This window comes from Apus apus, chromosome 3 (assembly GCF_020740795.1).
Source record: "Apus apus isolate bApuApu2 chromosome 3, bApuApu2.pri.cur, whole genome shotgun sequence".
Classification (NCBI taxonomy): domain Eukaryota; kingdom Metazoa; phylum Chordata; class Aves; order Apodiformes; family Apodidae; genus Apus; species Apus apus.
In genome coordinates, this window is record NC_067284.1 from 37,513,755 (window position 1) to 37,657,933 (window position 144,179).

A 144,179-nucleotide genomic window follows, 5' to 3' on the forward strand; every position below is an offset into this window, starting at 1 on the left:
GTCGCGCAGCGCCATCGTGCTTGACTGAGGTGAAGGCAGGTGGCAGCTGGGCTTGTCCCCACGGATAAGGCCAGGGAACAGACGCAGCAGGAGGCGTAAGGGGCTGCTGGGCCTTCCGGGAGAACGTTGGCCGCTCATGTGCCTGGTAACCTCACGGTCTTGGCTGTCGGGCAGGGTCGCTGCTTCGACTGCAGCAGGCCGCTGACACTGCTGCGCTGTGCCCAGCCGCGGCTGGTGGGGCTGGGGCTGCGTGCTCTCCCACGGGAGGAGGCGGACCTGGGCGTGTCACTGCAGGGGGCCAGGATGTCCCACAGCTGCGCGGCCTCCTGTGAGATGATGGGGTGCAGGCAGGAGGCACGCGTTGCCTGCTGGCGTCAGAAACACTTGAAAAGTTGGCTGTGTTAATTCTTGAATAAACCCGGCTGGGAAACAAGGATCCACGCATCACACGAGCTGGAATGATGTTAACTTAGGTGAGGGAAGGTGGTCTGTGTCCAGCTACTCATTGCATGTAAATGGCAAATTAAATGTTTCAACATGAGGAAAGGTGCAAACTGCAGCCAAGGCTTGATAGACCTAGAGGTATTGCTGGCTGCTCTTTTTGCTGTTTTAACACCCAGATATCACAAGCATCAGAGAGCATAAAAGACAAATCTAAGAACACTAAATTCTACTAAAACATATCCATTTGGTTAAACCGCTGAGTGTTTCTGAATGTCTAGAATAGCTTGTCCATACTTGGCACTGTTTTTAACAAACGTGACATGGTTGCATCCAAGGACCAATATTTGCATCACAACCTATACTGCTGTTATTAATGAGGTCTGTGTGAGGCCGAGTCAAAGATGAGAGATTAGCGAGAAGGAACACGCTCACACTGGTAGTGTGTGCTCAGCAACAATAGGCTTAATCCTTTACTGAACCAGACCTTGATCCTCTGGAAGCTATTGAGGCCAAATTCCTGTCAGTTTTGGTTAGAGTCTGACTTAAAAAAAGGAAATCAGGCCTGGGCTATAAAGAGTTCAAGCAATGCTACTCTTAATGCATGCAGCTTCTTAAGAGAGGCAGCACCTTGGAAAACTGCACTTAGTGAAAAAGAAGTCCATGTCTGTGCTTGGATAGGTTTGTGACTGTTGACTGCAGCTGCAGGTCAACTGAGAAAATGCACTTCTGAATGAAAGATGTTATTTTACACTTCATGAGTTACAGAGCAAGCACGGCAGTTAAAGGGGCTATCAGATACTGCCAGAGCTAGTAACCAAATAATTAAATGTGTTGCACCTTACTGGAGTAAAGAAAGGACCATACAGGTGTCTATTTGAATAGATTGCAATAAGGGGATCAGAAATTATCTGCTTAAGTTCTAGTAAGATTACACCTTCTAAAATGTTACCTACACTATTATTAATCCTTATTATCAGTGCTAATTTCAGTCAGAATGGGTATTATTTACATATCTTTTTGTTTGTGTTTTTGTTTATGGCATGAACACATCCTATTTATTCCAGTGATAGTTTCCTTTATCCATATTAGTTCATACTCTTCTATTTTAATTGAAAACACTTCATTTATGTATTTTCTTCCTCTTCTTGCTTCTCAGTTCTCTATTTTGCTTCTCCTTGCATGTTTTTACTGTTGTCTGCAATGTAATCAATCTGGAATTTATGTCTGATACTGATAATATTAATGAATACCATGGATTTAAGAGTAAAGATTCACCAGACTACTCCTTTAAAGACACCACTTCTCCTCTTAAGGGTCTGCAGTCCCGCCATTAATATTTTGCTGATGCTTTGGCAATGAAGAAGTATGAATCTATATTTCGGTATTTCTATTTATAAAGCACATATTCTGATTCTTCAAGTGTGTGTGATATTATCTAAACCTTTGCAGATACACCAGTGTCTTTTGTTCACTCAGTCCTTGCTGCACTTGGTACAGTTAAAAAGAGAGGGGAGAAAACTAGTTCCCTGCTGCTGTGGTTTTGAGTCAGTTGATATCAAAGCAGTTTGTGTGGAGACCCTAAGAAGAGCTGCACATTAGGCCCCCTCTTTCCACACTCCTGCACCTTCAACAGCTCTCTATACTGAACAAATATGGTCTAAAGACGGCCATGTGCACCTCTAGTGGAAGTGTACCTTTGGGTTCTCTGTACTGACAGCCAGAGGAGGTGCTGAGTGTTGAGTTCCAAAGTGTAAGTATACTAAATGCAAGTCCTGATTTTGTTTCAGTGGCATTTATTCCATGAACCCCTCTATTGCTTATCACTTACTCCATTCCTGTCCCCTAAGCTGTTGTAGAACATGGGATCCCCATCTTACACTACCATTTTAATTACGGTGATGCATTTTTTTACTGTCATTGAAGACTAAGATACACACATTTCAAATGTATTTATTTTATATATTTTTTTAAGTTATGTATATAGTTTTTACAGTCCATGCCATAAGCTTGTCCCATTTACTATGAGTGTTTTAAGCATGCTAACAGCACGGAGTGGCCCAACAGCCAGTTGGGCTAGGCAGGGACACTCTGGCAGTGGGCAGCCAACGTCATGCTGCCTCCCTCATTCCCTGGCCCTGGCACCTGGCAGTTCAGGCTCTTTGTAGCCAGGCAGATAGTATAAGAGCAGTGCTCAAAACAGTGTCAATGAGACAAAATGTCATTTGCTTCCACCCCTTGAAATGCAGCTGTTTTGGTGATCTACAAATGGCAAGTTGGATGACAGGAGTCCAAAACCTAGTCTTGGGTTTGCAAATGGTTTTTCATTTTGACTAGCAGGAAGTTGTTGAGGTTCATGTCTAGCTCAGCAATGTACACATACAGTTCTGCTGTGCTGTAGCTCAACTGATCTCTAGTTACTATTTGTAGATGTAGATGCACTTGGCAAAGTGTTAAGGCCTGAATTGTCACCTGAATATCCAATACATAATTTTTGTATTTTGCTTAAATCATCTAGATATGTAGCAACCTCTTCCAAATAAACTATTATCTAACAGTTTTAGAAGTGTTGTGTTGGTTAGTCATGAGAACAATCCCATTTTGCTTTAAAAACAGAAAGTTGAACAGTCCTGAGGAGGAGAAGTGGGAGAAGCTGAGGGTGTGTACTCTTTCTCAGTTCTCTCAATCTGTTACTTGCACTGGATCTGTACCCATTCTATCTGTGAACTCCCAGGGAGAGATACTGATTGTTTTCTTTCATTTAGTGGCAGTAAAAAAATTCCACACAGCATACAAAACAAATTTATTTTATTGCCCTAGTTGGCAGGCAAGGTAGAATTTTCTTCCGCCAATAAGTAAACATTGACTTTTTCCATTATCCTAGCTGTCAGAATCATATCACAGTGTATGTTGCTGTTGAACTGAAGTCATCCATATGGTGATGCAGACAAGCAGAAAAAAGCACACCACAAGCCAGTTATTGCCTTACAATACAATGTGTTTAAAATTTTAAGTTTTCCAAGCAGAGAGTTTCCAGGCTTAAAGCAGACTTGTCCCAATAGCAAATCTTGTGCCTTAGTCTCAAGACCACAAGGATCTCTTTCTTTGACTTCTTCCCCATCAACAGGGACTATTAACCTTGTATTAAAAAAATAAATATTTGGGAACTTCAAAAGAATAATGTTTACAAAATTTACAAGGTTAGATTTTAGGTTTCTTTTAAATTTGATCCCTGAGTTTTACATCTGTAGGACTTCTAGTAAGATATAACTAGATGCAGTTCTGTAGCCATTAGGCAGATTTTATTTTCACTTTATTGAAGCTGAGGTTCTTGTACAATCATACATCTTCAGAAATGAAATCTTCTGGAAAACTTGGCTATGTCACAAGGCTCCTGAGAGGTGGAAAAACTGTTAATCACAGAGAAGAGATAGTGCACTCATGATGACATTTTACGTAGTGAAAGGAAAGCAATATACCAAAAATATGTGTTGCCATCTTCATCTTTCCTTTAAAGAATAATGAATTCAAAATTGCAATTTCCTTTTGTATCACTAGATGGTATATGGTAACTGTAGCGAAGCTGAGCTCTTAAAAAAGATTTTTGATAAGAGTATAGGTTCTGCTATCTCTCCTTTTCCAGCTGTCACACTGACCAGACTACTGACTTGCTTGTTGTTGCACCAAAACCTGGGTCCTGTTGCAGTCAGTGGCAAAACTTGCTGAGTGGTTCTGTGCTGATGTTTTCTGGGAAGCTGCACTCTAGTAGGCCTCTAACTCGGGGTTATTTTTAAAAAGAGGAGCTCTGTATTGAAATGCTTGAAAACACCCACATTTCATTGCAAAGTTAGCAAAGTCTTTCAACTGCAGGTATTGCGTGCTCTGAGCTGCCTCTTGGTGAGCTCTCAACAGGTATAAACATCCTTACAGACAGGACAAATGGAAATACAGGCTTGTAATTTTGGCTATGACTATATGAAATACCACACAGTTGCCATACAAGCAGTGATTTTTGCACTAGAGGGCACATTATTATTTTTGCAGGTAATATTTTTGAATGCTACAATAGCACAATCAAAACAACAGCTATACAGCAATTATAAAAGAAAACAAAAGGAATAAAAGTAGGTAGAATAGGAAAATAAATAGAGAAAATAATAGAACAAATGAGCAAAGGATAGCCAAAGCAAACTCCATAATTTATTTTTTTTTTTTTCCTCCCTGAAATTTTAAGTTCACTATGAATTTCAACATCTGAGAAAAATTATGTTGCTGAATCCATCAAAAGGCTGACATGGCTCAAGAAAGGTTCCTCACCTGAGCTCTTGTCCTTTCTACCCCAGTAGTGGAGAGAAAGAGTGGGACAAATCTCAGTGGGACAGATCTCAGGAGGGAAGAGAGACATGCTGCTGTGTGCAGCATTGCACCAAGGTGGCAAATGAGGAGAAGAGAGTCTCCGACATGCAGCACCATCCTCCGTGACAATCTCCATGGCAGACCAGGAGCCCCCCCCAAAGCAGGTCTCAGTTTCCAGCCTCAGGGAACAGATCACTTTTTGTAGTACTTAAGACGAGGAAGAGAAAAAGTTTTCTGAAGACGGATAAAGCTATGGTAGAGAACAGTGCGAGTAAGTAGCTATGCCACCCAAAAGAAGCATTCATCTTGGCTACAACAGGTAGCCATGTAGTGTGGCAGCATCTCTTAGTTCCTTGAGTGAGGAATAACAACATGATGTAAAGAAAATAACTGGGATAAATGCTCCCTTTTGAAGTCTAGTGTTTGTGCGCTCTCATCTCCCAGTGAGATTCCTGTGATGGCTGATGTCACAGAAGATGCAGGAGCAGATCAGGCTTGTCGTGCATTTTTCAGCTGCACAGCAGAAGTAGTGCTGCCATGGAGAAATCTTTCTTAACACTGCTTGAATTTGTACATGCCAATAATGTAGATTAAATAAATGTCTGTGAGAAGGAGTCTCTTTCTATGGCTTCACCAGACTTTTCTCCATAGAGAAGGAAAAGAAGATGGGAGTTTTTATGACAAAATCTTAGAAGGAAATTCATGTCAATCAATGCTTAAACAATTATTGTAATTGCCATCTTAATGACTGCCAGCCGTAAGAGCCACATGGGGTGGGACAGTTAATGCAAGGGTGGTGTTGCAGATGGAAACAACACAGTATCACTTGCATTTGCATCTATTTTACACTGTTTTCAGGCAGTGTGACAGTATAGTGTAGAAAAGTGTCTCTTTTATGGGTAGGAACTTTAGCTGACAAGAGTTCGTTGAGGATTTGAGACATGCATTAATCAGTAATTCTGCACAGCCTGCTATATCTTAGAGTTTAATTAACAAATTCAGTGAAGGGAAATAGCACCCATAAGCTGTGATAAAGGGATGTTCAGCATAATCATTTGAATGTTAAAAAGAATAAAGTCTAAAGTTAATGATTCTGATTGCCCACACAGCCCTAAAGCCAGTACTTACACACAACTTTACATTTATACTTGCAAATAGTTTTGTTAGATCTGTCAGGATATACTGCTCAACTGAATATCTGTGTGTTTAACTGTGCTGTCTGGCAATCTGATTCAATATTTTCATCAATGACCTGGATGAGGGAACAGTGTGCCCTCAGCAAGTTTGCTGATGACACTAAACTGGAAGGTGTGGCTGACACACCAGAAGGCTGTGCTGCCATTCAGTGAGACCTGGACAGGCTGGAGAGTTGGGTGGGGAGAAAGTTGATGAAATTCAACAAGGGCAAGTGTAGAGTCTTGCATCTGGGGAAGAACAACCCCATGGACCAGTACAGGTTGGGGGCTGACCTGCTGGAGAGCAGTGTAGGAGAAAGGCACCTGGGGGTCCTGGTGGACAGGAGGATGACCATGAGCCAGCAATGTGCCCTTGTGGCCAAGAAGGCCAATGGCATCCTGGGGTGTATTAGAAAGGGTGTGGTTAGTAGGTCAAGGGAGGTTCTCCTCCCCCTCTAGTCTGCCTTGGTGATGCCGCATCTGGAGTATTGTGTCCAGTTCTGGGCCCCTCAGTTCAAGAAGGACAGGGAGCTGCTTGAAAGAGTCCAGCGCAGAGCCACAAAGATGATGAGGGGAGTTGAACATCTCCCTTATGAGGAAAGGCTGAGGGAGCTGGGTCTGTTTAGCTTGAAAGAGAGGAGACTGAGGGGCAAGTGTCAGGAGGAAGGAGCCAGGCTTTTTTTCAGTTATGTTCAGTGATAGGACATGGGGCAATGGGTGCAAACTGGAACATAGGAGGTTCCATGTAAACATCAGAAAAAACTTCTTTACTGTGAGAGTGACAGAGCACTGGAACAGGCTGCCTAGAGAGGTTGTGGAGTCTCCTTCGCTGGAGACATTCAAAACCCACTTGGACATGTTCCTGTGTGATGTGCTCTGGGTGATCCTGCCTGGCAGGGGGGCTGGAGTAGATGATCTTTCGAGGTCCCTTCCAACCCCTAAGGTTCTGTGATTCTGTAAGATTCTGTGATTCTGATTTGACTGGTCCAGGGCATGGATTAAGGGTTATGTGCCTTCTCCTATGGAAAGGAAGAAGAAAAAATTCAAAAGCATGAGAGTGCAATTAAGCACTGTGTAGATCTTCCCCAAGGGGAAGAGAGGGAAAAATCTACACCCTGGTTGAGTTCATTGACAAAGTAGTTTAGGAATGGCATGAGCAGACTGCCCTGCTAGCACCATTTATCAGGAAGAGGTGCTCCAGTAGGAGATAAATTACTTGTAATCTTGAGAGAAGGGATACATTTTGTGCAGCCTAGAGTGCAATACCCTTTCCTTCTGTATGCTTAAGGCCTTAACTTCAGATGTCTCCTGCTCATCCTGTTAGCTCTAGTAGTCCTTATTGTTCTGATGGAGTGCACATCAATTCGGTGGTTTTCAGAGGATGAGGAAAATTAGCTGCAACAACGCTATTTGTGTTTGGACCCAGAGGAAGAGGGCAAGACAAAGAAAGTGGAAAGCAGGGAAGGGAAGTTCACAGAAAGATTACAGTATGTTTGGAATCCAAAGTTCAGAAGTACAACTTTCTGATCTCTGTTCTGGCATAAGCTTTGCCAAATCAAAAAGTTTTGACAATTTATCAAACTGTGAGATGGATTATAATACTTATCTTTCTCATAGAATCATACCATGGTTTGGTTTGGAAGGGGCCTTAAACATCATTTATATTCAATGCCCCTGCATGAGCAGGGACATCTCCCACTAGACCAGGTTGCTCAGAGCCCCATCCAACCTGTCCTTGAACATTTCCAGGGACAAGACAGCCTCAGTTTCCCTGGGCAACCTGTTTCAGTGTCTCACCACCCACACAATAACTAATTTATTCCTAATGTCTAACCTAAATGTACCCCCTTCCAGATTAAACCCATTTTTCCTTGTCCTATCACTACAAGCTCTTATATAAAAAGTCCCTCCCCAGCTTTCTGTAAGCCCCAGCTGCTATAATGTCTCCCTGGAGCCTTCTCTTCTCCAGGCTGAAAAATCCCAAGTCTCTTAGCCTGTCCTCCTAGGAAAGGTGCTTTGGCCCTCTGATCATCTTCGTGGCCTCCTCTGCACTCACTCCAACAGCTCCATGTCTTTTTTGTGTTGGTGATTCCAGAACTGGACACAGTACTCCAGGTAGGGTGTCACAAGAGCCAAGTAGAGGGGAAGAATCACCTCCCTTGACCTGCTGGCCATGCTTCTTTTGGTGCAGCCCAGAACACAATTGGCTTTCTGGGCTGCAAGTGCACATTTCCGGATCATGCTGAGCTTCATATCAACCAGCACCTGCAAGTCCTTCTCCTCAGGGCTGTTCTCAATTCATTCTCTGCCTCACCTGTATTTGTGCTTGTGATTGCCCTGCCCCAGGTGCAGGACCTTGCACTTGGCCTTGTTGAGCTTCATGAGGTTGGCATGGCACACCTCTCAAACCTGTCAAGGTCCCTCTGGGTGTCATCCCTACCCTCCAGCACGTCAACCTCACCACACAGCTTGCTGTCATCAGCAAACTTGCTGAGGGTCCAAGTTCCAGCATCCCTGTCACTGACAAAGATGTTAAACAGCACTGGTCCCAGTACCGACCCTTGAGGAATGACCTGAGGGTCCCGAGGGACCCTGTGAAGGTTCATTAGTTACAATCCTTTGAAGATGGAGAGTGCAAAGTGGTAGTATTCTGCTGGTACCATAATCCCCGCCAGGTTCCTAAGTGTCATGAGGGGACCCTCTGAGGAAAGCAGTTGTTTCTAAGCTGGTTACTTATCCTTTATGGTCTATTGTCTATTATATATGCTTGAGTTTATATCTGCTTGGATTTTCTCTTTTGCATTTTTTTGCTTTAGAGTTGATAGGAGCTCAAGATAAAATTCATTTGTTCAGTTTGTGGTGATGCTACCTTGGGGATTGTGACACCTGAGCCTGAGCCTTTGTGTGCATCAGTTCATCATTATTGGTCTCACTGGAATGTGAGATAAAGAGTGCAATTCCAGGGCTTCTTGTTGTGGGAATTAGGTCACTTGGTGCATCTGTAACGTTAGCTTGTAGTTTGTTTGTGGTTTTAGGTCCTTTTTAATAAACCTGAAAAGCTTCTGAGGAATTAATGCATCATTAATATGAATGAATGTGTATTTTTTGAAGGGCTAAAGTAAATAGACTAGGCTTTTTTGTTGTTGGTGGTGGTGTTAGTGTTTTTTTTGTTTCTAAGTTCTCATGTGAGCTCTATTTTTAGAAGTGTTCTAATTACAAGGAGCTTTTAAAGCTGGGGTAAATGACAATGAAATAAGATGCTCTTGCTTCTTGACTTCCAGCAGTGCTGATAAAAGCCATGAGAAGTTAATATTAAAAACAGATGAGGAGTCTCAGTTCACAACCCATCCTGGTTTTGAGTAGGATGTTACTTTGGGCTCAGTTCTGGCTCTTGCTGAATAGCACTTTACTCTAGAATTAATGTCAACAATTTCAGTTAATTCATGTAGATGTACAAGGATCCCTTCTTCCACTGCCATTGTCCTCTCTCCAAGGGTGTTGTGATAGGCTTCTTTAAATTCCAATAAAGGAAATGGCTACACAATTTGCATTAACTTTGAAAAGAGCTCTGAAAATTCTCATTTTGTATATCTCCATTTTGTGTTACCATTCTGCACTGCCAACTTTAGCTGTGTATTGGTTAATGCCACAGGGACACACACACATCCTGCACAGCTCAGTGCCATTCCAGGAAGTGTAGCAGACTTTCAGACACTCTCACCAGCAATGAATAATGTGTAGCCTTTAAACTGCAGAGCATGTGAACAGCAAGATGACTAGGTTGCATGCATCCTCGGTATGAATTCCTGAGTTTCTATGAGGGTTGAATTTATGTCATCTATTTACCTGTGGGCTCAAAGCTCCCCCCATTATTCATTTTGAGCTGGATGCTACAACTACGTTATTCTGTCTATCGTGGATTAAATTCATGGCTATTGTAAGAACATATGACTCCTTGAGTTCCATATAACTGGGTTATGCCTGCTGCAGATTCATTTGTATGATTTCATCGAAGACTCCCAACACAATTGGATAGGGCAACAAGGTTGAATCTTTAAGAGTAACCAGTAAGGCTACAAGAGGTGATCAGATATGGTTAAATGAATTCATTTGCTTCTGATTCATATTACAGACTCCACAAAGCAATAGATTTTAAAGATTCAGTAGTATATTTTATAGCAGGCACAGTGAGATTTGTTTGAGAGAAGATGATGAATGGACCTGCACTTTCACTTGCATTTCCATAGCCTGGAAGGTATCTATGGGTTTTTAAGGAATGTGTGCAGTTTTGTGCATCCTCATCCACTTGTGGATGCTTCATGTTTTGTGTTCTCTGCCAAAATTTCTGTGAGATGTCCCTGCTTATTCATAGAATCATAGAATCATAGAATCCTAGGGGTTGGAAGGGACCTTGAAAGATCATCTAGTCCAACCCCCCCTGCCAGAGCAGGGTCACCTAGAGTACATCACATAGGAACGCATCCAGGTGGGTTTTGAATGTCTCCAGTGAAGGAGACCCCACAACCTCCCTGGGCAGCCCGTTCCAGTGCTCTGTCACTCTTACAGTAAAAAAAATTTTCGGATATTCACCTTGAACCTCCTATCACCTCCTGTGATGCTCAGGCTCAGCAAAATAGATATTTTGTGTAGGCTCAGGTAAATTAGTGCTGATGATTTTGGTTCCGCTTGATATGATGTAGATTAATTGTGTTAAAGGAGCAATTCTTTGCATTATTTAGCTTATTATACTTTCTTACTCCAACTTCAGTTTCTAGTTTGCTGTGAAATGGCATCAGAAGGGATAATGTACAGAATGCTGCAAGAGCAGAAAGCTTTGCCAGCACCTCTGCAGAGGAATTTTTGGGGCTCAAGGTATCTGGTCAGCTGTGATGGACAGATTGGGATTGCTGGGTAAGTGCAGAAGCTGGATATTTCTGCTGAAAAGTTTAGCAGATGTATGATTACTCATTCTATAGTTTTACTTGTTATCATCAGGCTTCATTCTACAGAGAGGTGCATGGTATCCTATCATTTTTTCTCTTTGGTTAGCTGAAGAGCTACTGAATTTTATTTAGGAGCCCAGAATCTGTGGTGGTGTTTTTTCATTAAAATTGTCTCTGGCAATGCAGTAGAAAGCTCTTGTAGCTAAAATAAAGGTCTGAGAGGGCCTGCAGCTTTACACAGAGCAAGAATTTATAAAGGAACATTCTTTAACTGGTCACACAGCTAAGATACAGTCACAGGCAAGATCTCTCTGGAAAATATGAAATATTGCATTGAAGATCTGCCTGGGATGATAGTAAACTGAGAAGTTAGGGAAAGGAGAACTTGTATTTTAAATTAATTTACATGTATTAACTTGGTTTAGACTAGCCACAGTCCATTTATGACAGTTTAAGAGCTGATGCTCTTAGCTGAGTGCCCATAACTGTCTTTGTGTAAACTTTTAAACCAGAAGGAAGTAGGTTAAAGCTAGGTCACACTGGGTGAGATCCAATAGGAGTTTTAAACACGCTTCAGCCTATATACGTAGGTATCTATATGCCACCCATTTAAGCCTATGGTGATGTAGGTAGGATTCAGATGCCCATGTACAGGTGTCTTGAGCCTTTTGAGATGCTGTAGGGTTTCTGAGACACCCAGTTGGGGCTGATACAACTCATGTGGGGCTTTTGGGATACCCATGTCCTTGTGCAGTGGTAGCTGGACTCCCAGGACATCTTGGATGGCACTCCATGCAGTGTTCAGGCAGCTGCACTGAGCTCCTGGGCAGTACGGTTGGAAAAGTCTCTGAACCAATTCTGTTTTACTCTAAAGTAGACACTAAAGGTGGGAAACAGTTGCTGTGGTATCTAATGCAGCCTTTGGACAACTGACTCATCATTCATTGTATACAAGGGACACCAGAGTTCTCATCTTTCCATTGTCCATCTGTGGGTAGTAAGGTGGAATAACACCGTGATAGAATAATTACTATAATATTCTTTAACAATGGAAGCATTGATATTTAAATTAGGAAATGCCGTTTCTCATGATTCAGTGAAAGACAGTATTGTTAACTGCCAGGACCCATAACTGTACAGGTAATTGCTGCTATGTAGAAACCATGCTCTTGTTTGATTCAATTGCTTTACCCAATAATTGAAAGCTTATTGTAATATAATTGTAATTGTAATATGCTGTGTTATTTCTGAGCAATAGAGAAGTAAAGGCTAAAGGGTATCTATCCAGTGGAACAAACTACCTCCTGCATGCAAATAAATGATGCAGTTGCTGTTATAAACAAGAAGCATTGTGTTCTGCCAGACTTACAACAAAGAAACCATTATCTGTCTGGCCTGTGTGTTGAAGAACAATAAGCTGTATTTTCAGAATTAAAACCACAATTAAGGTCTTATGAGTCCACAAAACAAGAAAGAAGAAAATGATAGTGTTAGTCCCCTCTGAGTCTCACATCCCCAATTAGCAACCCCTGAATCAGTGGTTCAGATTTTTCCAACATAAGGCTTGCTTTGCCTGACTTTCTCTTGGTGATGGAGGCATCACCTCATGGGCCAGCTGAGACACTGTGATGCTTCTGTCATACCCACCTGCCAAGCTGGACATTGCCAGGAAAGGCAAAGTCTAGTTGGGATGTACTCTGGGAGGTGACTTAGTCTCTGTCAGTTACCGGAAAACAGAAAAATATACAGGATCCTTCTTACTGGTAAACAATGGTCACAGATATTATTATTTTTTTGAGCTAATAAAAATAGGCTGAAATAGCTTCTCATGCCCTTCTTCAGGGTTGCATTTTACTTTCCTTTGGGTAAATTGGGTGTCTTGGTCTTGGTCATTGTGTCTAAACAGAATAATGGAACACAGAGTAAAAAAAGACAAAAGTGATCTTTCGAGGTTTCTACCACAAAGCAGGCTCTTTAAATTACAAATTAGAATACACAAGTGTGTGTTTATGTCTTTTTCCACATCTTTAGTATGTCAGATGTTAAGGCCAAGATCTTAATACATCTTTTGTTTCACGTGTGTAATTAATGCATCATTGAATTAAAAAAGAAGACCACGATCAGATCATCTGGATACGGTGACAAGTAGTAAAAGTTAGTGAGAAGTCCCTTGGTAGATCTTCAGTATTGCCTAGGCTTCTATAGAAAAGAAAGGAGTGAGGACACTGTAGCTAAGGAATTTGCTACCTTATCTAAGATGCCTGATGGTGCAAAAGCAACTTCCAATTTTGAAATACAAATATGCAGTGAGTCAGAAAATAGGGAGGACAATGTTAACGTGACTCACTAAGATCCTATTCCAAGTTTGAGGAAGAAACTGAGTGAGCAAAAGGTCTGGAGTAGCCAGCATCGATAGGGTCACAACAGAAGCAAGATTACTATGTTCTTGGGGTTTTTTTTTGTGGTTTCATTTGTTTGTTTGTGTTGTTTTGGTGGGTTTTTTTTTGTTTGTGGTGGGTTTTGTTTTGTTTTTTTCTTTTTATAATAGACTCTTTGGGGGAAAAACATGATCCAGAGCAAATGGTAAAGAAGTTCCAGGCAAAATATGTTTTACTGGCATATTGCCATTGCCAGATTTTCTATCCTGTCTGTAATTCAGGTAGCTTCATTCTTCCACGATACTTCCTCCAGCCAAAGAGCTGATAAGTATTGATCTGGGACACTTTCCCATGATTCATACCCTTCAGCGACGATGTAAGGAAATGTCTTCTGGCAGAGGGTATATTACTGGGAAGTTTGTTGTGCTAGAGAAGTTGAAGTCAGTGATTGCCCAAGTGCATAAGCACATTCATCCCTCGGCTCGTCTGCCTCAGATTAACATTGCCAAAATCTATAATCCTCCATGGTGAGTTCTGAACAGCACAGCCTTAAAACAAGTAACTAGGCTCTTCTCTGCCTCCTGTGGTGCCTTTTCAGTGGTTCCTTTAACAACTGCCTTCCTCAAAATTGCTCCTTTCCTTTTCTTAGATCAGTTCTCCAGCCACAACACTTTTTGCCCTGCACACCCATGTTTTGCTAGTGAGCACTGGTAATGCTGCCCAGGTGCTGAGGCCACCCAAGTCTCCAAGAGATCTTGAAAGAGTTTTAAGTAGGCATTCCTTTACTTCCTGGCCTACTTGCTTTAGTGTGCATGGCATAAACTGGGACAGTTGCACGGTAGGAACACTGCGTTCCTCCCATCTTCACTTAAAACTGGGACACTCAGCTATGAACCCAACTGTCTACTAGTCCAGTGACATGTCACTATCCTGTATTTGGAGTAGACAACTCTCCTTGTCCCTTTGCATGTGTTCCATTGACTTCCAGACCACAACATATGCATGAAATGACATACCTGCTTGAGTGGACATAAGCATTGATTCACCCAGCTGAGGATTTGGCCCCAAAATCTGCCGTTTACTTCCAACTGTGTTAGGCAGCTGAAGTTTATGAAATTTGGTTTGTATTTATCTTCTGAATTCAGAGGCTCCAGTGTTTATTTGAGTAACTGGAAAACACAGAAGCTAAATTTTGTTTGGAAAAGAACAGGAAAGGTGTTATTCTTGTCTAAATGTATGAATACAGGAGCTAGAAATGCAAGCACTCCGTATGCTGAGAAAGGGCAAAATTATGAACTGGCTACAGGTGGGATGGTAGGGATACTTCAGGTTTACCTACCTAGATTTCTCAGTGCTGCATTTTCATTTTTGCTGCCTGCCTTCAGTGATTGTTACTATTTATTATAACCAGAAAGGGGAAAATGTTTACACATAAAGAATTCCTTGTGTTTCCTTCAGCTGTCCTCTAAATTATTCCCATTTGTGGCTATATCCCTCTCATCCATCTAGTATAGACATAGAGACAGATGTGGGAACATTTTTCTAGAGTTTTGACCATTCTGTGTGCTCTTTCCCAAACTATTTCCAGTAAGACTTCCTCTTTCTTCAACTGTGGTACCTTAGGGGGACACTATACTTCAGCTGAGACTTCTATTATATATTACAGGCTATGTGCTTCCATGTTTGTCCCAGTAAGAATTTTGCTTTCTTCGTGTTATCATGACACTGTTTTCATCCAGCTGTGAATTACCACTGTTTCCTAAGAGGCCTTTTCTTATTCCTCTGTGCATTTGTATATTCCTGTCTTTGTGTAGTGCTCTACATTCTCCCCTTTGAATTTTTATCTTGCTGCTTCACAGAAGCCCATGGGAACCTCCTCAGCCCTCAGCTGCAGTCTTCTCAGAGGCTCCTTCTTGTGCTTAGCTGAGCAAAGTGACTGCATGAGCTTCAGCAGACCTCACGCAAGGGAGCATGTGTTTGTGCTGACAGCTTTATATGGAATTATAAGTCACTGTTACTACTTACACAAAAAATGGTATGCCAAGACATCTTAACTACAGACCTTTGTCATTGTATGAAAAAAAACCCCAAAAGCTGTTTAACAAAATATGCATTGATGTCAGTGCATCTCTAAATAAGCCACTGTATCTAGATGCTTTGCACTGCCTGTTGACTTATAGCAAGCCAAGAATGTTCACGTTTCAAATTAATATTGAAATTCCTTGTGATACCATTAACTGTTTTTCAAAACATGGCAGTTATTGTTCTCCCCCAGAGGGAGATAGCTGAAGGATGAAGAGGATGCTTCTGCAGCTCCGACTCATACTAATAAAAAATACAAGGTATGGTGCTGCTAGTGTGATTTTTTATGAAGTAACATTTAAGTAAAGACTGGTTACAAAACACTCCAAGTATGACTTATAAGCCTGACATTATGAATATCCAGCATTCCTGACGGATGACTTACTTATTCTTGTAGTCAGAAGACAAAGCTTTCTATATTAAAAAATAGTTGATACCTCTTTAATTACAGCTTAGGTACAATGTGGACATTGTGCTTTTTAACCACCCACTGACAATCACTAGAGTGCAGTGGACCTGCATTTCTTAATGTATGAAATTGCTCCTAGGATTCTGCCAGACCCATGAGAAAATTGCAAGGAATTCTTACTTATCTCTGAGCAAGTGTGTCTTGGCTGAACAAAACTTCTAAGTCTTTCTAAAAGCTCCATTCTTAAGATCCTATATTGAGATGGCTCCCTCATGGTGTGCCAGAATCTCAGCTTAAGGTGCCCAGCTGACTTTCAAATACCCACTTTTAATTATCGTTCTTTTCTTTCCCCTGGGATTAATTTGGAAAATGTAAGTCTCAGGGTGCATGTGCTTAAGAAATTGCATTATGTTGACATTTCTCCCTCTTATAAAAAAGCGAAACAAACTAAAACAAGAAATTGATCTCTCAGGCAAGGTTTTCTCTACCATGAGAATACTTGGTTCTCTTATCTCCTTCCCTCTAATCAGCAAGCACAATATGTCTAGACTTCAGTAATGCATTAGGCATAGCCAATGTAAAGTCATAGGAAAAAGGATGTGAAAAGAAACCACAAATGGGAGATGTTTCTTACAGCATTTGATGTGCTACTGGAGCTCAGATAACACTGGTAAGGTAAAAGGACTCATAAAGAGTAGAATATGTACTGGTACTTAAGATGAACTGGAGAGCTATCACCAAAGAGGATTCGTCAGGATGGAAAACAGCAAGTGGCTCAGCCCTCACGATTCATTATTAATAATGTAAACAACTTCATTAACATTCAGGAAGACTGTTCAGTTATTACAGATCTCATTAAGAACTGAGCTGAGCATCTGTGGTAAGAAGAATGATGCAGAAATAACACAGTAAGTTGCAAACATCTAGAAATGGGCCAAGTGTGTAGCCCAAGAGGTCATGCTGTGCCATTGGGTTTCATTTCGGCAATAACAAACGGGAGACAAAGATGTGCGAATGCTCCCTTCCAGGCTTCCAGGGTGTTTAAAACTGTAAGGGTACCTCATCTGCTGTGTTCCTTTTAGGGATGTGATCCGAAATCTGGCCTGCACCGGTCCTTCCATCCCTGACCCCAATGCGCATACACATGGGACTTCCAAATCACACAGTCCCGTTTTCAGCAAAACTGGGTTAGTTGTCCTACATATGGCCCGTCCACTGAACACAAGGCAGGGGCTGATGGCTAGAAGTGTCTTTCAGAAAGAGGTAGCTAGAATCTGGAAAAAAATGGAAGCTCATCAACACTCTGGGAACAAGTAAAGTCTGGGAATAAGTAAAGTCACTCTTCAATGCAAGTGAGACACAGGAAGAGCAGTAGTGTCTCAGATACTCTTAGTGAATAGCATCTGGACATAAGCATCTGGCAAACAGATATCATCACCAAAAGTGGCAGCATGGTGCATTTCAGGCTCTGTGCAAGAAATCCCCTGGTTTAAAGCCAGAGGGAGCAAGAGCTCCTTGCCCACCTGTTCAGTCTCCTGTTTGCAAAATCAGATGCTCCTCTATCAGCTAGCTGAGGATGAACAGTGGGGAGAAAAAGGTGGCAAAAGGATGATCTTGGGTTTATTAACTATTTTGGACATTACTTTTCCAATAACTGGCAGGGGCACACTGATACCTGTCAGTGCCATTTGGAGATAATTTACCCGTTTTTAGTCACCTCTGTCTGAAACTGTAAATTCTGTTTCAGAATTACTAAGGAGAGTAGCTACATGACTGATTTCATTACAATTTACTCACTGGAGGCTTCTTTTACAAACAAAGTGTCACAGTGAAAAATAACTTTATCCTTTTGAAGTATGCTTTTGCTGGAAGACATTTTTCAAAGTTTGTACCATTGTTCAACTTTGACAGCAAAATAAAACAATGTGTAATTTCATATAAAAAATGATTTGCCTAAGAAATTTGATCCACATTTTTCTTTTTCATTGAAGACTATTTTATAGACAGATGGATATTTATAGGATATAATAAGGATCAAACCATTTGTGAAACCAGGTATTTTGTGGTGTAGCACAAAGTAGAAAGGGAGACTGCCCTCCTGTTTTCCAGTCACAACCTCACCCCATCAAAAATCACAAAAGCAACTCCTTAATCTTATGCTCTGGGAAATACCTGTTTCAGTAGTCTAAGATTGGTTGCTGTACCAGCTCCTCCTGGATCATGGCTGAATGAACATCTGTAGAATTTTAGTCACCTACTTAGTCATAATTACACTGGAGTAGACTATGTATGAGTAGAGATTATTTCATGTATATATTAAATTATAGTTACAGTATGTTTTTCAGCTTCTTTCTTGCCTGAAGCCATCCATCCCTCTGTTCCCATCTCTGCATTAATTTGTCTCTTCTCTGGTTTCCTTCTCTAGGCACATTAAGAACTAAATAAAATGAAACCTATTGGTTTCAGTCTGGGGTCATTTATCCTAGTGCTTTATTCCCGTTATACAAGAAGAGGCTGTTTCTGTTGCTAATTTAATTTTGTTCACATCACCCTTTTAAAGGTGGTGGACCAACTGACAACACTTTTCCCTCCTGTCCCTGAATTATTGCATCCTATTTTTGTGGTACATGCAGATTTTCTCCTGCCTCCACAGTACTGATTACAGAAAAAGATGTACTGACAATTCTATCACAAGAGCAAACAACTGAAGTAAGATAAGGAAGAGAAGGATGTGAAGAAAAGGAAAAAGGGGGGACTCAGAAGTGAAATGCATCCCGTTTGCCACACAGGTAACAATCAGATTTTTCAGTGAGGATACCCATGGTGGATCAGAAGAGGGAGAGAAAAAGTAGTAGTGCAGAGAAAGGGAGAGCAAAGGATACTTTGGCATAAAGTGGAGAGGACAGGAGGAAGAAGCAAGAATAGAGGTGGATGTGAGACCCTTCTTTCCTCCTATGTGTGACCACAAAGACCAGGGCTTCAAAAGTTCAGTTGGAGACCAGAAATTCAGAAAAGATGTGTACTTAATTGAAGAAAAGCCAGTCAGAAATGACAATGGTTAATGGCCCAGAACCAAATGCATCTCCAGCATCTATGTGAGCTAAGCAGGACAGCGTAATTTAGATGTATGCACAATGTAAGTGCAGATGTGTTTGTGCACTGAAAGGAAGATGGAGAGTGCTGTGCCTGTTACTAACCTATCCATAAACAGCCCAGGTTGGATGAGGTAAGGATGAGATGGATACAGCCACAGGGTGCTGAAATCAATCTTAAGAATACTCCTAGTAAATACTAGTAAATTCTAAAAAGCAGCACCAGATGGCAAATTTCAAAGATCCTTAAAGGTCCTTTTTCTTGCTGACATATGCATGATCATTCTCAGAGAGCTTTGTATCTAAGAAGATGTTTAAAAAATGTTCCTCAGGCAAGATAAACTTCCAAATGGCTTTGTGCAGGAGTGCAGAGGGTTGATTTTTAAGAAACTGAATTACTATTTCGATTGATACGAACACTGTTAGTACTCTGAAATGCTGTAGAGAATAAATCAGCAAAAATGTCATCCACCCATGAAAAATCAGAAAATTCTATGACAAACCAATCCATAGGTACTCCTGTTTCTTAAAGGTGAATGCCATTAGGCTTCTGGGTCTGAAAGAGAAGGCCTAAATCCGCTGGGATCCACTAGTGCTAAGTTAAGAGAGAAAGATGTACAAGACAGATGTGTCATTATATTGGTGAAGGAGCATGTTGATTTAAGTTCTCTTTAAATTATGCCAATGTATTACAAAACAGTAGGAAAAATCTAATCTCCTGTTAACCAGAGGCCATATGGGAGAATTATTTGGGGATGTGTAACTGCAGAGTACACTTACTGCTAAGAGTGCAAGGTCTTTAATGTGTAACCTTTGTGCTAAGGAACAGCAATGAAGCAACAGATCTGAGCCTGGAGACGTGACAGTGCAGCCCAAGCTGCTGCTTGCAGAATGTCACTGGGAAGAGTGGCTATTATGTCATGCTGGGCAGATTTTTTTTGTTTTAATTCTTGCAACTTCGTGTGAACCATGCAAACAAAACCCAGTGCTGTCTCTGAAAATAACAATGCACAGCAATTAAGTACAAGAGTCATGGTGAATCATAAAGTTAAGCCTTCAATAAGTCTTAGAGCCTAAAACCACAGAAACAAAAAATATATGCTGGTGATTCATGAGGGCTATAGAGGAACACTTCTGAATTAATAACAATATTCATGTGCCACTTTTCCATCAGCATATCAACCACAAGTATCCAGAGGCAGATGGTAGAGGACATGACACAAGACCCTCATTGTGGGAGTTTACTGGTGATGGTCCCATTCTGCTGATGGGTCCTTCTGCTGCCACTTTGCTACAGTGTATATCAAAATCTGTCATTTACTCAGTGCATCCATGAGCCTGACAAATTTCTTCTGGTGCCTCAGGGTTCAACAGTTCAGAGCTTAAACTGTTTATGATACCTTAACACTGGATTCTCTTATTCAGGTCTTCTATGAGATGGAGCCAGGTGAGAGAGCAAGTTACAACTTGGTCAGATGTATCTGAAGCCTGGGCCATTGCTTCTTTGCATTTTCCTGCCTTTTTGTTAATGATTATTCAAGGCCAGGTTGGATGGGGCCCTGAGCAACCTGATCTAGTGAGAGGTGTCCCTGCCAATGCAGGGATATAGATGATCTTTAGGGTCCCTTCCAACCCAAACCATTCTATGATTCTATGATTCTAATTCCCTGAGCAGCTTAACTGCCAGAAACAGCACTTAATTTGCGTATATCTACTGGCTACAACTGAAATTTAGTGTTTTGTACCAGAACTGTTCTTTAATAATTAACACCCTATAAATTTTGCTGACAACTAACACCCATTCAGTTTAGCTCCTGTTTTAAGAAAAGTAATTAATAATCCTACTCTGTTTATAATCCTCCTCTGGATATATTTTTTAAAGTTTTGAGGTATTTTGTAACTGGGAAGCAATTGTCAGGAAAGAAGTTTCACAGAAGCTTAGTCACAACTACTTGCAGTACATACTCAGATCTTCTCCAGTTAGGTCATATGAGTCCCCATTAAGTCTTACTTGGCATGTAAGATCATTGACTCTCAATTTTACCTATTTATTGCTGAGTGGGCAAAAAGTGCCATTTCAATATATATTTGACCTACAGAAGGTCCATATGCTTCTTCAGTTTCTTGGGAGTCCCAGTGGAGCAGTTCACCTACCACCAGGGTAGTCTATATTCAGTCCCAGGACAGGAGAAACTTAGCTGCCCAGATGAGCTGGATGTACTTTTTAGTGCTTCACCATGGCTACAGGAAACATTATCAAACACTATCCTGTGTGGGAGGGAACAACATGACAGCAGCTTCCTTGATCATTTCCAGGAAAAGTTGTATCATGGTTTTTCAGGTACTATTGCTATGAATTATTACTGCCATGAGGTAAATTCCTTTTGCATTCCCTTACTGAAAGTTGATAGTGTTCCAAGTTCTGCTTTTGGTAAGATAAACCATCTCTCTTGTCACTGCCACTTGAGTAAGCAGGGCAGTGTATAACAAAGCTCTCATTTGAATGCTAAATTCTCTTCCTTTCACACTTTTTTTTTTCCCCCTTTAATCTCTAGCTCTTGAACTACTTGATACTGCTTTTCCAGCCTTCTTCCAGATAAATGGCATTCCTTTGACTCCTCCAAGTGTTGAAGTAGAGTATAACTGAGAACAGGGACCTGCTGGGTTTAGCTCCTTGCTCTGTTTTTTTTCCTCTTTTTAATTCCCTCCTGAACAGTGTTGTTCATGTTTATAGTTTTTGCTTATTCTTTTATCAAAAGTTGTCTTCCATCTGAAATCCCCTTGCCATTTAACTCATATACTTAAGGCACGGGAAAGAAATCCAACTAGGGATACTTCATACGGTCAACAACGTGTCCCTGGAGGAAATAAATTTAATACCAAATCCTTCCTGAGCAGCTGAACATCCCTTTCGGCCCACCAGCACTCCAGACAAATGGATGACTGCAGATGCAGGAGAGGATTTGAAGCACCAAGTGCTTGTGATGCCAACCCCTCTCAGCCCAGAGCTGCTGCTGGCACCTCATCCTTTGGTGCCAGCCTCTGAGTCTGGTAGCAACAGGATTTCTCCTTTCCTCTCTCTGCCTCCCTTCAACATCAGCCAGAGCCTCAGTGCTGAGCACAGCTCCTGCACCCGCCACTTCTCAGAGACCAGCTTCTCCTCAGTTGCTACTGCTGAGAAGGTGGGAAGATGGTGGTGGAGGGAGATGACTGCTGCTGTCAGGATCAGTAGTGGGAAACTGAGACCAGCTCAACCCGGAGGAAGGTGTGGGCAAGTAATGTGATGGAGCTGGGAGCCCACAGATAGCCAACCCTACTCCAGTTTCCCACTGTTCTGTGCCTCTCACAGGCGTTCAGCACATCCTGCTTTTCTCTCTCACCCATTTAGATTTCATTTTACATAATGAGAGTTACATGCATGTGATGCTCATCTCTGTAAAATTCAGCCTTTAGCATTTAGGTTGTCTCACCAACAAAAATATAAACTGCATATAATCAGGGAAAGGTGACAGAAAGTTTTGACTAAGTATTGTGAAAGCTGGAGGCAAGCTGTGGGAGCCTTGAACACCCATGTTATTAGACCAGTACATCTATATATGGACCATTAAGTGACAAAGATCTTTGAAAGCAAAATGTAGGAAACTACCCCGTATTGCTGTCTGGATGATTAGGATATTCCCCCAAATGTCACCAAAGCCTACTGCTCAGGCTTCCTTAGGCTTCAGGACAGGCTTCAGTGTTGGGCAGTGTTTGTTTTAAGGTAAAATTCCCTGTGAGAAACCAAAATAGTGAACAGAGATGGCAACTGGCTGGGACGGCTCGCAAGCCATAGTTTCTAGGCCACACATCACACTGGGCAAGCTGTTACCTCTGTGATAGCTGCCCTTGCAGAAAGCATGACAACAAAACACATGCTATGAGGCATGTTGGTTCCTCAGTGTACTTTTGTAAAGGCTAAATTAATTTCTGAACAGGGAGTCAGCATATTGCATATCCTGTGCTTCACTTGTGTGTCACTCTAGTCACTAATATAGACAGAATAGTACCAAGGGGTTTGGTTTGTCCTCTGAGCAGTGGAGATTTTCACTTCTGCTGTGACAGAGAGAAGTAGGACAAGAATTTAAGTAAAATTGGGCAGAAGTTTGTAATTTTTATCCTTCAATAGATTTATTGTTGTGAATACTCTTTCACTAGATGCACAATGTAGATCTAAGTTGTCCCCTCCTCTGTGAAACAATGAAATTATTCGTTCCCCCAGTAGGAAAGGCAACACCATCAGTGTGAAAAACACATACTTACATGATCTATTTTTCTGGTTTTTATTAACTCAACATTGTCTCCTACAAATACGATTTGTCATTCACCAGAAGATTTGAAATGTAGACTTAAGTTACACATAGGTATAAAAAGCATAAAACAGCACACACGGTACCACTGTTTAGACCAGAAAACACTGTGTTGTCCCACAGATGAGAGCACTATTCAAGCTCAGCTCCATCGCCTTCTACTTCAGGGATTCAGTCTTCAAAGCTGCAGACACTTCTACTTCTTTTCCCTCAGCTTGTGAAGCCTGGCAGGCTTTCCCTGGGTGTTTTTCACCTGCATCTGAACCACGGACTGGGGAACCACAGACTGGAGAACCACAGGGCAATCCCATCCTGCTCCACCAGAGGTTATAAAACCTTGGGTTCCTATTGGCTCTTCAGAAATGTTTTCCTCCTTCTCTTAGTATTTATGTACAATATATGAAGGGATACGATTTGCGTCTTTGATTTAGACATATCTCTTGCCTCATACTTAAACAATAACTTGAAAAATATTTTACAAAGAAAAAAAACATTGTTCATCTGAATGTCATTCATTATTATATTGCTATATTTTATACCCTATTATTAATATATACAAAATTTCTTAATTGCCTTTTACAGATGCATGGAAGCATATAATATAACAGTTTTAAAGAATCCCACTTTTAAGTTTGTATCTTTTTTTCTTGGCTCATGTCAATCTCTTTAATAAACTATGGTTGCTTGGAGAATATAGGAAGTATTTGGAATGTTGTTTAAAGTTTAATAATAACTGGTAGCATTGTCCATTTGCGGCCTGAACAGTTGGAGCACCTGTCAGGGCGATCTGGTAGAGATAGCAGCATCATAAGACTTAAACAATCATGGAGGGCTGTTAATGTGCAGTGTCGACGGGTGCCAAGTTCTGTTCTTTATTTGGGGCTTTTCTTTTCTTCGGCTGCGTTTTGTTGTTGTTTTCCCTCTGTTCTCGGTTTTGTCTTCGGGCTGCTCGCCCTTTGCTTTCCTGTCGTGTCTCTTTGCTTTCATCTTTGCTGGACTTTTTTCTTTTCTCCTCTTTATTTTTTTTCCCTGAAATAAAAATTATGGCACATTAAAGGATTTGCTCAGGCTGTTGCAATTTCTGACTCTCTCACTTTGCCATAGCCTGTAAAACCAGCCCTGGGTTAGTATCTCCCATTAGTAGCTGGACAGTCGGACTAGTGTGTAGAATTGTCCAACTCTTCATCAAACTTCTAAATTTGGCCACTGGACTCACATCTCCCATCAGTCTGACTCTGAGCAAAGAGCTGGAAACTCCCTGGGGAGTCCTGGTGCTTTAGAGCTGGTGTAAATACCTCATGGACCCATAGCCTGTCTCCCAGAGCCAGGGGCACAGCTCCATGTATTCCATCAAAACACAAATGGTTTGGGAACATTTGTGGCTAAGCCAGGAGGTATTAGCTATTAACTGGTCTAAATTTATCTTGGGTTGGGATTCAGCATATGGCGAAAGGAAATAAGCCATCATGTTCCTCCCCTTTACTGCCAATTCTCAGCATCTAAGTCTTTTAAAAATCCCTCTCCCCTCCCTTAACCCCCACAACACCTACATCCCAGGGGATTCTTGGTATTACAGTGTAAATCCCACAACAACCTGTCAGCTCCAGCACAGGTATGTGACTCTCTTCAGAGTAAACTGTGGTGTTCCAAGGCTCAAGTCAAGCTTTAGACCGTCGTTACAAAATTAGGTATTTGAGTACTTTATTGCTTTAAATACTTACAAAGATAAGATGTTGAGGATTTTGTTACTGCTACAGACCTCTCCAATAAAGGTTCCCATCCCCTTAGGAACCTTAAAACTTTGTATGTTGGCTGTGGAGATGACATTGTATAGAGCATTTATGCTTGGACATTAAGAAGATACTCCTTTTGCTGAGTGTGGTTAGACACTGGAATACGTTGCCCAGGGAAGCTGGGCAAGCCCTATCCCTGGAAATGTTCAAGGCCAGGTTGGATGGGGCTTTGAACAACCTGGTCTAGTAAAAGATGTTCCTGCCCATGGCAGAGGGGCTGGAACTAAGTGGTCTTCAAAGGTCCCTTCCAACCTGAACCATTCTGTGATTCTGTGTTTCTATTCCTTCCATTTGCTTTACAAACCAGTGCAGGTATGACATTGAATCAAACTTGTTTATAGACACAAGCCTAAAACAGATTAGACTTCTTCTGTTTGGAACTGGTCCACCTACTGAGCTATGCAGCTGAAATTCATCTGTGTTTAGATGAATACCAATGATGTCTTCAAAATCAGCCTTGCTTGAGACTTTCATGAGGCAGTGTCATACTGACCAGTACGCCACCTTACATACAGACATTTTTGGACAAGTGCTGAAAAGCATCTCACCAAACTCTGTTTTATCATATCCTGGTATTGATGCTACTGAAAATAATCCAGCCCTCTTTGTTAAAAAAAAAAAAAAAAAAAAAAAAAAGCAAGCTTTTTGCTTTTCAGTATCAGCAGAGATATTCCAGGCTTTCCTGTACTGAAGTTGGTGAAATTACACAGACCTGGCAATAGCTCTTGCCATTGAGGGTGCTGAATGCAGGGAATTGTGCCCATTCCAGACTCAAACCAAGAGCTGAGAGTTTTTGTAGTAGGTTACAGTGGGGGAGCAGGTGCAGGGGCAGTGGGTTTTTACAGATGACCATCCAAGGAGGAATAGGCCAGATAAAGTGGGAGAGATGCAGAGAAGGTGAAGAAAGGCAGAAAGCACGGACTAAGACTAAGATGTGAGGATATGCTGTATCTTGTTGTGTAGCTCTGAGGGCTTATTTTACAGCTACTCTCTTTCTTACCATCACTGCCTGAGACCAGACAGCAAGGGAAGGTTTAGATACACATTAAGTCAAGTCAGGACAAGCATCTACCTTTCTCATCTATTGCTTCCAAAGCATGCAGTAAAGCTTTAAATGTAAAATAGTACCTGGAATTTTAGATAACCAGTCAGAGGTTACCCTAATATATGTCCACGTATCTGCAAAAGCCCTCTCTGACTTTGGCAATGTCATCTAAGGTGTACAGAGATGAGTAGGGGAGACCTGCAGTATGTGCAGACAAGGCTCAGCATGACATGCCACCACTGGAAGGTCTCCATGCAGAAGTCATCCTGCATCTGATCCAGCTGCAGTGCCATCTCTTATTAATGGATAAATGACAGTATGGAATTTCATTCCAGTGGTTTGTAAATATAGTTGGCCCAAGATGAAATGTTATTTGAATAGAAACTGTCCAGACATTCAGTGTTTGACATTGTTCATTTGGTGATTACCCAAAATCCTTCAGCTGTCACTTCCTAGCCACAATTCTTTAAGTATGTTGGAATGACATTTAATGTTTTCCCTTTCAGTCATGGATCAAGATGTATGCATTTATATGTATGTGTGTGGATATACTAAGAGCACACTATCTCTGTCTAGCTAGAGCCTCATCTAGCCACAGCTTTACTATTTCAGTGTCAGTGTAAGGGACAAGCAAAACTGACCTCTGGAAAGTACTTAAAACTCAGGCCTAACTCTCTGGCTCTGAGAAGAACCAGTTTGGGGTTCTCTGTGGAATTTTACACATGGTTTAATGCCATCATCTCCATCATGTTGGCATTTGTGAAAGGACCTGACTTCTAGACCTGTGCTGTTCTGGTAATGCCATAAAGCATAGAAGGGTCATCTTTGTCCAGACTGATTGTTTAGGTCCTTTCACCACTATTTTGGGTGGGAGTTCTTATATGACAACGTAATGTTACTTCCAGTCAGTCCTTGGTTCAGTTTAGACCCAAAGGAAAGTCTACCAGCAGTTATCTGCTACCATTGAAGAATAGCTGGAGCCAAATTTTTGTGTGCATCACTCTCCCTGTTCATATCCCTGGTCTTTTCTTCCCAGAGATATATTCCTGAATATTTTGTCTTCTTCCTACTATTTGTTGAAGCCCACTTCATAACAGCACATTGATCTGGATGCCAGAAGTCATGGAATTCATTGTCAATTTGGGCGTATGGCTCTCTGTGTAATGAGAAATGCAAAAAAGACATGGGCCATTATGTTCACAAGTTTAACTTTGAACTACATGGCTTTTGAAGAAGAAAAGGCCAGGACAGCATTAAGACCAAAGCTTATCAAAGAAGTAAATGATGTAATAATCATAGAGTCCTTTTGGTTGGAAAAGACCTTTAAGATCATCAAGTCCAACCCGTAACCCAGCACTGCCATGTCCACCACTAAATCATGTCCCTAAGCACCATGTCTACACATCTTTTAAACTCCTCCAGGGATGGTGACTCAACCATTTCCCTGGGCAGCCTGTTACAGTGCCTTATAACCCTTTCAGTGATGAAATTTTTCCTAATATTCAATTTAAACTTCCCCTTGAGGCCATTTCCTCTCGCTCTATTGCTTGCTACTTGGGAGAAGAGATCAACCCCCACCTCACTGCAACCTCCTTTCAGGTAGCTGTAGAGAGCTATAAGGTCTCCCCTCAGCCTCCTTTTCCCCAGACTAAGCAACCTCACTTCCCTCCGACGCTCCTGATAAGACCTGCTCTCCAGCCCCTTCACCAGCTGGGCTGCCCTTCTCCGGACACGCTCCAGCGCCTCAGGGTCCTTCTTCTAGTGAGGGGCCCAGAGCCGGACGCGGTGCTGCAGCCTCCCGCCAGGGGGCGCCGCGGCGCCGCGCCAGGCGGGTGGGTGCGCGGGAGGCGGGGGCAGCGCCCGGCGAGCGGCCGAGCGGGCAGCGGGGCCGGGGGTGCGCGGGGCGGGGGGGGCTCTCCCTGCCCTCGGGTTGTTTTTCCAGGAGATAAAGAGTGTTTCCCGGCCGGTTCCCTTCCTCCGCCCTCGGTCTGCCGCGACTTCTGCCTGGACGCGGTGGCGTTTTTCTGGTACGCCAGGAAGAGGACCTGAGAAATCCCGGTGTGTTGCACCGCAACACGGGAGTGTTGTTATTCTTCCCTGGTGGTTTTTCGGAATTATCCCGTCGGGGTGACTAATGCTACTAACGTTTATGTCTTCTTACGGATTCAGGAAAACTTTTCAAATAAAAAAAAAAAAAGAAAAAAGAAAAAAAAAAAAGGCTAAATCTATTTAAACAGGAGATAGTAGAAGAACGTTTTCCAAGATAATGTTTTGCTCATGAAGGTGAGATTCTAACAGTTCTGTGAAATAATTATTTGGCATTAAAACAGGTTTTGTTCCAGATGTGCAAAACTTTGTACTGGAAGAATTAGACTCTAGGCCCCATCCAGTGAATTTTCTTGTAGCCAGGGAATGCTTTCCTACTTCTGACAACAGAAATTGGGTGTATTGAAGAAAATCTACAGACATGCTGTAATTTGGAGAAGTGCAGTAGTTAAATTCAGTCTTTAAATTAATTCAGGGAACAATATAATTACATGTCAAATCAGCTTAAAGGTACTGAGCTCTTGGTAATCTAATTTATAACCCATGGTCAAAGAAAACCCTGCATCTGTATTTATGTAATCCTTGTATGAATATATCTGCAAGCCGGAGTATCTCAGAGAAGTCTTAGCATTATCTCATCAGATGGGATGGTTCCACTAGACCTATAGCCATATTTTATGGTGTAAGGGGAGGAAGGGTTGGTGACAGCTTGGGAGAACTCAGTACATAAGACTAGCACGTGAGAGAGAGTTACTTACTGAAAAAAATCATGGCTGAAGTAGATTGACTGCTGCAGGTTCTATATTTCATCTACTTTGGGCATTGTCACTTAGTCTCACCCTACTATATTCAGCTGTAATTATTACAGGCAACTCAGAGCAGCAGATTGGTTCACTTTACCCTTCTGTGGGCACTGAAACCCCAAACCACGGTAGGAAGGCATAAAATCTGATTGTGCAAACTGCTGGGGGGCTGTGTCACAGGGTAGTTCTCATGGAAAGCCCAGAGGGATGAGAATCTGGCGTCAGGCATTTGGAATGATCATGTTTCTTTTGGAGAGATAACTCCCACAAAGAAATTCATCCTAGGAGAGCTGAAGGAGCAAGAGGAGTCACTGAACTGCTCCTGGCGGGGTTGCAGGCACCGACGTAATCGGCTCCTATCTGGAAAGGTCCTGGCACTTCTACTGTGCGTGTCACCACGGACCACAGAATCCTCCCCATTACACTGTAGTAAGCTGAAGAGCTATAATAAAAGACCACAAGCCAGCTGTAACGTGCCACAGTGTTCTTTCACACCCCTCACAGCCTCGGCTGACCTCTCCATGCTTTCCCAGCTGCTGGAGCAGTGCCAGCCCCAGTTCTCCAGTACCAGTGTCTCAGTACCTCTGTACTCCAAGTATGGGGACAAAATTCAGAGGCTAAAGGCCACCACTTTGTGTTGCCCTTCTTGTCACCTATCCACACCCTTCTCAGAGACTTTTTTTAGTCCTTTTAGACTAGAAGTTTGTCACCCTGTCTTCATGATGCAACCTGAACAAGAACAACATGACATGTGCTGACTGAAGATACCAGTAAGAGGGATATGCTCCAGGCTCTAAAACCACTTACTACAGCTCTGTCTACAATACAGTTGTGTCATATTATGCAAATGAGTAGATCACTCTCATTTTCAGGAAAAGCAAGACATTTTTTCTGGAACACAGAGTGTAGCATGTGCTCACACTGCTTGCCAAGATAGCTGCCCAGTGATGCAAAAGACGTCCTCCTTTCTTTCACAAGCCATTAGCAGCTGATTCATCTGATATGTCTTTTTTGAAGTTTAAACAGCATAACTTTCTTAGCAGCAATCATTGTTTTCCTAGTTATAGTGGCCCAATTTTATAATCACTAGATTTTCAGGTGACCAGAATGGTGAGGAGCAACAAGTGCATAAGGACCTAGGTGCTACACCAGTGCATTTCCTGGCCTTACTTACTCTTGAAGATGCAACAACTGCTGAAGTGAATATGGGTAAAAAATTTAAAGGAGCTACGGACCAAAGGCTTTCAAGGAGCAATTAGTTTGGCCAAACATAGGTTCTCTCACTGTTGATATGCATAAGGATAGCTTACCTGGCTTCCACACACCAGACGGATACAGATCTTAAGGCCTGTGTCATACCCACAGTCTTATGTGGTGATGTTATATAACCGAGATACATTACATGATATTGACACTTATGATTGAGCACCTGCATTAGGGGACTTAATGACTAACTTGGACTTACGTGTTCTGTCTCCTCTTGTAAATGAAAATGCTTCTCTAGATATAGACTCTAGGTGATGTTAGAGACTGAGACCTACAAAAGTCTTGCTGGGAAATTTAGGATCCTTGAGCTTCACTTGCCTCTGAAAATAGGATCTGGACTACTAGACTGCATTAATTTGAAAAATGTTCTTATTTATATCATGTGTGCTAGCCTGTCCTTGCAAGAAGAGGACCATGCTGAGGCAGGCATGTTCCTGGCAATGAAAACATCTAAATACAGGAATAGATCAGGCCTGCATAAAGCAGGCAGAGAGGGGAGAGGAGGCTGAGCAGATCAGCTATGCTGAGACAGGCAATATCGGGCTTTGCTGCTGTAGCAGGTAAAGAGTAAGTTGTATCCCGTTAGGTGTACAGGAAGTAGGAAAGGCTGTGGGCTGCTTGGGAAATGACACTGTTACACTCATGAGCTCATAAGCAAGACTTATGGAAAATCTCTGGCTTAACTATCTTGTGATTACCGCTTTGCAAGAGAAGTGGGTTGGATCTGCCTTTCCTATGCCATAGAAAAGACATTGCCAATGCCCGAAAATACAAGAATATCTTCCAGTCAAAGAAGCAGCCAGAAGAGGAGGATTTCTATAATGAGTTCTGTTTGCTGTTTGTGGAGACATTTACTGCTGTCTCTTCAAACCAGAGCCTGTGGGGATTTATTTCCTTTGCACTTGTCTGTTGGGACTAAGGGAATTTGTTAGCAGTCTTGTTTTAATCAGGACTAATGTTGTGCTAACAACAGCAATTTTATAATTATGTAACAGTTTTCATCTTATAAGAGCCTGCAGCTTATAAACTGTGAGCACAACTTGCAAAGACAAGAAAAAGAAGGCTATTTAGCAGAGCAGAAAACCACTCCACACTGCTTTGGGTGGGAAGTGACATACACTGCTGGTATTTAGGAAAGTTGCATTTTCTTGCTGAGCTTGCTTTGAGATTTTTACTGGTGGCTTCTGGATGGGCTTAGATTTTTACAGCTCTCCTAAAAGTGGTGAAAAATGTAGATGAGCATCCAAGTCCACCTTATAAGCCTCTTTTAAGATTAACAGAATCAGATGCAAATACAAAGATTGGTGATGGTAGTGATTGGTACCACAACCCCTCACCCCATTGGCAAAGCATCAGGATATTGGCAGGAGCCTCTAATGACTTGTTTTCCTTTTAGGTTCCTTTTAGGCACCAATAATCCAAGCTCTCCCATTAGCCCAGACTGAGGTAATAAGCATAGTCCTTTTTAGAGACTTAGTTCAGCTGGTGCAGACTTTTGAGCAAACCAGAAATAAAAATGTGATGCTGCATTATGTCAGAACTGCATGTTTAGTCTGCCTCTCTAGAAATAATCAAGAAAAGTTATACATGATAAGAGACAGATGCTAGTGCCTCAGCAGACATTTGAACTCTTTCTAGTACAATACTAAAGAGGAGAAAACACCCAGAGAAACTTGCTTCTTTAGTACTTAAATTTGTACGTGAAGAGCTCTGAAGGGAGGGATAAATGAGAAAAGATATTTTCCTTGGATTTGCTGAAACTGATTACATTAAAATAACCTGCCAATTCAGAAGATACTTCTATGAACCCAATCTTGGGAGGCATCCATAAGAATGCATTTTTTCCTAAGTGACCATAGGCTATACTGATGGCTGGGTACAAATCTAGGAGGAGATCTGGGAATGCTGACTGTAATACTCAGGTCAGGCCTGCAGTTCCTACCCCAGTACTAGATGGCAGAGCCAGGAAACCCAGGCTTCTTCCACCATTTCAATTGCTGGTATAGGTGCAGCTATATGCTCCCCTTGGAACCCCCTCCTTACATCTCCTTAAGTTTCCTGATGTGCCAGCAAGGTAAAGGAAGATGAGGAGTCAACAGGATGCACCTCTGGCCCCTCTCTGCACGGTTCACTTCTCACCCCGCTCTAAGCGTGGTTTGTTTGCGTTCCCACCGGGGATGACACCTATGCTGACAGGTAGACAGGAGCCCCTGAGTGTCCCACAGGTAACCCAGAGCAGCCTGACAGATGAGTTTGCCAGTGGGCACCAGCTAACTTACAGGGGGACGGAAGTTCCTGATGGATCCCCTCAGCAGGAGCATCAGCCCGGAGCCAGGATGCTTAAATTTGTGGGAGGCCCCTTTCTCCGCTCCGTTGTGCTTGCTCAAACACATGGAGGTCACCAAGGTTTGTCTCTGGTGTAAATGAAGAGAGAATTTGCTTTCAAGTATACTTTTCAAAATAAGCTGTTGAAAAATGGCTTGCTTTCTGTTTCATGTCTCTAGTGTCTGTGCACTATTTCAGCTGGCCAAAGCATTGATCCTCCCCACTCTAGGTAGTGCCAATGTTTCCAAGCACATTTTCATGCTGATTAAAATAGCTGATCGGGTTTCTAAATTTCATACAGATCACGGACTCCAAAGGTCCGCTTTCAAAAAGGATGACATGACATTTCACTTTGGCTGTCTCCCAATGTTTTTCTCACCTACTAAGAGGATACCTTGCAGTTCACCAGGTAGGGAGCAGCTTGTGGAGAAGGAGATTGGGATCACCAAGACTCTTTGTCTGCCTCTGAAAACAGGTCAGAAAAATGTTATGCCAAAGTAATTCGAATTTAGCCCTGGGAAGCTCAGGAAGCTTGGGTGACCAAGATGCTGTCAAAGGGTTCTCAGGTTTTCAGGCTCTCGAGCCCTTGTCAGCCTTCCAGGTGGGTTGCCAAAGGCCAACCCAGTGAACAAGCTGGCAGGATACCAGGCAGAAACCTAACATAAAGGCAAAGTTGTTTCAAGACCTTCCTGCTTTCCACTGCAGCTTCATGGAAATCAGCATATTTCTGGGAAATGTAATGACTTTGATAATCTGGTATTTTCCATTCCTTTGGCAAATTCAGCCCTATAAAATATTTTTTTAAAGATTTCTAAGTAGGGGTCACAGAGGACATGCACGAAAAAAGCTTGAATGCAAATATTTTAACACTGCCCATGAGTCTTCCATTTAAAATTAATAACAGATAGAAATAGTCCATGTAAATTTTATCCAGGCTGTCTTGTCTTCTTTTTTTTATTTTATTTTTCCTTTTCCCTCCCCCTCCCAAGAATGTGATAAGTTTATTCTTTTTTAATCCCTCTGGGAATGAACTGTGCATTTAGAGCTGTTTGTAGCAACACAGGCTTTGCACACTGAAGTGAGCAGCCGGCTTTATGAGTAGCTTGAAGTGGAATGTGAAGAATGGGTACGCCGTGTGACAGCTCATCACTGGAGTCCACTCTACTTAGTACGCTTTATAAACTGACCACCACACCATTTTGATTGGATACAAACAAGGTCGCATGGCCCAAAGGTCAGAGGAGATACAGCCACCACCAAGATGAGAAAGCCTCTCATGACAGAGGGAACCACCATGTGCTAAGAAAAGTCAGTTCCAGCTGCCTCCTGCCTCCAGATGAAGCAGCCCACTGTACACTGGCCAACTAATATGTTCATGCTTCTCTTCAACACTGAGTAACTAATCTCTTTCCTGCCTGCTCCAAGAACTTTTACATTAGTCAAAAGGAGAAACTACTCACTATTTCTACAGAGCTGAGTGCCACCTGCCTTTGCTAGCAACTCCAAAGGCACTCTTTGAGAACATCTGAGACCAACCCTGTAGCCACTAAAACAAATAATGTTTTGCAAGGGTCTGACACTCTCAGAAACACTTTATAGACTATCACACAGAAGTGTAGAAATCTCAGGGACAAGAAAACAGCAAACACTGCACACCTACTGTATTAAGATAGCAAAAGAAGCAGGATGCTCCAGAACAAACAGACCCTTACTCAACCTCAACCAAAACCTCTAAGTTACTTAAAATTTTTTGTGTGCTTTTGAAAATGTTGCCCAAGATGTCTCTGTGTCCAGGAAGTTAATTTGTATGCTCTGAAAGAGTGAGTTGCTTTCAGTTAGGAAGCAGAGGTTCCATCATTCAGAGGGATACAAAGATACACTTCCATCTCCGTATTCCGTATCATATTTAAATTTAAGCGATGTATCCATCATAGCTTGAGTTTGATTTAAGATCGCTGTGGGAAAAAATCCAGCAACATAAAATATACTGTGGCTGGGAATGTGATCCTTCATCTCAGTGATGAACCTTTTTTTCTGTTGTGATACAGTCTTCTCCACAACTAAAATGAAGGTAAGAGTTCCTTAATTTTGGTAAGTGCTTTGGGATCTAAGTATAAAAATTATTACTGCTTCAAATCACAGTTACTGAAGTGGACAGTGAATCCTACTTATTTCAATTAATGACTTGAAGGACCAAACATCATGCTTCAATCAAATAGAGAGCTCAGGATCCTTCTTTACAGAGTATTGTTTCCTTGCTCCTGCTTAAAGGTAGCAGGGGCTGGATCACCCACTGACATTCCCTCCCACCACCCACATCCGTACGAGAAATAAAGTCAGTTCCTCTGGATTTAAACTAAATCCTTCTGGTTTAGCAATGCACATTTCTACTTAAGCAATAAACATCTGTCGTCTGCCATTCATTAATATTAATTATAAATGTTCGCTAGCTCATGCGATCCAAGTCCACCAGCTGAGATTTTTCCAACTCTGACCTTGTTAGGGTTTGTATAAAAAGTGTTCTGAAGGGTGCTTCAGAGCTCGAGGCTAACAGTAAGTGCAATTTGCAGAGTACAGCTTTTAGATTATGCACTTAGAACAAGAGCAGTCAGAAAGGATGATGGGGAGCAGGGGAGGGAGGGAAGGAGGGAATACAGAGCCTGAAACAGTGTTCCTTTAAATGCTTAAAGAGTTTTAGACCTTTCTGCAGGCTAATGACAGGGAGAGGCATTGTCCATAATGAAACTGGCCCATCCATTAAACATTACTGTAAATGAAAGGTTGCGTGAATTAAAGGTTGTTCATCTCATGTTTCAGGAATGTAGCTGTGTTTCATGTCTGAAGCCTGTTTTCCTTTTAAACAGAGTTCTTCAGATGACAAATGAGAGAGAGAATTTCAGAAAGCAAATGGGCAGAAGTAAATACATGCTTGAGAACAAAGCAGAGACACAACTGTAGCTGTAAATCTTTATACTAGGGCTACTGTTTGCCACAGATATTGGGGAGGACTGGATTAGAACTGGGAAGTTTCAGTACTGGCTTATTTTGTTGTAAACCAAAAAACAATAGAAGCATTCCCAGAGTTAATAGTTATATTCTAAGCTTAATAATACCTGTATATGTTTCACTCATGGACCACTGCTTAGTTCCTTTGCTACCATTTCAGGGAATTAAATATAGAAAATTTTGGAAATGTTTTTTTCAGAATTTTGTGTGACTATCGTATCTTTAAGCAATCAATGGTGGTTGTGGGTTTTTTTCCTCCCCTTTAATTCCTTGCCAATGCAAAATTGCTTCAGCAAAAATTACTGGTAAAGCATATTTACTTGCATCAGTCCTTAAAAGTATCTGCTTTTTTTTTTTTTTTCTTTTTCCCCTCAGGTCTAAGCATACAGCAATTTTACCCTCATGGGCCATGTCTTCATTTGCTGTTAAAATACACACAGCTTAATTTGCAGAGAGATGCTAGCTTATATCTTTGATGAATTAGTGTAACAGGTTCACTGACATTTTCTGTGAGAAAATCCTGCCCTATACGCTTCCTGTAACAATGATTCAAAGCTGACGAATACAAAGAGGAACATGAACAGATATCTCAGCAATGCAAATGACTAAACTGGCCAAAGTGAAAGGAAAGTTGGTTTCAGTTCTTTGACTCAGGCCCAAATAAAGTCTGAGCTTGGTGAAGACAGCAGGAGGCCTTATATTGTCAGTGGACAGAGATACTTGGATTTGTGCTCTGTAAATGCACAGTATGTTGTGTCTCTGTGGAAGCCTTGCAGAAGGCAATGGGCAAGAAAAAAAACGTGTGGAAATTTTGTAGCAATTTTAGAAATGCTTATTGAAGCATTATCTAGTCCCTTACTGGCCTATGAAGCTAAACTACTATACTTAAACTGTCTCTAATGGATGTTGGTCTAACCTCCCTAAAATCTTCCATGATGGAAATTCCCACAACCTCTCTCCTGATCTTTACAATCTCTGATAATAACATTGGATGTTATAATCTCATTGGGAAAGCTCTGAAGCTTCTTTGGACGTTTATAAAGGCAAGTTATGGCAGCAAGTGTTTTCTTTTTCAATGTTCTGAGGTTGGAAGAGAGCTGGGAGGTGACAGCCTAAGCAGACCAAATGCTACATCAGGTGTCAGAGCTGGCAGGGAGAGTGAGCTGAGGAGAGACGATGAGACTGGAGATGTGGAGACCTGGGTGGGGAAAAGCAAACAGAGCTGCTTGGGTGGGGAAGAACAGGCAAATATCCAGTAAGATGAGGAGAAACAGCAGCCAAAAAGTGCTCCTTTGTTTTCAGATTTTACAAAGGAATGCTGAAAATCCCTTCTTTACGCCTAGATCCAAAGTACTCTGAAGTCAATGGACTTTTGGTGGGTCTTGGATCAGTCCCTTTAGAAAATGGGCAGCTATAATACAATAGTGAATGAGTCCCATTGCTGTCCATGATTGGCAGTGTTATAACAGCATTGCTATACATGGAAGTGTTCCACAGCCCAGGGTTTAGCTGATTAAACAGTGCTGCCTGTGTCACCATTAGATTGAAACATCCACTGCTTGATTTACTCTGTAGCTCACATACCCCAAATGTTTTGCATTCTTGGACTAAATTTGATAGATGTGCTAGCAAACTGCTTTCTTGCATTTGTTCTTCTTTCTAGGATACATAGGCCAAAATAGTCGATCTCCAGGTGGTGAGGGCTGGGTGATCCCTGCTGTCAGCAGCCACTTCCCTTTGCGTTTACTTTGAGGTAATATTGCCCAAAGGTGAGAAAACAGCTTGCTTTGGTCTTCTTGAAAGTAAAGAGAAAGAAGTTGTCAAGATATCTTGCTGTGGCACACATTCTGGAAGAGGCTCATTTCCTCTTCCAGCTGTGACAAATATGTCCCTCTGTCAGAAAGAGCTCCTTAAAGCACTAGAAGTTAGGGCAAGGACTTTGGAAGCATTGACTGTTAAAAGCCATAGAAAAAGCCACTCTCCAGTGAGGAGAGAAAGATGAGGATGTGAGGATGTGCAGGCAGAGCAAGGAAGTGATGTAGGGTAAGAGAGAATGATACTGTGCTGAGAGGGGAGAGTAGCCACAGTTTCCTATTTGCCTCTCCCTGAACCTCAGTGATGTGAAGTCACTGAAGGTGAAGCTGCCATGGGTAAGTAAAGTACAGCTGCACCAGGGAAGAAGACCAGAGGCCAGGTAACCCCCCTCATGTCTGCACAGCATAACTGTTTGCTTGTTTTAGGACTCTGTGTGACCTGCAACAGTCAAATCTACTATGGAGGGAACAGCCCCACTTAATCTGGATGCAAGCCAGAAGGTGGCCCTTGGCCTTGTGGCTATTGAGGAGACCTTTGCCTGCTTTTCTTTAGCAGTATAGACAGATACAGCTGCAGATTTCACTTTCTAAAGCTGGAGCTGCTCCTCTTAGTCCCAAATATTTTTGTTCAAGAGGGAATATTTTAGGCAGGTGCTGGAAATTTGGTGCTGAATGAATACCTGATGGGCGCTTTGGAAGGGAGAGGGAGAGCGTTTTGTGAGAGGTTTGTGTTCCCTCCTGTTTTTCCAGCAGAGCTAAGGCATCTAAAACATAGCCAGCCAATTTGGAGCATAAGGAGGCACCAGAAGGGAAGATCAGAAAGAGAAAAAGAGCTGATTTCTATCCCTTATTTGGTTTAGCGATCTGAGGAGAACAGCTCTCACATTGTTCACATCTTAACAGAAGAATGCAATCAGCTTTTTTTCTGATTCACTTCCCTTACGGGAGCAATTGACCACATGCTTCTTTCTCAGCTTTGTTAATATGAGGTTGATGCTGTTTACCAGCAGTGTGCCCAGCACAATTTTCATAGCATGTTCCAGAGTACCTTAGGGCTCAGGGCAGCTGAGTCACCTTCCCTCTGCTCCCAGGCTCCCCAGGACAAGCAGGAGACAAAAGGTGACAAGAGATGATCTGGCAGAAGGAGAGGAGAAATCTCCCAAGGAGCACAGAGGCAGCATTAGCCCAGCACCCTGCAAGGCTAAAGCAAATTTTAATATCTGAGGGCCTGACAGGTTGGTTTCCAGCCTGACTGTTCATCGAGATGCTCCTTATTCCAAGAATACAACCTTGATATGGTACGTACACAGTGTGTGCACGTGTGTATAGTACCATATGTGCAGAGGCACACAGCCTGTGTGTATTACCCGCCTGTGCAGTTGCTGGGTGTTTGTCAGAACTGGGAGGTGTGATGAGCGTTTAATGTTCACACTCGCACAAACAAAATGAAAATACCTATAGCAAAACATAACAATACTTTGAATTAGTTTAGATGTTAAGGTCTCTGTTTGCAGGTAGCAGCCTAACAAGACTTTCAAAACTGCCCGTGATTAAGTTTTGAAAATGCTATGATTTAAGTTTTAAAATTACTTTTTCGCACTTTTTCAGCCCTTGAATTGTAGAGCCAGTGTTTCCTCTACTATTAGCTGTTTTGGGTTCACAAATCACTCCAACTCATATCGGTCCTGTTTTTCCCCTCTTAACCCTTCCCACCCAGGTCTCTTTTCTCGATCGTGCCCCTCTCTGGAAGCCTGTGGCAGCAGGCAGCCAGGTGCTGCCCATGCCCTGCCTTCCCCAAGGTGTCCCCAGGATGCCATTTCACTTCATCTTGCAACTAGCAGATTCCTACTCTCAACAGCCTTACTCTTGGAGGCTGGAAATGTGTTAAAGTTAAAGAGTCAAAACCCCTGCAAGGAAAGGAAATGAGAGGTTCTCTTGGCAGCAACAAACAGAAAATAAACAACCAAACTCTTCACAAGACAGATTCCTCAATTATAGTAACTCAGGCTTGCAGAGGCCAGAGTTATGACCCATTGGCGTATGCAGTATATAAACACAGGGATGCAGTAATTAGCTTTGTGTTCATTTTGAGGCTTCAGAAGTCCTGTGACCTGCCATGGAGTAAGGTCATTAACCATAACCACACTAGTGACCTTCACACAGGACACCCCATCTCTCACAGTTACATGAGTGAACTGTGCACTGTGATGTCTCCACAGCTCACGTGCTCCAGCCCTCTGGTTTTAAATGCAACTGAGCTATACATGAGGGAGAGGATGTGACTTCTGGGATGAGCTGAGATTGGGATATCATACTTTCCCTTGTAGCAATGCTTAGGACTTCAATGTGATTTAGTACAAATACTCTGTAACAAATATATCTTGAATTTTCCCCAATTATTATTATTTTTTTAATCAGAAAAATTTATTTAAAAATCATACACTGAGGAATTATTGGACTGCTGTGGGCCTCCAGTGCCCTGGGAAGAGACTTTTATCTTTGGTGTGTAAAGTGTCTATACACTACACACAGAGACAGACTATTCATAGCTTAATCTGTAAAGGACAGCTCACCTCTGAATGAGCAGGTGCACAGCTGTTATTAAATGTTTATCAACAAACACAACAAAATGCTCCTCTGACCCTGGTGTTGCCAACACTAAAAGAAATTAGTATCAGGAATGAGTATTTTCCAACTCTACTTTTTGCTTTACTGTGGCTGACCCATGGATCCCCTGAAACACATTAATCTTGCTTACAGAGCCATCCTGGGTCAACTTTGGTTTAGATTTTGGAGTGTTGCAAAGCCATTACTGTGCAGATGCAGAAAATGTGCCCTTTAATTTAAAAGTCAGTAGTTCACTCATACTAAGCTTTTCTTCTACAGTCATTGGATTGAAACGGGCACTTTCAGGAAGCAAATTATTTTGCCCTTCTTAGCGTCCATCTTACAGTGTCATGGATCCTCTTTCCTGAGTGTGGTATTAACCCCACCATCACTATGACCCTTGCTTTGACAAAAACAACTACTTTTTAGCTGTCAAACTGAAGTGCAGTGAATCCCACCATGATCTTATCAAGCCTACAGAGGTTCAGTGAAGTCCCAGCTTGTCATTTGTTCTCTGAATTCTCAGATCGCAAAACCCCCTCTGTGAACATCCACGCCAAATTCACATTACCCAGTGTGACAACAGAGCTCAACAAAATGCATGGGCAACTGTTCCAGAGGCCTGGCAGTCCAGATTTTTTTGGTAAAATTAGGTATTGTCACATGAATATGCACATTGATGTGACACATAGAACCATAGAATGGTAAAGGTTGGAAGTGACCTTAAAGATCATCAGGTTCCAATCTCCCTGCCATGAGCAGGGACATCTCCCACTAGATCAGGTTGCACAAAGCGTCATCCAGCCTGGCCTTGAACACCCCCAGGGAGGTGGCTTCCACAATCTCCCTGGGAACTTATTCCAGTCCATTACTACCCTCATGGTGAAGAATTTCTTCCTGATGTCTAACCTAGATATACCCTCTTTCAGTTTAAAAACATTACCCCTTGTCCTATCACTACCCTCGGTGGTGAAAAGCCCCTCCCCATCTTTCCTGAAAGCCCCCTTCAGGTACTGGAAGGCTGCTATGAGGTGTCCCCGAAGCCTTCTCTTCTCCAGGCTGAACAACCCCAGCTCTCTTGGCCTGTCCTTATAGCAGAAGCACTCCAGCCCTTTGATAATCTTCGTGGCCCTTTGATCATCTTCAGGACCCTTCTCTGGACTCTGTCCAACGGGTCCACGTCTTTGTCTTTCCTGTGCTGATGGCTCCGCACAGTATTCCAGGTGGGGTCTCACAAAAGCAGATTAGAAAGGCAGAGAGCAGAGGGACACATACTTATAGAAGTCTTAACTGGCTACAGAGGAGTTTCTATGGGTTGTGAAGATCCTCAAACCCTGTTTTTGTGTGCTGTGATTCAAAATCTGTGCAAAGAATTGGTGAAACTCCCATTGATTTCACATGGCTTCCTTCACCACTGTACTTCCATGTACATTATAAAATGTAATGTAACTTTATGCATAATTTATTGTTTTTTAGTAGGGGCTTCCTTTTTCTTGCTCTGTTTTGCCTGGGACAGCTTAACTGACTCTTAGTGAAATTAGTGCACCTTGACTGGAGATCAGCTGCAGAAATTTTATGAGAAATACGTAAGGGTCAACTTAGTTTAGACTCCAGAGACCTCTGTGCTCCACTGTTACATGGATCCATATGACATCAGAGTGTGTACATTAGGGTGGGTAATATAATGAGTTTAAGTTAAGTGAGTGAAATTAGTTTATTGCTTAATATTTTGTTAGTATTAAGTTACATTGTTTTCAACTAAAGTAAATTCTTAATGAATGGCTTGGAATTTTTAACAAAGCAGTGCCTTTGGAAGTGTGATGGATGCCTGATAAGGATTCCTTCCTCACACCATAGCTGACTGAAGACATTTTCAGACATGATCTGATTCTTATGTTTGAAGCATTATGTAGACATAAAGCAATAAGGGTGGAGGAACTAGTTAAAAGAAGCAGCAGAGATGACCTGAGTCTTAGTTCTTTAAGCTATTAAAATCAAACCTGGATTTTTACATTCACATGCACACTTTTTTTTTTTTTTATTTCTCCAAAATATATACACTTCCTCATTAGAACTGCTCAACAACAAATCCTGTTCCCTTGATTCCCATCTGTTTGCCTATCTAGAATTCAGCTCGTTATCTCAAAGACACTGCTTTCACTCTTATTCTTGCTGTACACACACAAAAAAATTAAATAAATCACAGCATAATATCTGTATTCTCTTTACAGCACAAACTGTTAGCTGACAAGCTACCTTGCAGCCAGGGGTGTGGCAGCTGTGTGTGGTTTGATAAAAGTTACCTGTCTTCCTTTCATAACAGTACCCTGTTTTCAGACACTACAAGGTAACTATTCCTGCACTCCACAGTGGAAAAGAAACACGTTCTTCTACATTCAGCCGACCATGTCTTCATGTCTAATGCTTGAGTTTTTGCCTATTGGGAGCACAAACTTTCTTTGGTCTTTGTTTACACAGAACAAGTTAATCTTAACACAGTTAAGAATGATTGATCCTCTTATTTGAACATCTAAATGCCACCAGCATGCAAATGAATCAGTAGATGCTCAAGCAACAACTGAAATGTATTATTTATTTGTTTACAAAAATATAACTGTGTAACCAGTGTAGCCTAGCCATTGGCTTGCCTAATATTCATCTTTCTAAGATATCTTCCTTGTTCATAGCTACGCACTTTTAGTCTTTTTTAGTCTCTTCAAATTGATCAAAACATGTTCTCTGAAAGCACTTTGAACAGCCTGCTCTCTGGGGAGGTTTAGTTGGGACTCAACAGAAAGACATATGGTGAATGTTCTCTTCTTGGCAGAATTACTCATGCATTAAAACATGCAATTCCTTCCCCACAAATACTTCTTTATGCAATGCTGATATTTGTCTTTTGGCCAGTAAAAGTTGGTTTGGACTTTTACAGACAGCAATCCAAAGAGACTTGTGTTTGGCCAGAGCAAATTTATAAGGGAAATAAATAATATTGATGGATAATTGCAGTTTTTTAAGAGCTCTGTAAGTTATGCTTTTCTAGTATATCTATTTGCCGTTTGCCATTAGTAGACATGGCTACAGGAAACACCCAACTCCTAACCTATGTCTATCAGCAGAAGCCAAGGAGATGTGAAGTGCGGAAGGGTAAACCAGAGCATTGCACTGGGGGAACAAAACAAAAAGTTTGAGGGAAAGAGAAGAAGAAGAAACTGAAACTTAAAATCATGTATTCATGCAGACTAAAAAGAATCCACCATCATGGTATTAAAAGAGAAGAATTATAAAATAAATTACAGGGAGGTTTGGATGAGGCAGAACTATAAAAGGAATCTGTATGTGGAACACGTGGGAATTAGAGCATCAGAATACGGTGGGATCATCTAATTTAGTGCGCAAATGAGTAAAAGGAACCTTTTAAGCTAGTCAGACTATTTGTATCCTTGTTATTCCCTTTTGTTTGCATTCGTTCTGAAAATACTAGCACCTTCTCCCAGTACAACTTCTGTTTATATCCAGTGAAGGGAAAAAAAAAAATTGTGATAGCTCTCAGCTTTAATGACACACCAGCAGATGGAAATAATAATTAAAAAAGCACAACTTCTTCATTCATTTTATCTTGTTTTGTGTAGCCTTTCCAGAAACATGTCCTTGCTCCTGTGTGATAGCAGCGACTTCACTGACTAACATCCTGTCTCTGACCTCAACGCCTTGAGCAAAGTCATTGAGGCATCTGTGACGAGCGCAACCCGTCATCATGTGGTCTTTGCCCTAACTCCCTTGGCTACAGACATCTATTCAACATGGAAATGGCAGAGGCTGACTGAGCTCACTCCCTCTCCATGGCTGCAGAGAAAAGATGAGCAGAAATGTTGGCAACTGCCGGGTCTGCTGCCAGGCTTAAAAAGCTGATGCCCTGAAAGCCAAAGTCCAAAGCACTGCCCTGGCAATGGGGAGTCATACAGTGCAAAAGAGCATTCTCAGTATTTCTGATCAGTAAATATCAGCGTATATACTTCTCTTCTCTTTTCCAAAGATTGTTGTTGTCACCTCCTTCTGCACTCACTAACTAGACATAATTAGCCATAGGAACAGGGCCTGGCTTGGTTTCTCGTGCAATTATTTTGCTGTTCAAAGGGGAGCAGAAGTTTCTCTCTGTGCAATAAGGGACAGTGGCAGTAGGGAAGGTAAGTTGCATGGAAATGAAGTTGGAAAGCTTCATTTCCCCACTCCACTAGCAACAGAAGGAAAACTTTTAGCTTGAAACTCTGTTTCCTGGCTTGGCACCCTAATCCATCCCTTACAGCTATTTTAACCTAATGTTTTATGTGTAATTTTCATCTAGTTTACTAGCTTTTTTTTTTTTTTTTAATTCATCTCCCTGTGAAGTTATATGAAATCAAATGGGACAGACTTCTGTGGATACTGAGGAGTATATAATGGTGGATTTCAGAACATTTAAAAAAATGTCTCTCAGACATAGACGTACAAGTCCTAAGGGCATGGGTAGAGTTGGAACATGGGTTCCATCTGCCTGGTTTGGTTTTGAAGGAATTGTCTGCTGAGTGTGAAACAGCCTAGAATACATCCTGTGACTTTCTCAAAAGGAAGAAAACCCTCCACTTTTATCCACATTGCAGAAAAAAAAAAAAAAAAAGGAAGAAAAAGATTCATGATTATGAACGAATTCTTGTGGTGTGCAGTATTTTTCAAGTATGGTTTGGCTCAGATCCCATAAAATAAGAATTGACAGTAAAATACGTGAGTAGTTTCTTCTAGAGTACTTGCTACAGAGGAACAGCAGGCATTTCTCAAAGTGAAATGTCTTGTCCAATCTGAACAGATTGCCAAATTGCCATAAGCAAATACGCAACATGATTATCACCTCAAAAAAAAACCCAGTTTCACAGTTCCAAAACTGCATTTCAGTCCTATATTTTCAGCTCTAGCAAAATTAGCTTTGGTAGAAAAAAAGGACCCTTCTCCCAATTACAGGGGACTAATGAGAGGCTGTTTCAAGTTGTGACACTGTGCAGGAGCAGAAACAAGCATGGATGTTTTGAATGTAGATTGTAAGCGTAAGGGAATCTGTAAATAGCTTGCTTTGGCTGCTCCCCTCAGACACATACACTTCTCTACCTCCTCAAGGCACTGCCTGACACAGGGAGAAGTAAGTGACATCTATGCCATAGGTTTCCATATATCAATGGATCTAGCCAGTTCTTGGGTGAGGGCAAGACACCCCTAGCTATCTGGCTCATAAGGTCCTCCTTCTATAGTTGTTTTCTTTCTTATGAGGTATAGACAAGCCAACCTTCAAAAGCCTTACGAGCTCCAACCCCTTTAATGTTTCTATAAATGATCTGAAGCAACCCTGGTGATCATTTAAGAATGAAACAATAAGTTTCCCTGCTATGCCTGCCTATGCAGGGATTTGATCTAGATGATCTATAAGGTCCCTTCCAACCCAAACCATTTTATAATTCTATGAAGTTACTACTTGGTACCAGCAGCTCATGCTGGCTCTCAGATGTTCACACAACTTGCAGCTGCTCCACCTGTTCCACTCATACTCAAAAGGGGTGAAACCTAGCTTTTGGGTTGAGAGGAACAGGGAAAAGAGAAGGGATGGGGAAATGGGAAGGATGGGCAAAATGGGAGGGGTGGGGAAAAGGAAATACTGCATTGACACTCCTGTGCCAGCAACTAGATTAACTGCACTGGGTACAGAGCAAGTAACTTCCCTGTTGCAAGAAGGGGGGAAAAGGGAACAACTGAACGACAATCTCTAGTGGGTGGAATTTGTATTAATCATTCTTTCACAGACTTCTTAAGCATCTCCCATTCTTAACATGTAGGATGCCATTTACTGGATGCCATGATGGGGAATAAATCCAACAAGCTGGCTCACATAGAGGAGTGGGACTGCTGGCACTCTTGCTTATTGGGTGAAACCAAGTGGAATTTCACTTGGCTGCCATGCAATGTTGTGATCTTTCTCCCATGCTGGGACTCCATGAGCCAGATGCTGATGGTAGGATCTGGCCACGTTGTCCAAACAGAGGTAGAAGAAAGAGCTCAGGGGGGGAGAGAGGCCACAGCACTGCGATTGCAAGAGTTATGGTCTTGCCTGTAGGGATGCACGAAACAGGAAGAGGTCTGGAGGAATCCCATGGTTGAAGCATGAAACCCGGCTTCCTGATACCCAGCGAACAACTCCCACCGTATGTTTTATGACGTGTCTTTTTGTTCTGATCTCCACATGCAACCCCTTATCTTGGCAGCTCTTTCAGAAGACCTGAGAGAGAATGTGCCTTCACATAATGTGCCTTCCCATCCAGCCCATCCTGTCTTCTCTAGATCACACAAAGCATATTTTTTGAGCAGCATTAGGACTTTATTTACTCTAGGCAAGGGCACAGTTCTCTCCAACCCAAAGAGCACCACCTCAATGGGAGCTTTGCTGGAACTTGCAGTTGAGGTCTGGGAATTCAGATGTGACTTATTAAACAAGCACAATACCAATCTCATATTATGATGATGATAACATGGTACCTTTTCCTTCCTTCTGACATCTCTTTCTTTGTACAATACATTTTCTGCTCTCGCTTGTAGCTGGGCAAGGATTGCCCCTTGCTGACGGATGCTGCACGATCTCTCTGACCCTTACTTCATTTCCTCTTTTGAAACCACATGTTTTTCCTTTCTTTGTGCAAGGGCTCCATGGACTCCACTCACTAGCTTCACAGTGCACTGCAATAAACATAGGAAAAGCTGAGCCTGGCCAATATATTTTTGTACACACAATGCATATGGTACATTAATTTTATTCAACATCAGCCAAAAGGTGGCAAAAAATAATGGAATTAATCAGGATTTGCAGCAGTGAATTGGTCACAATAGGACTGCTGAGGATATACTGCCAAAATAATATTAAATAATTATGTCAGTTACTGTTTTGTTCTCATCATTTTGCAATTCCATTCCTGAAACGGGGCAACAACAACACAATCAGTCTCAAAAAATCAATTACTGGCACTTTTTCAGAGGTTGCTTTGGTTTTGTGGAGGTATAACTTCTTCTAACTTCAGTGGTATTAAACTTTGGTCATGCCTATGTGAAAGGAGAGTAAAGTCATTGGGTCAAGCTGTTGCAGCCAGTCTCAGAGGTATTGAATTTGGAAATCAATAGTTATTAAGGACAAACTGATATCAAAAGGCATTACATTAAGAATCAAGTATCTTTGGTGATCTGCTGCTTGCTATTCAGCTTAAATAATGAAAAGAGCCAGCATATACAAGCTGTAAGTAGGCAAAGCAGAGGAAAATATGGTCAGTGGGGTGCAATCTTTTTAGAAAAGTGCAAGCTACAGTTTCTAAACCGTGGTGATCTGAATGCACATCCTGTACTATTGAGAACTCAAAAGGTGTGCAGCTGGACACTTGTCGAACAGTGTAGACAAAATCGGGAGCAACCTTGGAAGCTTAACAACGTGCTTCTAATAACTGTCCTTCGTTTGTGCCATCTCCACAGTACACTTATCTTGATAAAAGATAGTAAACATTTATATTTACTTAATGTTCCCATGCATGCTTTAGACTGTAAACCTGAAGAACGAAAGACTCCCAGCCCCTCTATAAGGAGGAATTTACAAGTCAACATTTTTCAGCTCCAGAATGTACTTTTTTTTTTTTTTTCAAAACCTAAAAATATAACTGACCTCAGGTAATCTCTGAGCCTTTCACCACTGAATTGTCATGTGGGTAATTTTGTTTTTCCTATTACACTGGAGCTCTCCTGTTAAAATAATTGGCCTTCATGTACACAAAAAGGTTCTGGTTTTCTTCCGTAGCTTTAAATGGCTTTTCCTAGTTGAGACTGACTCATTGTTAAAGCAGCTAAGTCTACAGCACTTGGAAACAGCCATCAAAAAGCAAAACCTTACTTTCAAAGATGAAAGTTTTTGCTTGAAAATAAAACAGTAAAAAACATCACTACCACCTGAACTAATATATGAGAAGGAAAATGCCAAACAAATGTATGTTATCTTTATTCCTGCATTACTTCTCCTCCAAAACGTGCGATGCTAGGGAGAGCTATGTGCATTGTACTGTGGGGGAGATTTCTGCCATGGCCAGGCTGTGTCTAAGTGCTCGCTGGCTGCTGGTGGTTGAAGAGGTTACCTCTTCTACCACAGTTCACAGCCCTCAGCCACCACAATTCACAGCCCATGTAATAAAATAAGCCAAACCTTGCCACAGCTTCAGCATGCCTATGGCAGGAGGTGTCAACTGCAGCAGCCCAGAGGCAAATATATCACTTGCTTTGCTTTCAGCTGGAGGGGTGGCAGAAGGATGGAGCAGACAGCTAGGTGTGTTGACCTCCAAAATTGCCCCAGAGTGAATAATTGGAGCTTGTGAGTCAGAGGCTGGAGAGACACAAAAGCAGGTCCCTTCTCTGCAGCCAGTGAGTCACAGGACCAGTGTCACCAATCTCCTTCCTTCAGTGACAGTGCCATGGTATTTGGTGTTTTATTTTAAACCTCAGTTTCTGGAGCCAGGTGATTATGTATATATACCATTTGGGATTTTTTTTGGTTTTTTGTGTGTGTTGCTTTTTTTTTCCTTAGTATTTTGGTTTCTAGGCTTCACCTTTGTGAAGGTAAGCTTAAAAATGTTGACACATAAATGCTCTGAAGGCTCAGGTAGTACAAGGGACCTAAAGCAAAGCAGTTAGTATGTTAATCTTTCAACTACATGTGGGGTCTGGCTCAGGATATTTGAACCTTTGATGTTAACTGTGCTCCAAAACACTGTAACAGAGCAACTAAGAAATGGATGTCATTCCATCTCAAGACACACTAAACAGGCCACATTTCCTGAGCAGTGCCCTCAGCATCAAGATTGTGTTTGTGGGGGACAACTGAGCTTGTGCTTCTTGTGAGATGGCAGATTTGGGAAATACTTTGAATTTGTTGTGCTGGGGAATGCATCTTGTGATGCCAAGCATTTCCATTTTAAGTTGCACTTCACTGGTGGTGTAACTGATCTTGCAATTCATGCCTTCCTTAGATCCCCCATGAGAAAACCAGGCAGGACGTGGGGGGATCGGACTTACCGATGCTAGTGCACTCCATCGTGTGGTTGTTGGCTTCCAGCCCATCGGGGCACTTTTCAAGGCACTTTCCACTGTATAAGTAGAACCCACTTTTACACTTTGTGCAGAAGTTTTTGGTGAAGCAGGTATCACAGTCAGCTTTACATTCTGAAATGCAAACAGTAAACAACAATTGCTCTTTGCCACAAAACACTATGGGCTCTCTCCCATATATCGGAATCACACAATTCTAGCAATGTTAAACAATCTTCAAAGGAATCAAATTATATTTAGATCTTCTTTGTGGTCTGTACACACAGTCAGGCCAGCTTTGGCATGAGTGAGGATTTAATAAGGTTAGCCTGATGCTGAACGGCCTCACACTGCTCGTCTTCTTGCAGACCTATGCACAAGGAAGATAGAGCACAGCACATCAGAACAGTGACATACTCCTTCTGCCCTACACTGACATGGCATAGGTACTAATTAACCCCATTGGGCACAGGTAGTTGGCCAGCTCCACTCTATCTATCTTCATTCATCCAGAAGAAATAAAAATATGTCAGAATTTAGAGTCTGCTTAAGACTGTTTTGCATCAACAACTTTTACTTTTTCTTTTTCTTTTTTTTTAAGCAGTTTGCTGATGTTCAACCAGACGTCCTGTAGTATTTCATATATTCTCTATATGACTACCCAAATTGGCATTAGTGGTATATTTCCCAGTTCTCAGATATTTTTAAAAGAAATACATAAAGACTTTTGTATGGCACAGCTCATGTCTAATATGCAAGGCCACACACTGCTGAAAAGTGAGCAAATATTTTACAGTGTCAAGTTACTCTGTAAGACTTTACTCTGGGGTCTGTTCATTAAATAACTTTTATTACCAGGTAAAAACTGGGAGGGTTGCTTGGCCGTCGCTCTTATGTTTTTATATCACCTGTGGGATTAAAAACAGTGAATTCAACAACTAAAAAGAGGATTGAGGAGGACATTGTGATCTTTTCCAGTTCACTTATGGTTCAAAATACATAGTGGGGTCAAAATGTTGCCTGAGCAGTAAAGAACAGAGTTGGGTTCTCTGTCTCCCAGCCCAGAGGCAACAAGAGTTGGTAACTTCCCCTGAATCAGGCTGGAACCTGTCCAGCTGGAACCTGTCCAGCTGTATTTAGAGGACTACACTGAGTGTGAGACAAGCTAGAAAGAGACCAAGGCAAACTGCATCTCCCAAGCATGCCACCTGCCGTCTTCTCTCCTTGCCGCAGGGGTCAGGTGGGTAAAAGCAGTGGATTAAATGGTTCCAGCCACTGAGATTCAGGGTCCCTCAGCCCCCTCTCTTTGGAGCCGCTGCTGCTCCCTCTTGCTGCTGGAGGGCAGTGCCAGGAACCCACTGGCACGTCCCTTTCACATGGGGGTGTAGAGGAGGAGATCATCACCTTGGTCCTAAGCAAGTCATTCATGCAGAGCTGGGACCTCTGAGCTTTAGGCCATTTTGGGATCTTTCACCCTAACTTTTTGCTTGGGTTTTCATTTAGTGCACTACTATAAAAGAACTAAACAGATACACAGCCTGTCAGTCTGCTTCTCTGTTCACTTGACTCCTCAGGGGACACAGCATTCAAGAGAGAACAAACAAATCCATTCTCTTCCCCTCTCCCCATCACTTACTTGCACACTTATTAATGTCGGGATACCTCGTCCCATAGTATCCGCTTGGACACGAGGAAAGACATACTCCAATCTGTTTCATGCCAATCCTCTCCAGAACAAAAAAGAGCCTGGGCTTACATGACAGGCATCCGTTGTAGTCAGAACATGTAGCACACCCTCCTTGGCAACCCTGGCTCACATTAGGATGCACTGAGAAGACAAGCATTAAAAAAAAAAAAAAAAAAAAAAAAAAAAAAAAAAGGGTGAGAGAAACAAGGTGTTAGACAAGACCATAAAATAATGGTTCCTCTGTGCTTGGAAGGGTGGAACACCCACCTCTCTTACAGCTCTTAAACGTTGTTTAATTTTTTCTTGCGTGTCTTATGACCCAACAGTTCATTTCAGTGATTATTTCATTTACATAAAAATGAGAAGCTCAGCTGAAATGTTCCCATCTTACAGAAATAGCTAGCAGCATATTATATTTGAAATAGATTGTGTGAAACAGCAACATCCTAGAGAACAGTTATTTTTCTTTTATTTTCAGTAGCTTTTCTACCTTGTATGCACTTGGCTCAGAAGATAAATACATGTTCACGTATCTGTGCTTTCCTTAGATGGATGATTAAAAATCAACCTAGTGTATAATTTTCTTCATTTACTAAGTTCCTTTTGATTGAGTTATGCTGTGCAGGAATATGCCCTTGTAAGATGTGAAGCTAATTTTCCTTAATAGAGAGACACAGGAGAGCCATCCTTCTCACCCTCCTTCTTTTCCTGGAATGTTCTTTCTGGCATGTTTTTAATCTCTAACAATTACAACCTGATGTTCAGACTTAACTGTGGCGTTTACCCTGCTCCAGTCCCAGCATGGAGCATAGGTAGGATTTTATTTGCCTTTCAAATGAATTGTTCTAATTCTTCAGACAAGGAAAGGAAAACTTATTACACTAACTGCTGAAGACTATTCATTTCTTCTTTAGAGGTCTGGGGATAGCAGACATGAGGATGCTATTGCAGACTTTTCAGTAGCAGAGATTATTTAGTGTATTATTTCTCAGTGGTAAAGAATAAACTTTCATATCTCCCTGTACTTTAGAAGTTATTAACTACTTCTAATTCCTTCTTGGTTGCCTTCTTAGATAGGAGCTAGGTCTGAAAAATAAATAAGCATACGTCTGTACTTTGTTCAGTTAACAGTTTTAGCAGAAAAAGCATGGCCCATGAATGGGAAAAGCACTTCTCTATAATCTGAGATTTTGATGACCAGTCCCACGACCTGAGAAACCTGAAAGCAGTTCAAGTGAACTTTTCCCTTTTCATTCATACAACGAGGAATGAAGGGTTATTTCTCTCAGTAGGGTAGAACATGTAGGAGGAGAGCAAACTTTGGCCCTGCTGCAATTTCAATGAGAATATAAGAACCCGGTTCTCCATGCCCTGCAAGATGCTCACTTTGTAAAACAATCTGGAGGAAAATGTTTTACCACCAGGACACACCACTGCTATGAGAGTAGACTGCATTCTGCATAGTGTGAAGCTGCAACCCCAATTCAGTTATCAAACTTGCTTTCACTGGACTCTCAAAATATTGAGTGCTTAATAAGTGTACCATATCTTTTTCTAAGAAGGTTCCAAAGATACAGAGTACATTCACTTTTAAATTAAGAGCCTGAAAAAATTGCTTTCTTTTTAAAGTTAAGCAAATTAAAATGTCCTTCTCTCTTCCCTGCCTTGTGGCTTTTGTATGAAGCTACATCCAAAGGCAGACACAGTAATATGATCTAAGAAGCTGACATTATTTTAAAATTATCCGTGGCTTTCCTTCATTAAGTCTGACAGTGGGAAGAAAAAGGAGCTGAAGTGCAAAATATTTGTCATCAAAGATGCTATATAAAATATGGATTATCACTTTTGATGGGAAACATATTATGTGTAAGCACCTGTGACACATCAGACAATACTTTATTACCAAAAGATTATAACTATCTACAGCTAAGATCCATTGCATGGCTAATTTCCATTTCTCCTCTCACTTCAGGAGTATTAAGTATATTAAAAAATGTACTCCTAGCCATTTTCACAATTTCTGCCTCCTTTCATGCACTCCAGATACATCTCATGCAAATTACATAGCAAAAAAAAACCAAACCAAACCAAACCAAAAACAAACAAACAAAAAACAAAGCCTGTAGTTCCAAATGGAGAATTATATTGTTAGTATTACAAAGCAAGGAATAAATTAAAAGAAGTCAAGCTCCATTTAAAGAATGATATTATGCCATGTTATAACTCAATGTGTGAAGGAAGACAAGCTCCTGTTCCTGGAAATGCGTAGGGCAGAAGTCTCATTGAAAAGTCAGAATTGACTTTTAAATGAAGAAATAAATTTTTAATCTTTTTATTCTCTCCTCTTGTGCCTGGCATTTCTTTGAGCCCTTTATCTGTGTAATGAAATTGCCTGTCATTGCACTTGCTATGATTGCTGGGTAGACCCTTATTCTGGCTCAGGCAAGAAGCAAAGCTGGGACAGCCAATGGCTCCGGAAATTGGTTCTGTTTGAAAGCATAAGACTGGGCTTTGTCATTGGACCTGGGAGAAAATAAATGGTGAAGAAATATTTATGTATAGAAAATGAGATAGCATGTTTTAAATAAGACATCTTGAAGCTCCAGATGAAGATCTCACTCTTGTTACCTCTCAGCCTTCTTCTCTGGTTCAGTTCCAGGTGTTTTCCTGATCCGTGCAATGTAGGGGTGACCCCCTACCCTCCTGAGTGGGGTCAAAAGGATACCAGAATAAAATGGGCCAAACTCAGGCTCTGAAACATCTGAAATATCCTTCCCCTCCACAGGGAGGGAACTTCTTGATGCTGGGTACAGAAATGGGTCCTTACTGTTCCTCTTTCATTGCAGTAAGATATTAATGCCTGCAGATCTCAAGCACTTCCCCAAGTGCACACCATAAGCCTGAAGAAGCAACCAGAAGTTTTACCTCTTTTTCCCCCCACATCAGACACTGTGAGCTAAAAGTTTAAGTGATGTGCTGCAACAAGCTGGGAACATAAACCCCATGTGGTGAAATCTGGCCATGGCACACCTGGTGTAAGGTTTGCTTCAAATTTCTTTACCTAGGTCAACGGTACAAATGGATAAGTAATGTATATCCACTTTAAGAAACTCTTTGAAGTCTACAGGTGAGAACGCACTAGGAGAACGCAAACCATTCCTGTTAGCTACAAGTTTTAGACATGGCAAGTGGGACAGAGAGAGGTCAAGTCTCTTGGCAGAGGGGCAGGCACTGTGGACTTCTGGGTTAGGCACTGGCAGCAGAACCAGGAGATCTGGGCTTTAGCATTGCAAAAAGATCCAAGAAATGCTCTTGTTGGTCTTTGGTGCAACCTGCTCCATTATAGAGACAAATGGAATGAAACATAAAAAATCCTTCACAACCCTCAGAAGTGACTTTGGTGTGGATTAAGTATTCTATGCATGGGCTGTTTCAGAGCAGTGTCTGACACTAGAAATGACCCTACCAGCCATCTGTCTTCTTATATTCAAACACTCTTTGAGCAGAGTGAAATCCTAGACTCTCAAGAATGGAAAATACAGCACAGTAGAGGGCAAAGCAAGTGGTGGGAGCACAGAGACCCGGGACAGGTTTTCTTCCCCATCTCTTACACAAGTGTCAGCCACACCTTCTGACTCATCAGGTACAAAGTACGTATGTACAGGCTCGTGATTGGCTTTAGGTCCAGAATCCATCCCTCCATTTTTCTTCTTATAAAATAAAATACTGGAGATCAGAGAAGACACCAATTTAATCTTGAACTATTCTCTTTCCCTGCCCAGCTTTAAGCCCTTTTTGGCTTAGAGGCCTTTTTTTGTGCAAGCTGTTTGTGCAGATATTAGTTTTAAGCCTCATTAGCAAATGAAATCACTGAGGATTTTCCTTTCTCAGAATATTTTCCAGAGTGCTGCTCTGGAAACAATGAGTTGTGATCTCTCTGTTAAAAATAGAACACTAGGGACAAGGAGCTGAATTTGAATCTGAACTTTCAAAGATGAGACAACAGGAGATTTTGATGGTACGCAGGAAATAAATTTTAAATATTTCAATGAAAATTTTATATCAGTTTTACTTTATAGATTCAAGTTTATGAGATCAAAAAAGAGAAGAAAATGCAGGAGGAATCCAGGTGGACATACGTTCTGACAGCCAGGGGAAAAGCTCGAGGTAGAAGATTCTTTGCCCATTTGCTGCAGCTGAGGTGCAGTGTCTTGTTACCAATCTTCAACAACATGTCCATCTAGAGGCTCACTCTTGAAATGGGTGTGCTAGACAAATGAAATTCATCCTTGCTAGAGAGCTGCTGCTACTCCTTGTTTCTAGGCCTTGTGTGTTCTGACAGGAAATCTTTTAACAGGCAGAGGTGCTCTGGAATTCAGCCTTCCCAGTTGAGCTGCCCCTCACCATAAGACCCAGGCCCTACCTTGGCTTAACCCACCACATGGCACCTGTGTGGGCACTAGTCTTCACGGTGGGGGATGGGATATCCCATGGGTTCTCGTAATGCTTGATCGCTCTGTATGATCACTGCCCTTCATTTCTCTCTCTCGCCTCGTGTGAAGCAGCTGCCTGTGGCAGTGGCCTGAAAACAATACTTCATGTTAAGCAGAGCTCCTCTTAATCATGCAGGCAGTTCTTTAAGCAAATGCAAACAGCATTTGGCAGTGAGCTCTTCTAATGAGAAAGTCATTATGGAATTTGGTTTGCAAACCACAGCGTATTTCCTCAGGATCTTTCTTGGACAGCGTATCTCTGCGTGGAACAGACAATGGTGAGGGAAAGACACTGAACCAACATGTAGGCAACATGCAGAGGAGAGCAAAGCAGAGCAAGGAGAAAGCCCAGGAGTGGTGGGATAGCACTGGAAGAGCAAGAACACATGGGCTTGATAAATTAGTATTCCCAATGCTATATAGATTGCCAGTCTGGGGGAAGATGAAACCTGAGCTCAATTTTGCAGGCTAAGCTCTTTTTGATCGCTTGGCCTTAAATCACTCACAGGGAAGCAAGGCACATGATGTGTCATGATGGTGCAGCAGCTGGGCTCTGCCAGGAAGATAGACCCATATGCAACAGTGACTACATTGAATTGGCTGTAAGTTTTCTGGGGTGCAACCAAACCAGTGGTGATAGCTGAAGAATGTGGACTCTGTCTGGGGTGGCCTTGAAAGAAGAGACAGCTGCAAAAGGAGCACAGAGCAAAAATCAGTCTAAGAGTCAATGGATAAAGGCATAACTTCTGTTTCTTTTCAGTATTTCAACATGGACCTGTTGGAGTGAGTCCAGAGGAGGGCCACAAAGATGATCAGAGAGCTGGAGCACCTCTTCTATGAGGACAGGCTAAGACAGTTGGGGTTGTTCAGCCTAGAGAAGAGAAGGCTCCAAGATGACCTTACAGAGGCCTTCTGGTAACTGAAGGGGGCCTACAGGAAAGCTGGGAAGAAACTTTTTACAAGGGCTTGTAACAACAAGACAAGGCAAAGTGGTTTTAATGTGGAAGAGGGTAGATTTAGGTTAGACATTAGGAAGAAATTCTTTAGTGTGAGGGTGGTGAGACACTGGAACAGGTTGCCCAGGGAAGTTGTGGATGCCCTCTCCCTGGAGAGGTTCAAGGCCAGGTTGGATGAGGCTTTGAGCAACCTGATCTAGTGGGAGGTGTCCCTGCCCATGCAGGGGGGCTGGATCTAGATGATCTTTAAGGTGCCCTCCAACCCAAACCGTTCTATGGTTCTGTGATTTGTGCTTTACAGGTACTTTAAGATTTCTAAGAGGATGGTCACTCCTCCACATGTTTGCCTGACTTCAATTTTGCTTCAGAGCAATGCTGCCTTCTGTGGTACCAAATACAAAACAAAGAAGATCCTCAAGTGTCCTCCTGTGTTTTGAAGGAAAGAGATCCTGTAAGAATGAAAAAAAAAAAAAAATCCTCAAACATCTGCCTCGCTTGACAGATTGTTTTCCTCCTCAAGAAGCACTTCCCATCTGGGGGAAAAGAAACCAACCAGTTTTGTTCACCAAACATCAACAGTTCTAAAGAGCAACAGAAACATGAGTATGGGACAATCCCACAGTCTCAGGGAGTATCCATAGCTGTGTTGTAGTGGTGTCTACAAGCAAGGAGGCCCTCAGCCCAAATGGCCAAGATCTCACTGGGGAATGCCTCATCATTATTAAACACATCTGACAAAGTGATCCTGAAAATTAAGTATACTGACTGCCAGAACACATTTCCCTGAATTTGTTAGAATGAGAATCAACAGGCTGAAAAATCTCACCAAGGGTGCAGAGTTTTATGCAGTCTCCTAGCATCTTCAGCACAACAGAAATCAGCCACAGCGACCACAAATGGCTCCTTCTCATTCCAGGGAGTTTTGTAAATAAACTGAAAAATTCTTTTCATGGAGAGAGAAGGGAAATTGACGTTTTTTTTCCCACGTACTATGGAACACTACCAAAATTCAGGGATCCAGGAAGTTTAACCAGTATAGAAACCAAAGGTGTTCCCTGAGGCAAGTTGACTTAAGCACCCTGGTAGTGATGGTAAAGGTAGGACAAGGTTATGCAATACCTTCTCACATCAGGTTCTAAATCTTATAAGCAAGTACAGATCTTATTTTCAGAGTCAGCTGTGGTTGTTTCCAAATATCCACATTTCAAGACTATATACATTATGAAACTTCTCTAAAAATGGAAAACTGAATTACATTACCTCCTCCTTACTGTCTAGATAAGAAGACCTGTTGTAGAAGGAGAAGGATGGAATCAATAAGGACTAGTAACCTAATAATTGTATAAACCAATTGTTGTATAACCAACAAGTCATGACACTTGTCAGACTCAGCTACTTGCAAATAAAGCATCTGTGCTGAGATGGAAAGAGGAGGCATGAGTTTTAGAAATAAATAATATTTAATGCACATATATTTAGACAGTATTTTAATACTCTAATCCTGCAACATGCCGTCATGAAGCTCCCCAGTTGGCGTTACACTGTTCATATGCACACAAAACTCTAAAAACAGTTGTCAACATCACTGTCACTCCCATGACTCCTCAATCTCTTCCCTACAAGAGACGCAAGTAAAAAAGCACAGCTGTATATTGCACATGGTCATTCTTTGAAATACTGTCTTTCTGCTTGATTTTCTGATTGATGCTAGTATTCCATCTATTGCTTATGCATTTCTAACAAAGCTTGTTGGTGCTCAGGTTATCCTGGTGGCAGGTGAGCCTGAGTCCTGGCCCCCCACAGCCCCACCCCACCCCCCTGCTCAAAGCCATTTGCTTCTCCTGTTTTGTTCTTTTAAGATACTGGAGACTTTTACTGTTGCGTATTGCACAGATGCTCATGTACTTCCAGCCTGTATAAGGATCACTCAGCTCATACTGTCAACATTACACAACTACAGTAGCATTTGCAAGTTTCCCGTTTCCCACAGGGTCTTTTGAGACCGGGGTTTTTCTCTCAAAGTTTTGTTTCAGAAACCACAGAAAGAACAGCAGGATGTAACAGATTTTACTTTCCATGCTGGGGACTAGGGAGAAGAGTTTAAATAGCAAAAGCATGTAATCCCATGTAGAAGCTAAGATTTTCTATTGCCATGTTTACAGCATTAAAAAATTAATAAAACAAACAGCAAGCCAGCCCACTGCCTTGGTGTTGCTCAGATGTGCCTTTGGTCAATTACTTAATATCCTCTCAATTTTGTATATTTTCCTAAGCAGAACTGATCAAAAGTTTGTACTGAATTAAATATTTTTTTTCTGCATAATGATTAGACTCATACTTCAGCTAAATAAAAGCATGAAACTATTTTGTTTGCAGTAGAAGCGTTCTGGACTGATGCCTGCAAACATTGAAGTGGAACTTGTCTCTTTGAATTTAAGTCTCACATCAAGATTTCAACCCAGATTATAAATGTAAGGAGTATCACAGCACTGGAAGGTCTCTAAAACTTGTTTTCCACAATCAGTAACTCAAATTTTTGTAAAGGAAGAAGGGTAAATTCTCCAGGCCAGACACAAAATACTGTCCAAAATTCCAAGTTTACATTATTGATTAAAATACAAACTCCAGTGACTGCTTCTCTGCTGTAATGCTGTGTAGCAACGCATATGCTATCAACACTCAGCAAATGATGACCCAACTATTTTCACCTTTCCCTCATGCCACTGGGACCCATGCGAGTCTAAAAAAGAAGTCAACAGGTTTTGAGTGCAAAGCATGAACAGCAGGATATGAAATCATATTGAACTCTGATGGAAAACAGACAAGAGACTTCAACACCAGTCAGCTAGAACTCACTGACAGAAATCCCGGCCCACGAAAGCTGAAGGCAAAAGTCCTGCAAAGAGATGGGAGTGAGGATTTCACTAATTTGTTAATCAACACTAGGGTAGTCCATGGTTTGTCCATGGTTTCGAGTACAGATATATGATTTTAAGAGAGCAGTGTGATTGGATGGCCTGTTTTGATTGGGATTAAGACCACAGTAAGGTTTAAGTAGGTGTCTGATTCCTGAAAAACTGACTCAGTTCAACAGCTCCGCATGCCTGTGAAGTAACTATGAATGGCACGTAGTTAGGGCTGGTTTCATCACCCCTTCTTCATGCTGCCCTCCCTTTGAAGTCTGAGCCTTCCCCTCCCAACTGCCTTCACTGCCTCACACTCTGACTCACATGAAAGAAATTTAGGGCTCACACCAAACATAATTCCCTTCCTCAAAAACTCTAATACATATAATATGGCTGCAGTGCTGCACAGCAGGCAATTTACAGTTGACTTAAAACCACGCCAGGAAGTATTTGAATGGAATTGTTGGGGTGCTGGGGATGAAGTCAAGACTATTGTCCATTTTGTGCTTAGGCAGAGATACAGTTCAGTTTTTATGTGGTGGTGTACCACCACTTCTCTGAGGATTTGTGGGCCAATCAGCTCAGTTGATTGCAAGAGAAAATGAATTAAAATTAATTAAATCTTGTTAGGTTTTTTGTGTTGTGTTTTTTTAGTGTGAGGTATGCTCTTTATGCCCAAACCAATTAACAGTAAAATGCTGACACATCAAACTTTCCAGATAGGTAAATTAATTGGAAGCTTAAGCACAGGCTGTATCTGAAAACAGGAGCTGCAGAGTGCTAGGGGCTCAGTGACTGTAGTCACCAGCAATTGCACAAGCTCTGGGCAGCTGTGCAGGAAAATGTCAGGCAGTGCCATTATGACTTCAGATGTCAGTAAACCATTCAATCACAGCTTTCTCTCTGAACCTAGCTTGCCTGCAGCAATCCTGTTGGGTGCCTTAGTGGTACAAAGAGGTCTGGGCAAAAGCCAAAATGCCCCATTGTCCCCTCGCTGCCCCCTCCAACATTGAAGACACCCTCCAGGGTGGCTGGGTCAGTGTCGGAGGAAGCTGGGTCCCCTGTACCCATCTTCTCCCCCATGCCTGTCCTTTGAAGAGCAGCCCCATGGCCACCAATTCCCTTGCAGTCTAAGGCTGAACAGTTGTCAGGCTGCTCCAGCCTCTTGACGATGCCCTGGAGAGGACATGCAGCAACCAGGAAATCATGTTAATGGCTTAAAGGGCTCTGAATATTTTGCTCTCCTCAGATGTCTACCTGTGAGTTTCACACCTTCAAGGGATGATGAGAATGCTCTTTCGCAAGGATTTTCAAAAGTAGGATTAATGCAAAATTTCCATAAAGTGCAAAAGTTATTAAATATGCCACTATACATATATATATGTGTGTGTGTGTGTGCTTTGCTTTGTTGGGAATATTTGGTTTAACATTTTAAAGCATTAATATTACATAAAATTATACAAAATTAAGCACCTAAGGTGGAGAAAATAATTTGAACTGAAACCTCAGAAAAATCAGTTCCAGAAGATGTAAGAGGGTTTTTTAGTATTATGAAAAATGCTTCTTTTTTATTCTAAGAAAAAAAAAATCAGTCAGAGCTGTTTTCTATATTTAAATGTAGTGACAAATTCAAATAGAATTTAATTCTGTCAATGATTATTCAGGTGGCTTTAATTTGAAATAATATTAATAACATAAAGATTATAAGGAATGGTAAAATATAACCTTTTAATTTAAAAGAAAAATGGAATTCTAAAGGTAAAAAAAATAAAGTGAGGCCACGTATTGACAATACTGGGTAAAGAAAAAAAATTTATATAATTATATATAAACCAAAGAATTAAATAACTAGGAAATTTACAGTTAGTGTTGAGTGTTATTAAATATTTTATAGGAAGAACTGTAAAGTCAAAGGTTTTGAAGCTACTTTAATGGTTTTCTACAATAGAAAAAAAAAGCAGCATATGTTTTTAAAAACAGTTTAATCTAAACTGAAGAAAAAAACAGTTTCCAAGATTAATGGTTAATCCATGAATTATTATTTTTAGGGATGACTGTCTTTTATTTGTGTGATATATTATTTAGTAGTGTTGATGCCCATCAAATGTGGTATCTGACACTTTTCATGCACAGTTGAACAAGAGATCTTAAAAATATACTTTTGCTAAAGCATTTCAACAAAAACAATGGTAGGAGTCTCATAAATTAGGCTGAATCACAGCAGTATCCTGAGGGCATGTGTTTAACCTTGCACTGCACGTGCAAGTAGAAATTTGTGAGACCTCTTCCTTCCCAACTTGCTGCACAATGAAATGATCCATTTGCTGTTTTGTGGCCTGAGAGAGCTGCTTTTTCAGGTGTCAGATGCCTTAGTCAGCTTGCAAAATATCCTTGGCACTTTGCAACAGTGGTCCATGAAAGAACATTTTTCTAGTACTTCAGTAATAAGGAAGAGGGAACTGTTCAGTTCTCTTTTGTCACACTGTGAAGTAATTAAGTTAAGCCAATGCAGAATAAATGATAGAAATAGAACTCATTGAAAACCAAACAACCCCCAGATATTAGAAAAACATGAAATCACAGTAGTTATTTTTAAGCACCCAATATGATGCATATTTGGCAGCTCAACTGGTGGCTGGTGGCTTGTGGCACCGTGTTGGGCTGCCATGAGATGGGGCTTGGATTTAAAATGACCGCAACAACACCACTCCAAATGCCAGGCTCCTGCAGCAAAAATTGGGATAAAAAATGACACTGGCAGATGCCAAAAAGCAGTAAGTAAAAGGAAAGGTTGAATTGTACCCTAGTATGAACACATTCTTCTTAACTGACTTCTTGATCTGGAGCTGCATGAAGCCAGCAAAGCAATTTGCTCTCATGGAGACATAGCAATTCTCTGTGAGTACGTGCCCCCACTGAAAACAAGTAAAGTTGTACATATAGAGGATTCTGTCCTAGGATAGAGTGATGGACCCAGTTATGAACCTGTAAAATACAGACCACTGGAGGTCTTCATAATGTTAGAAATAGGGAAAAATTATTGTGGTGATATCTGTTCCCCACCCCCAGCACAGATGTATACACAGTCTGGTACAGATAAAAAAGAAACAAACAGCTTGGAAGAAGATAAAAGCAATGGGTGAACTTTCAACATATAGTTACTTTGTCTTTCCCTATATTTGAAACCTCCCTAACAGCACCACTGAGTTATGTGCTTTTGGAGAAGCAGAGGGTTCTTGGATTTTAAGGTTGGTGAAGTTGTCTGTATGGTCCCCTTCTAGCACTGGAAGGTTAAAAGTGTTAGCAACCACATTTTTAAACTCAGAGCCTCCAGTGAGACAACTAAACTCTTGCTTCATTCTTACATATATAACCTGATTTTCAGAGTGCTTGTGGGAGATGCAGGTGGTCAGAGATCAGGAAAAGATAGCTATTTAAGAGTTCAATTAAATAGTTGCTGCTTCACTTCTAGAGTCAAACTTAAAAAAGTTTTGGCCTTGTTATCTTTGCCCTTCAATTTCTTCATCTGCAAAGGTGAAATGATACCTATCCCCCAGGAGTACTGAGGTGTTTAATTCATGGATATTTGCAATATGTCCTCAGCTTTGGCTGAAGTTCCTGGCTTCTTTGCACATACAATTGCTTCCTATGCAGTTCAGTTCCTGGCACTGCGTTAAACCTTGCTTTATACAGGATTCTCTCTAATACATCAGATTGTGCTGAACACAACTACTCAGTCACAGGTCCGAGCGTGGTAGCAATTTATTGCAGTCACTTGCACAACCTTTCCATGCACAGATTTCAAAGGTGGACTGAGACAAGTTGAGAAGCCTGTTCTTTTAACTTTCTGATTTCTGCTCTGTGACTGAAGAGATTAGATTATTGGAAAACATGTTATTAGCACTGGCTTGCAGCCAAAGGGTCTGCTACGCATTCTGCAAGGGGTGCTGCACTTGCTGTAAATTAAGGAAAAGAGCTGGATAAGTTACTCCAGCGAGGAATGTTCCCTTTGGGAATTGTCCACAGCAAACGAGAGCTGTGGTTGGTGAGCAAAGAGCAACGGGGAGAAGAAAAATAACAAAAAAGGTCAGAAATTTCAGGGAAATAAAAGACCCTTTTTCTCCTCTATACTGAGCACCAAGTTAACAAGCTTTAATGTTCGTTGATGCCTTTTATGTTACTTTCTGCATACCCAGACCAAATTGAGGGGGAAAAAAAAAACCCAGACAATTACCTTGTAAGCCCATGCTTAAATTCCTCCATACTCAAAAAAGCACATCAGCATATGGTTACCTTCACACATGTGTTACAGATATCTTGACTTCAATTAGACTTAAATACCTGATTAAAATTAAGGACACATTCTTGAATAGAGTCTCTTGTGCTTGGAGCAGACACATATCTTCCTGAAGTAGACAAAAGCCTAACTCTTTACATGCTAACTTTGAAAATAATGCCTTGAACTTCTCAGCCATTAACTAATTCAAAGTTTAAACTATTTTTCATTTTTAAACTTTTCAATTTTTTTAGATAATTTTAAAGTAGAGAAAACAAAATGTCAACTGTTTTCAACATAATGACTATGTTTTCATGATGTTCCAGAGAACAAAACCATTATTATTTTCTCCTTTTTTCAAAAGATTAAAATAACAAATTCTCTTCTCTAGTTCAGCAGAGAAAAGCCTAACTATGTGAATTCAAAAGGCTTATGAAAGGCTTCTGGTACTGCTTTATTAACTTTTTTTAATTAATGCTTATGCATTTCAAATCACTGCCCTTATATTTGGGAATAAGATTCCTACAGTGCTTGGAGTTAGCAGCCCTGTTTCTTTGCATCTCTGCAGGAGACCCAACACAGATGCTAATTTCATTGCTTTTTTAATATAGAGATTTTCAGCTTTGAGATTATTGAATAACTTTATAAGGGGCTACTAAACTATATCCTGATAGGAAGGAAAACAGATTGCTTTAATTTCTGTAAGAATCAAACTGGTTTCCTATCAAAGGAGAGACTCACAGCCCATTCATTAATCTCAAGTATCTTTTTCAGCTTAAATCTGCTGTTTACTGTGTAATACTTTCCATACCAACATCATATGTAACACTTCATATGGAAAAAAGCCAGTACAACAAAGGTGTTCTTGCAGAAAATTAGGAAGAGGTGTTCAAAGGGAAGCCAGGTGAAAAGGAGGCCAAATGATCAGGGAAAATTATTACACTGTTTTTCACTGATTTGTGAGAAAGACAATAAATATAAATATCACAGACCAAACTGTGATTTCAGCCATCTGTAAAGAACCCCCAAAACACAATGTAAACAAATAACAGCAGCAGCAGTAAGAATCCGAACACATGTGCAGTTCTGTAGGACCTTTCACCCCGAGGTCCTCAAGGCACTTTGTAGCAATCAAGTAAGACGCAGCTCCGTGTTGTAAGTCAATGCTTTAGGTGTTGTATCAACTTACTCTTAGGTGACTGCAGCAGCTTTTTAGCAACACATTTGGAGGAGAGAGGGAATGCACTTGATAGCTGTTATAACCAGTCTGATCTCACATTTGAGGGACCTCTAGGGCTGAAATAGCATCTCTTACCAGCAAACCCAGCCTTATTGCTATAGGCTTTATTCCACTTTATGTTGCAAGGAGGAGGTGCAGCCATGCCAATGCCAATGCTGAAGAAATAGTTTAGCAGTAAGGATTCAGAAGGGTCAGGGCATCATCTCACTGCTGTTTTCTTCCTCTGAAGGTCCTTAAGCTTTGAAGTGTCTTGCTGCTACATAATACCTGAGAACTGCTGGTGGCAAGTGGAGCTGAGCCATGAGAGAAGGTGGCACTGGGACTTCTTCATGGTCTTCACTTCCACCAGGAACACAGTTGCTTGGTCACAACATAGCAACAGCACCATGGTAGACCCTGCACCAATTCTTCTGTTATGACTTTATAAGCAAAGAACAGCTCCATGAAGATTTAACACCAAGAGTTACACTGGCATAGAACAGTGCTGAGATCAGACACATTAAAGCCTCAGTCATGCCTTTTCCTAGATACAAAGAAGCAGAGTAAAAACTGCACCTAGCTCAGTACAGCATTTTCTTCAAAACCAGTTTTTCCCAAGGCACACTCTAAACAAGCACCTCTTTCTCTAGGTGGAAAACTGTCAGTCTGTAATTACTCATTCCCTGTAAAATGTCTGATACTGTAAAGCTATCTGCTATGGGAGGTAAATGTACAATGGACCACTGGTTGGAAATTATCATCAGTGAGTCTCAACCGCATTATCCCATGGTGCAGTCAACATCCTGGAGGGAAGGGAAGCCATCCTAAGGGACTTTGACAGGCTTGAGAGGTGTGCCCATGCCAACCTCATGAAGTTCAACAAAGCCAAGTGCAAAGTCCTGCACATGGGTCAGGGCAATCCCAAGCACAATTGCAGGTTGGGTGGAGAATGCATTGAGAACGGCCCTAAGGAAAAGGTATTGGGGGTGATGGTTGATGAGAGGCTCAACATGAGCCAGCAATGTGCACTTGCAGCCCAGAAAGCCAATTGTGTCCCAGGCTACATCAAAGGAACCATAGCCAGCAGGTCAAGGGAGGTGATTATCCCCCTCTATTCTGCTTTTGTGAGACCCCACCTGGAGTTCTGTGTCAAGTTATGGAGCTCCAAACACAGAAAAGACAAGGAACTTTTGGAATGAGTCCAGAGGAGGGCCAGAAAGATGATAAAATGGCTGGAGCACCTCTCCTATGAGGACAGGCTGAGAGAGCTGGGGTTGTTCAGCCTGGAGAAGAGAAAGCTCCTGGGTGACCTTATGGTGGCCTTCCAGCACCTGAAGGGGCTACAGGAAAGCTGGGGAGGGACTTTTGACAAGAGTGAATAGTGATAGGATAAAGGGTAATGGTTTTATAATCTGGAAGAGGGTAGATTTAGGTTAGATATTAGGAAGAAATTCTGTAGTGTGAGGGTGGTGACACACTAGAACTGGTTGTCCCCTCCCTGGAAGTGTTCAAGGCCAGGTTGGATGGGGCTCTGAGCAACCTAGTCTAGAGGGAGGTGTCCCTGCTCATGCAGCGGGGTTGGATCTCTAAGGTGTTTTCCAACTCAAACCATTCTATGATTATATTCTATGATTCTCTGATCCTATTCTATGATTCTCTTTCAGAAAGCTCTGGTAGTTAATAATTACAACAGTCTCAGGGGAGGCAGTACAATCTCAGTTACATGTGTGCTTCAAATAAGAGGTCTTCTAAAAGTGTGCTGTTGTTTAACCATAAATTATTGTGCCTGAGAAAAGATCCATTGAGTGGGTCCTACAGTTTTTGCTGGGCACCTTCAGACATTCGTCATGGCCGCATCCCTGGCTGGGAGCTCTACGTGCTGGCAAGCCAGCTGTTTGTTAGCATTTTGCCTTAAGATAGCATCAGCAATATCATTGTTTTCTTACTCACAGTGAGTTCTGTTATGCTCATCAATCTGATTCTCATGACATAAAAAAAGAGAGATTGAAATAATTGTGAATAAATGCAAATAAAAATATCATCTTTTTAATATATGGTGATGATGCAATATTTTCTTTGTGACTCAAGAACTACTTGCTTCACGGGAGTTTTCAGAAATAAAATAAACTTCAGTTTTCTTAAAACAAACTCCACATTGTTGCCTTACAAACAAAATCAGATTTTTATGTCTCATAAGGTTTCAATGTAGCATATCTGCTGGATGAGACATCAGTGTAAGCAAACAGATGGTAGGAGACTTGTTGATTTTACCACAATATATTTGTGCAGGATAGAGAAGGGGAGAATCTCAAGAAAGTATCCTTCTGATTTTGTGTAGTTTTCTCTTGCTTTGTCCTATCCACTTGTCTAACACAGTTCAACATTCATATAAAACTATTGGCAAAACAAAATAAAATTAACAGTACCCTTCCAGTTTTTAAAAACTAAACATATCTAAAATGCTTCAACTCTATGTTCTTTTCCTCTGTTTATTCTTTAAATGAGAGAAAATTAAGAATGCACAAGTAAATTAGTATTTTTTAAAGGTTGTAAAATATGGAATGTTGTTTCATGGAAAAAAATGAGTTAAATGATACTTCTCTCCTTTCAAAGAGCAGAAAGAATAACAAGTTATTCACTGTTCCTGTCTTTTCTGAACTACAGCATACATTCCACTTAGTTTCTTCAAGCTAGCATCTGGAAGGAATGTTTAAGGTGCAGTCTTACATAGAACTTGAAGACAGCATTACCTGAAACAGCATATTTTGTCAGCCAGCATGGCAGTGAGCAAAAGAAGAAAAATTACCTTTATTACAGCCTCTCTTTTTACACTTGTCTTTCACTGCGCTGTGGCTCCTGCTCTGGAAGTGTAGGGCTAGTTTCTACCTCTTGTTGACCCCAGGGTGTGCATCCCCATCTGAGCTAAGGGGCTGGCAAGTGCTTCTGTTCTCAACCAGCAGTTTCACACTCAAATTGCACATGGCTGTAACTTACCCCACAGAAATGGAATAGCAAATATTGGGAAGCAATTGTCTCCATCAGGGTCATTACATTGTAAGATAAGTGGGAATGGCCCACAGCATCACAAACTTGAGGGGAAATGATACCTCAGAAATCCCCCTGAAATGATTTCTATTTAAAATATCTGCTAACCTTGGACATTGAAGCATGGCTCCAGAGCATGGATTACATGGATTAAGAGCTCTGGAGGTTCTTTCCCTTTTAATTACATTTTAGCACCTCTGAAAGTTTTTTACCTAATTTTAAAAATTAAGGTGCCTGTACTTAGGGACCCATTAATCTCTGCTGGTTGTAAGCACTGATGATTTGGACATCTATGACTGATCCAGCTGTCCAGGCTCCTCATGCATCTACCCTTGTCTGTTGGGTTTAACTGTTCTATAGAGAGAGAGGGGGAGATTCTCTGGGCTTGGAGACACCAGACTTTGTAGTCATTGGAGGCAAGCAGACAATTACAGTTCTTAGTCCATCTGAACTATCATATACCTCTGCCTAAGGAGGAGATGGCCTGTGAAGTACCATGTTATGTCCAATGACTAGCTCAGTTGTTGGTGTTTATGCTTTCAATGCCTGCAGTCAAGGGAGATAGTAAAATTATTTTTTTGGGTCGAATGTCACTTTCCTGTAAAAATCAACAGAGCCCTGCCATATTGTCCTGTGGAAAAATTGGTTTTTAAGGTACATAAGAGGTCTGACCATCCACAATTCAGCAAGATTTGCAAGTAAGCAATCTGTGTCTTAAAATGAGATCATTGCAGTTGGCTGGTCTTAGAAAGGAACTTATCCACCTCCTTTTCACATTTTGAAAAATTATGGCAATGTCCTCTTGCAAACCTGTCAAGATGATTAATAAGAAAAATGAACTGATATTTATTCAGGTTTTGAAAGGTACATTCTTGCTTCTATATATTGTTTTAAGGCAAATACAGTCACAAAGGGGAGTTTGGTGCAGCACTACAGTTGCTCTCAACTGTCCAAGACCACTAGCTTAGAAACACTCCTTACTGATGTTCCTCTCCCTTGAAGAGGCCATCTAGTTTGTCTTCTCTAGCTTTTCCAGAGCATGAGCATTTCTTCTGCTTGACTTCCTGAAGCTCCTATATGTGCACTGATGGAGGTACAGAAGAAGATAATTTGCCTTACATCCTACCTGACATTCATCATCCTTGCCACTACCAAGAAGCTCAGGACGGCTCCCTCACTCTCTCCTCCTTCTGTCTACTGGCTCTAGCAGGGGAAGAGTGCTGGCACCTGGAAGCCTATACCCAAGTTCATCAAGACCAAGGCCTAAAGAAAGCTGTATGGCTTTCTGTCTCTTGCTTTTGGACATGAAAAATGTGTGGTGGAAGGCCAGACCCAGCCTGTAGCAGTCACTCTCTGGCAAACAGCTACTGGCTTCAGCCAAATGTCGAAGATGGGCCTGCCTCAGCAGCAGCTCAAAAAATGCACAGCACCCATTGGAGTCAGGCACATCACTGCCTGCACCTAGAACCCATCCCATGCTCAGGAATGGGTGACAGCAGACGTTACCCTCTCCTGCACTTTTGATGCCAGCCCAACATCTGAACTAGTAAGGAGGCTGTAAAGAACTTTTTTGCCACCTCCCTTTAACTTGTCAAAGTCAGCTTCAGGAGATTGCAAGCACTGTATTTTCCCCTTCCCTTTCTCTGGGATACCTTCAGCACCAAACTGATCAGTGATGGGATTACTCAACAGTTCAGCATGTTCCTACTCAGCAGCTCACACCCAACTCTCCCAGCTGGCTTTTATTAACTTCTTCAGTAAAGGTATAAAATCACATGCAGAAAACAGCGACTGTAAGACTGGAAAGTCAGATGTTGTTATGAAACTAAAATGAAAGAATGAACAACACAGAACATTTCTAGAAACTAGTTATTTTCTTTAAGGTAGAGGAAAAGGAAGTAGAAAGGAACTGCCAGCTTAAAAAATTAGAAATTATGCCTTACATGCATTATTTCTGACTACCAGACATAACCGCCTTAGGAAAGCATCACAAGTGACCTGGATAAGCTTCAGGCCTTCTTGTCTGCAGGACCCAACCACTGCAAGGTGGACACTGAAGCCAAGTCTTGGGATCAGTTTTTTACCCCTTCTGTATTGGCACTATCACACTCTGCTCACTGCAAACTGACAATAAGCCTTTCATTATAATGAAAAAAATCAGTATCTACAACCTTTATTGGGACGGAAAATTCTGCTGTGGTATGCACATGCATAGATGTATTCCTGCTATTCACTGTGATCCTAGAATATAGTGTGTTTTTTAACAAAGAAATTGGCTAGTGTGTAGATGCACTTATATATCTTCATTCATCTTGGTTTGTTGTAAATGCAGCCTTTTCTAGTCTCAAAATTGAGTCCACTGCACAGTGACTTCTGTCAGGAGTACTTCTAAAGTGTGTCTTCGACAGCCCAAGAACACTGTTAAGAGTACATCCCTCTGCTGCTACTAACATCACACTGCACAGACAACATTTAAGACACTGTGTAGTCAGGATAATTTTAGAAAACAAATTCTAAATTCCAGCAGAACTGTTCTTGTATTTTCCCCCGTGACACAGGACAACACAATGAAGCTTTTTCTTGATATATTTTGGTATGAAGGAAACTTGGGGTTTTGGGGTGTTTATTTGTTTGGTTGTTGTTAATTGTTTGTTTGTTTTTAATTTTTGAGGCAGACCAGAGAAACACAGACAAGTCCAAACCAGGACTCCTTTTGCAGCCCAATGCAGATAATTTAAAATACATTGTTCAGGGTAGCTCACTGTACCCATTGCTGTCTAGAAGATTTGCAAGCATGGTGCACACATTACAGAATGCTGTCTTTGCACTGATTGTTTATAATGATAACACACTGATGCTCAAATTACACTGTGTTCTGGCTGCTGCCTTCTATCTTGCCCTTGCCCTTTTCTACAAGCGGACTAGAGGCAGGACTTTTCATCCACGTTTGTAAAGCTCCTATTGCTGTGAACATTAGTAAGAGCTATCACTTAGGAGCAGTTACTTACACTTTGTTTAATCTCTAATGGAGTATTCTAAATATTTACAGTAGAACAGTTGTCAGACCAAACGCTGGAAATTACTGGCAACTTCCCAACCACAGGAAAGCAAGGAGGAGGAGGAGAGGAGAGGAGAGGAGAGGAGAGGAGAGGAGAGGAGAGGAGAGGAGAGGAGAGGAGAGGAGAGGAGAGGAGAGGAGAGGAGAGGAGAGGAGAGGAGTAAAAAAAAAAAAAAAAGTCTCCTCATCACTGCCTTTTAGTAAGTCAGGGTCTGTGCTGTGACACTGAGAAGGGATGGTCCAGACAACTCTGCATCCACGAGCCTCAAGTTATATTTCAGCTTAATAAAACTGACTCTATTCTTGTCATCCTTGAGGGAAGTGTCTGTTTGCTTTGCAGACTGAAGTAAATAAACTGCCTGAAAGGCCAGTGGCTGCTGTAAGAGGGGGAGGAACTCCAAACTGTTTGGGGGTGCCAGTGCAGGACACAGTGCTGTTTGCTGTTGTTTACATTGTGCCCTGCATTTGCGGACTTACTTGGCTGTTGGATCTGGAGCCTGCAATATTTCCCCATTGTTGTGGCGCCCTGGCACAGGCTGATTGCTGGCATATGGGCTAGAAAGAACTCAAAAAGCCTTTGGTGGGCTTCACGTCCACAGCCTCAGAAGTCTTGGCTCTGATGTGCAAAACGTATGAAAAAGGTGCAAAGGAGGAACAACAAGATGAGCAGCAGTGGAAGCCTGTGGCTCCAGGGAAGGACCTGTGTGCCAGCAGCAGCTGGCTGGTGGAGCCCCAGGCAGGCAGGAGAAGGGGACAGCAGCTGCAATTGCTGCCTTACAACTGGCAGAAGTGCCAGCACATAGGAGGGGGACGGGAACAGGAGGCACTTGTGTGGCTCACCGTCTCCCACTGTGACACAGCAGGTCTGTACTTACACAAAAAGGCTTGAAGAACTGTTGTCTTGCTTTGGAATAATTTAATTTGATTTGAAAATGAGAGCTTTGCCTGAATAAGCATCTGTGAATTTATCCAGATACAGAATTTTTCCGTGGTCTTTGCTATTGCAAGGGCCTGTCCTAATTTTGAGATGTGCATGTGTGTATGTTTGTGTGTGAATATGTATGTGTATGAATGCATGTGTGAGAGGGAGAGAAATCTCACAGCCTAAAACTGTTCTGCCAAGATAAACTTTGGAGCATTTTATAAATTAACTCTGCTCTATGTGTTTATTTTTCTTTTTGGAGATTCTAAAAGGAGACTGTTCACCTCATCTTACTAGGGACAGCATATTTTTTTAAAGAGAAAAATAAGTTCCTACTCTGCACTGGAAAGTATTTTCTATTTTCAGCTAAAAGTATTCTTTCCTTCTGACCTGGCATATTAGATAAGATTTATATTTCTGACCTGACATTAGGTAGTTAAGATTTATTCTTCTGTATTAACTTTACTGAGCTTGCAAGCTATTCATTTACAGCATAGGGAATATATTTATAGCAGAAGCAAAGAAAGTTCACTACAAAGTAGTAAAATATGTTATTAGGAGTGTCCCACTGATGAAAAATTGTGACTGATGAAAATTGTGAGTACCCTTGCAGCTGGCTCCCTTCTGGCTCTCTTTTCCTTCTTTGTTATTTCAACTTTAAAACTTGAATTTGAAGTTGGTTTCAATGGTGAATAACTTAAAAGAGTCCAGATGATTCTAATATATCCACATATATATACTTACGTATATGCTGCGATTGAGAGGTGCAGGGAAGGGGATAACAAGTGACTTGAATTCTCTCTGCGTTCTCCTGGCAGTGACCCAGGCATAAGTAACATTGGACCTCCCTCTCCTGCCAGTATAAATCAGAAGGGACTCCACTGAGGTAGAAAGCTGGTGTGTGAGAGAGAGATGAATCAGACTTAAAGCTTTCTTATATCCAAAGGTGTGGGCCCAGGCAATCCATTAATGTCCAATTGACTTAAAGAGGAGAACCGCAGACTATGATGGAAACCTGGAAGCACTTCAAGCCTCTATAGAAAGAAAGTTGGAAAGTTAAAGGCCTCCTATTGAAATCAGTGACAAAACCTCCCATTAACCTCAACAGGAACAGAATCAGGTCCTAGAGATGGCTGGAAGCCAAAGAACTGGATGGTTCAAGAAACAGGTAATAGGAGCTGATGACTTTCACCAATAAATCACCCATGCAAACCTGGCTGTGTCTGGTTTAGACTCAAAATTGCTTTCATCTGATGTTTGTTTGAAACTGTACACATTGTAAAACCTTCAAGAAGAACTGGCAGTCATGATAGCTGTCTCAGCAAGAGGCCTGTGGCTGGATGGGGTGTGGTATCTCCTCCATCCCCTCGTCATCAGATGGAGTCCATCTTAAAGAGAAGCAAGAAGCACTGGCCTGCCTATAGAGAGAGCAGTGTTTGGGCTCTGCTCTTAACCAGAGGTTTTCTGTTTCAGAAACTGTCAGACTAACTCTGTAAATCCACTTAGACTGAAAATACTGGGGGAGGGGGTTATGGTTCCACAGCAAGCCAAGAGGAGGAGTAGTTATTTCCATCTGTAGACGTTATTCAACTGCTGTCACAAGAGAGAATAGAGATGTGCAGAGCTTTGAGGAGTTAAATGTGTCGGAGAAAGGACTTGGCATAAGCAAAGTTAGGACCATCAGTCATTACAAAAGCTGGGAATTGCTTATAGAGTGCAGCAAGCAGTGCTGCACGTTGCAGTTGGGCTGACGAGCTCTGCTGCCTGTCTCTTCTGCAACATCATGTCACTCTGCAGCTGAGGAGGAGGATTTTGTAAGTTGTACTAAACTGAGGCCAGCTGCCCTTGTAATCATGGCACTCCCTGACCAAGTTGCAGGGAAATGCAAAGTATTATGGAGGGGACTTTCCTCCCCCTTCCCTCATATTTTTGCAAACAGTGAACTTTTTCCACTGGTCGCTGAAGGGTCCTGCACTGCTGCTTGGAAAGCAGTAGACAAACTGGGTGAATATTTTGGTACCTGTGCTAGGTTAAACAGCTGTAGTCAAGTTTGATGTCAACCAACACGTTCAGAATAGTTCACCACTTTCCAAACTCCACCCTTCATGTTCTTGTATTTGATAGACCTTAGGGCTATGTACTCAATTACAGTATGCAGACTTCTCCAGCTCCTTCCTTACTTCTATGAGGCCATGTCTGACAAATGCTCCAAGAATTCACATCTTTTTGTAGATACAAAGATTCATAGCTTATTTTTACAATCTCTCTTTGCAAAGCAAAGATGTTCACTGCTTCATTTCTCTTACCAAGAAAGCCACTGCTGTCATTAACTCTTCACACCACAGCTCAGACGTGTCCATTCTCTTTCTGCCATTTTTGTCCAAAACCTTGGGCTCAGAAGCATTAGTTGCAGTGACTTATGACTTGGCATTAAACGGGAAAACTATGCTAAGGAGTAAAGTTCCTTACAGGTGCAAATAGGGTAATGAAGGAGAGGGAATGAACACTAAGGGAGTGTTCCTTTGGGGTGACACTAAGGTAGAACAGGAACTGATAGAGTGATAGGAACAGATAGGAACATTTCAGAAAATTATCTTAGAAACTTGGGTTTTATACTTTATCATATACCCTACACTGTGGCACACTAATTCTGGTGTGTATGCACTGATTACACTCACCTGCTAATTCTTGTTTCAAATGGGCTTGGGCTGGACCAGGAAGTATCATGTATAGTGTGAAGGACATAGACCATGTCTGTATTAAATCAGGCAGGCTAATGGTGCTGATCTAGAGCTCCTCTACCACATGCCTCTTCAGAAAATGCAGCACTTTGGATCTAACCCTGTGATTACTTATTTAGCTAGTCTGGTTTGGTGTATGTTCTTACTCTGTGAATTACTTCAGTCACTACTTTGAGAACCAGTGCCCGAGTTCAAAACATGTAGAAGGAGAGGGAAGAGGGAAGCTTGACAACTGCAACTGGACAGATGACAAAGCAGGATAAAGCTCATGAGCACACAGTGCTGGGCAGGGTGAGTAAGTACAGTATGGGGAAAGCAGTAAAAGTATTCCTCCCACACTTAAAGTGGCAAATTGCAGCTGTAATCTAACTAATGACAGAATATTCTCTCGCCCTTTACCAGCACCTCAGAAAGAGGAGGGCAGACTGCATTGCGGCTCCTATTCTTGATGAGTGAGAACAAAAATCTCCCACCAACTAGAATGTTTTCTTATAGCCTAGATAAACATTTAGGCTGGATTCTGAGCACATGCAAATTTTATGCTGGCAGAGCTCTGTAATTTATTTGCTTACTGCCACAAGTTGTAACTAGAAGCAAAATCAATTCCTTAACCTTTATGAGATGTTTATTCTGCCTAAACCAACTCCAATTAAAAGCAATGGAGATGCTCTAATTGAAAACCTCATGTTAGTCTGACATGTGCATTGTGATTGTGACATTTCTGTTCTCTGATATGAGGGAGGAATATTAGCACTCCCTGCTGTTCCCTCAGCACAAGCACAATGCATGTACTGACATACACCTGCACACTTGGACATCCCCCCAGGAACATCAGCTGTAGTGCTGCTGGGCTGTCACTGAGGCAAGGAACAACTCTTCTTCTCTAGCACCACCGATTTCCCCTTCCCAGAGCCCAACCTAAGGAGCATTGTTTTCCTCCTCATTGGCTGAATAAAATTTCCAGCCCAGTGGTACACATCATATGAAAAGCCAGAAAGGTTTCACTCATACACAACCAAAAAGGGAAGGGTCTGTATACTTTCTGGTATAGTTTTAAGCATACCATGCTCTACAGAAAGAGAAGAGGTTTCTCTATTAAGCCTCCTGTGCAACTTTATTTTGTTGTTGTCTTTTTGTTTTTGTTTTTGTTTGGTTTAGCCTATGTAAAACTAACAGTTTTGTTTTCTGTGACCAAACAGGCTGTAAGAACAGTGAGAGAAGATATCAAGTTTTCAAACAAACCAAAGAGCTTTGTGTGGCTTGAAATAACACTTCTCTCTGGGTTTACAGGGATCTTTTTACCTATATTTGAAGGCAATTCCAAAGTGAAAATACTTTAAGAACATGTCAAGACCTTTAATTCTTGCTTATGTCCATGTGAAGTTGCATGTATGTGAGTGTAAATATACAGATATAGATATGAATGTGTAAGGGAGCAGGGAGAGATGACTACATGTATGCTGTATAATGTTTGAATATGTTTTCCATTAAAACTGAATTTTGTCGATAGTTTGTGAACAGTTGTAAGCACCACCTTGCAGTTTTGGTGACCATATGGGTTTCTAACACCTTTGTCAATTGTTATATGTGTTTATGGTCAAAAAGATCTATTTAAGCAGATCGTGGGCATAGGCTGTGTAAAGGAGTTTTTCCAGCTCTAAGACTACAGCTGTAGGCTTAGGGGGTTCCAAGGGATGAAGTACATAAGCCAGAGAAGGCTTATGTAGGTGTCAGAGGGTATGAGATGGAGGGTTCTTCTTCTAACTAAGCTCTCTCATGTGCAGTACTGCCATTTCTGTGGCTGATCTTTTTTGGACAAGAAGTGTCCAAGGTCTCTGCATACTCCCAGGTGAAAAACACAGGTCCTGTTTGGTGCTCGTAGCAGTAACCACAGTCAGCCAGGGAATCAGGGTGGAAGGCTCAACCAATAAGTTCCATAATTGAATAACCTATTTTTCAACAAGCTATGCAAGGGTTCAGAAAGGATTATGGATAGACTTTCATAATGATTGGTGGTCTTTTAGTGGTATGTATGGTTAGAATACTCCTTTTTTACATAATCAGTGAAGCACAGAAGTGCAAGAACAGACTACTCTTTCGAATAATCTGTTTTAGCTGAACTCCAAAGTGATTTATATTGAAGAATAGATTAACTTATACTAAGAAATTAACTCACTGGGTACTTGGGAAATTAAGTGATTGCAGAAAGAGGACAATAGTAGCCTGTCCTCATCTTGAAAGGGTACAGTTTACAGTTTCCTTTGTGGCCAGCCAGATCCTGGAAAATAGGAATGAGACTCCCCACTATTGTCACTCCCCATCCAGTGCTTCTAACCTCCGTAAAGCTTGGGAAGACTTATGTTCATCAAAGTATCCAGCCACAGTACCAAGAAAAAATGTAAAAGAAAACCTGTTTGAAACCTCCTCCATAATTTTCATATTCATGGAGTGATCGAGTTCACTTTGACCTCTAAGTGACCACACAGCCATAAAATATGTCACCACTTGTTACAGTATTTCTAGGGTTAGTACAGCTTACTTGTTTTAAGACATATCTTTGAAAGAAGCTAGGGATATAAAGCTTGTTTAGTAGCTCAGTGAATTATTCAGATGAAAGAACATGGTACCCAGTCGTGTAAGAGAATAAGCATTATCAAATCATGCTTATTTTACAGGTTGTTAGCAGAAATAAATTATGCCAACAGAGAAAGGGAAATATTTTTGTCCATGATCTGTCCAGGGGAACTTGTATTTATATTTACCTGATCCTCAAAATAACTTGGGTCTTTTCTTAGGAAATAATATATGACCTAAGGAGCCATGGGGCTGTCTTCTTGCTGACATTCACTCATAACTGAATCCTACTGATGAATTCTTACACCACTGAACCTTCCCCGTAATGGGTAGCTTAAATAACACATTTAACTTGTTTCATTTCTAAAGCCAGGGCCTTGGGCTTAAAAACACCTGATGACTAAGGACATAGCACAAGTTATAAATTCTACACTCTTATACAAAAATCTACTTTTGCATTTAATACACCCTCAACTCTGAAACTTGTTAATTGCTCAACTCGTCATAAAACGTAAACACTGAATAACTAATGTGTGGCTTCATTTTGGACCACAAAACAGAAGATGTTCTTTTCTCAAAATACCACATTATGTCATTTATTTACCCATCCTGCCTTCATGATCTCGTCTATTAGGTTTTGATATCTGTGGCCATCGTGCCCAGCGCAAGAAGGTCTGATTGTCATTGATTATTTTCAGTTCTGTGTTATATGAAAACTTTCTGGAATCTTCAACCACCTCTGTGTATTTGCTAAATACATACACATAACATCTTCTGACTCCCATGTTAAATAAATATCCTTTTTTCCCACTTGGTTCTATATTGGAGGGGTAATTCTTCACTCAGCAGTGTAAAATAAAGTAAAATCAAACCAGCGACTCCTTACTCAGTGGCATAGAAAACAGCAAAGTCAATTATGAGCATTCTAGGAAAAGGAAACAAGGTTATGAAACACTTGCCGATGCTGGTGTTTGCAATCATCATGAATAAGCAATGCAGTAACACAGGGCAAGTGTGTGTGGGAGGCATGCTCTAAAGAAACTGGCTGTTTTCCTCTCTCTGACCAGTTGAGCTGTTACAAATAAAAAATGTTGTTGCTAAAGAAACCTGTAATAAATCCTATTGGGAGTATTACATGTGCTGATAACATACATAAACTTTGTAAACATATTAAAGTGTCACGTTTTGAAAGCTCTGGTTCATGTGGATGTTTGTACATTAGTTGAGAAACGCAATGGAAATCTTATTGCACCAGCTGGTTGCTCCTACATTTCTGGTTCACTTCTCCTCTTCCTTCCCCTTGAAACAGAACCTCACTTTGAGGGGAAGATGAGGAAAAAAGGGTTCAAACCCTACCTTTGTGTAGCTTCCCGCCAGAACACTACCATCAGAGAAGCTGCACACCTGGTGAGTTATTTGGAGGAGTGGGGTGGCTGAAGTGATGCTCAATAAGAGGCTTTATCTATTCTGAGCATCCTTGCTTTGTGTAGCAATTCCCTCCATGGACACCTCCATCAAAGTACTGTTGACAGCTCTGAGCTAAGTGTTGGGTGCCTTCAAAAGGAACTGACAAATACCAGTGTGCTGAACACTGGGTTCTCAGCCTAGTCATGGGGAAATGCTGAGGCCAGACACTATCTCAGATCCTGCTTGTCCAAGGGGTTTAGGTGCCCTTGCACTGCTACACAGCCCTGCAAACCAATGTATTCTGTAACAACACAAAGGAGGCTTCACTCTTTTCTTTTGAAACATGCTAAGAAGTGAGCAACAGCCTTACTATGCTTAACTACACCCTTAAACACTTGGCCAGAAGTTGAAAATCTAAGGTAAATTAATTCTTCTATCCAGCTTGGCTCTAACTAGTGTTGATCTGCTCTAATAAACTGACATTTTTATCACCTGGATTTGCATGTAATCTCAGGTCTTTTGGTTGCATCCATTTTAGTTAGCACAGAAGAGGAAAGAGCTGGGGGGTGGGGCATGAATAGGAGAGCAGGTGTGGACGTGTGAATATATTCCAGTGTCAGTAAGCTGTTGCCTGTGGTTCCTGTGGAAGACTTTTGCACTGTTATTTTCATTTTTTTATTGCCTTCTTTACCCAGGATTTCTTTAAGAGAAAATCCCAACATCTCTGCAGAAGGGACCTGAGCTCACAAGTATCCAATGCTAGGTGGACTCTCATTGTCAGGAAGCTCCAGTCTCATACAAGAAACAAAAAAAATCTGAGAAATGCCCATGTGTCAAGGATGAGGTGACAATTAAACAGGGCTTTAGGGCTTTGAAATGAGGGACTCAGGTGTTTAAGTCCTGCCCCAGACACACCTTAGGAACTCAAGTCCTGTTCTTGGATCAGAGCCTTGCTGTGTCTGCCCTCACACTTAGAAGCAGCCACAGGAATCACACATCGCTGCTATTCCAACACCCATCAATGAGCTCCTGTTTTGTTTTACAGTGCTCCAAAATCTGCTTTACACTGCAGGAAACATCAAACATCTGAAATCCCATCTAGAACTTTTCAAGTTTAAGCATCAAGCACGTCAGGACATAAAACTGACACACAATAAGAAGCTTGAAAGTATAAAGCCTATAACAGAGCACCACCAGAACTCAGTGCAGACCTGTGATTCAGGGTTTTACTTTCATTTAAAGTATCACTATATGCATTCCTTTATGTTCTTCCCCCTAATTACTCTCCCATTTCAGCTCCATCTTCCCATGGCCGAGTTCTTGCCTAGCAGCACTGGAGCCACTTTTGTGGCTGCTTTGCTTCAGTGGGTGCTATTTTTGAATACACAAGTAAGTAACACTAACATTTTAAAATGCACAGTCTATTGCTCATAATCTAGAAATTGAAACACACAAAAATGTTTATTAGTCAGCTATCACATAACCATAGCACAATCATTCCTAAATTAAGCAGTGTTGCTCATTGTACTGCTCACTGCTAACAACAAAAATAGGGTTAAAGTATCTGTTAACAAAATCTGTTGGATTTTACTATGACAAAGGTTCCAATAAGTAATCATTCTGCCATCTCCAGAAGCTTTTTTTTTTAGAGCCATAACATGTTTTGCATCAATAAATATTCTCTGAATATTTTTATCTGTGGCATTGTTTGTGGTAATAGCAGACAGACAGTCTTGTATAAAAACATACGTGGTTTCAGCTGCCTTTTGTCATCTAATAAGATTGCTTTGTTCTGAATTATTTTGGTAAAAAATTGGCAAAGTGATTTTGAGTAGCTCAGACTTCAAAATTAGAAATGAGACAAAAATATTTTTTATTAGCTTTTATATCTCCTCCACCAGGCTTTCACAACGTTTAATTTAATTTCAAGAGCAAAAGGGACAAATTACTGTTGGGGAAAAAAGAGTTCTTAAGAACCTCCATAGTTTTAACAGATTAGTTTTCCTAGTAGTCACTGCCTATAAATGAATATGAAATGATAGGCAGCTTATTAATGCTAGTGATACACAGCTGTGGTCAAACCAGTGCACTAGGTTTAATAATCAGAAAGCAAAATGAGCACGCTAAGCCAGAGACAATGAGAAAGTCTGATTTGTAAGTCCTAGCTCAGATTTTATCAAGCGTAACTTCCATTATCTTCAGTAAAAAATTTACAGCAAGAAGCAGCAGAAGACCAGGGATTTGCAGAAGTCTGATACACTAAAAACAAGGCTTCAAAGAAGAAATTAATCTCAGAGTTATCTTTATTGACTTCAGTTGGCTCAATAGGTGAAAGTATAAAATAGCTGTTCCTTTCATATGTTTAAGAAAAAGTTTGCCTACCAAGAAGGCTATATATCATAATTTTGAAAAGTACAGAGCATTGTTTTTTCCTATATAGGGGTCATACATACTTGGATCATGCAATTTAATGAGTACTCTAGCATAGGAAATAATCCAAAACTCAAAATGTTTCCCGAAGTCCTGCAGAAAAAGAGCCCTCTTCAGCTCCAGTGAAGTCCGTAGGACTTTCTCAGCTGAAAGCAAAGGAGACAGGTTCAAGCTCTAAACCCATCTCATAAATAATATTTTACTCTGCCTGCAAAGAGAAATAGGACTTTATATATACATATATATATATAAAAACATCCTACACCAATGGTTTTGAGAAGTCATGGTGATATGTGTATTTACAGTCTAACGTGGGTTTTACGTGTTGAAGTGTCTTCAACAGCTGAAAGAAACTCAATTTGAAATCATCACCCTTTCAGATGTCAGGTATGAAATGGGAGCTGGTCTGTAGCGTCCTTTTTGTCTCTTGGGATAATAACACGTTTCGTTTCACATGCAGCTGTTATACTTCAAGCACAGCTCTACATGCACATAGAGTTATAGAAAAAAAAAACAACACAAGCAGGTTATCCCTGTAATACTTCTAATGCTTTCAGCAATGAGTAGTGATTTTCTAATATTTAATTATTTAAGATACTGCTACAACGAAGTGTGTTCGCGGTGTCTGAAAACACGATGAAACCGTTCTCCGTCTGCTTTTGTTTCTAATGACTGCAATAGGAATTTTACAGTCTATTTCGAAACAAACAGGATCTCATCCAAAAACAAGAAATATAGCTTCACTGAAAAAAAAAAAAAGAAAAAAAAAAAAAGATGCACTTGTCACCAGCAAAGTATTTACTCTGAAAATACTAATATGAAAACATCACAGAAAAAAAAAATTACCCCCAGGATACAAATAGTCTAAAGAAGAATGAACTCTGAATTATTTAATTCCACCCAAGGAGATTCAGCTTACTGGATGGCAAACTTCTGCTTTAAATTACTGCGCTCAGATATTAAATTATTAAATAATAATAATAATATATTAAAAAATGTAGCAAAACCTATGTTATGTATAGAACATGCAGCATTACTGTCTGCATATATTACCCTGAACATACATGTAGACATGGGTAATATATATACTGATGGTGAACTATTAAAAAATTGCCTCCAAAATGCAGTATTATTTTAACTAATAATATAATTCCTCTTTTCTTGTTGACATTTTACTTCCATGTAAATTACACCCTCCAGGAGGGTATAAAAAAACCCCGAGTTATTTTACCCGTCTGTGTTTTGTCAGTTGTCTCCTGTTTTGTTTTATTTTAGATAGCTATGTTTTCAATCGGGCTGTTACGCATCTGCTTAATTTTGAATTTGTAAGTAGTTGCATGCAAACCAAGCCAGAGAGGCAGAGTGTTTGCAGGGTGGAGCCCTCCACTCGTGACCATGACCAGAAGCAGATGCTGTGTCAACAGAGGAGCCAACAGAGGAGAGACCGAAGGAGCGACCGAAAGAACTAATGCTGGATATCCTGAATGTGCCACTACAGCAAAAGGCAGGAGACAACTGCCAACAACAGATACTGATGGGCTACCAATAATGTACATCAATGATAGCTCTACATCCACCAAGTCATACTGATAGTTTTACTCCCAGATTTAGGAACTGTATTACAAATGCAGGATTTTCTACCACTTTGCTTATCCTAAAGATTTACAAATTTAGTCTGTGGCTCACTGGTAGTCCACAGGGTCGAGGCAGATGGTCTACTGGTCATTCACAGACCCATAGAAAACAATACTTCATTTCCGTCAGTGAAAAAGTTGATGAGAAAGGTGCACAACTCTCTGTACTAAGTTTTGAGGGTTGGTGGTGGCCTACAGAGCCAAAATAGTTTGGAACTATTGACTTAATCCTACTTTTTTTCTAAGCAAAAAGTAATCACAGGCAGATAGATTGAACTTCTTGTTTATTGGTGTGCTAATCTATTCTTGGCTGCGTATTCGTCTCTCTTGTAGGACCTGAACGAGCAACTTGATTTGTTAATCTTTGTTGCTCTCATCAGAATAAAAACAATTTTCTTTGTTTGCTTTTGAACTTTTATTGATCTTATCTGCCACGTTCAATTATGGATCCGATTCTCTGTACCCTGTGGTAAACTTTGGGGGAGTTTTGCCTCTGTACAACCAACTACACATTTACTACTGATGATGAGACAGAAATTTAGGATGCACAAACTAGAAACTCAGCAAGAGTTTGAGGAGTGAAAGGATTGCAGACCAGCCTTTTCTTCTAGTAGAGATTACTCTAGCAATAGATACAAAATAAGTAATGCTTCAGGACCAGGTCCTTCTGATGGAGTAAATTAAAAAAGAAACTTAAATTTATACTACTTGAGGGTCTGGCCCAGCGTATTCGGAATTAGTCAATTCAGGCATTGTTATTCCTTAAAAGGTGGTAGTCTACAATATAATATCTAGAATGGAGGATCTGGATATTAAACAAAATGAAGTAACAATAGCTCATCGACTACTTGACAGCAAGTGGTTTGCACTGTACTTAAAAATACATAGGGTAAACGGAAATTTGAAAACACATCCTTAGTAATGGGTTTAGGGTTAATGCTGAAAGGAGACTGGGCAAAAGAAACAGAAATCCAGAGAAAGTCTCCCATGCAATAAATTCAACTGGTGTCTTCTTTATTTGCACACTATCATTTTTTTCAAGTTCCAGTACTCAAATAGTGACTAATAGATTTTCAAAGCCAAAATGATCAGTGCAGTGACTGTAAACTCTTTCATAATAAATTTCATAAACCCTCATGCTCTACATTTTTGGTTCACACCAAATAACCATTTCTTATACCAAAGCATGTTTTACAAGCAGTCAGGCCACTTTGGAGACTTCAGCCAACAAACAATGTATGTATGTGTCCAGGTGAGGTGTTCTGACCATTATTTTTCTTCTCTGCCTAAATAATGAGCCAGGTTTCCACCCCAGCTCTTCCTAGCTGTGATTTTTCGGCCACTTGTTCTGCTGTGAGTTTAATTTAACTCTTGTATTTTAGCTAGAAAACTTCGAGCGAGTACTCAGGACCTTCTCCAAAAGTTGTACCAACCAGATAACTATTTACAGTCAACACTTCCACCTCTATTTCCCGAACATTACGCTGTCGTACAGAGAGGGTCTAAGACTGACCCAGGTAAGACGGCGCCAGCCCGAGGAGAGCACGCCACACGGACACGGAAACCGCGGCTGCCCTGCGCCCAGATTTGGCTTCCCCTGCCAAAAAGGCGGCCCCAGGAGGGGGACAGCGGCCGTGCCGAGGCTAGCGAAGCCGAGAGGAACCTAGCACCTGCCGCCGCGAGTGCCCGCCGCGGCAGAGGACAGCAGAGGTCGCCGCCGGCCCGGCTGTGGCCCGCCGATGCGCTCGCCAGGTATTGGAGCAAGGACTGGCTGAGGGGGGCCCTCTCCACGACCCTCGCCCCACGGCGGGGTTCTGCCCCCCTACTCTGCTTGCCCCTGACCCGGGGCTGAACCCCTCCACATGGCTAGTCGGTGTGCAGTTCTCCCCCACCTCCCTCCGGGAGTGGGCAGCCGCAGCTTGTGGGTCCGCGGCTGCCAGGGGTTAAAGGAGTGGGTGGGAAGTGATGGAGGCTGCGGAGCCCTCCCTTGCCAAAGATAATAAATCGGATGCCCTGACATGTTTTACTTAGCCCTTAGTGCTCCCTCGCTGCGCGGCCGCGGGGATGGGAGGGCTGGAGCTCCGGTCTCTCTAGTCCTCGGCTCCGCTTTAGGGGCACTTTAGGTGAATCAAACCTTGTGTGCAGGAGGCAAACCATACAAAGGAGGCTTTCAAGGGCTGGTTGTGCCAAGGAGGAGAAGGGAGCGAGCGCCGAGCAAAATAAACCAAAAACCCAACAACTGAAATAATAGTAACTCCCCCGTCCCCTCCCTGAGGAAGTAACTCAGTTAATTCTTGCTGATTAAAATGCGGGCTGCCGTATTTTATGAGTTACTCGGTATCTGCAGCTGTCAGGGAGAGAGGACAGGCATGAGCAGCCCCTCCGCTGTAGGTGAGCAGAAAATGCCTCCCGTCCTCAGAAACGGCAACAGGTCCGATGCGTGCGGGGTGGCGAGGCGGGACCGGAGGCACGTCCCGGTCCCCCCGCTGCCGCGTCCCCCGTTGCCGTCGGCGACTCCTTGCGACCCTCCCTGCGGGTCTCTGCTCGGCGGCTTTGCCGGGGGGTCACGGCGGAGCCGGGTGTTGAGCCACCGGGTGCCAGCGGCCGGGCCGAGCCCCACGGCGGAGGCAGTGCCCGCCCGGCCGGGGTCTGGACAGCGCCTTCCCCCGGGGCCGCACGCTGCCGCCGCGATGCTCTCTCTCCCCGACGCCGGGGAACTCGCCTGGCCTCTCGCTTCCCACATCGGCTTCTCCGGACTGCAGAGCCCAAGGAGCTTTTGCCAGTATCCCTGGCTACTGGCCCTTCACCCCCGGCCTTCCCGCCAGCGCCCTAGACCCAGGGGGCATCGGTCAGGCGCTGGCTAAGTCAGTAGAGACAAACTCACTTCATCCCATGGGATTAAAAAAAACAAACCACAACACAACCAAAAACCAAAAGCGACAACAAAAAAAATCTCCATAATGTATCAGAGGTCACAGCCTCGGAGCCGTGCCGATGGACGACCCCAGGGGCTTCCCGGACGGAGCCACCGAGTTGACTGGTGGCAAGGGGAAGGTGGAAACGGTGCCGAAACCCCCCAGCCCCCCACTCCGCATCGCCGGGCGCCAGGCTTAACCTGCAGGGATAACCTATACTGCTGGCTCTTGGGGTGGGGGCTTCTCTTTCCGTCCTCCCCCCGGTCGTTAAATGATGACCGAGATGGGGAAAGGTGCCTAGGGCATAACAGCAAAGTTACCTGTCGTGTCACCGCGCGTTCTCTTCAGGAAGTGGAAAGAGCTAAGAAAGGACGTTCCCCTTTACCAGATGTTAAGATACAAAGGAGCAGACGTAGGTGTTCCCGGAGACAGCTCTCCTTATCCCAGTGAGGTGAGAGAGAAGAGCAGAAAGAGAAGGATCATCCTTCATCCTTCCAACTCAATGAAAGTGCTTGCAAGTCCGCTCGGCCGCGCCGCGGGTGCGGGACTTGCTTCCTGGCGCACTCGCGAAAGCACCGGGGGCACAACCCCCCCGCCCCCCGGACAGGTGAACAGCACAACGAGAGGAAGCAGAAGTTAGCAAAGTATAAATCTCTTCGCACTTACTTCTTCCCTGTCGCCGTACCCTGGAGGCGTGCTGGCTGCCAATGTATTCCATAAAGTTCAAAGTGATAAAAAACCAAGAAATCAGTCGCAATTGCATAGTAACCCTTTGAGAGTTCGACTTTTCCTTTTCGTTCTTTTTCTCTTTCCTTTAAAAAAAAAATAAACCGGAGTGCTACGCGGCAAGGGATGAACACAGCAGCAGAAATACCTGCACTGAGATCCAAAGCTGGGCTTGGCGGGGTTGATGGCTTGTGCCTTTTTTTTTTGGCCTTCCCTTTTTTTTTTTTTTTGCCTTCCCTTTTTTTTTTTTTTTTTTTTTTTTTTCCTTCCTTTCTTTCCCTTCCCCTCTCCGCTTTTTCTATTGCACTTTCCAACCGCTACCTGCCGCAAACCTCAGAGGGGAGTCAGCAGCGGAGAAGAGCCGAGCAGCCTCCGCCGGGGTCCATGCCGGGCCGGCGGCCGGCAGCATGTTGTGGGGGTGCCGGGGTGCGTGCGGCTGTGCGCGCCCGTGTATGCTCCGGGCGGGCGAGGTGCCGACAGCACGGATGGATGGATGGCGGTGGGAGAGGAGTGAGTGTGCGAGGGCGGGAGCGGCGGGGGGGCAGGAGGAGGACCCAGCCCCGCCGCCGCCGCTCCAGAGCAGCCGCGCTCTGCGCCGCGGGCACCGCCAGCCGCCGGGCGCAGGTGGGCAGGGCCCCCCCCGCCGGCTCTCCCGCCTGCTGACCAGGAGCCCCCGAGCTTCATACGGGAGCTGCTCCGGAGCGGGGCCCCGGGGGAGAGGCCCCGGGGCGGGGCGGGGCGGGAGGAGGCGAGCTCCAGCGCCCCAGCACGGCGGGGGGAGGCTCCCCACGCCCAGCCGAAGCATCTCGGGGCATCAGCGCCGGAGCATCCTCCAGCGGCGGGGCCAGGCGGGGACGACCCTCCGGGCCAGCCCCGCGGCTGCGCTTCCACCGGCGGCGGGGACGGGCGAGCCCGGGGCTAGCGCTGGGGCGGGCGGAGGGGTTCAGCAGCCTCGCTAGTAGCCCCCGCCTGGAGGGCTTCCATCTTCGCCTCCCACCCGCCGCCGGCCTCCCCGGGGCCCCCACGGAGCTTCCTCTGCCCCCAGCTCCCCGGCCCCTCAGCAGGGAGGAGCCCCCCACTTGCCAGGGGAACGGGACGGTGTGCTCGGCCCCTTCCCCGTTAAGTGAGACACAGCGCAGCAGCCACCCTCCCCTAGCCTGAATCTGCCTACCGCAGCTCTCCTCAAAATGGAGTTGGGGAGGAGGGAGGGGGCAGAGGGGTTGTTCGGCCTCTTCCCCTCATTGGGATTTTCTCCTTTGCTGCCTTTTCCCCAAGAGACAGGCACTTTCTGGGCTGGCTTCTCCGGTGGGACGGGGCAGAGCAAACCGTGTGTCCCGTCGGGGTCGGGGGTGGTCCCGACGGCCGGCTGGCAGGCTAGAAGGCGCGGATCTGGGCCGCTGGCCGGACCCAGAGCCCGGCCGGGCCTAACTGGGCCGAACCGGGCCAATCGGCAGCGCCGGGGGTGCCCGCAGTCGCCTCCCGCTGCCCGCGGGACCCTCAGCAGAGCCCCCGCAGCAAAGGCACAACTCAGCTGCACCCAGGCTAGGCACGGCCGCCTGTTTGACAGAAGGGTATCACGTTTCCTTTCTCCGGCAAGGGTTTCTGTTTTTGGGGGTAAGGGGCCGGCTAGAGAGGGGGAGGTGAGGCTGATTGAGGGGGAAACCGGCGACTTCACTGAAGCCTTTCTTGCTTCGCTTCTTATCAGTGGCTATCGCTGGGATGAGAGAGAAAGCCGGATAAAAAGGAGTTGGTCGCATCAGGAATATGAGGAGCGGCCACTCTCTCCGCTAGTATTCTCCTCGTTCTCTCCCCCCTCTGCCCCTCTCAGAGCTGTTAAATATCTGTACCATAAAATGTGGGGGATTTAAAGGTCTGTGGGAGGCTCCCTTTGAAAAGGACTCCGGGGAAAGTCTTTCTAATCCAGGATACTTGAGCCGGATGGGGTGGGATTGCCAGAGAGGCACAAAATAAAAGTCATTCGGCAGACAAGCCGAGGGGCTACGCTGACGTGAAGAAAGCACATTTGCCTCGGTGTTTTGTTTGTTGGAGACTGAGACTTCTTGTGTGCTAGTGTGCATGTGGAAAAGTCTGAGCAAGCCAGGCGAGTGGCAGGGATAAATAAGGCTGCAGTGAAAGGATGGGACACTCGTGTGAGCCAACCTGCAGCCAGCCATCCAGCTCGCTTGAAGCAGCATTAGCACCAGTGGGCAGAGAAAGCATGTCAAAAAATAAACGCTCCACAAGAAACATAAGGAAAACATTAAACAAATGGGAAGTACACTCCCTCTCCTTGCCCTGAAAAAGCACGGCTGAGAAATTCTGCTCGCTGCCTCTCCAACCTCTTCCCTTCCACGTGTCCTTGCTAGAGTGGGGATGCATAAGGCAGATGTGTTGGGAGATAGTCCTGGGGGCTGTGCTAGTTGCCCAAGAGCCTTGGCAAAACCGACTTGTGGGGTGTGTGCTGACCAAGGGCCTAGCAGAAAGACAGGGTATGCATCAGTGATGAATGGTGGGGTGGGGGGGGGGGTGGTCGCCTGTTTGCTGTGCAAGGGAGGCAGAGGCATAGATCAGGAGAAAACAAAAGCTGTGCCTTGACTCGAGTTGGGATCCAAAAATAGGCAGGGTGAGAGGGTGCAGGAGAGACAGCTTACCCCCCCAAACCAATTCCATTTAGGGGGGAAAAAACCCACCCAACAACAATACCCAAATGAACCCATAAACAGTTACTGCTGTTCTGCGATAAAAGGAGAAGATTTATATTGCTAAAATGTGTGGAAGGAGCTTGTTCCAGAGCAAAACTCTGGCGTGCAACTCTCTGTTTATGTCGTTCATCCCGATGAGATATCGGTGGCAAAGTTCAGGCTGACATCAGCCCTGGGGAGGCAGAGCCAGTGGGCCGGGCCGGGCTGCGCGGGGCCGCACAGCTGCGTGCGGGCCTGCGGCCGGTGGGCTGCCGGCATCGGGGGGGATCCTGCTTCCTAAAAGCCTCCTCTCGCCAGGCCTGGGGATGTGAGGAGCCAGCAGCAGCGCACACGGTGGAGGGAGCTGGATGTAGTATTTCCTTGCAACTGAAATGGATGAATCAGAAGCAGCTCCCAGGGTGGTTTTCTGCGCCTCTATTTTGGGGGCTATTAAAGAGGGTGGGAAGGGAGAGAATGGCTGATGATTTGTACTGTTGCCGGAATGTCAAAGATGTCTGAGTCCTCTGTTTTACCAAACTACATTAAAACCAGCAGCAGGAGACTGTAAAATCAGTTAGGTGATGGTGTTTTTTGTTTTTGTTTTTTTTTTTTCTAAAGGAACTCGTCAGGGAAGAATAGTATGTGGTGGTTTCACTATTGCAATTCTTGCCCAGCAGTTTCTCTATGCAACTTTTAATATCTAGAAAATGTTCATTTCAATTTTCAGAATAGCTAAAAAATTGGGATAACAAAGGAGATGGGGTCAAGATTCTCAGATTATATCCAAAATAAGTTAATATTCAATTAACAGCTGATATTGTGCTTTCTTAAAATGGCACTCTAGATATAAAAACTAGCCATGTGAACAGGACAGCTGAATGCTAACCCTTTGTCATTCTTCTCTAGACTGGAAATAGTTTGTGTAAGTGAACAAAAGGGTCACTAATTTGCCTTTTCAACTTGGGATACACGGTAAAGAAATAAAGGCCTTGGATTACTTCTGATACATAACTTGAAAATGAAGCATACTGCATCTAATACAATGTCCTTCTTTTCCAGGAGCTGCTCAGGGTGTGTATGACATAGGTCAAACTTCCACCACTGAGGGAGTATCCACAGTAGCATCCCCACAGGCCTGGGTCAATAATGTCTGCTGAAGGCAGAAGGGTTAGAGGACTGGAGCAGTCAGCCTGAGTAAAGGTTGCACAATCCAACACATCTACTATTTTTTAAACACCAACAATATTCTTGGCACTACACAGGATCCAAATCATGATGGTCTTTGCCCCAGATTTTTTTTTCTGTGCAAACTAAGAAGCAGGCGCAAAGTGGGCAAGGCATGCAGAGAGGCATAAATTTATAAGAAATACCCCAAATTACACACACACATACTCCCCTATATACATGTAAGTATGTGTGTGTCTGTATTACTACTCTTTTCCATATTTCCAAATCTGACAGTTGTGACATTTCTCTGTGTTTCCTAACATAACCCATTTGTGCTTTAGTAGTGTGCTGTTTAGGAGGCTGATCTTCTGTAACACCATGAGCATTCTCAAAAGCTGATGGTATCACCAACAGAAGCTTCTTCTTGCATAGTGGAAATAAACCAAAAACAAGTGAGTGATGAGAAGTGTTTTACTCCCAGTAAGTTTAACCTATGAGAATACCTGTATTTTTAGAAAAATAAACAGGTTATTGAAGACCCAGTATCTTTAATAATGTCTTCAGATATTTTACAGTTGTAATGACAGAACATTAACAAAATGTGCATCAGAGAACAATCCTACACTGGCAACAAATAGACAAGATGACCTAATTGATTTTCCCCATCTCTGACTTGTGCAATTCTGTCATTGTAATAAAATCCCAGTGTAATCAAAGTCTGCAGGATCAGGCCCTAAATTAGCATGTTGATCTGGACTATCCCTCAGCCTGGGCCAGGTCCAAAGCCTGCTGCTGTCAGCTTGACCTTTCATCAGTCCAAGAGGTTTGGATCTAGTCTTCTGGATCACACTGGAAGAGAGCTGAATTGTTGCTTTATTGTACATAGGAAAGAAAAAAAAAAACAAACATATTTGTGGGAAAAACACATGGACAACTCTGCAGTACAAGCCTTACAGATGCAGTTCAGTTAAGAAAGTCCAACAGGAAGGCCTCAAATTCAAACTGAGAACTTTTTGGCACAGAGGAAATTTCAGCAGTTAATACAAGGATGATAAAACCTCGCTAAGTCATTGTTTCCCTGTATTCATCTATCAGTTGGTCATCACTTGAACTTGCCATCAGATTGTAAAACCTTTGGGATGCAGAACAAATTTTTGTTCTGTGTTTGCAGAATCTGTGCCTAGAGCAACTGTATCTACAAGAAAAAAAAGATCTCAGCATTGCCATGCAAGTACCTGTAAATACTCAACCTAGACGAGAAGTGATTGATGTAAATGTTTTTTTTTATGTATGCTAAGTGGAAAAAAAAAAAGTGCTTTTGGTCTAGACTAACTTTAACCACCTGGAAGACAGTAAATGCATCAAAATAAATGCATTGGTTTAAATTCATGCATCAGTTTGTCCAAGTATACTTCTCCTGTGGTGACAGACCATAAGGTGGAACTGTAACTGGGTAAAGCTGGAGGATGTGAGTAACCAACTACAAAGGTTTCACAGAACTCTGACACATCTATTTGTCTAGGCACTAACTTCTCTAGAATTTGAGTATTTCGGAGGGCCATTCATAGCCCCTAAATTAGAAGCTGTTTTCCCACTTTGGCAGTGCCTCCTGTGAAGTTCTAAGGTGATAATATCAGCCTAAGGAGATCTCACACTTGCCCAAGTGATGCTCATTCCCACTCTCTGAGTTGTGCTGTTCCAAGCATTAGCAGTTGTGCATTGGATTAGAGAAATATGAGGCTGACAAAACAAAATTCTGGAAAATTCTTTCCAGCAGGTTCAGCTCCCTATTCTGGTTCACCATGAGAAAACAGGAATGAAAAGGTTGACATGCAAAACAGTAAGAGCAGGGAGCAGTCTCACTATAGAGGGTTAAATTGCAGCTGTAGGCTGCTTTGGAAAGGCAGGGAGTAAAGGATGATGGGGCACAGTGTGCATGAAGCTTATGTGCTGCAGTTCCAGCTGTCCTCAACAACGCCATCCCATCGCCAGGACCTCCTGAAGCAGTTCAGCCCCAGTGATCTGAAGGCATAAGAGGCACTAAAGGGCTGGTAGTAGCTGTGCTCTGATGAGGGACTGGGCAGCCACTACCACAACATGAGGCACAGAATGTGCAAGCATGGGGTGTCCTGCCCTCTGTTAGCAGGGGACAGCAGCAGAAATCTGTCTGAGCCACACAAAACAGGCCTTGGGTCCCATGTTAATAGAGTGATACTGCAGCACTGCCCTTTCTTAACAAGCTGGGTTGGCACAGGAGGAAAAGTTGGTCCACTGGCCATACGTTGTTGCACTTAATCAGAATTTTATCAAGTGAAGACAACTGTTATGCAATTTTGAATGTTACAAGAGGTGGTTCTTCACTAAATATTGGTAAATGTGTTAGTGATACTTATTCTAGGAGATATTTCAGTAATATCTGGTTGTATTAGGCAGATAATGCTGAGCATCAGGAAGGACTTCTGTACTCAAATGCTCTTGTTGTTTATTTCAAGGTATAAATTGAAAGTCCTGAAAGGCTACCAAATATGTCTTGAAAAGGATGCTCTCTGCTTAGCACTGGTGCACCAGATACAAGGTCTTCTGTTGAGAAGAACTTCTAAGCACAAGATCGTCTCAGTCCCTATGCCCAGAGAGCATGAAGTGGATGTGTGTGTTGTACTGTCACTATCAGAACTAAAATAAGCCCTTGCACTTGTCCAAAGAGACACATCTTCCTCAGTCAGAGCCTTGCCATTTTTGTGTACCTTCCAACGTATTTCTGACCACTATCCGTGACTGAAAAGAACAACTCTGCATTTAATTAATTACTTAGTCCTTTGTCATATGGGGCTGACGGCTGTTAGTGAATCACAGAATCACAGGATCCCAAGGCTGAAAAAGACCTTTAAGATCATCAAGTCCAGTCTATGACCTAACACCACCACATTGGCTAGACCATGGCACTAAGTGCCACAACGATTCAGTGATGTGGACCTTCTACTAAGCTAGTATCAACATTTACTATGAAGAACAAGCTACAAAACAGGCATCAGACAGCTACAAGTTGAAAACCAAGTTTAAGAAAAGAAATGGTGGCATCTTCAACCTAGGAGCAACAATTCTTATATTTTAGCCTTATTACTTTGCAAGTGATAACCGACACTCAACTATTAGGTGCCTGAAATCTCCAAATAAACTGTGGGAATAGGTGCATCCTTCCAGATTGCTATGAGAACCAACATTCATCCTGAACTGAGAGACAGCAGCAGTTGGCAATGAGGAAACACCAAGCCCAGAGGGGTGTTGTTTTGTTTTTTTTTTTCCCAGCTGAACATCCACCATGCCTGGGCCAGCCAGCCTTTTCCATCAGGGGAGAAGTTCAGATCCTTTCTTTCAAATAATTCAGTCAGATTTTTTTTTTTTCTTTTTTTTCTTTTTTTTCTTCAGAGTCCCTCTTAGCATAAAAGCCAAATGACACACTAGGCCAGAGTGTGGACTAGGCTCCACATGTGTCTTCAGTGTGAGTGTGACTTAGAATGCAGCTGCGCCCTTCAGTGTAGGATCCTGGTTAGGGGATTCTTCAGCTGGAGTCACTCCACAGGCTGCTTGCTGCAGCCATGCCACCAAGTAGCAAAGGAGACCAGATTCCTGGTGTCAGACCATAGGAAAGAAGTGATTTTAAGGCACATGAAGGTGGCTGGTACTTTTCACATTAAATGGAAATTTATGAGCAGAAACTGGTATCTACTGGCTGCATATACCCTAACCACTAAGCAAAGGCATTATCATTACAATTTCTTTTTTTCTGTCCCTGTTTTATAAAGAAGTTATTGCACACTTCTTGCTGACAGTGGTCTGGTCCTGCTGGTGGCTGGATCTAGTTCCTTAGTGCGTTTAGCTCTGGCCATGCTCAGTTTTGGCCCACAAGCTTCACCCAGGAGCCCTGACCGGACTGTCTCTGGGTCTCTGCAGGGGCTGAACTCCGAAGAGCATTCACCCCAAACGAGGAATGACATTTTGAATTTAGCTTCCAGGCTAAGCTGCTGCTGCTGGTTATTCTTAGATCACAGCTTTCTGCACAACCGTTATAGTCCCTGTTTGTATCAAACTTCTTTTATCAACCTGCTTTAAAGTACGTGCAGAGTTACATACAGTAATAACATTCAGGATGTCGCAGAGAAGATTTTCATGGTTCATTACATGATTCTGCCCCACTAACCTGCTATCTAAAAGTGAAAAGAACCTCCAACTGCTTAATTTTTTAGTTACTTACCTTTAATAGTTAACTGGTTGAGAGGTTGTTAGTACCCGCAAAAGCTTCTAAAGTTGCATGTTGTAGCAAGACAATGACCGTTGTTAAAGAATTGTATCTTCCTGGGTAAAACATATATTTACAACGTGTGGAGTTAAGGGTTTTTTTTATCTGCAGCAGTGGCTTCCACAATTGTTACCGGCAGGCTATTTAACGGAAGCCAGCCCACTTAACCACGGGGAATAGATATAAAGAGTACATGTACATGTACTTCAGGAACTAGAAAGCTAATTTTGTAATATGGAGTCAAGCGGGGCATATGGTAGATAACAGTCCCCTTTCAAATTCTAACACAGGATTGAGATTTCTTAACAAAGGCAATAGAGTTGCAAAACAGCATGACTTTGTTGCAGTTTGTAATTAATGAGGTGCTAAAAGTGCCTAAACAGAGGATCCCAGACAGAGAATGCATGACTCAAGAGGATAAGAAGCCCCCATCATTTCAAACAACAGTGTCATTTAAATAAACAAGCAGCAAGTCACTGGGTGTGTGGGGTGGGAAGGATGCCTCAGCAGCCAGCGCTGCTGCAGCATGCATAGCAGCCAGCACTTTTCTGCCTGTGAGAAACCAGTTGTGCTTTTCCAAACGCAACCAGGGCCTTAAGGTGTGAAACATTTGTTTAATACATTACTGGGGAGGGGGGAAGGGAATAACACACTCATAGTTGCTGCCGTTTTTCTAGTGGCTCGTTAGTCAATTCGAATTATAATCAAGAAACAGTGATTGCCCTCAAGGCTGTTACCAGCTACATATACTATGCAGGATGAAGTCTACCTGGTAGGCCTTTTAATTTAATTTTTTTTTTCCCCTCATAAAATACATCATTTCTGTGCTCTCAGATGAGACATAAAAAAATTGGTTTATGCTTTTGATTTTTTTTTCTCTATTTTTGCATTTTAACAAGTATGGGGGATTTTATGTCATTCTGCACAGCAGAATTTATTTTTTTTAAGGATTATTATTTTTTTAAGCAAAACCAGTTCCAGTTCAAGTATTAGATGAAAATAGCTAAGGTTTATAAGGTTTATAAAGTGTTTGTCCTGTAATGTTTACTTTCTTTCCAGCCGAACATTTATAAATAAATTGAGAGAAATGTGGCAAAGCACCAAAGTCATCCACTAAAATATTTCATAAGAAACTATAATGTGAAAGGGGAATAAAGGAGCACTTTTGGAAGTGATGTTTGTTAGTGAATTCTTTTTCGTGTAGGGGGATATGATGCAATATGTCATGTTGACCCTTTGGAGCCTATGGCATAGTGATCCAAATTTATTCCTGGAGGGACAGCAATGTAGGACGGCAGTGCAGTACACGAGTTGTAGTCAGATTGAATTTATCTACATATTTGTGCAGCTTAAAAGATGCTAGATTGGTTGTTGTTTGTGGGGTTTTTTTTTTGTTTGCTTGGGGTTTTTTGTGGTTTTTGTTTGTTTGTTTGTTTATTCTTTTTGGGGTTTTTTTCTTCCTTTATTTTGTGGCTTTAGAAAACTAGTAAGTGAGAATCCATCACATGCTGGGAAGTGATGGAGCTAGTTAGCAAAAAATCAATTTTCTGTATTTTCAGATGCAGGCAGATACAGTGCACTTAGACATATTTTTTTCTCCAGGTAGCTTTCCATCTTCCTGTCCGGCAAAGAGAGGAGAAAAATTGTGTGTGCCTTTTATTCCCCCCTTTGTTGCTACATATGAGACTTAAGAAATGTATTTGATATTTTATGTGATACCAGTTCTTCTCGTCAGCATCACACTTCTACTACTCCCGAGTAGGCAGTAGTGGGAGCATGAGTGAATACAGAGCACAGATGAATGTTGGAGTTTCGTGTTGTATTGTGCACAACAGGACTGAGGGAGTTTAACTGAAAGGCTTGTAAAGACCTCGGTAACTACACGGGCACTGCTCAATTTGAAATCGGTATCTGATCCTCATTTTATAGGGGGGAAAAAAAAAAAAGAAAAAAAAAGAAAAAAAAAGACTTCTGGGATCTGAAGTTGTTGCAACACTGGTGGGTTTTTTTGACGCCGCAAGGGTCAAAGTGAATGAAGGTCCTGTACCACAAGAAGTCCCTACAGACACGAGCCCACTCTGTTTTGACTCATTACTACAGACCAAATGAAAGCCCCCCTACTGCCGTTAATTGACAAAGACAGGCAGGATTTGGTGTCCTTTCTGGAAAACGTAGGTATGTAGTATTATGACTATTTCACCTCTTATTAAAAAAGATCCTCCTTTGTTGTCTCAGTAAGGCACCAGACAGAGAGCTCCACTGCAGAGAGGCTGCTGGGCACAAAAGGATTATTGCATTTGGAGGGAAGTACTTTTCGGCGGGACTGTTGTGAGAGAGTTTCTGCAACAAAAAAGGAATGTCCTGTATCCAGCTTTTCCTTAAAAATACTCTAGAGGGAGTCAAATCTAAAAGTTTATTTATCTTTAAAGTATTTCAACTGCAGTTCCTTCTTTTAAATCATTCTGTTTGTTTCCTGTATATATTTTTCAGGCCTGTCTACTAACAAACAATTTTTGTTTGAATGTGTTTGTACATTTTCAGATCAGATATGTGCTAATAGTACTTAAGAGGCATTACTTGAAGTGATGTGTCACTGTCACAACAATAAATATCCCTTGAAACCAGCAAATACCAGTTTTAGCTTTGATGGAAACAGAGCCCTAGGAAACAAAAGGAGAAAAGAAAGTGAAAGAGTTTCACATGGCAAAGAAATGGATTTATAGCTTGTATTGAAGACAATTTTCAACAGTGCCTTGTATGACTTCAGTATCTGGTGACACTCTATTACTACTGGTGACAGTCTGTTACTTCCTATTAGAAATGTAACTCTGAGTCAGATATAACATCACATCAATTACACACTAGTATTTTGGATGAAGGCTGTGGACATATCCCACTTAAAAAAGTGAGTCGGCTATTCGCATTGATTTATTATTTGAATGTATTACTGTCCTTGCTTTGCAGTGGTCACTGGGCTGCATTTTTAAGAATGAAACCTATATTGGGGTGATAGGGGAAGGAGAGCTGTGCCACTTGTAAAATTATTGTGAGCGAGTCTCTCCTGGAGCAGAGCTACCTCTCTTTAACCTCGCTTTGCATATGTATCCAGTGTAGCAGCAGAGTGGAATTTTTCTGCTTTTATTTAGTTTCCCCTGATACAGCTGCTAAATGTCTCCTAGCTTCTGACAACAGCAGAAAACAAGCATTTGTCAGAAAACCATGAATTCAATTTCTTCCCTTAGAGGAGAGAGAGAACAATGTTCATAAGGTTCACTTCTAGAGATTCCTTCACAGTCTCTGAAGGAATTACACCCACTGTCTCATGGAAAAGACTATCTGGTATCTGGAAACCCAGAAACTCCACAAATTCCCTGACATCTAAACACCCAGCAGAGATAATGAGTGGGAGGCCAGAGTTAGCAGTTGAATTTCAACCTGGTTTCACTCATCAGTTAACACAACCTGGTGTGATTCTGCAAGCAGAGCCTGGTTTGTGTTGAGCCTTGTGCTGTGAGAGGATCCATATTTTTAGTGGGAGAAATGGGAAGGATGTGGGGAGAATAGTCACGGGGTTAAAATGGGTCTGTCCACTTTTTTTTGTGTATGAACTTTTCATCTAGACTGCTTTTGTAGTTTGGTCTTTTATAACTGATTTATTTTTCTTGTGGTAGGTGTCTACAAGAGCTGAGTTGAATTGTGTCCTAAAATACATAAAAGCTTGAAGTTAGAAGAAATAACTTCCCTTCTGCACTGTTGTGTGTAGATAAAGGAATGTGTAGAGGGAAGATCAGGCAACTGGTAGAGTATGGGAAATTAAATCCTAGCTCATTGGTATTTCTGATTTCCAAAATTATTCCTGTTGGTTTTGTGTCACTCAGGACTGAGGCATTTTGAAGAAACCTCTGGAAAGGACTGCTCACTTCCAGTCTTATGCCTGTGCTTCCTTGGGTGTTGAGGGTGCTTGGCTGTTCTTGGTTCTTGGGTGCTTGGCAAGACTGCGCTTGTATTCCTCTTTGCCATTACATTTGCTATGGACCTGGCAGCAAGAAGTGGAATGGCAGATCACCACATGGACACAGGGTTTCCCAGTCCATCATCTCAGCTTTTGAGCTCCAGAGCTGCATGTTGCTTAGGTTTCTCTCACTGCCTGTCTCACCATCACCAGGGATGGGTGACTGGGTCTCTGCACAGCCGCTGAGCATCCTCTGTCATTGCAGGCTGGAGGATCTCGCTTCCTCTGTGACAGTCTCTCTGTTGGAAGAGTCCTAGCTCATTTGGGAAAAAGGAAGTAATTGATCAGAAATCATTGGTTTCATCAGGGCATAGCCACCTTGGTATTCCTGTTCGGAGCCAGGAATGTCAGGGGTTTGATTTCCAGCTCTCTGTATCCTCAGAAGGTGCCCTAATCTACCCTACCCTACCTAATGTGATCCAGCTGAACCCAACACAATGCAATCCAGTGGTTTATGTCAGGTCCTGGCTGGAAACTCTCTGAACTTTTCCACTAGTACCAATAAAAACCCCAGTGATTTCCATTAGAAACTTTAGTTTCAGTGCATCCGCTTTTCTTACAAAGCTATTAGACTGAAAATTCTAGTCAAATTCCTCAGCAATATTTTTCCTTCAGCTCTTTCTAACCATAACATTGAGCCTCCCTGAGGAACAACACAGGCCATAGGACCACTGGTTGAACTATAGCTATGTTTTTCAAAGAAATCAGCTGGATGAAGAGGAAGCTGGGGTTAATACGAAACATTGCCCTACACCTCATATTGGCTCAAAGAACATATTTTCTTTCTCTGTCTCACACTTTGTTTCTTTCTTTCTCTCCTTTCCTTATTTTTCTTTTCATTATTAAATGAGATGGATCAGGTTTTCCAAAGTTCATGAAGAGGAAGTGCATCTCCTGGTGTCATTGTTTATGTATGGAGATTGACTGCTTCACATTCAAAACCCAGCATTATTAGAACGTTATTAAAATACATTTTATATAAAAGACATGGTTGTCTGCTTCCTTTGTCTCTTCTATGCTTTTATAACTAAACAGAATATTTCACACTTTTGATCTTCAAAGCACTTCATAAGCATTTACTCATTAGTCTTTACAGTAACCCTGAGAAATATAATTACTGTTATCATGTCTGTGAAGAGAGCAGAGACAGAGAGGACCTGATGAAAATCACATTTTCCTTAGAAGTTGCCCACCAGCAGAACTTTTGTGTGGTACTGATGACGGGAGATCTGGTGTGGACAAACCAGCATCAGCCACCAGCATGGATTGCAAACACTACAGTCTGCCCTGGGCCACAATGAGACAAAATGGTTGTTGGATTAACAGTGTTCAGTCACAGCAGTGCTACAATTATTCCTACCTATTTGTGGAACTGCAGCAGTGGGAATGTTCTTTGGACCAAAATCAGGACAGACACTGAAAAACAGACTTGCCCACAACCAAGCCTACTAGCTATTGCAACATAATTCTTGTGTAAATAGTCCCATTAACTTCAGCTGGAATTATGAACTCTTAACTCAGGATGCTCTGTAAGTCATGGCTAGGTTGTGGAGAGGTGAAAATAGTAGTGCCAGTAATTCAGTTTAAGTGGCTTTTCCTGTTTGAGTTTGTTTGTTTTTTAATTTTTTCTTTTTCTCCCAAAGCAATTGTTGATCTTGAAAGCAGATGTCTCTAAGCCTGTATTCTCCCTCCTGGAGAAGTGTGTTGCAAACACTTTTACATGGCAGTGAGTCCTGCCTCCCACAGGGTCTTGGAGGGGAAAAAAAGGCACAGGGCATGTGGCAAAAATCAGGATTCTGGGCAGTTCTCAAATGACAGTGAGAAGCATTAACCCCACGAGGTGTTAGCTAACCATAGAAATGCAATGCTCACATCAGAAGTACTGGGGCTCAGGTCTCAGGTGACCTAGCCTGCAGAGTCTTTCCAGTTGTTTGCCTCAGGACAAGAATGTCCACACATATATATATAAAAAACTTTTAGGAACAGCTAATTAACTTTAAATTTATAACCAGTCTTCACCCAGATTATTTTGCAATAATCATCAGTCCTCAACATTCTGGCTTCACCTAGTTTAAAGAGGTGAAGTCAAACTCATCCAAGCCCCTGTATAAAACTTTTTAATTAATTTCTTAAAACTAGTTAATTTTATTTCACTTAACAGCTCTTCTTGACAATTAAAAAGCTATTTTGAAAGAGGTGGAACAACGTCACCATTGGAATTCATGTCAGCTATTAAAATCTTGGATAATGTCACACTGGTTCAGGTTATGTTGTATCTGCCCTCCTGGCAATTGTTGTTCCTGCCTCTGCAGTACCTCTTCCGATTTATTGCCAAAGACAAACACTGTAATATTTGCAGATTTAGGGTGGTTATGCCTCTGTGGCACCAGAAGTCCTTGGTTCAGCTAAACCACTCACACACAACACCCTAAGAAGATCCTGTTTCATGCCCAGGCTTAAATAGGAAAGGTCTCATTTTTTATCCTTACTCTTCTGACTCATCACTGAAAACACTGAGGAACTCCCTTTCTGGCCTTTGCAAAATCTCAAATAAGTAGCATGTCCCCTGGCAGTCAGTGCCTGTGTGAAAGGGAAAAGTACAAGGAAACAGAACTAAACTAAACTCAGCTTTCTTGATGTTGAAGGAAGAAGAAGTAGAAGGGGGGAAAATACATGCAATCTGAGTTCTTTTGCAAAATCTTACTCATGGCATTGATTTTTTATGGTGAACTTTGGTGGAAGTGCGTCATCAACTGAGTATAACATGGGTATTAAACTAGATTCTGCATTCTCACCTGGTGTTGGTCAGCATTAACATAATGGCAGCTATTTCTTAACTATGTACAGTCTATGCGTCATATTTAAAGAGAGACATGAGCAAATGCTAAATATTTATAACCCAGGAGTGGTTTCACTAGAATATGGCTGTACTACTTCCAGCACCTCCTGGGATTCAGAAGCAAAGTTGCTTTGGTTGAGGATGAATCCCAAGCTAAGAACACCTGCTGTGCCTGGGCTGGAGCTTGTGGGAGCCTACTTGTAGAGTGTTCCACTGACCCAGGACACTGGGGGATGTAGTGTCTCAAGCACAAAGTCACACAGAGGCAGATGCTCAGCTGAAGCCTGGCTGGGTGCAAAATCTCTTGTCTCCTCCTGGGTGCCTATGCACTGAGGGGATAGGTATATGCAGAAGTGGCTCCAGGGGCTGGTACTGCCCCGCAGGACCTGAGCTGGCGCTGTGCTCCATGTTTCTGCGTGTCCCCACCTATCTCTGTCTTCCTGGATTTTCTGAGTGTTCAGGTTTGGTGGGTTTTTTGGTAGCAGGGGAAAGGTGCCAGGGGTGGTTATGGTAAGAAGCTGAGGAGCTCCCCCAGCTCCAAAACCCAGCCAAAGAGTCATTAGAGGCACAAGAGATACTCCTCAGCAATTAACATATGAAAGAACAGCTATAACACCTGAGCAGAGAAAGACTTGGGGAAGAAGAGCTGTGCTGGAGGAGGAGAGCAGTGCTGGGAAAGGAGAGCAGTGCTGGTGGTTGGTGAGGAGGAAGGGGAAGAGGGTGCCCAAGCAGAAGTTTCCCCACAACCCATGGCGAAATGGCAGGCTGTCCCCCTGCACTCATGGAAGAACGTGGTGGAACATTCCCTGGGAGTGCCAGGAGGGATGAACTTGGCCAGTGGACCTGGATTTTGTGACCAGTGGATTTGCTGCCAATGGACTCTGATTGCACAGCTTTGGAAGACCCTGGCACCAGGGGAGCTTTTTCCCAAAGCAGCCTGTGACTCTGTGGGAAGCCCAGGCTAGAGCAGCTCCGGACCTCACGGGAGGGACTCATGAAGGAGACGTTCGTGGAGGACTCTCTTCCTTAGGAGGAACCCCATGGGGAAGCAGGGGAAGACTGTAAAGAATCCTTCTTCCTGAGGAGGAAGGAGCAGCAGGAACCACCAGCCTGTGAACTGACTTTAAACCCCACCCCCTGTCCTCCTGTGCTGCTGTGGAGAAGGAGGGAGAGAAACTGGGAACAGGGTAATTTGTGCCCTGGAAAAAGGGAGGGGCTGGAGTAACAGATGTAAGCCCTGCTCTCTGTGTTGTCTGTGTCCTGTGTGTGTTTGATTAGTGTGAAATTAAATTACTATTTTTCCCCAAGTTGAGTCAGTTTTGCCTGGGACCTTAATTGATGAAGAACCCTTCTTGTCGTTTGTCTCAAGCCATGAGCTTTGTCCTCCTCATCATAGTGTGTGTGAGGGGAGGGAGTTGAGTGAGCAGCCATGGGGCTGATCCTTTGTGGTCGTGTTGAGCCCAAACCACAACACTGAGTTTCAACTGGGGCCTTGTGTCCCTGCCCTCCTCAGCCCTCACTCCAGACAGTACACGGTTAATCCAGTCTGTTGGAACAGTGGAGCCTAAATCTCAGTTTTCTCCTGGGGAAAAAAAAAAAAAAAAAAAAAAAAGGCTGCAGAAAAGGCTGTGGTAGAGATCAGTCTATGAAAAGAGGTGTCCATCTGAAGTCTAAGAATAGTAGTGCCACCCTAAAAAAAACCCAGAAAAGACAGAGGAAACAGGATAAATTCATCCATGTATGGATGCTCCAGGCTGTCTAGGTGGCAGCCTGCTGGGGCCAGCACCCTGGGTTAATGGAGTCAACTCTCATCCCTGAAAACTAGTTTAAATCTTGCCTTAGGGTAATAAAGGAAAATTACATCTGATGGTGTCAAATTAGTCCCTAGTGGACTTTTCTCCACATCACAAATTCACCACAAATTTCACACAATTTGTCATGATTGACAGAATCTTCTGCGGAGTTTAGGACGGGAATAGCTCGGGATTTGTAGGCTGGGAGTCAGGGGCTGTTTGCAAATGGCTTTAGTGCTAGCAGGTCTTTCCTGTCAGCACAAAGCTTCAGATTCATCCCCACTCATCAAAGCAAGCAAAACAAATTGAGGAACTGCCATCTCATGACTGAATTAAACTGTTATTCACCTCTAGAGCTGAGGAAGTTTGTCAGAGACAGATATGACCTATCCCAGATGGATACCAATGTCGCATCGAGTGAAGTTATTTGGGGTTTACACCACTCTAAATGAGAGCAAAAAATATAATAACAAGGAGTTTAGAATAATCAAGTATTTTAAAGTATAGTGGCCTTGGCATAAACAACACTGCAGATTCTGAAGCAAAGGGGCCATTTCACATCCACCACAGTTGGTGAGATACCAGCTCAAGAGACTGTCCCTGCTCAAGTTTGCCGGGCTAAATCTGCTTCATGCAAAGGCACATATTTGAGTCTCACACTCACTTTGTACATACAGAATTTGAAGATAAATTACTTAAAAGCATATCTGGTTGTTCTGGTTTGGTGGGGTTTTTTTTGGTAGCAGGGGAAGTGTGCCAGGGGTGGTTATGGTAAGAAGCTGGAACATTCCCTGAAGGCATCAGGAGGGGTGGACTTGGCCAGTAGACTTGGGTTTTGTGGCCAGTGGATTTGCTGCCAATGGACTCTGATTGTGCAGCTTTGGAAGACCCCGGTGCCAGGGGAGTTTATTCCCGAAGCAGCCTGTGACTGTGAGAAGCCCACACTGGAGCAGGTTGCTCTGGACCCCATGGGAAGGACTCATGAAGGGGAGGTTCATGGAGGAATCTCTCCCATAGGAGGAACCCTGTGGGGAAGCAGGGGAGGACTGTAAAGAAACCTTCTTCCTGAGGAGGATGGAGTGGCAAGAACCACCAGCCTATGAACTGACTCTAAACCCCATCCCCTGTCCCCCTGTGCTGCTGGGGGGAAGGAGGGAGAGAAACCGGGAACAAAGTGATTTGGGTCCGGGAAGAAGGGAGGGGTGGGGTAACATATGCAAGCCCTGCTCTGTGTGTTGTCTGTGTCCTGTGTGTGTTTGATTAGTGTGAAATTAAATTATTGTTTTTTCCCCAAGTTGAGTCTGTTTTGCCCAGGGCCTTAATTGGTGAAGAACCCTCCTTGTTCTTTGTCTTGACCCAGGAGCTTTGTTCTCCTCATCCCAGAGTGTGTGTGTGAGGGACGGGAGTTGAGTGAGCGGTCATGGGGCTGTTACTTTTGTTGTGTTGTCCCAAACCACCACACTAATGGCAAGCAGAAGAGAGACAAGGAACTATGACACTGGTGCATGAGAATTTTGAACAAATTATTTGTAAAGAAATAAAAAAGACTCTTTTATGAGGATTTGAAGAAGAATTATGCAGTCAGGGGAACAAACAGGAAAAAAAAGGACTGTAAAAAAGCACCTGGAAGGTGGGGTCTGGATTTATTCTCAGAGCTGATGGGATGTCAATTCCCTTTCCTCTTGGCTCTGGTACCTGAGCAAAACCACCTCTAATGGAACTGGGAGTCTGCTTAGAAATGGTCTGAAGAATTTAGCCCAAGGTCACTTGATTCCATAGTGTAATTTGAGAAAGAAAGTCCTCATCTCTGAATGCTGTGAGAAAGAGACAGCATGCTGGCCCATGTGGGTGTTAGAGTAATAATACTACCTATGGACACAGTCTGGTGTTACCACACACTGCCTTTGAAAGCATCACGGCCCCTTTTGGTATTATTATTGGATGTTCTTATTGCAAGTTGTAGGACTTGTCAGATGGCTGCTTTCCAAATCTATTGACTTCAGTCGTATGCTGTTGAAAATTCTTAATAATGGTGCTGAATGGGATATAAACACATGCTTAATGCTTTTTAACACAAAACTTAAGCGCTTTGTAAAGATTAGCTGAAACAAGTGGCAGTAACCTGTGTGCTTTCTTTTAAACAACAGGCAGAAGTACTGTGCCTGTTTTTTATGAAGAGGGTCTCTTGACAAAACATACTTTAAGAAACCTTGAGCTACCCTGTTCTGCTAGTTGTTTCAGCTGGCTCCCATGCACCTTACTCTGTGTTGGTCAAGGAGGGAGACAGCAGCATCCTTCTGCAAGCCTGGAGCTTCCCTGTGCCTGCTGTGAGTCCATGTGTGGATCGGGGTTGGCCACTGGCCAGCCTGCAAGGGGAAAAAGGCTTGAAGTCCTTGGTCTAGAAGTTAGGACGGTATCACAGGATCGCAGAAGCATCGCATTTGGAAAAGACCTCAAAGATCACCTAGTCCAACCATCCACCCTGGGGCAGCGGAGAGAACAACACAACCCACCCAACCAAGCAAAACCAACAACAACAAATGTACAAAAACCACAGCCACCCACCCCATAAAACTAACAACAACATAAGCCACAAAAAACCCACTATACCCACTAGTTTCTTGAATATCTCTAGGGGTGGTGACTACACCACCTTCCTGGACAGGCTGTTTCAGTGCCTGACTACTCTTTCAGTATAGAAATTCTTCCTAATATCTTGTCTAAACCTCCCCTGCCACAACTTCTGGCCGTTTCCTCTAGTCCTATCATTATCCACTTGGGAGAAGAAGCCAACACCCGCCTTATTATAACCTCCTTTCATGTAGCAATGAAGTGTCCCCTTAGCCTCCTCCAAACTAAACCAACTCAGTTCTCTCAGACTCTCCTCAAAGGACTTATTCTCTAAACCCTTTGCCAGCTTAGTTGCTCTTCTGTGGATGACCTCCAACAACGCAATGTCTTGTAGTGAGGGGCCCACAACTAGGGGTATCCCCCATATCTGGAAGTCTGGGAGCAGGAGGGTGGCACCAAATACAGCCCTTGATCTGCAGCACATGGGAGGAGCAGTTTCATGGATGCCTTTCATGGCAGGGGCAGCTCAGGGAGCTCTGTCTCACTGCCTCTCCTGCCCAACCCACTTCTCCAGGCTGCCAGGATGTACTGGCAGGGTGTTCCATGGTTCTGCAGAGACACCTTTCAGTACAGGGCCTGTGTCTGCTACAGGAATGGCCACTGCATATTACAAATGGCAGACAACCTAAATTAAAACTTTTTTTTTTCAATATATGCATGTAGAGTATGTAAGTTTTCTACATAACTAAAATATAAAAATGTAAATCAGATAAGCCTTAGAAGTTCTGACTGAGAAGTAACATTCTTATGTTCATTCTCACCTGCTTGCAGCCTTACTAGCTCCTTTTGAATGATTAATATAAAAACTTTGCATCAAGCCTCTCTTTAAGCATAGCCTGTTGTATTGCAGATCCCTTTGTAACTCTCTAATATGAGCAAGTGCTAGCATTTAAACAGCATAACTCTGTGTTCTGGTGGAAGTGATTAGATGGATCAAGCTTTGAATCAAGTGAGCTCTTGCAGCTCTAAAGGCCAACTGCAAAGCTGAGTTGAGATGTGCATTAAGGTGAAATACATGGGCTCAAATCCTCTCTTGGTCCTGGGAAAGTAAGGAAGGGAGAGAGGACTCAGAACTGAAATATATTTAACTTGTTTATTAAAAAACTATCCTCTTTCTAACTTACTGTTTCATTTCCTGTTTTTCTAAAAAATAAAATAAAATAAAATAAAATAAAATAAAATAAAATAAAATAAAATAAAATAAAATAAAAAAATGCCCCAGAGTGCATGGACTCACAAAACCTGCTACACCATTTGTCACTACTTAGGAGTAAAGCTGACCTGAAATTTCATTTCAGCTTAGTTTCATCTTTCATATAAGCAAAAAAGTAAATGATTCTCAGCACATGCACAGATGAATACAAACAAGTCCATCCTCTGACACACGTAACCCACCCCAACCTCTTCAAATAATACTTTCATCAAAAATCTCTGACAAGGGGAAGGAAAGGTGATGTGATGTGCTGAGGCAGCTGAGAATAGCCAGAGATGGTGTCCTAGGCAAGATCTGACAGCAGAGGAAGGATGCAGATCTACACTTACATTAGTCATGGTTTTTGTACAAACCCATGTAGAATATTTTTTTCCTTAAAAAAAATACATCCCCTAACTATTTTAATCTAAACCAGCACTCTGATAGCTAGTAAAAACAGCAAGGTCTCATCTTTTTGTTGGCTACTTGCTAACAGCATAAATTAGAAAATTCTTTCTGCTGTGGATGTCTGAGGCATAAATAACACCATATGTTCAGCAGCAGTTTAAATAAAATATCATTCTTACCTTGACAATGACAGCCTAATTTAGGAGCCATGGCTGTAATCAAAATGCAAACACTGAAGTCTTCTGTTTAATCTTTGTAAAATGTTTTATTATTTTCGTGCTGCCCTTAAACTATATAAAAATATTGCATTATATATGCAAAGAGAAATTCCCATAATCTTCTAGCTCTGTTCTGCCAATATATACCAATCAGAAAATGTAAATGTCATCAGGAGTGACCCACAGAGTGAAAAACTTGTTCCTTGGAACATATGGATGCCACTGGCCTCAGGAAATATTTGAAGAGTGCACACACATTTCATCAAGATTTTTGAAATCCCAGGGGGAGAGGAAGGAATGAAAACATGACAGAGTAATTTAAAATGGCAGGTATTGCACTTTTCTTGTTCAACACTGGAAATCAGATACCTAATACTAATAGAAGTCATTATTTTTATTACTCCTATTAGAGAGGCTAACACCTGCCATCTCCCAGATTTCTGAAAGTGGTTTTATTTTTCCTTCCTCTCTGCTCTGGATGGGGGCAAACTCCATTACTTTAAAGACTGGCGTCTACTCTATCTTCCCAGGAGACTGTACCTGGTGGTGTCTGTTCTGTGTAGAGGGAGAAATAAACCCTCACTGCTGGAGCAGAAGTGGAGGAGCAGCATCTGAGCCCAGCAGGGCCAGTGCATTCGGAGACCTTTCTCTTGGGAACAGATCCCTGTCCCAAGGACAACCTGCCCCACTGCAGCTCAGCAGCTGGAGGTGGTGGAGACATGTCCTGGTTGGGGATGCTGAGAGTTGCTCCATGGGGATCTGCTTTGCCCTTAACTCTTCTGCAATCCCACAGCTTGACTTTGGGCAAGTCATTCACCTCCTGTGTTTCCTCCACTCTTTGTGGGTGTTATTTAGATTGCAAAGGATAAGCTCCTTTTCTTAGGGCTGAGCAGAATTTTTTAAAAAAGTTTTTTTGACCCATTTTCATAAATAAAAATGGAAAACAACCTACAATTGATGACAGCCAACTGAATTCCTCTTCTTCCTGAGTACATTTCACTGCCTGCTCCAGCTGCTTTGCTTGCTCATCGGTCCCACAGGACCCTGCTGGAGAAAAACTTGTTTTACTGATACTGGTTTCAGGCTAGTCTTTTACCAGCCTCAAAGCTTGTTTTTCTTTCCAATTAGTAACTTGAACAGGACTTTCCCAAAGTCCTGCAGTAACGCTTTTGAACATTTTAATCCTGCAATTAAAGTGTCTTTCTTGTCAAGGCTAGATATTATATATATATAAATATAAATATATATATATATATATTTCTTTTTCTCCTGTGAAGACAGACTTTATAAACACAGACAAACTTTTTAACCTGGCTATATGCAAAAGTGATTTGGTGAGTCTGATATAAGGCCTGATACCAGGGAATTTTTGCAGTTGCTGCTGCTGTAGTAGTCTCTGTGCACAGGCGGGTATCCTCATAGGACGTTGGTGAGAAATTTTCTACCAACCCTCAACCACAGGATTTTCAAAGACATTGCACATATTTTTCAGGCTACTGCATGAAACATTCCCTTGAGAGCACAGAGGGCTTGGATTTACTGCTGCTGGCATGGGATATGTGTTGCACTCATCTAGTTAGAGTTTTCCCTATAAATCACATGCAAGTTACCTGCTTTTGCCTCTGCAGCAAAGGAATGAGAAGCCTCTGCCCCTGGTGATGTATAGCTTAATATTAGATGCTTTCTAGTAGTGTGTAGCTGAAATATTGTGAAGCTGGAACATTTTACAGCTACGAGTTTGCTGCGCTGGCTGCAAAAACACTGCCATGGCCTCTGAATTTCTCAAAGGTTTTCACAGCTTGTTTGCCCTCATGTTCAAGGACTCATGAGTCATGTTGTCATCAACAGGGGATAGCAAGCTTTGGTGACAGAGTCCATCTCAACACCGTGGCTTCCTCTGATCTTGTTGTGTGGTATCTGGGCTCCTCAGAAAGGCTGTAAACCAGTGAAGGCTCTCACACAGGTGACTTTGTGAGTGTAATCTTTCAACTTTTGGGGTTTTAGTGCTGCCAAAACCCCCTAGAGACGTGTTTTACGGCATGACAATGTAAGCATCCCACTGGGCACAGCCACGTTTTCTGTGGCTGTTGTGGAGAAAAGGACCTACCTTGGTAAAAGGCGTGTGTGCTATTAAAACCCCAGAAATAAGAACTAGAGATCAACCAGGCTGGTACAGGTTTTCAGTGACCATCTTGGTTGTTGCTGCTGTGTCTAGACACAGACCAGTCAGCCTTGCAAACTCCGTGAATAAATGGCATCTGAGCCTCTTGCAGGTGGTTTTGTGTCTATATGAAAAGATCTGGTCAGAGCATGCTGGGAGAAGGAGGAAGGGTCAAAGAAGAAATATGAGAGGCATTAAGAGACATGAACCTTCCCTGTATGCAACCAACTCCAGGCTCAGACAACTAAGTCCAACTACATCCCTTCCATGGGAGCCTACGGTTAAGCCTCCCTAGTTTTTAGTGGACACATAAGTAGTAAACTGAATTAGAAATGTGGACTGGTAATTACCATTCACAAATTTCACAGTTAACACAGGCTTGTGCAATGACATTTGGTGCCAGATATCTGGGCTGGCACTGGATGAGGTTGCTCCAGGAACAGAAACAGTCTCACCACATCGGTATGGCACAGGACCCAAGCAAATGAGCCGTGCTCAGAGAAGCTGCCCTGTGCAGAGCTGCACTGCTCTGGCTATCTTCTTTCTGGTATTGCTGCTTATCTGTTTGCAAGGTGCTGTATAGTGCCATGTAGCAGTGGGAGTGTGCTCTGGGGTAATGCAGGGACATAAGTTCTGGCTGGAAGCTGCCATTCCCAGGGAAGAAGTGTAGAGAAAACAGTCCTCATCACTGCCAGTGCACCATCAATGGTGGACATCAAACAATCTTTGCTGTAGAATGCAGAGGATTTTGTTTCCTTTCATTAGACAGAACCCAAATTTTATTTATTAAGCTTTTGCTTTTCATCACTGCTTTAACAGGTAGAGCAGGAATGTCCAGGTAGAGGCTTGTGGGCAGAATCTGGCCTGCAGGTTTGGTCTCACCTCCCAGAGGAGTGCAAACAGAGCCACCACAGCATGTACCAAAGTAATCCTCTCCTTTTTGTCAGAGAAGATGTGTGGATGGAGAGAAAGCATGTGCTACCTGGCTGTTTTTTTCCACTCAACCTCTGTCTCTTGTATGCCAAAGTGACTGCACTGCACGCTGCACATGCCTGTGCTAGAAATGCAGGAGCATGGGAAGGGAGAGAAAATATTAGGAAACTGATTAATAGGAAGGCAGAGACAGCAGCTACTTGAGTTGGGTACTTCTGACCTCGTCAGCCTTTATCTGTGGATGGTTTATCTAGACTATTAATTAGCCATGTCATGGGTGCAGAAACCCCAGAGCAGACCCATGCATCACTAATTCCAGTTTAGCAGGATTTATTAAGTTAGGCTTCACAATATGGAAGTCAGCTATGTTCCTTCCAAAGCCATTCAGTCACTTTCCAATGTTGTCGAGGCTAATAAATCCTGACAAGTTTATTCTGATTTCATGCAGGAGTGAAATGAATGTCTCCACTCTCCACTTCCAACATAGTGGGGTCCAGAGGGTTTATTATGCCTTGGGCACTCCAGTACTTTTCTTGAGGCTGGAGTAACCCCATCTCAAGGTCTCTTCCTAACATCGACAGGTACCACATACAACATGATGCAAAGTACTGATCAACTTTGCTAGTGAATGAACTAATTTTTCTAGTACCAATTTGTTCATTTAGTTGCACTGGCTTATCTTTCCATTAGTTAGGTTTACATGGCTCAGGCATTGTGCATCCTGTGGTTGCTACATTGAAAGCACAAAATTAACAAATTTTAGATAAAGTGCTCCAGTTCACATGTCCACATGGGGTTGCGTGTCTGTAGTTTACGTTTGCATCTGGATCCGCAGGAAGGGCTCAGATATGTTACCATTGTGGACCCATGGCTGGGCACAGCAGTAGCCTGGAAGAGAGTAGAGGTGTTAAATGTCTGAGCAGGAGCAGGATGCAGTTGCACACAGACCCCATGGTCAGGATCTCAGTGCTGCTCACTCCACTGGCCTTCTTCCTCACTCAGTCAGGTTTTTACGTTAGCTAGGGAAACTGCAGCCTTGCAATCATCCTGTGACACCCTTTGTGAAAAAAAACACCTGACACCAAACATGATAAAAGTAGCTACCTCTGTATTATGTGATAGCCCTTCCATAAGTAAAATCCAGTGCCCAGGCATTGGATTTCCCTTAGAACAGTGATGATCCCCAACAGGAAAGAAGTGGTTATGAGGTGGGAAGAAGAATCCAGAGATATAAAGCTGTTTAAATCAAAGATGACTTTCCTTGTGAATGAAGGCCTCTTACTGGCGTAGAAATGCGATCAAAAAACTTCTAAAGAGTTTACTTGTTTTATCTGCACATTTGCTGAAAGCACATTAGATGAGGATGCTTTGCACTCTTGCCACGGTTGCTGTAGCATGCATAAATTCTGCTTTATGATAGCACGATAGGACTGGTCAGCTTGCACACAGTTTTAGGAGGTGGGTGGCAAGAACACCCAGTGCACATGCACTGTTTCTGTACAGGTGATGGAGTACTGGGGTGATGACAGCACTGGATTTTCTTTCTGCTTAAAATTTATGTCCCACATGTTTTGCTTTCCGCTTTAACCAGATGATGATTTCATTGATTTGATTGCTATCTTATGAACCCCGTATCATCTTATATCACCATGACTGCCTACAATGAAACAGCTCTCCCATGTGAGAAAAAAACCACCAGGTCAACTTGCATATGTACTGGTGGTAGTGACGTGTGCCATATTGACAAACAGTGGAAGAGAATAAAACAGTATGAGGGACAGAACAAGTTTTAGAGTGACAAGGTGTTTTTCCAAGGGTCAGGCAACTATGTTTCAGAAGTGCCAGGGCTTATCTTGATCAGTAGCCTTTACTGTCATGATTCAAAATACAATTTTTGTCAGAGTTTCACAGTGGCAGATCTCTCATATACATGCCTTGCCTATTAAAAGGTAGAATCTTTTGAGATTAGATCTTTGTATTATCCCTGTGCATGCAGAAAAACAATTCTCCATTCTACATTTGAGAATTTGAGATTTAATTAATTGTGCAGCTTTCTGACACTATTGATTCTTGTGTGATTTTAAACCAGATCTTTTAATCTCCAAAAAACCTAAATGTATGTCTTCCAGCCAAGTCTTCACAACATAGTACTCAGTCTAATAAAATACCACTGACAAGGATACTGCTACATCCTTTCACCCACCAGGGGAGATATGCTTTTGTTCTTCAGGGGGAGAGGGTTTTCTTTGGCAGTCTATAGATCTGGAACAGTAGGTTCAATACAGCCCATGGTGATTTGCTCACTTCACTAAGCTCCACTTTAGGTACATCTTTCAGTTTCATGGCCAATTAGTATCTGCAGGAAAACTTGTATGATTTGAGGTAGCCTCGGGGTCCCAATTTTCTCCTTTTAGGTGTTTAAGGTAATGCAGCAGGCTCTTTCCTTATTAATCTGTTCCTCCTGAAACAGGAACACACCAGGGAGCAATCACAAGGTGAAGGGTGTTGATATTTTGGCAGGTACCCCATTTACTTTGGTATAACCCTAGAAATAGTTCCTGCCCAAATAAGCATAGGTAGGACTAAATTCTGCCTCTTATTTAGGGCAGACCTTGGTATTGAAGTTGGTGGGAACTGAGTGCACTCCCAGGGAAGGGTGTTGGTTTTTTTTGCAGAAGCTCCTTTGTTTCCTTTGTCTGGGCCAACTGAACAAGACTGACATGATCAAGGGACTTCACAGAACACAGTTTTTCCTGGAAAATCCCAATCACCACTGTGAAGTACCCATCTGGCTTTCAGATAACCCCAGCCTGCCATTGTTGTGGGGTAGCTGTGTGTCAGCAGGCAGTGCTGGGGTCCCTCTTTCCCCACTCAGCCTCCCTGGCTGAAGCAGAGATGTGAGGCTGTTGCCCCAGCTACCTGCAGTATGGGAGCTTTTGCACAGTGCTGTGGATCCACAACACCGCTCACAGAGAGGGATGAGCAGTCAAGATAGCCAGCATAGAAACCTGCTGTCAAGGAGAAATCCTTTCCAGCACTTGCCCATCAACAAAGTGGCTATGCTCACATCAGCCCTAACATCAGCTTCCTCTTCCCGGTGTGCCACAGTCAGAGATGCTCAGGGGAAAGCAGAGAGCTTCAGTTCCTTCACCTTTATGAAGGCTGGAGTTTCTGATCCACAGCTGGCTCTTTCCTACTGCTGGAAGGCAGCACAGCTTTGTGTTTCTGAAGCTGGGATAAATAACTTGATTCAACATTAAGCATAGCCTGCACTGATTTGGCTTTTCAGTGGCAGTGAGTAATGGGTATTACTCATGCTGTACCTCCAGGATCATTTGGATCTGGTATAAATCTATCTGCTGCTGAAAGCAGTGGTCTCACCCTGTCCTGTAGGCTCAGTCTTTCACTCCCACAACCCTCCCCAGTGTTGTCACTAGCACTTATGTTGCCCTGTGGTGAGCTGGATGAAAGAGGACATCCCACTGCAGACTGAATTCTCTCACCCACTCCTGGAACCATAAAAAACTCTATACTGATACAAGCAAGTGCTACCTTGGAAGTGCTGTATCTACCTCTGCTAGGAGTTTGCTTCCCACGAATGGCTCAGGGTACCCAAGGAGGAAATTAAAGTAGCAGGAAACAACTTGTTGCTCTCCAGTAGTAATGGCATTAGTGTTATACTTGTTTTTAGACTCTCTCCAAAAGCCAAAATGGGATAAGACAGATCAAAACTAACTTGAAATAATTCAAAACACTTGTGAATTCACAACACCTCTGAGTAAAGGCCATGAAAGTTACACCTGCTTAGTCCACTGCATTATTTTGCTTCATGTAGAGCTTCAATGTTCCCTGCTATTTGAGCAAACTATACCTAAAGTGCTAGGAAACCTGGCTGAAAATATGTTCAATAAACTCCCCAGGGCAGTTTGTGAAAAAGACAGTGTAGTTCAAGTAGCATCACACATGTTTAAAATTGCAACAGGCACTTTGAAACCATGTGTTGTGTAATGATCAGAGTGCTAAATCATGTGTCAAAGCTGAGGGATCTGGTTTCTCTGAAAAGTGCTAATGTTTTTTGATGCTGAGTAGAAGCTGTGTTTAAAAGAAATGATCAGAAAGCACAAACCAGTTTATGAGAGCATTAGTACTTTAGATGTGGTTTATCTACTTAGCAGCAAACCCAGCCTGCAGCAAACATATTTTGGACAGACGAAATGCATCATCCTATCTGCACACAAACCTCACATAATCATTTGCCTTGGTAGTAAAAGTAACCAGTGATTAAATTGTTGCAACAGTGAAGTTGGTAATAAGTGATGTGTGAGAGAATATGTTGTTTAATGGTAGGTGCTCTTCTGTTGAAAATGAAGGCTTAATGCCACTTCTTGGCCAAATCCGAAACACATTAGTCATTTCAGTCATTTGAGCTTCATCCAAGGCTTTCTCAGAACTGTTCCTAATAATCTGTTTGCGCCATCTCGCACTTGGAGTTGCCTCAGTACGTCCCTGCAAATCTGTTACACCTGATATTCTTGGTGTCCATAAGCCCAACCATTTTTTTGGTCTGGTAGCTAGCTCACCAAGATCTCATCTACACTATGATGAGTTGGACCAATTGCTGACCATTTCCCCCAGAAGGCAGACCATTTTCATGCTGAAAAATGGGGAGCTACTAAAACTCAGCTAGGAGCAGAAAGACAAGAAGAGCTGGAGCAGCCACTAGCAGCTTTGGGACCTGTGGAAGGTAAGTAGCTTTCAGTCAAGGCAACCCCAAACTGGGATCCTTTGGCTTCCAAAAGGACAAGAAGGAAGACCAGGCTGGAGAGGAGAACAGAAAAAAGCCAGCCACACAGCACTTCAGAGACTGCTATATTAACTCCGACTGTGAAACCATTAACCAGCCTAGTACTGACAAATCACTTATTTGAGTGTAAAAACATTCCCTGAGCTGGTGAGATTTTTCACATAAAGCTTTAGTTGAGGGCAGGACCTCCATTTTTTTATTTCACTTGTGTTGCCTAGCAGAAGTGACTCAGAACAGACTCTAATTAGAGGAACCACATTTCGGAATATGTAAAAAGTGGTTTACAGTGTTAAATGGAGTACAACACAGGCATTAGTGATAGAAATCTAGCAATTAATGAGGATGAAAATGCAGGATACATAAACATGGGTACATTGATCCATATGGATTTTTTTATCTCACTTGAGTTTTCAGAGGAAAATTGTGTTGAAAGCCAAGTGTGTAACTTCAATCTACTGCCTGACTTGAGATCATTATAAACCCCAAGCACTTGCAAAGTGCACAGATCCCACACGAGCTTGTCAATGGCAGGACTTCTGCAACCTTGCTTAGCTTCCTGTTCCTATCAGCCCAAATTTCAATCCCTGCTTGCATAATGGTGCAGGGCAATTTACTTTGTAGCAGAAATTTCAAGGCACTGTGTTGGAAAATGAACTTCTAGCATTTTCTTGTAGCACACAGATCTCCTCAGTCTTCAATGTACTCTGTCACCAAATCTCAAAAGAGGTACAAGTGCAGTTAGATATATACCCCTACCAAGGTCCTGATCCTTGGAGAAATTCCACTGCCACCTCAGTCTCCAAAGGTTAATACTCTGGACTAGAAAGAGATTCCTTGTATTTTCACTCACAAAGTCCTCAATGTTTTATTTGTTTGAGGATTTGGGGAATTTTAGATGTTTTCAACAGTACCAGCATGGCAGCAATAGTTCACTTTTCATTACAGTCCCTGCCATTCTCAGTATAAACTGTCATAAAGCATAAACCTTTGGCCATTTCTAGGGTGATGTTTACCAACAACCCATTTCTGGCTTGACAGGGTCTTTCTGATTTGTTTGTTCTTATCTAGGTTGAAGTAGGTCTCTCATGCAGCTTCTTAAAGGTTATCCTAGAAAGCGTGGTGATACAGTCCTGCCACTCTGTTCCAATATAACAGTCAGCACAGGAAATGCTGTAGTTATTAAAATCTGCTGTATCCACTTCTAATCTGTGTGATCTTAACAAGGTGCCTTCCTTGGATGCCAGGTTGCTCTACAGTACACCTCACATCATGAAATCTGTCCTGGGGCTCCAAAATGAAAGCTGGATTAATGAAAGCTGCTAGAACAGGTCTGCACCCTCTGTAGAGTCTGTGTCTTTCCATTTGTTAGAAAAAAAAAACTTAGAAGTATGGAGCATAACAAATTGGAAGAAAATGTTACTGAGGTGGTGGGCTGTGAGCATTACAGCATAGGCATCTGGAGAGGAACAGGATCCTTCCTAACATGTAATGAAAACAATTAATAGTAGTGCCACTTCATAGAGCACTGGGAGTCACAGGATATGTCCTTACAAGTCCTAGCACCTCATACAAGAGGTGTGCACATCTGGATGCAGTAATGAGTGGATGGCTTTCTGCTGTAGCTGCTCACATCCACACTCAGCTAACACAGACGCCAGGGAGCACCTGAATTAAATTCAGAAGGGGTGACATATTCTGAAGCACTCCATGAAGAGATGAGACTCTCAAAAAATTTCTCTTCACTCTTGAAAAACCTATCACATGACTTCTGATTATGCAATAGGTGTACATGGTCCAAGTCAGTGTTTAGGATGAAGATCTGGATTCAGGGACCAAAACAAAGTCAGTAGCCAAAAACCAAGCTGAAGGTCAACGGAAGGGCTAGCAACAACAGGCTTCAGTTGTCAGCCAGCCCAGGAGCAACTGCAAATTCTGGCTGCTCCCCCCAGCCAGTAACCCAGGGTTACTTTAGCATGACCCAAAGCGATTGCTTATTCAGTCATTCCTGCCAGGCCTCACTGGCAGGGAGGTCTGGTCCAAACCTAGGACCCAGAAACAAGCACTTGGTTTTTATTTGAGAAAATAAACAGAGCTAGAGTTTCAGACTGTGGGTGTTAAACGCCCATGAGGAGCTTGCACGGTACAGGTCATTCTCCCTCCTCGGCTTGAAATATTCCACATGAAAATCTGGCAGACCATATCTAAGCAACAAACGCATTTGTCCCACTGTGGAATCTATTTGGAGGCAATACTTAACCAAAAAAGAGCTCAGTCTGAGGAAAAGTTTTCCCAGTCACTAGTGACTTACAGAAGCGATTTAAAAATATTCTTAATGTTGGACAAAATCTGCCATGAAAGTAAATGTCTAAAACTGTGGGCATCAACAGAAGACAGTTAATAGCAGAAAACACTTTTGACAGCCTCCCACACACAATTCCTTGTGTAGGAAACACTGTAGGAAGATTAATATCCAATGAACTAATGTGAAGAAATGAGGAAATCTTTCACCCTTTAAGGCTCTTGAACTTGTGTAATTCTCTTCTTTCAAACGGTAATCCTGTCAAATGTCATGATGATTTTGTAAGTTTTTTACTATTTTTTAAAATGACAGGGTACTTTAACAGCCATTACTAATATATCTTGGTATGCAAAGATACAATGCAGTAAACTTCACAATTCCGAGAACAAAATTAAATGCAAGCCTCAAAATTATGTTTTGCTTGTGTATAGATTTGTCTGAATATCTATTTGGACATTATTCTTATGTTCCACATGAGTAAAAATTGATTGATGACATCAGTTACATCAGAGTGTCACTTCTTTGGGAAGCTAAAGTAATTTGATTGAGTTTAACTGGAATCATTCCAAGTTTGTGTTATATCTGAGAACAGAACTCAGTATTTATCTTTCCTTTAATGAGTGAAGTAGCTCCCACTCTTACAAGAAGTCTCACTGAAGCTGATGAAATATCTATTTGTTGTGTATGGCACAGCTGATTTATTACGTTTACACAAATTACAGATCCCACTGAGCTTTGTCACTTGCCACCTAAACACAAGTTTTAGTAAAGATTTAAAAAATTCTTGCACTCTAGATGTGACATTTTGCCATGTTGAGCAAAATAAGTATCACAACATTGTATTTCATAGGAATTTGAAAAATACAATTGTTGCAAGTCTAAACTTTTATATTTCTTATAAAGAAAACAAGATTTATTTTTTTTTTTTTCCCCTTAGCTTTATTCACTAGAGCAAGAACAGGAGTAATTTAGAATAGGAGAAGATTCCAAGTTTTCCAGAAGGTTGTGTCTGGATTTACTTGTAGCTCTGGAAATCTCTAAGAGAGTAGAACTGAAATTAGCAACACAAATGACAACTTATCTAGAAAATTTGTAAAGATGTCTGAAATGTATAGTTGGAATATCAGATTTTCTCAGGAAAGTCAAATGAACAGCAGCTTTGATAGCAAAGCCAATAGATGCATACTCTCTATTTCCTTTTCCCACACTCATTATCTAATTACACCTTCTCATCCTGCACTGCAAACCCTGTCTCTTTCAGGTAGTTCAGGGTAAGCTGTTGGTCTAAACTATAAACCAAGCTACTATGAATTTATCCCAAATTAAAAACAAAATATATATAAAAAAATGCTTAACAAGGAAAGAATAAAACAAAATTCTTAGAGGCATGTGGCTGATTTCTTCTTATGCTTGTTAAAGAAGACACAGAGAACTGTCAGTTCTTTGCTCTTTCTTTTTAATTTAATATAACTTAATTTCATTTAATGTGATTTCATTTAATTTTGCTTCACTTCACTTCATTTTATTATTTCATTGTTTCATTTTTCCTCTTTCCTGTTTTTGCTAAACCAAACCAAGAGGTTAAGCCAGCCCTCATACATGTGCTGAGATCGAGACAGAATCATACAGCAAGGACACAGTTTTTATCCACTGGGTTTCCTGTCTCCTTTGCTGCAGAAAATCATAGGGAAGGGACAATCTCATAGAAAAGAAAGCCAAGTGCTCTCCCAGACAACCCTGCTTCTATCAGAGCACACTTTCTTGTACAGAGATTTGCAGAACTTATCCATATCATAATTCATTGCATACGAAGATGGCATATTAACTTGTAAGCTATACATTCTTTAGGGCTTCTCATGGGTATGGAGTCCAAATGCTAATTTATAGAAAAGGGAAATCTAAGCCTTTCATAACCATCTTTCCATATTTTGTCTGGGTTTTTTGGGAAGTATGGTGAGATCTTATTTCCTGGAAGCTTTTTTTTTCTGTGTCTATAGTCTGGAAGTATTCAGAAAGCCACAGTCTAGCTGACAAATGCACTGTACACTTCCAATATATTCTCTGCTGCTTGGCTACTAAACCCACCATAGCAGCTTTAATTCTGTTTAATAGTGTGGCCCAAGTTCTCTCCAGCAAATAAGATTCCAATAAGCACAGGCAGGCTTTGCTGTCTTGTTTGGATGATTTTCTAGACAATCTGCTAAGGTACTGTAGTGCTGACAGCAATGGAAAAGATCTTACTTTTTCATTTAAGTTTCAGTACTTTTTTCAGCATCCAAATATAAACTTGGCATTTATGTATGCATTATGTTAATGCAGTTTTAACTTATTAGTCTTTATTTTCTAGACTTATTTACATAAACTATCATTCTTCAGCTCTTCCTTCTTTTTGTTAAAAGGCAAAAATCTTCCCTGGCACTTCTGCTTTCTGTTACATGCAAGAGATGTTTTTCATGGTCAAAAATATTTCTTTTGTTTCATGCTGTTTTACTGTTAGCATCTCAAAGATCTTCTCTCAGAATATTCAGTCTGCAAGCATTTGTGGAGAAGAGATATTTGCTGCTGTGAATTTTTTCTTTTCCATTTTAAGTCTCAGAATCATACAATGGTTAGGGTTTGAATATGTTATCATGGAGTCATAGAATGGTTTGGGTTGGAAGGGACCTTAAAGATCATCCAGATCCAATCCCCCTGCATTGGCAGGGACACCTCCCACTAGACCAGATTGCTCAGAGCCCCATCCAACCTGCCCTTGAACTCTCCAGGGATGGGGCTTCTACAATATCCCAGGGCAACTTGTTACAGTGTCTTACCACCCTCATACTGAAGAATTTCTTCCTAATGTCTAATCCAAATCTAACCACTTCAAGTTTTAAGCCATGACTCCTAGCAAGCAGCTAATTGTTTACTCTTAGAATATGGATAGATCTGATGTGGAGGAGTTTCCCCAGAGAGAGGAATTTTTGCTTGTTTGGCCAGACTTGCAGAAGGTACAGATTTAGACAAATTCATTTGAGACTAAGAGATATTAATAATTTAATAGTGATAATATAATGCTTTTTAGTTTAATTGTTTTATAACATTTAGAAGGAGGGTTTGTGTGTATAATTTTGATCAATTCCTTTGTTTCTGTTAAATATCTAATGAAGAGGGATCCAGGAATGAATTTAGAGGTGTCAGACACCACAGTCTTACAGTTATTTATCTTGGGAAATGTAGACGGAAGGCTGGTTGCTGTACAAGATTCTTTTCTGCACAGAAGTGTTTCTTCTTCCTCAGCATCAACAGGTAGCCGCTTTGCTTTATGCTTGCTAAATTCAATCCTTACTTAAGGATTTTTTTAGGAGGCCTTGATGTCTGAAAATAACAGGCAAAGATGGTAATTTATATAAAATGGCAAACTGAAAAAAACCAACAAACCCCAAGCCTTTGATAGAAAGATTATTAATGATATTCATATAATCTGTTATTCATATTGCTGTGCACATGTTTCTGATCAAATCTGTTTTTTTCTTGCTCTTTTAGACATCAGTTGAACAAAATGTCACATTAAATTGACATTTGTAGGATGGAACAATTGTCACCAGGATTTTCTGAAGTTAGCTTTGCTCTTTTCACACATCCTTTCCCAGTTTTGTCTGGAAAGAAAGGAACCTCAACAAACTTGAACACAACTTTACAATCTGCCTGTTGTGGGTTGTGCCAGCATACTGACTTGTGTGCTTCTCTTTGAGGAGGATGGATTTGTTGAAAGCGATTATAACCACATGGGAACATTCAAGGCAGTAAAGGAAGAGAATGAATTAAAAATGAAAGAGCCTGGCAACATGTCTTGCAAGGAATCAATGTCAAGAACCACTAGTGTTTTGTAGGAATGAAGCTGTGCAGATACTATCCAAACTGCTATGGCAAGAAAGGACAGTAAGTGACATTGCCATACAGGTAATGTGGAAAAAGAGTCCAGCCAAAGGTCAGATAAAACCAACAGCAAGTACAACCCTGCAGTGCTGGGCTGCGGCAACCCGACATGCTTGTTACATGTCTACTTTTAATTCTCTTTAATTACAAACTAGAATGACTCAGAACACCTCAGCTTTTGATTCAGTTTAGCAATTCATTTCTTCCTGGGGTCTGAGATGGAGCATTTATTCAAGGATACCCAGGTGGCATGGGAAGAAGTGGAAACCCGTGCACAGATGGGGAAATGTGTGGGCTTGCCTCCCTTTTGCAACTGATGCTGGGCCATGCAACAGCTGGATCCTTCCAGAACTGGAAGCTTGACCATTTCCAGCATTAAATGGATGGACTGGAAATACTCCAGTGCCTGCAGCCATTGTTAAAAGGGAAGCTCTAAGGAAAGGATATGAATCCTAAGAAAATCAGAAAGCTTAGGAAAAAACAAATAACAGATTATTTGAGTGATCCTGGGATCTGCAGGCTGCACATTGCTTTGCTTTCCTCACTTCAGCCAAAGGTGAAAAAATGCCTACACAAACCAGGTCTGTGCAAGGCAGTGCCATTAGCTTTTGCCGCTCACAACCCCTGGAAGAGGTAGCAGTCTGTCTCATCCTTTTCAGAGAACATGCTGTGGGTGACAGCATTTAAGAAGCAAGAGTGATATTGAATACCCTACTGCCCCCAAGAAGGTTCTCACTCTCTTTCAGTCACCATGGGAGAGGCACTGAACTGCAGAGATGCACTCACATTGATTCCTTCTTACTGTGCTCATTAACATATCATTCCTAAACTGAAAAGTTAAGCTGCTGCAGCTCAAGGGAGATGATGTGTTGCATTCCCCTCACTAGTTCCTAACAATGACAGAGTTACAGGAGAAGGAGAGAGGTGATGTGACTTTTATTCAGCCAGGGAAAGAAACTAAACCCAGAAGGACACCTGTCATACAATGTACTGAGGGGTCCAGCATGGAGAGGGAAGGAACACTTAAGTATGTTCCTGCTTTTTACTTTTTGTAGTAGCTGCAGTGGGAATGTCTGTGTGGAACCAAACGGCTTCTCCAAATTCCCTAAAGATATCCCTCATGCCCTTTGTACCTGTAGAGTGGTGGAGACTGGGAGCTTCACTTGAGGCTTTTGGCTGTGAGTAGCAGGAACCATCAGCATAAAAAAAGCTGATAGGCAGCATACAGACCATAAAGACTTGGAGAACCAACCTTTGATGTCATTAAGGTTTAGTTACTCATGTGTAAAATAACTGGTTTTTACTCTCAGACTGATCAGTGGAAATCACCAAACTAAAGAATAGTTAGGATTGGAAGGGAACCTAGAATGTCATGCAGTCCAACCCTCCTGCAGTTAGCAGAGACATCTTCAGCTAGATCAGGTTGCTCATAGCCCCACCCAACCTGACCTTGAATGTTTACAGGAACAGGGCACCTACCACCTTTCTGGGCAACCTGTTCCAGTGCTTCCCCATGTTCATTGCAACACCCCTTAATTCCTTTGAGGTATTTCACTGGTGTTTCCATGTGGGCTCCCATTACCTCAGGAGACCCTGGCTCATTTCTGTAAGACCTGGAGTGTGCTCAAGTGCACCCAGCACATCTGAGAGCAACAGGCTGAGCGTCCTAGCATCTCTTGTTAAAGATGACGAGAAACAGAAAGGGAGCTTTATATTTACACAAACACTTATGTTTGTACAGATCTCTTTTCAAATGGAATTGTGCTTGCAGTATTAGGAAGACAACAATGACTTTTATGGAAGCTGGAAATTCCTCAAATAGCACTTAGGACTTTTAGAATTAGCAAAATTTCCCCTTAGACACTGCAGATAAAAGTCTGGCTCCTGGAATTCAGTGGGAGTTTCATCATCAGTTTCAGTGCAGTCTGGATTTCAACACACAAGTATGAAGTCATAGAAACAAAGGATGGAAAAAGCTGCTTAATCTTTCAGACTGGACCCAAAACCTTTTTTTTTTCCTAAAGTTTTTTATTTTTGTCCCCAAGGACTTCTTTGGCATCTGAGAACATTTCACAGACTCTTTTGTTCTGAGATGTTCCTTTCTTCCTTCCTAAACATCTCAGACTTCTTATTTAGCTGAGAAGCTGAGGAGCAGGGCTAGCAGCTTGGAGCTCCTGGTGCTCCTGACCGATAGGTCCATCCCTTCCATATCTTGCCAATCCCAACACCCTCTTGTGTTCCCAGAGCTTCTCTCCCCTCACTTCACCTGTAGGCTGCTTTCCTGTTGTAATGTACACATGAAAATCACTTCCAACTAAATAACCCACAGCAGTCCCCAGAAACCCAGCTTTGGCTACATTTACTTTAATCTATCCTGTGCCAGTTCAGCATCATGCCCTACAATGGAGCTTCTCCAGCCTTTGTAGATTTTACACATGTAATTTTTTACACGGTCTAAAAAAATCTCTGTTAAAGTATATGCTAACTTCAACAACTAGGATGCAAAAGCAAGAGGGAAATCAAGGCAGTGTTCTCCAAGTGGGAGGAAGACAACATCTTGTCATAAAATATCCTTGGAAAGCTTAGTAGATTTGGTCTGCATAATTTAAACTGATAGCTTCATGTAAGTTATGTGCAATGTGGACAATGCAGAAGTCTACATGGGGGCTAGTTACTTAGCTTCTCTTTATTGTGAATTTCAAAAAAACCCAACCAACCAAAAAACACAAAAACCCAAAAAAACCCACCAAAAATATACAAACAAAAAACACAAAACAAAACCAATAAAAACCCAACAACAAACAAACAAAAAAAAACCCAAAAACATTTTTAGCATGTGGTTAACAGATTTATTTTAAAAATCTGCTTCAGGAAGAGACAGGTGGTGTCCCACTGGAGCCTCCTCTTCTAACTGTTTAAAGGAAGAGCTTAGATGACCAGTTCAGATACATACATTTCCACTGCTGGTACACACATGAAGTAAGAGTAAGCCCAGCTATGTATCTATTAAGACATCTCTATATCTGGATGACATTTTCATTTGGAGGTGCTGAAATCAAGACTTACATCTTGAAATAAGCTAAAAGCTAGAATGGATTTTATGGGTTTGTGACTTTCAAATGAGAAAACTGGGCCTTTCAAGTTTGCAGAGAAGACATTTCTTCATCTTTTCACCACAGTCTGATTCCTCTAAGACAAAATCCTACAGTTTTATCCTTGTAGGACTACGTCCTATATCTACAGATCAAGACCTAAGGATCTGGTGATCTGGACAGCTGTAAAATCTTAGCTAGAGTTTAGAAGGTGCAAACCATATGTTTGTCATGCCTATCGAATCCTGGAATTAGACTCATCTGTAGATCTGTGTTTCAACCACTGCCATATGGGATGTATATTGTATAAAGTATAAATGAAGATACAAGTCTAGGTAGAGATGAAGAGTACCTGGTAAGAGCATTTTGGATTGGAGAAGGAATGCATTAGTGATATATATAATTTATCATTTGCTTTTTTTGGTGGATGTGTGCATTGCATTTTGTACACACTTATCTAAGGGCCTGAACTGCAGCCCAGTGAAAATAAATTCCCAGCTTTCCTCTCTTCTTATCAACAGTTGTATTCTATGAAGCTTTCTAGTTTAATGTGTGATTGTTGGAGAGCCAGATCACAACCTCCAAAGTTTCCTGCATGTGAAAAAATAGCACAGCATTTAATTTTAAAAACTACTAAGAATTGCACAGCAAATCACATGTCATTTCTCCCTTTTCCAATTAAAAAGCCTGTCTTAAAGAAATGTGGCAATAAGCACAGGCACATGGGCTGACTGGCAGCCTGCCTGAAAATCCCTGTAGCCAATGACTAAATATTACACTGCAGAGCATCTGCCATCCAGAAATAGACTGCACTGTTTCTGGAAGTTTGTGTCTTAGTTCACAACATGGTGTAGGTGAAACTATTTTTTCTCCTGGATTCAGTGAGGACCCCAATTTTCATTTAAATTAGAAATGAGATGAAACAAGGCCAAATAATACATAATGTTAGTAAAATATTAAAATAAATAATCTATTCTGCTTCAGATTTTTCCATACAAGCATAAAGTATTTTGTTCCTTGTAATGTAAAGATAGAACAGTTCTAACAGAAAGTTGTTTTTCAGAAGTTTTCTATTAAAAATTTCAACAGCAATTGACATAAATAGCTGCTATCACAAAATAAACGTTTCAGACAATTTACTAAATACAGAGCTATCAGGACAGGTGAAGCCATTGCAAGCACTCCTTCTCCACCCACAACAGCAAAAGTATTTTCATAGAGTCAAAGAATGGTTTGAATTGGAAGGGACCTTCAAGATCATCTATTTGAAACCTCCATGCATGGGCAGGGACACCTCCTGCTAGATCAGGTTGCTCAAAACCCCATCCAACCTGGCCTTGAACACTTCCAGGGAGGGGGGCATCCACAACCTTCCTAGGAAACCTGTTTCAGTGTCTCACCGTGCCTACGCTAAAGAATTTCTTCCTAATGTTTAAGCTATGGATCAGGTAAAGAATTTTTATTTTCATGAGGGACTTAGCTGGTAAATCAAAAGCCGATTCTAACTTTCTATACAGGCAGAAGTATTTGGAGAAAATGCTGGAGTATTTTGAAGAACAAGAATACCTTAGGTGGAAAGAGCAAGCAATAAATATTTGGAAAGGTTATGAACTGGAGAGAATCAGGTTGATATTTCTTTCTTTTTTGTGTGTGTTTTTTGTTTTGTTTGGTTTGCTTGTTTGTTTTGTTTTGGGTTTTTTTAAATTTGATTTTGTTGGTTTGTTTTTGTTTGTTTGGTTTTGTTTTTTTTTTCTCCATGGTGCATCTCTGTTGGAAATTGATAGACCCTCAGCACCCTGATATTGGTCTATTTGTACTACTCTTTCATCAAACCAGATCCACTTGTATCACCTAACACTAAACGAGCATGAACATCCAACAGTGGCACTTTTCTTACTCTGTGTCTCAGTGACTTGAGTAAAAGCCAAAGGTATTTCCTTTGCTAAGCAAGGAAAATAATAATTAATCTCAATTTTCAGGACTTCCAAAAGAATATTATGTATCAGCTGAGTGGGTATTCTGGAAATTTATTTGTAGATGAACTATTCCAGTCTAAGCCTGGGTTTTACAACCAAGTAGAATTAAAATAGCAAAAGACTGCATGTCAGGAACTTGCCAGTACTGGAGTAGCATCAATAGGAAAGCCAGCTCAACTCTCCCATATGATTCTAAGTGGTTTGATTTAAAAAGTTGTGTGGCTAGGATATAAAACTGAACAAAACACATATAAAAAAAAATGGTTAAACTAGAAGAAGGTTTCAGAAATTTTGGAATTGGTAGATTCAACTTTTATCCAGAAAATTTGAAAACAAACAAAAAATCCCCATATTCTTAGCAAGGCTTCATTTTTGTTTGTTTTCTGATTCCTTTGAAAATATGTTAAATTTAGTTAGATTATTACCACTTGAAAAGACATACAAAGGTGAAAAAGATGTTCTCTGCTGTGCTGTGATATTGATTAGGATGTGAATCTGCAATTGGCCATCATGTAGCATCAGCTGCATCTTCTTTGTAGTTGACTGCATGAAGGTCAAGATAAATAAAATTATATATGGCTGTGGATATTGGCTAGATCAAAGTCACAGATTAAGTAACTAGGCAGCACTGGAGTAATGGATCTAAAACTTCACTTAGACAATTTATAAGTATATTATCTTCTTTTTCTTCTCTTAAAACCAACAACAACAAACAAAACCAAACACCAAAACAAAACAACAACAAACCAACTTTTACCTGATCTTTCATGGCTGGATGTCTAGACTTCAAGAAATTGTTGGGTTGTTGTAAGTCTATACAGAGAGCTACGTGTTTCTTTTTGTGTTATAAATATCAAAGAAAACAAAATTATAGTTGTAATTTTAATAAATGAAGTAACATTTATCCTCTAACATATAAGCTATTGCTACAGGGAAAAGCATTAAAATGTTAAGACTGTGTATAGTCTTTTGATTCTTCTCCTTATAAGGAAAATAATTTTTGCAATTGTTTCCTCTCAACATCATTCTCTTATTATACATCAACCTTGGTTCAAGCATTTTGATACTATTGTCAAACCAAACATTACTTGGCAACAGGCAAGGGCAAACAGATAGGCTTACAGTTTGCTTTTATAATTAGTTACTGTGTCAGTGTGAAAGCTAGGAGAAAGTTTTCAGATATGTGGCCAAGGTACATGATCATGAAGTGCCATGCAAGACTACTACCTGCTAGGCTCATTTGCAGCATTGGCTGTCATGAACAAATAGGTATGCAGCAGTGTGTCTTCTTAGACAGGGCAAAGACAGTTGCAATGATTAAAATATCTCATTACTGAACATGCATCTAGAAATTGAAATGGAGATGGGCCATGGCAGCTCATTGCAGAAGCCTAGAATTGTTCCACCTAATTTCAGCTCCTTGACAGTGGTGCTTAAGTTATTGGCAGGGACTTGCTAAATTTATTTTTCTATCTGTGGGGAGAGAGAAGATCACTGCCAGGAGCAGATGTCTAAAGTTAGGGGGGATGAGTGAAAGTGCAACTGTTTCCAGGTGTAGAGAAGGTGGCACATATTGCTTTCACATTTTTCCACATATATTCCTATAGAAAGATATTTTTCCAAAGGTGTAACTGAGCTGCTGCTGCTGCTGCAGTTCAGACTTCTCTACCTCCCACAAAGAGTAGATGCTACACACGGTAGGAAAATGTCAGAATTTATGAGTTACGATCATCTTCTGAAGTACTTGCCTTTGCAGACTGAAAATCACACTAGTGTGCTCTTCATACATTATAGCATGTATGTAAGAGGAAGAGAAGAGGTGTGATGGTGTTGGGTGAAGGTATGGTGGGAGCAAGTAAGCCCATTAGAGTCATGGCTGCTAGCCAGGGAGACAATACTGAGGGTGCTGATGCAAGGGGAACTTTGTGACCTCCTTAAGTGTCCACCAGCCATCCCAAGAAATTAATCACTAATTAATGAATTTGTTTCAGCTTTTTGAAACTACACTGCAGTTTTGAATTATGCCACATTCTGTTTGATAGGGGTATGTGCCATGGTGGATTATTTGACTGTGTTGTCTTCATATGCCTTGCAACAGCTTAAGAAGTAGTGCAAACACATTTAGACCTTATATGTGTAGATGAGCTTGTACATGTACATACATGAAAAAACTCTTTGTTGGGCTTCCTATATTTCTGCAGGTTGAAAATGCATATTAAATGCAACTGTTCTTGTCTAACAGAAGTTTTGTAGTCTCTTGGGCTATGTGGTTGATACAATAGGACATGCAAGAAAACCGGGACTATATTGTCCACCTTTGCTTCTAGAAAAGTAAGTGGATTAGTTTTGTATTTTGGATAAACTTCAACAAAGTCATCATAGAGATGTTTTACCCTGAACATGTGCTTCAAAATGTTTAAATACTTTTCTTTGCCAGGATCTTGTTTATCTTTATGCCTTTGCTCTTCACTGTCAATACATCCGGTCAACATTTTCCTGATGGCAGAACGCTCTCTGGGCAATGTGTGCATTTGTTTTCTTGAAAATGCAATGAATCTGAGAAACTTTCAGCAAAACAAAGAAGTGTTCTGCAAATTCTCTTCAGTCTTGACAGCTGTGCCCTAAAGACAGGACCATTGGATCCTCAGCCTTAGGCAATTGGTTTTGTCTGAGAACAGTGAACCAACAGAACCTCCTGTTACTGCTCAGGAGAGGTGTTGATTTCTCTAAATATCTGCAGAATGGTGATTAAGGCTTAACCATTTTTTGGCCCACTTTGGACCAAAACAAAATCCTATACCCTTCCTTCCACCATATTTTCCTAAAATGTGATAAATTTTTTACCTATTGGCTCTATATACAAATAATTTTGGAATAACTCCAGACTAGTGGCTTGAAGTATCAGAACATTCACTCAGTAATTTTGATCCACAGTATGATGGAGATAAGAAGTTAGTTGTTTAAATACTTAGTCATAGCAGGAGGGGTGCACAGCATCCAGATCTATTTTACTGAGCACAACAAAAGCAGAACATTTTCCTTGAGCCAAGAACAGATCTATAAATGCTGTGCTCTTGTCTGTTCAAAATAGACACCTCTGTGTCACAAGTTGATTTGGGTTACTTGCCTGTTTCTCTAACCAGACACTTAACTGCTCCCTAGCTTTTGTTTCTCTGATCCAAAGCAGCCATAATGTACAAGCATGGATTTATCACAGAGGTGAAAGGAGAGACTTTTACTTCTCTGAGCCATCAGCCAGGGCAATATGAGCTTCTCTATTATGGGAAGCAGTTGTGGCCACATGGCTGTGCAGCCTCTCTAGTCAGGTCAGGACTTTACCTATTGCTGCTCTCAGTCCTCAGTGCATCAGTGTCTCTCTTAACAGCATTGCTGCTCCAAAAGCCTCACCCCAGCTGTCTCTCTGGGTAAAATATTCAGCTAATGAAATAAAGACAGCTGCCATCTAGTTTCTGCACACTGTCTTATCCCTCCTTGCTGAAGGGATTAGGCAATTTTAAAGTGTGTCATCAAAAAAATCCATTGTAAACGTACTTTTTCTTTTCTCCCAAATGGCTATAAAGGGAAGCAAGATCAGGCAGCTCAGGGGCTGATATCTATTGCGTAGATACTTACAATCATATGACTTCAGTGTTTCATGACCCTAAGAAACTTCAAATATTTACAGCAGCATAAAATGTCCTGGCAATGAGGGCACTAACAGTGTAATGTGAATTGGTTGCTTTTAGAAAAATGAAAATTGTACCTGAAAAATGTGGGAACCAGTTGCTGTGAAGAAATGTACCTCTTCAGAAGTTAGCATGGTCCTTATTCCTGTACAATAGAACCACCACAGGCATCAGTGTTTCTATCCTTGATGTATGTTTCCTTAGAAGGAAAAATTGCATAATTCCTACTTATGCTTGAGGAGCCAAGGGTATGGGAAGATGTACTTTTTTACTTAACTAGCCAGAGTAGTTTATCAGTTCACTGCCCTGTAGATGTTTGCCACAAGCCCAAGAGAGATTATTGCTATTTAAGAGCCTAGGAGTTAGCTCTAAGTGTCCTGAGCTTTAGGTTGTTGGCTTAAAACCTGAACCCTTCAAGCAAACATAAAGGAAAAGAAAGAAGACAATTTATAGAAAAAACAATCAGTAAATATACTTTTGGATGTGAAACCTTAGAGCACCTTCCAGTATCTGAAGGGGGCCTACAAGACAGCTGGGGATGGACTTTTTTCAAGGGCTTGTAGTGAGAGAAGAAGAGGTAATGGATCAAAACTGGGAGAGGGAAGATTTAAGTTAGACATTAGAAAGAAATTATTTAGTGTGAGGCTGGTGCAACAGTGGAAGAGGTTGCCCAGGGAGGTTGTGGAAGCCCCATCCCTGGAAGTTTTCAAGGCCAAGTTGGGTGGGCTCTGAGCAACCTGAACTAGCAGGAGGTGTCCCTGCCCATGCAGGGGGAGTTGGATTTAGATGATATTTAAGGTCCTTTCCAACCCAAACCATTCTATGATTCTATGAAAAAAGGTAATTTTCCCAAATAAACCTCAGCAAGGAAAGAATATAGAACAGGTTTCTAGAAAAAAGTTTAGTCAAGAATGCAGGTTGAATGCAGACTCTGGAATGTCTGGCATAAATTTAACTTCTAGCATACTTTTACACTTCAGTTACTTCACTGTATTCATGACATATGGGATGAGGCAACGTAAATATGGCAATATAGATGGGGATTTTACAAGGCGAGATGCTGCCTTGCACTTCTGTTTGAGCAGAACTAGTCTGTAGCATCTCCTTCAGTGCACAGGAGTTATGGGCTATTCCGAATTGACCAGACTTAGATATATATTAAATTTCTTAACTTTTTCCAAGATTAATAAAAGCATCACCACTCAAAGTTGTATAAAATGGTAAATAGATGCAGTAGAAGTGGAAAACCTAAAAAAAAAACCAACCACATCACAAACAAACAAAAAACCCCAACAATTTTTATTCACATCGAGCAAAGTAACTAAAATTCGTAAGAACAGATGTTACTTAAAATTCACATGCACAGATAAACATTCTGGAGGGTAAGGAAGTTTACCATTTAAAGATTGTGTTGGAATTCAAGAGCTGAGCAACAACAAGCAAAGGAGATGCTATATTAGGATTTGGTGAGGCTATGTGCCTGGATTCATGGATGGTAATTCCTATATACTCATTAAATGTTCTCTAAAAAGTTGCAGACTGTATGGGGCATCCAGAGTAATTTTCTGTGGTCAAAGGCAAACAGCACAACTAGTTTGCTGGCATTTCAGATTTTCTGCATCTTGTTTTAAATTCTTTAGATTCACTGTACTATATAAAAATGTGAGAGTTTGCATATAGGGAGTTGTGGTTTTGTTCAGATCTGTGGGTTTTGCATCCTGGAAGTCTTGTTTTGAGAGGAAATCTGGCCATTCCAAATTGATTACACAAAAGCTATAGACTAGGTTATAATTTCCATGGTGTGTGTAATATGTGGTGTAGCTGATTGGGTGCTCAGAAGTTGTGGTAGACCCTCCAGCTTGCTAACTTCCTAACTCAGCAGATCAGAAGTTTTTAGATATATATATGTCTCATAACAAGGATGGTGATGTTATTACTGTAGGTCTAATTAGATATCCTTTAATGTTGCTTTCACACAAAAATTTTGGAGATGCATTTCATCCAGATTTGGTTCTTTTGTAGATTTGTTAAAAAAAAAAAAAAAAAAAAAAAGGAAAAAAATATAAATATTTATTTTGTAGCTTTGCCATGATTTTAAAAATACCACTACATACTTGTAGAAGATTGCAGAATGAAGATAATTAAAATAAAACCTCCCCAGGAAAAGGAAACTTACACCAAGTTACAAAAAAAACCAACCAAAAAAACAAAACAACCCTCTGCATGAGTAATTGGATCCCAAAATGTAATGAAATGTTGGCAGAACATTGTGCTGCATACCAAATACTCCCTTTAACAAGATGAAATCTGAAAACATTGGAAACAGGTCAGAGCTTCTGCTCAGAAATGATAGTGCAAGATCAAGGAACTGCATTAGAAATAGATTTCCCATTCATAAATATCTTTATGTTTAGCACTGTTTTGAAGATAACTTTTTTTCATGCACAGCTGGAATCAGAAAGGAACAGAAACATCAATTAAAAATCTACCAGAGTTTGAGGGAACTGACATATCCCATTAGGAGAATGACATTTTTCCTCCTTAGATGGTGTTGTCACATGGCAGAAATTAAGAGAGAAAGGAAAAACAAAATGTAATTTATGCTCTGGCAATAAATTTGGGTTGGAGAATTTTTAATGGAAATAGGGGCTCCCACAAAAATAAAATAACTGGTCAGTTTTTCTGCAGTCACTGGATCTATTAATAACATAGACTCAGGTTGTCACCACTCTGATGAAAAAGTCAAAGATGGAATATTGCATGAATGGATTTGCAAGAGATCTTCCTGTCCTTCTTTTCAGTTTTGCATTTTCCCAACTGTGCAGTAGTCACTTCCACACCTGTGTTCCAGCTTGCAAAGTACAACACGACTCCTATGGGACTTCACTCTCCTGTCTGTAAAGAGGAGCTTCAGTATCTTTTCCTGGAGATAGGAACAGATACCAGCATAGGGAGAAGTAGGTACTTTAGGTCTAGGTGTGCTTTATAAGGTCCTAAATTTCACTTAGGTCTCAAACTTCACTGTATTATTAATAGGACATTATTTAACACTTGAACAGTATTTTCAAAATGGAGCAAACAGTTGACAGAATTTGAGTCTCTCCTCATTTTCTATCCTTGTGACAGCTCGAGTGATATTCTGTTCTATGATTCTGTGTAGTTGCCAAAAATCACAGGAAGGGGAATCTTGCCAGGCCATTTCCTTAAACGTGGCAGATCAGCATCTCACCACTAAAATGAGTGGATCTCTCCTCTGGCTATACCCCTGCTTCATTTTCACAAGTATGTGAACCTCGTTCTAAAAAATGAAAGCCTCATTTTTTTTATCAGAAATTGCCTTTGAGTTGATAATTTTGAATTTAAACTTGCTACAATCAGGAAAAGTCAGACACCCATGTCTCAGTTCTCCTGAACGTAGCATAGTATCACTCTCAACTTCTCCCCTTATAAAGATATTCAGGCTGTTGGTCCAGAATTGTATTATTCTTCTGGAGGTCCTATTTATGTCTGCCAGTCCTCTCAGATATTGTAAGATCTCTGGAAGGATGCTGAGCATCTGTCTATGAAAAACTGAATCCAATCCATTACGATATTTGTTGTAGGATTTTCAGAAAGGTTTTGTCACTTGTCTCTCACTGAAAGTCACTGGAGAAGCATTTGAATAATTTGAATCATTAGCACCTTAGTTAACAGACTTGAAGTACTCTGACCTGTCACCCTGCAGCTATTGAATATCTTGCATAATAGTTGGCATGTGTTTCCTAGATAATTCCCAAGACACCAGGAAAAGTGTAGAAGTGTATCTATGGACAGAATAAAACACAGGAGTTTAAAATCAGCACACTGTTGACTATATCTAGAAGATTTTTTCTATTGCTATATAAAAGCATTGTGAATATACATATAGTAATAGCAACTTGTAATCACAGAAATATAGAATTATATATAAAAAAATGCATTTCAAGTAAAAAAAAAATTATGTACCTGAAAGTTTTAAACATATATTCACCAATGCATTTGAAACACAGGCCATATTTTCTTGTGTTTTTCATCTGTCTACTTTGACATTTAGCATCACTTTCACATAATTGATACACAATTATCTTAGTTTTGTTTAGTTCTAGCATCGTAATCTGGGTTTATTGTCCAAGGTCTAGTCCAATATCATGTATCCTCTATCACAGTCTCATAGTTCATAATCCTGTTTTTCAAAAGGTGATAGTGAGACAAGGTAAAAAGTAAAGGACAGCACCAAGCAGCACATCAAATAACGTAGGAATTCTTCACCTTCCAATCTCTCCTCCCAATTGAACTGGATTGCAGTCTTATTCCTTGCCTATGTTTGATAAATCAAGGAGAGAGAAAGGCTAAATTCCCAGGGTACCATAACTTAGTGGCATTAGCTCTACTTGGTGTCACTGAACAGAGCAAGAGGGTCTCTGCAGTGCCGTGCCTATGCCTTTTCCTCTTAAATTTCTCTCCATGTAGTAGCACAAAGAGATCATCCCCTGTTGGTGCAATAGGAAATCTTTCAGCAAGAGCAGAATTATGACACACTAAGACTTTTTGAGGAGTCATGGCACTCATGATAAAGAGCAAAGGGGTCCTTCCAGCTGCCATGTCTTCTTCTCTTGCATGTGTGAGCTTTCCTGGTATCACGCACCTCTTCTGTGCCCTATCAGGGAGCTGCAGCCTTTCTCCCTGGATGATGAGACTGTGGCTCTGCAAAGTTTCTTCTCTATCATTTCTCATGGATTCGTTTCCCTTGCATAGGATGACATGATGCCATGAAGGTATAGGCATCTTTTAAACAGTTACAGGCATATGAATGAAGAAAGAGTATCCCTTTGCATGGCCCCTGCTCTCTGCCACCCTGTGCCTGATAACCCTTTCAGTGAAGAAATTTTTCATAATATCCAATCTAAATGTCCACTGGCTCAACTTGAGGCCATTTACTCTTGTTCTACCACTTGTTACTCGAGAGAATAAACCAGCCCCCACCTTGCTACAACCTCTTTTCAGGTTTCAGCTGCCTTTCTCCAAGCTGAGACAACAACCCTGGTTCCCCCAAATGCTCCTCATAAGACTTGTGCTCCAGACCCTTCACCAGCTTTGTTGCCCTTCTCTGGACTCGCTCCAGCACCACAATGTCCTTATTGTAGTGGGGGACCCAAAACTGAACACAGAACTCAAGGTGTGGCCTCACTGTTGTAGATACAATGGAAGAAATAACACTTTACAAAAACATGTTAGCATGCTTTGACTTTTGTTCTTGCAAGGTATTTTTGCCCTGGAATAATGGAGCCATTTACAGCACAGTGGTAATGTGAAGTGAGAAGATAAAGTCTACATCTTCAACAGATCCCTGTAAGAGTGGGAAATATCATATTTCTTTACTTAGGCACTTTAACTCATCTTATGTTGTGGCTGACAGGTAGTGTAGCATGTCAGAAAATAAAGGCCAGCCTACATAACAACATCTCCTACCATCACCCACTGCTAAATTGGTTTCCTTCAGAAGAAGATACCTGGACAGAAGAAAGAAAATCCAGGAGTTTTCTTCTCTGAAATAGGCAAAGCACTTTCTCACTCCAATGAGATCAGGTTCTGGTCTGGCATAAAGTCACTGACTTCACTGGAGCTCTACCAATTTAGCAGAGGGGAAGAGCTGGGTGAAAATAAAGCCACAATTCAGACAAATAAATATTTTAAAATGTTTATACCTAGGTGGGATAAACTGAGGAGACAGAGACCAGCTGTGCTCCAGGCTTCAAACGTTTGGATAAGAGTCATTATTAGGCATTCATACATTTGGGGTTGTGAATAAGATCTCTCTCACCTCTGGATTTTATTCTTCTGTCTCTTCCCCTTTCCCCCACCCTTACATGTTTGGCATTTGGAAGTTTTAAAGTAATTTCCTCCCTTGGTCTCACCTGGGATCTCTGCTGTCCCAGAACCTCCTCCTGACCTCAGTGTTGTGTTTTCATTTAAAGTCAGGGATGTCTATAAATGTCAGCAGTACAGGGCAATTAGAAGTTTGAAAAGGGCTGTAACATAAACCAGCATTATAGTGAAATGGATACTGCCTTAAGCTGCCTGAAATTCACTTGCTGTTGGAAAGACAATATCCTGCCATTCTCCCATGGTGGCCTTCAATTGAACACATTTGGCTGAGGGTTGACCCATTATTAGGATAAGTCTCTGCATGGCTTGAGACAACTATGAAACACAGGGAGAGAAAAGCCAGCAAATTGGGATGGCAGTTAGCAAGCACAGGGCAGAAATGTGACACTGGATTAGGCCTGTCTGTGGTGTTATCTGTGAAATCCAATGCTCTCCTTGTTTCCCTGCATTGCAGGGCAGAAGCTTGTAGTTAGATGTTGAACAAACTTCCCCTGCTCCTTTTTTTTTTTTTTCTTGACAAATAGCCTCTAAAACATACCTCCTGTAACTTTAAAAATAAACATTCATTGCAACAACAATTTGGTTCGTTAACGAGGTCACTTTTTCTCATATGTCATCACACTATGTTAATTTACGATGCTTCTGAGCAGCTCTGTCTTTGTCCCTCCAGTGCACACGTGCTGCTTTCCCTCTCTGTTCTAACTTGCTATATTTAGACTATACTTCTGCCTTCACTCCATTACTCCATTAAAGCCATTCAAACACCCTCAAAATTCAACATACTCCCTCACCATCAAGCTGAAGGAGAAAATGTCTTCTGGATTCAGCAAAACAACTTTCGTCTTTTCCATGATGCAACCTAGTGTAAAAGCAATATGGTAAAGAGCTTTCTGAGGGCCTGGCAGCATGTGCTAAAGCCAAGCAGGACATAAATAAAATAAAAGACAGAAGCTCCAAAGTGATCTATTCCATGGATTTCTAAGAAAATACATATATTTCTGCAGGGAGTCTCTCTGTTCCTAAGAAAACATTTCATCTTATTGCATTTTGGTATATACAAAAATCCATACAGGTAGAATTTTGCCAATTTTCTGACAGGGAATTTAGAAAAGAGATGTCTCTGATTTATACATGTTTGCATTCATATATGATATTTCTTCCTCTTTGAATTTAGCATGGAAACAGCCAGTTTCCTAACTTGAATCTTGCATGCAAAAATAGTCATGTTTAATTGTGGCTCCTTGAAGTTCAGTTAATTTACTGATCCTGCCTACTGCCTAAATGATACATGTGTTCTTTTGTGGCACCTTGACTTTCTCAAAGGTTCCATCCTACACATTCACCTAAACTCCTTTAATTCACAATTGGACCAGTGCGTCCTTGTGGAAAACCCTGAAAAGATTCCTATTGCATTAAGCAGATTTGGGCCAAGCCATGAAGATTTTTGAAAGGATGGTGTAGCAAAGTGGTAGGAATTCAGCACAGCTACCATACCACACCACCTACTGTGCTGTCCCAGGAGTGTCCCTGGTATGTACAGCCATACACTGCTATGAAGTGCTCACTGAAAAAAGAAGGTATGGAGATATGTCACAAAAGCTGATTTCAGAACACATGTCAAAACTGCCTAGTCAGTATGATGCCATTTTAACATCTGTAGTAAAACTAGTCCTCTACATGAGGAACGCAAACTGGTCATGGCCTGTGAAAATATCAGAGGTGTCAAGAGAAAACAAAAGTATGAGGTTGATGTTGGAAAAAATGTGTAACTTACTATAGAATGGTTGGGGCAAGTTCTTGTTCCAAGTAGGATTTGTTTCCTAGAAGCAGAACTTAGTGGCTCTGTAGGGTATAATAAGGCTGTTCCAGCACATTTCTAGTCATCCTGAAATGTTTTGCAAACAGCATGGTGCTCAATCTTTATCTCTGACCTTAGCAATCCTGTTATGAAAATTAAAACATACATGGTCTCAAGTACATATGTTGGTTACACAGCAAGCATGTCTACACAGCAGTATAGTGCTGTGCTCCTCATCTACACAAGAGTCAAGTTCACCTTTGGGAAAGAGGCAGGGGATGCAAAAAGACTATTAAATGTACCTAAAAATCTCTGTATGTTGTCAGCTGACGAGAGAGGTATGTGAGATCTGGAACAGGAAAAGCTTAACACAAAGAAGAATGGAAACCTTTATTATATTTTATTTTTCAGATATAAAGTGTAGGTAAGTCCTTTCCTAATTTTTATGGACTCTTGAAAGCTGTCTAACTCACCCACTCCAATCTTCAGGCTCAATAGTACAGGATTTATATCTTCCACTGCCACAAACATTTTTCGGAGAAGGGGGAAGATGGAAACAATGATAATATTTATTGTAAACTCTTTTTCAGCTGTTTATATACAACCAACCAAGCGTTCAGCCTATGACACTATAAAAAGTCACATCTCCCAAACTCTACATACATACATGCTTCACAAATGCTTCTCATTGAGTTTCAGAGGCTGGATACTGAGCTGAATGATCGTCAGGCTGTGAGTTAGGGTCTGCAGGGAATGTAACATTGCCAATATTCTACTCTGATGCTAGTTGTAGATGCAACTCCTTTCTGAACCATTTCAGCAGGATACCTCAAGGGAAGGATATTTATTGAGTGCAACCAAACTGAAAGTGTAGAGAAATAACTTATTTTTCTGTGGTCTGTGGAGAACCTTGTCCCAGCTGTGTGTTAAAACATGGTCCCGTGAAGCGTGGTCATTCAGGTTCATACAGCTCCCAGCTTCCACACACCAGTGCAAGAGCTGCCAAATATCTTGTGGGATAGAGTTTCCCATATTACACAGCCAATTAGCATATTCTATATGAGAAAAAAAAAAAAAAAAGCCATGGCTTTTGACACATTTTTGAAGCAACCACTTCCCCAGATGCTCAGAAAATGTCCAAGACCCAGAAAGAACAACAGAACATACAGACATTTTCTAAGCAGACAGGGTAATGCCATGCTGAATGTATCATGAGCCCAACAAAATCACTCCCAGCAGCAGACGTGAGGCAGAACTGGTCCATGCTACTACCCTGCCCACAGCTTCCAGGGTCTCCCAATCACCCAGCCATGCTTGCAGACTGGGTTGGCTCCCATCAACATGTGGTCCCTGGTGCTCCGTCCAGAGATGGCTCTGTAGGCCATTTACATTTACCTAATTTCTGTTGCTCTGCAGAACAGATAGAAGCTCATCAAAAGTCTACCAGCCCCACAGTCTGAGGGGCATCAGCTCGAAATTCAGCATGTACTTAACTGCTCTACCAGACTTCAGCTGGTGTAAGATAAGCACATGCCCAAATACATTCCAGAGCTGTAGACTAATATGAAGGACAGTTTTAGCTGATATAAATTAGTGCAATTCTGAGTAGTACTCATTTGCTGCTTAGATTTGACTATGTTTAGTCTCTTCACTGGGAAAAAGACATTCAACTGTCAGGGTAAATTCTGCCCTCAACTATGCTGGTGTAAAACTGGATAACTCCTTCAGCAAAAAGTCATAATTTCAGACTTACACAGGCATTGCTGAGAAAAGGATTCAGCCACAATTGACAGTATTTCTCACAATACCAGCTGAGCATTAGCCACAAAAACATCTCAGAGATGCTTGGGTTTTTCAGTGGTAAATGAAAACAGGTAATCCCTTCTTTAGAGATGATTGTGTGGGAGGGTTTTTTCCCTTTCTGTGACAAAACTTCCATAGGGCTATAAACCATCTTCTTACTTGAGACTCTGGTTCTAATCCTTCCTACATGACTTTAGACCACAGTGAGTACAAGCCAAGCCCAAATCTGTATAAAGTGAGCCACAAGATTGTACAGCAGAACACTACTAGTTTACAGGCCAAACACAAAACACACTATGGGAAGCCCATAGACCACCTGATTACCTTGTAGAATGACCAGCATGAGAGGGGCTGCAACAGTGTCTTCAAGGAAAATGCTCAGTCTACTTCTGCCTTCTCAGGCAAATATTTACAAATGCTCCTAAGGAAAAGTGATCTGAATTTCCTGGGATTTCAAATAAATTTGATGTCTAATGAAGTTAGTGAGGCTCTGCCAGGATATATCAGCTTAAAATGTGGGTTGTTGTACCCAAAAATGTGTACAAGCCTATCATTGTTTTGTGGTCAAAAATGACACAAATCACATCCATTTCAGTTATGATCTTGTTTCTGTAAGTGCTACATGGCCATTCCCCAAGTCTTCTATTCATAGCAGCTGACTGTGAATACATAAGAAAAAGAAGAATTATCACTGGCTTTGCAATCGTATTTGTCATGCAGATAAAGTATCAGTGAGATCTACATCTGTATTACTGCATGAGAGTGCCAAAGACGTGGAGGAATGTGTGTGTGTAAAAGTGTGTAAACAGTGACATTAATCACTGATACCTTTATTCAAAGAAACTGATATGTTACATTTTAATATGTTATCATAGAATGGTTTGGGTTTAAAGGGATCTTAAAGATCATCTAGTTCCAACCCCCCTGCATGGGTCAAGACACCTCCCACTAGATCAGGTTACTCAGGGCCCCATCCAGCCTGGCCTTGAACACTTCCAGGGAGGGGGCTTCTACAAGTTTCTTGGGCAACCTGTTCTGGTGTCTCACCATCCTCACACTAAAGAATGTCTTCCTAATGTCTAACCTAGATCTCCCCTCTTCCAGCTTAAAGCCATTACTCCTTGTCCTCTCACTACACATCCCAGTAAAAAGTCCCTTCCCAGCTTTCCTGTAGGCAGAAGCCAAATAAATAAATAATTACCTTTATATGAATTCTACTTGACTTCTGCATTCTTTAACAGAAGAATTTGCACTAACCAACATGTACACCTTACCTCTGGTACATTTTAAAAAGACAAATAATGAGTGGAGGTGACATACATGCTAAAACCTATACTTCTGGAAGTCTGACTGCTAGTGCTCAACAATGCAAGAAAAAACGAATGGGAGCCTACGTTGGGAACCTTGAGCAAATTCCTTGCACACCACAGTGGCACTTTACTGCATAATTAAATTTATTGTAAAGGTACTTTATCTTCATCACACATGACAACTTTTTCACCCTGAAGTCTTCACTTTAAGTCTTTAAATTCAGAAATTCTTTCTTCTCCAGACTTATGTGCATATGCAATTTAAGAATTACAGAAATAATTTATCTGGGAAGTGTCAGAGTGTATTTTTAACTTATGCCTCAATCAGAGCCATCAGACAGGCAGTTAGTGGTATATATTGGAGTCTGTCTCACTGCTTGACTGTGGGAATGTTAAATTCATTATATGCCATACTGTTTCTGCCTGTGTTGCTACACAACTACACTGATGGCCTTATCATAAAAGAAAAGAAAGGTCAGTTGTAATGGGCTAGTACCAAATAGTCTTTAGCTATCACATACCAAAACGAACAGCACTGAATTTTAGAGCTGAGCAGTGATTTTTCTTTGAAATCATCAATGCAGCATTCTAGTGGTATTCAGAGAGCACTCAAGCTTACATCCTGGTTGATAAGATGTAGCAGAATTTGCAGGTCAGCTTCTCTTTATGAGCAAGGAACTTAAAACAGGGCCAGAGGACTACAGGAAAATAAAGAAGGAGATTAACATCTAGAAACCTGTTTGGGTCTGTAGCGGGAGAGTTGGATAGGAGGGAAGAAAACCAGAAGCCAAAAAGTGAGAGGGAAGTGAGTACCAAGAAGAAGGGCTGGTGGAAGGAAGCCATAGCCAGTGAGGAGTCGAAGACAGTGCTGCACAGAAGATAAAGCACAGGGACACATACCACATAGGAAAGATGTCCACTATGGCTGTTCTGATGAGATACAGAAAAAAGGAAAAGGGAAAGGGTTACAGATAAACAGAGAGTGGAATACAGGTATCCCAGGGGCATGAGCTAGGGAGAGGTCAGCATAAAGCAATCCTTGTTCTTTAAAATATTTTTGTGGACAATGTAGGAATTGCAGACAGCAACTGAAGGGAGGAATCTAAATTCAGAGCAGAACAGGAGGGGTAAAGTGCCAGAAGGGCAGGTGTGGGGGATGGACAGAACAGAAGAAAAAAGAAATTGGCAGCTGTCTTTAGAGAAGGTGACAAAGAAGCTCTTGAAATGAGGTCTGCAATTGTGCTGGGGAGAGGGAAGGAGATTGGTGGAGAACAGCCTCATGATAGCATGTTGATAAGCCATGGGCGATGGTAGCAGAAGGGACCCTGTCAACTGCTTGCACCCTGCTTAGTGATCCCATTGCCAGTGCTCATGCTCTCAGAGAAGTAGAAGGGTCACAGTCTGTGAAAATAAAAAACCCAGAAGAGTGGAAGCTGCTTAGACTGGATTCCTCTGCTTAATTTATATCCTTTCTTGTCACATAGTGTTGTGTGGGCAGCAGTGGGTAGTGATGGGGTTTGTGGTAGAGAGCAGGAGCATCCCATTCCTTTTCCATTGCCTCAGAAAAGTACTAAAATGCATTAACGATTTATGCAATGGACTCTGGGCTAAGATTGGAAATTACTGGATATTTACAATTGTTATACATGAGATACTAATGATTTCTATTTCAAAGCACATTAAAACCTACAGCATTGATGTCCATGCCAGCCCAGACCTTGGTAAGCTCATATTACTTTTACAACTACAGCCTTTCTTTTGTTTCCTTTTTTGTATAGCATATGTTTGACATTTTATTTTTATATTACAGTTCAGAGAGTCTTTTTGTAAAGCCTCATGGCTAATTCTGGAGGACTAAAGACATCCAAACCCTACGTACCCAACTGCACCAGCCACCTGCTACATCTACATGACAGAAGCAGGGAGGTGGTATCAATCTGGATTTGCTACTTGTCTTTTGTAACCAGCGTGTGAGAATCTGAAGAAACACCCATACGGCTCATGTGTGCATGACATATCAGCAGCTTCTCCTAGGAACAAATGTCAGCTCTGTTTATGAATGCAGGTTCAAATGTTGGTTAGAATAGCACGACTGGTATTGCTACCTCAGAGATGAACTCTGATCAGACCTTTTGTGGTTTCCATTTGCAGCTGGTTTGTGTTCCCCTCTCATTCTCAAAGTCTTGGGAGAGGACAGGTGTAGGACTTTCTACAATGCTCAGCATAATAACATTTATATGAGAAGGGAGATATTTACTAATGCGCTCTTACTGCAGCAGCACCTATGTAAACAGAAACTTCAGCATGCCAGGATCTGCATGTGTAGGTGTCTGACAGCAGTGCCTGTCCCCAAAGAGCTCTCAGCCCAGCCAGGAAAGCATAAAAATGGAGGAGACACAAGAAAATTCACTATAAACTCCTGGTGACTGAGAGGTCACCAGAAGAGCCAGGATCTGGGGAAAGCAATCTCAGTTCCCCAGATCCTGAGCCACAGGAAGGGTTTTCTGTCAGTGGCCAAAGGAAACCAGCCCTTAAAAAACTCATATAAATTACTTTGTAGGAACTCAAAATAAAACAGTTTGTTTTGAGTCAACTGCATTCCTACCTCTTTTACTCAAAACTGTAGCCCAACATCAAAATAAAATTGGTCTTCTGAAATGACAAATTGAACTCTCTTGTCTTAAGGCCTCTGAAACAAAGCATTTAGACTTTAGAAGTGCCTGCATCTTCTCTTTATTTTGACTGAAGCAAGTCTTTCAGTTCACAGCTGCATTATGAAGCAGATATCTTTATACTTCATATTTGCCAGAAGCGCATTTACTCAGGTCTCCACATAGCCCTCTAGTTTCTGGAGTGAAATAAATGCAATGAAACATTATGTTTAACTTTTTTTAACTGAGGTACATGCAAGCTGAAATTTCCACTACAACTCAGTTGCTATTCATCCACTCCAAAGAAACTTCCCTAACAATCTTACAGTCCACCTTCCTTGCTCCTGTCAGTAAGAATCTGACACCCAGCCTGGAAAGTTTTCTTTTAGCAACCTTGTGGCTCCATATCTGAGCATAAAGAAACAACATCCACAGCTACACCAAAGGAAGGCAAGGTGAGAAAGGTCTCTGAGTTTGGTTAAAGGCACAGAATAACAATGATGGCTGCCCATAACTATCACGGGGGGCTTCAGGTTCTTATCTCTCCTGTCCTCTGCTCGG

General features: G+C 41.8%; 1 protein-coding gene across 1 annotated transcript; it reads right to left on the reverse strand.

Moving 5' to 3' along the window:
• Positions 1-23,176: 23,176 nt before the first annotated feature.
• RSPO3 (R-spondin 3) lies at positions 23,177-86,269 on the reverse strand. Its single transcript, XM_051613054.1, has 5 exons — positions 85,986-86,269; positions 50,693-50,884; positions 49,045-49,191; positions 46,483-46,680; positions 23,177-24,251 (listed from the first exon to the last, which is right to left on the reverse strand). Exons 1-5 carry the CDS (start codon positions 86,080-86,082, stop codon positions 24,058-24,060), a joined length of 828 nt encoding a protein of 275 aa, XP_051469014.1. The 5' UTR covers positions 86,083-86,269; the 3' UTR covers positions 23,177-24,057.
• Between the last annotated feature and the right edge of the window lie 57,910 nt (positions 86,270-144,179).

Bases quoted from the DNA above. Each gene is read 5' to 3' on its own strand.
- RSPO3 (XM_051613054.1), bottom strand. From the start codon at position 86,082: ATGCAATTGCGACTGATTTCTTGGTTTTTTATCACTTTGAACTTTATG. The intron at 50,885-85,985 runs GTAAGTGCGAAG...TTGTCTTCTCAG, and splicing joins GGTACGGCGACAGGGAAGAA to TGCATCCTAATGTGAGCCAG. The intron at 46,681-49,044 runs GTAAGTCCGATC...TGTTTATTGCAG, and splicing joins GATGGAGTGCACTAGCATCG to TGCACTGTGAAGCTAGTGAG.